At 40.5% G+C, this 141,431-nt stretch overlaps 3 protein-coding genes across 3 annotated transcripts; all 3 read left to right on the forward strand.

The window, feature by feature from the left end:
* Positions 1–37,310: 37,310 nt before the first annotated feature.
* Positions 37,311–114,302, forward strand: kif6 (kinesin family member 6). Its single transcript, XM_085342468.1, has 24 exons — positions 37,311–37,370; positions 40,607–40,716; positions 43,062–43,136; positions 51,819–51,966; positions 52,115–52,224; positions 55,019–55,148; positions 59,827–60,033; positions 61,835–61,978; positions 62,251–62,337; positions 68,198–68,301; positions 71,164–71,269; positions 76,110–76,269; positions 84,691–84,879; positions 95,501–95,603; positions 99,261–99,316; positions 106,592–106,642; positions 107,272–107,359; positions 107,482–107,617; positions 109,340–109,428; positions 110,079–110,165; positions 110,290–110,394; positions 111,330–111,442; positions 113,858–114,103; positions 114,274–114,302. The coding sequence occupies exons 1-24, from the start codon at positions 37,311–37,313 to the stop codon at positions 114,300–114,302; spliced, it is 2,733 nt and encodes a 910-aa protein (XP_085198594.1).
* Positions 114,303–117,603: 3,301 nt separating this feature from the next.
* LOC146612015 (potassium channel, subfamily K, member 16-like) lies at positions 117,604–121,131 on the forward strand. Its single transcript, XM_085343347.1, has 5 exons — positions 117,604–117,816; positions 119,456–119,570; positions 119,652–119,818; positions 120,655–120,823; positions 120,923–121,131. Exons 1-5 carry the CDS (start codon positions 117,604–117,606, stop codon positions 121,129–121,131), a joined length of 873 nt encoding a protein of 290 aa, XP_085199473.1.
* Positions 121,132–128,174: 7,043 nt separating this feature from the next.
* Positions 128,175–134,851, forward strand: LOC146612016 (potassium channel subfamily K member 17-like). The gene is made up of 5 exons (XM_085379168.1): positions 128,175–128,390; positions 129,860–129,974; positions 132,537–132,703; positions 132,801–132,969; positions 134,589–134,851. Exons 1-5 carry the CDS (start codon positions 128,175–128,177, stop codon positions 134,849–134,851), a joined length of 930 nt encoding a protein of 309 aa, XP_085235294.1.
* Positions 134,852–141,431: the final 6,580 nt, after the last annotated feature.

The following is a 141,431-nucleotide window of genomic DNA, read 5'->3' on the forward strand; positions in this document are numbered from 1 at the left end:
CAGCCTGGACCCTTCAACACATGTGTGCACACACACGCATACATTTGCAAGAGCTTTTAGCATCCTGGGTCTGCATCTCTCTCACATAAATTCTTTTGTTTTCAAAACTGCTTTTAAAAAGGCGCACCATTATGGACAACATTCAAATTTGACAAACATTTAATAATCAGCGCTTGCTAATATAAAGGCAGAAGGCTGTTGAAATATCTAGGGCTGAATTAAAATGTCATGATACAGTGCAGTTCCTCTAACGGCCACTTGAAGCTGGCTCCAAAACCGAGTGGCGCTCCATGACTCCCATTATAAAGTGTCCAAGTGTATGTGTTTACTGTCTGGTACAAAAAACTGTTTTGTGTTGTCATTGGAGCGACAAAAGAAAATACAGGACCTAATTGATATATCCCTAACATTTGCATTTATCTGGGCAAGACATCAGCCAAAACTGCATGGGCTAGGCAATGGTACTCTGCTGCATCCCAGAATGCAAAGCATACCTGGCTACAGGAAGGCATTCGGCTCAAACTTGCAGCATCACCTGGTCAGTATGAGGTCAGATCTCACCATAAACAAACTAGTGAGTCTCTGTCTGGTTGGTTCCACACCTGAGTGCGATTATCATGTTCACACGTGCACAAACAAATTTCACCAAGTAGGAAAGTTAACTTTTAATTTAAATGGACACAGCACAGCTGTGAGAAAACACCCTAAAATCGGGCAAACCTACATTAGCAAGCTGATGGACCAAAATTCAGAAAATGAAAGATGCCTGTAATGTGTGCTTATATTGGTCAAAAACCTAAAAATACAGCTAGCTTACCTAGCAAACATATGCTTAACGTTACTTAGTGTTGATACTTAGTTTGTCAGACAAGGAAATGGGGACTTCCACATTGCCACTGTTTAATGTACTTAATATACAATGGCAGGTCTCCACAGCACTACATCCACTAGACATACATGATGAAAATTTTCATTAATATATCTGTTTAGCTCTACTGTAGCTCAGCAGAATATTTTTTTCAGTGACTGTCCTTTATAATGGATTTATCTGAAGAGATTAATTTTCAAAGAGGCAAACCACTAAAAAAAAAAAAAAGCCCCCTGTGGGGGGGACAGGAAAATAATACTAAAAGTCTCTCAACCCTAATGGCCACCAGTAGGAGCAGATGTGTGCAAAGCAAAAACACCACACAGAGCTACAAAACCACACGACTAAAGAACTTCAAACATAGTTGTAATGACTAATTGTTTAATGTCAGGACATCACAGTGTCATCTTTCCAAGCCATGCAATCTCACAAGTGCACAAACAAGTTGGCCTGGTCTGTCACAACATTCAGGTTGTTAGTACATGGCAAAGTAGTAACCACATGAGTGCTGGGACTGTAGGTTTCCCAGCAGAACATTTCATCATAATGGGATGACTGATATTATTCACTTCCCCTGACAGTGGTTTTAATGTTGTGGCTGAATCAGTCACTAACCAAAAATGACCTCCTCTTCAGATTTGCTAAGACATTCTTGGGTCATCTGAGATTTTCCTACTGGCTTCTGTCATTTGTTTAGCCCCACACTTCCTGAATGCTGATGGCAGACAATCTCCTAGTTTACATAAGTAGAAGGAGAAGAAAACCAGCACACTCTCTGCAAAGGAGGAAGACGAGGAGGTGCATGAAGAGGAAGGGAGTATCTTACTCACCGAGTGAACGGCACAAAGATCACCTGATGTCCACATGTGATCTTTACCACAGGGGGAGTGATGGAGCGTATATCAGAGGAGGATGACATCTGTTTTAAGAAGCTTCCTCTCCATCTGCACAACTATAAAACAGGACCCAGAGTCTACACGAGTACCTGTGTTTTTCATCAGTATGGACGAAGCAGAGTAGATGAGAAGAGGATGCTGTTGTCACTTATGGCAAGCACGCATGGAAAACAAGCAGGTTGAGAGGGAAAGTCTGGGTTAGAGTTACAGGTGAATTTAAGAATAACACAAGTGCGGGGAGCGAGCGATGGCCTGGTAGTGTTTTCAGACGATGGAGAACACCCACAAAATCTTAAAATCTGGAAAAAGGACACAGTTTATAACGCAGCACAAATAAACGTCCTGCCTTCCTGCCTTTCAACAGTCCATTTGAAGTGCAGTGCCAGTGCAAACCTGCGCGAGATCAATCTGCTCTCCGGAGGGATAAAAGCAAAAGACCCCATTTCAACAGGCCTCTCCAGAGACAGAACCCCATTCATTCCTCCTCTGAATGCTTTAGTTGTTGCCAACCACGCGGTTTGTCACTTGGCGAAAAAGAGTTTTTGAAAAAAACTCGCCAGGGATGAAGGATCTATGGCTCAGGTCCACTGTTTGGATTCTGTTTGTCTGTTTAGTTACTCAGTAGCAAAGGGACAGAACCGTTCTTGGATCCTCGACTGCATCTGCTCATCTATCTCAGAGCTCAAACACAATAAGATGGCAGTTAGCTTGGATGATGCATTAGGGCCTGGGAGAGAGGCTGTAGAGCACAGTAAAAGTGCCTGTCACAGCTTTCTATTCTGCTTAGGAGCTTTGAAGTGCACCATAAAGTCGTTACATGATTAGAAAGAAATGCATGGGAAAATACAGAAGCCAAATTTAGTAATCCAAGACTCTCCCCGAGATTTATGATGGCGTTGAGCTTATAAAACGTTTTACTGTTTAGTAATGGCCTTTAGTTTTAAACAAAGTGACATCACAGGGTTTGGTCTGATACTGCATGTCTGAACCATATTTTTTCCTCAGGTCAGACTATTTATAGGCTTATGGATTCCAAACGCTGCAGGTGAGGATAGGATAAGAATTATTCAGATGGATCAGAGGGGGAAAACAAGAGGGGTAAATGTGATTCAGCTACTTCTTAAATCTTGTTAAGATGCTCCAGCCTTAGATCACTTCAATAAAGCTCATTTGTCACACTAGCAAAGTGAATTACAGTAGACTAAATTGAATTGAGGATTAGGGTAGGAGGCTTGGCTATCTGACAGCCTGTCATATCTTGTTGTTGTTGGTCAATATAAAGTGCCACACACACACGCGCACGAAACACATAACAAGTATGTCACCATGACACTAAATACACAAAACCTGTGTTTCTGGGATTTCCCGTAAAGCAAATGTGAAAATAAAACTGCATCACTATCCATATGCAAAAGTGGAAACAAATCACTGCCAACGACAATTGAATGCATTAAATGAAAACTGAAATTCAAAATCTAAATATAAAAAGCCACAAACTCTGTTTAATGAGGTAATTCCTCCAGCCAAATGACACATTCAGTACACAAACCAGGAAAAGTCTCTTTAAAAATTTTTTTAATAAAAATAAAAAACCCAGCAACCTCCAAGCTATAAACTTTACATATTTCAGGTTCAATATCCAACCCTGGAGCCAGAACATATTTTGCATGGGTAGCCAAAGTAAACCTGCCACAGTCTGGCCCATTCTCAAAACGCTGTGTCACATCAAGACCCACATCGCAATCTCAGGCCTCAATCTGAAGTGATTTATTGGCTGTGAGTTCTTTTACCAGGCTTCTTCATCACTGTGCTGAAGAGCTTGAAGGATCCACCAACCAGATAAGATAAATCCTACTCCTGGGCCTGATGATAATGCAAATAACTCCAGTTTGGGAATCTAAAAACTGGGCAAAGGAATTCTGCCACCACTTCTACCACTAGGATCTGCTGAGGCAAGAACGGTCCTGGAGGAGTAGTGGGGCTCAGCATCTCTGAGCACAGAGGACCCCCCCTCACCTCCCCAAGGGAAAAGCCGGTCCAGAGAGCGGGGGACTCTCACGGACAGTTGAGAAATTTTCCCACAATCAAACGCAAACAGAGCCGCACAGGGCAGCGCGAAGGACCCCTGTCCACCAAGGAGACAGAGGGAGGGAGGGAGGGAAAGAGCTGACGGTTACAATAACACAACCCATAGAAGTACATGCTAGGCCATATCTCTTGTAAAGAGGACCCTCAAAGAGAATGCACTGCTTTGTAAAGAATATTCAGTGATCCAAGTGAGGTCTCAACAGTATTCCAAGGATGTTTAACCTGTAGGTAACCTTCAGTAAATTTCAGAAACCCAGAGGCCTTGGATACCCCTCTGCACAGTTCATTGGTAAATGACCTCATTAAGGTAATCTGTTTTCAGCACAATCCACCACTACAAATACCATCTGCTACGCATTAAACAGGGTGTCAAGCCACAGAGGACATCTGGATTGCTATCGTTGAAAAGTTTAGGCTAATTTAGGCACCGTCTGAACTTGAGACAACATTAAGATAAAAACTCAAGACTGACAATCTAGACCAAGAGATTTAGCATCATTTTGGCCACTGAGATCAAATCTGCTCAGCTTGCAAACAGAGGATATTCCCATTTTAAACAGGAACGGGTTGAACTTTGTCATTACAGCTCAGTCAAAACAAAGATACAGACCTGGATATTGATAACTTCAGCTACCCAATGCAACAGGAAAATTCAATCTAAAGCACATAACGGCTAGGCCTTTGTAAACAAAATCAATTTCCTGAAGGGCAAGCAAAGCACTGGGATGAGGTAACAGGTCAAAAGTCACCTATCATCAAACTCTGCGGAGTATATTTCCAACAAAGCCATAAGTTTGACCTGTGATATGAAGAGGTGACGCAATCACAATCACGAATTTCAAACATTCACAACTTTAAATACTTTGAAGACACTCTTGGATGACACAAAAGCAGAAACCGACTCAGGGAGCTGATAACTTTAGGTTTCTGGCTTTGTCCAAAGCCAAACACGACATTCTTTTCCTGTGTGATTCATGTCTACTTTCTAATGAAAATCTAAAGGTTACATCTTGCGAAAATGTGGCATGCAAGCCTCCTTTCGAGTGGGTCGGTAAAAGTCTTCAAACTTCCTTTTATAGAAGTAGCCCCCAGAGCTGGATATCAAAGCTATTATAAATAAGAAGCTGGAATGCAGAAAGGGAAAAAAATAAACATCCAAGCTGCTCCGTTATCTACACCCAGCTGTGCAGTTTAGAGCCCAATCCTTGGAGATGATGTCACTTTGGCATTGGGTTACTGTTAAAATACTGTCCTTATAATTTAGAGTGGATACTAATTCATTCAAGTAGTAGCCAACAAACCCTGTGTGTGAACCTAACTCAAAGTTAGCACAGACCTTGAACTGAGTTCATACAACCTTAACCCGAATGAAAAACACCCAAAGATAAAATTATCACTGTCAGTTAAGATTGGCATGAACAAATGCATCACTTTAAAAGAGATCTATATACACTCAGCAGCCACTTTATTAGATACATCGGCTCAACTGCAAATATCTAATCAGCTAATCACATGCATTCAGGTATGCAGATATCGTTAAGTTGACCCAATCTATCCTGCATGGAATTAACACTTCAGGCTGTTGGTGGTGATCTTATGGTGTGGGAGATCTATTTTCAGCACACCTTGGGCCCTTTAGGTCAAGTTGAGCATTGTTTAAACACCACATACCATGCGAGTATTGTTGCCAACTACATCCATCCCTTTATGACTACAATATACTCATCTTCTGCATCCAGCACTGTTACATGCCATGTCACAAATCTCAAATCATCTTAAACCATTTTCTTTGACATGACAATGAGCTCACTGTACTCAAGTGGCCTTGAAAATCATCAGATTGCAATCCAATAGAGCAATTTTGGGATGTGGCGATTCGGGTCATGGATGTGCAGATGACAGATCCAAGTCTACAGTCATCATGAGACTGCAGTATAAAAAACTAAAGTTCTGTTCTTTCTGGAATTATTTCTGTGTGAATTTTCCACAAATACGGTGTGCTTGCTCCTGAGATCCTTGCCACAATGTCTCATTCAACTCTCCTACAGCACCAACAGCAACTTTCCAGTGTTAACTTCAAACTGGAGTTCACCAGTCAATAATCCTGAAAAATGTCCAGCAATATTTCAACACAAACGCCACATTAAACTCCACATGTGTCATTTTTTTAAGCATTTTGCTTTCTTTCTGGCCTTTGAAAGCCAAGACTAGCTTGCCAACCTTTTTAGGACTTTACATGGCAAGCCACTGCAAATCAAAGTGTATTTATGGTTTACCAATGACTACCAAGGAGAGCGAAGGAGGAACATCTCCAGGCGCCACTTTTCAACATAATTTCAGAGGCAAAGTGAACCTGAGATGCAGAGGTGAGGGGAGACCTGAAGCCAAGAGAATATGGTGGGGCTGACGCACTGGAGGTTTGATAAATGATTCCATATGTGCTCCAGATCCCTAGTGAAAGAGCTGCTTTGTGTTCACTGAGGTAGCACGTGCACAGGTCCCAAGTGCATACCCCTCCCCTTCTTTCTGTTCCATCTACTGACAAAACCTATTTGGCCTTTTCTCGGCAGGTCAGGGTAATATTAGCCAAGTGTAAGTGGCAGGAGCAAAAGGTCTGGGTGCCCGAGTCTCAGTCCGCCTTCTTGCACCCTATTTTGACGGGATCTAATTGCCTGTGACTACATGGAGACAGTGGACCAAAAACAACCACAGCATTGAGTTAGATGGCAGAAGGGGGTGGGGGTGGGGGGGCAGGGTAAAGTTGACAGAGATTGAGACCAAGGAGGGAGAGGTATTTGGGGGAGGGAACTGTCAGTAAGTTTAGAAATATTGGGATATTCTCAACCTCTATTACCCCTAGTGCTAAATCACTCCCACCCATGGCAAAATAATTCCTCAGAGCATTAAAGAGGCAATCTTCGCTGCGCACCTGCTCCTTTTGAATTTTGTCCTGATATGATGGAATAGGTAATCACCCAAAATACCACCTTTATTGTGGTGACAAACTCCCCTCTGTAGAGGTTCAACAACATATGGTGAAACCAAAACTTAAATTGCCTTCAATTTACACCAGTGGTGGAAACATGCAAGTCTGATCAGGTAGTCAAGGCAGCAGGCTACTGTTTCCACTACAAACACTATAGCAGCACTAGTGCACAAAAACAAGTTTGCAATGGCACAATGTGCAAAAAAACGGTCAAGAAAGCGAAGCGTCTCCTCCATATTTAATAAACACATGATTGTGTAACTCCACATTTCTACCTTGTGACTGTTGCTAGTGAGAATGACAGGAAATTAAGACTTTAGTGGCAGCTTGAGGGGGAGGACATAAAAGGAGGAAGAAGCACAGCAGAAGGCAGAAACGTGTCCTGCACTGTTTGATTCCACTGGACAGTGAAGACACCTCCAAAGCTGGGGTTTTTTGTATGTATGTAAACTCTTATAAATACAAGTGGTTTACATACAAACCACAATAATTAAATGAGAACAAAAGAAGGATCCACAGAAGAGAAAGAGAAAGTAAATTACTGACGTGTATTAAGATCATATCATAGCACTCCTTTACAGTTGGGTTACACCAATGTTGGTCGAATGTCAATGGTTTCTGGCACAGTGGGAGCATTCCTGCTATGCTGGAGTTACTTTAAAACTTAGGTTTTTAACAGCAGAGAACAACCTCACTACTGTATGGGAGAAGCAGACCAGAGCCTGTTGCAACCGCTCATCAACAAGTCCTGCACACTGGGCCTCTGTGGCCAGGAGCTACACTAGAAAAGCTGAAATCAGGCTTTTGACTGAAGTCAACGAGACATGTACTCTTAAAGAGTCTCTCAAACAGAATGAATCTCAAATGGTGCAAGAGATCCATATGCATTTATCTACTTATACTTTTCAATGCTTATTTAAGTTCTTTCAGAGTAATAATGTGCATGCTTGGTCAAGTACTGAATCTTGTTATGATGCACCAGTTGAGTTTATTCTGACACCTTTCATGCACTCATTTGTTTTCTGCTGAGCTCAGTGAGCTGTTAAATAAAAATGACTGGGATTAAAATAAAAACAGTGTTACATGAGCAAAATATATAAAAACAACTTAGGACAGAAAGTAAAGAATTGCTCTGAAGAAGGTGCTTACTTAAACAGATAATGCAAAAATAGTGGAGCAGGTTTAGCTCAGTGGGTGAGCAGAAGACCATATGCCACATGACTAGAATGCAGCAGCATCGGTTTGAGTCTGACCAGTGGCCCTTTGCTGGGCATCTTCCCTTTCTCTCTCTCTCTCCCCACTTTCCTGTCTGCCTTCACTACTCTACTATCAACAAGGCAAAAATCCCCCAAAAAGCATCTGTAAAATAATATCGGTAATAATTTAAATGTAAAATGAATGCAATTACTGTGGCAAAGACTCTGCATCTCTACATCTCTGTGGAGATGATGTAGATGTTGCTTGTCCAGTGAAAATTCACAGGGTGGTCAGGATCCATCAACTATCCATAACCATTTACCACAGCCACAGTCTTTTGGATGAGCTCTAAACTAGTTGAGTAACATAAGCAGCACGCTGATTTATTTCAAACTGTGGCACAAGTGAAGGACTACAGTTTTGGGGTGTAACATGGGTTTTGTTTTGTTGGTGAAGGTGACCACACAACATGTATAAACCTGTGTGCACTGTTTGCACCTAAAAGGGTTTGGCTAAGAAGGAAAACACTCCAAAGTTCAAGTTTGCCATCAATATCAGCACACTCATGTGTCACCGTCATCAAGTCCCTCGCGGAAAAAAAAACAAAAAAAAAACAAAACTATGGAAAAAGGCATGCATGTCCCAGTAAATTCAATTTAGGCTAATCAACTAGTCTGCAAATAAGAAGACATCAGAGTGTGGCATCTTTTTCTGACATCTACACACCTGCAGTGAATGTGGTTAGATTGCACCACCAACATTAATCTAGATTACAATATGGACAACCCAAGAGGAACCATAGGCAGAGCCTCAGGTAGTGATGGCTTCATAACCCAATAGTGAAGTGGTGTGAAATTCCAGAAAGGATAGATACTGTGCAACTTTCTACTAAGAGGACATTTTATGTGTCCTTGCATGGATTTCAAAGTGTTTCTGAACATATGTACAGCTCTAACCTTTAAAAAAAAGAAGAAGAAGAAACCCTTGGCTGTACTGTATTCATGGCATTAAATTTGGTTACCTCCTGCTGTAAAAACAAATCATAGAATCAAACCACTTCCACTTTTTTCACATGTACTCATAAATGAAGGTCTAGTAAAGTAGGAAATGGGAGGATGAGGAGTGAAGAGGGGTCTCATAACCACTTGTGCCTGAGGATTGGAAGGAGAGGAAGGGGGCGGGTGGGCATCCAACAGACCCAAAACTGTGTCTGGTATTAGATTATAACCTCACAGCTAATTACTCCCAGACTCCTTAGCTCTGTGCCAGAAACTCTGCACAGATACAGTAAGTCAGCACGCTGCCTCTCCCCCACACAAAGAGAGAGACTGGCAGAAGGTCTACTGCAGCCACTCAGTGTGTAATTGATGAGGGACGAGTAAAGAAGGCAAATGAAAAGTTTTATGAGGGGAGACAGGGACAAATATATCGACTTGGAACACTTGTTGATGAACTGTAAGGGTGCACAAGGGGGTGTCGCTGCTTTCTAGATGATGAGATGATCAGCACTTGTTGCACAGTGATTTATTTAAAGTTTGGATCGAGTCTGAACATCTGATAAAGCACATCATCAGTCAGCAGGCTGCAGAAAGGAGAAGCGACATGCTCTCCCATGACCAAGTACAGGCTCACTCCTGCCCCCTCCTCACTGCCACAGTCTCACCTCACAGACTGGACGAGCAGCAACAGCCAGCCAAAACATCTGGCTCTGTTAGAAGAGAGCACACTTCTCCCTCAACTGCTCACCGGGAACAATGGTCCTGTCTTTCCCCAGCTGGCAAACAGTCCTAGCTTAGACCAGGCACAGTCCACAGCTTTGTGGCCACTCAGATACCAGGTAAAAACACACACAACCACCCAAAGCTAAGCAAGGCTGCTACTCATGCTTCTGGCCACAGAAACAAACATACACATCCAAAAGTAGTCCAGCTCCTGCTCAGTCAGCAGGGGCACAGCCAGAAGCCGAGTACCTCAGCCCACCGGGCCTGTTTCTCTTGGATTACACATGTGTTTTTCTTCCCTACCTCCTCTAAAAACACACAGGTAGCTGGACAAGGATTGTGCACTACAGTCAAAACAGTGGACTCAAAAATACTCCAGGAAAATTGCTTCCTTAGTCTGATTTAAGGTTAAACGGGACAAATATTCCTGCTTTATATGTGAATTTTTGCATGCCTGTGAAAGAGCTTATAATGTATTAAAAGCTCAGCTCTGCTCAGAGATATGCAACAGGACTTTTGAATAAATCCATCCATCACTGACATCCTTTAACACAAGTCTGTTGGTTCAGCGGGCAACCTATTCCTGCCTGTGACGTATGTGCATTACACATTGTTTAAAAAAAATCCTTCAGCAGCTTTACATGCACAAATCCTCCAAGCCACTTACTTAACCAATGATTAAAATGTAATTTCTATGCCATAATCCACCCCAATCCTTTCACCAATAATGGCCTTTTTACACACACACACACACACACACACACACACACACACACACACACACACACACACACACACACACACACACACACACACGGCCAAAAAGTTGGGGATCACTGTGGCTTTATTTGATGCAGCACAATCTTGATCCGGAAGAAGGAATGATGCTAAGCCATGTGGGTAAGGAGGAGAAAGAGGAGGCAGAGGAGGACGAGAAGGAGGGGATCATTTTGTGCTTAGCATGGTGCTGTGCTTGTAAAGCCTCAACCGCTGGCCAAGAGCAGCCGACGCTGCATCACTGCCAGATGTTCAGACGGATTAAACAGCTCCTGATGCCTCTGACAAGCAGTGTGGCCATTAAGTAGGGATGCCTGTATCTTCTGATTATTAAAGTGCAGTTTTCTTTTTCCAATAGCAATGCAAGATTCACAAAAGCTTCCCTTTTATACATGATCCTTAACATTAATATCTGTCATTTGAATGGCCTGATTTCGGTTAGAGATGGAGAGGTTGTCAAGTTTTTACACATCTGGATGTAAAACAGTATGAAAGATAAGAAAGAAAAAAAACTGCAATCAAGACTAAACACATTACTTCACAAATCCCATTAAATGGACCAAAAATAAAAGGCATATCAATCTCTGCACTATCATATCAGTGAAGAAGTAAGTGAAGAGGCCATCACATGATACTTTGAATGGTATTTAACTCTGGATGAGAAAAGAAATGTTGAAAGAAATATAGAAATAAATAGGTTTAGGGTTATCAACAGGGCGAAATGTTACAAAATTAAAAATAAATACATTTAACAGAGAATAAATTAATGAACTTGAACAGCTGGTGTAGCCAGACTTAGTCCAAGAGAAAGGGAACTCCTATCCACTCAAAGAAGTATGGATCAACAGGAGTCCCCCAATAAGTTTGAGAGTCTGAATCTGGTGCAACAAGCAGAAAATATTTTCCATTTCATTTAATTATAATAATAAAGTGGAAAAAATCAGAGGCCTTAATTGTGCCCCAAGTCTAAATGCCTTTCCTTTTTTTTTAATTACTTGATTTGAACAGATCTTCTTATGAGAAGCTATTTCTTTGCAGTGTGGGTGATGACACAGCAGTAGAGGTGGCGCAGCGCCCTCTATAGACGGAGACAGGAACTAACATCAGCGCTGTGTGGCCCAGTGAATGCATAGGTGGATAATATCGAGGTCAAATGCATTGAGCATCGTGCAAAACTCACTGCAGTCCATCATTATAACACAAAGCGACATTATTATCTCAAAATTATCACATCACTGTGAGAAAACCGTCAAACAGATCAAAGATAATCGGTGGGGGGTGGCTGTCATGCGCAAAACTGCATATAAATGCACTGATATACACCTAATGGCACCAATGATGTGTTATAACTGAAGCCATTAATCATTTTCTCCCTTTAATATTAATGCAGGCGAACTAGCAGGCTTCAGATCAGGTGCTGGATCCTAATTGGCATGTTGAGCAGGAAAAAAGGGCAGTCAGGTAAAGCCACAGCAAAGGTTCTTTAATCACATTTAAAATTAAACTCTAATCTGTCCTAATCAGCAGAGACTGTAGCATCAAAATGACACTTTCCCACATCCAGGGGTTCAAATATATATCCAAACCGATGGCCCCGATTGCCTCTACGGCTGCTGAAGGCAGAACCATCCCAGCCTCCAGCTCAGCCCAGGCTGCCTGGCAGAGGAAACGTAAACTTACCTTGCAGACGCGTTGCGGAGAATCAGTCGCTGCTCGGAAATAATAATCCCGTGTGGCTGTCAGCGGGAATATGGGAGAGAAATAACAGCGGGCTGGATAAACAGAGAGCCGCTGAGCTGTGCTGACTGTACGAGGAGGTTCATTCAGCTGAATGATAGTGGAGAGTGAAGGCACTGACAAGTCGGTCACAACAGCAGCACCACGCCTCCTGTCTTAAAGTCACCGCACTCTGCCTGCCTATCCGAGTGGGTGTGTGCGTGTGTGAGAGGTGAACACGACCGCATGAAATCATAGCTTGCTCATTACAGGAAAATAATACAAATGCAATAGCATCGTATAATTCTTTTTTTATGCTCCATATATACTAACTCGACAACATTTCTATGCTCCTGTGAAGCTCTTCATAAAGAACACTAACACAGGCTGTGCAAGAGCCTGGAAAAGGCTGTGTATTGGAGTCTTTTCCTCTACAAAAGCCTCTGATAATATACTTTAGGCCCTTAACGTAAAAGTAGACATTATGCATATCATTTTAATGTTTCAGCTCTGCCGAGTAGATTTACAATAGAATATAGATTAGATTATCATTCATCTTAACTGCTAGCCTAATTCAGGGTCGGGGGTTGTCATAGGGCAAGACCCAGCCAACTGAAGGGCTAATACAGAGAGAAAAACAACCATTAGAATCACCAATTAACCGAAAACACGCACCTTTTTAGAGAACTCGCAAAGACTACAAAAAAGGATCTGCAGCTGGCGTCAAAGCCACAACCTTCTTGCTGTATTGCAGCAGATGGTTTTGCATTTCAAATCTGCAAAGTAAGAAGTAACTAACGCATTGCAATAAATAGCAAGGAATATCAAGTGTGATATTCAGTGGAGTAAAAGTAGAATTTAACACAAGAAATACTTGAAGTACCAGTAAATTATAATAGTACTTGAGTAAAGTATTTAACAGTATTTAGTTGCAATCCACCATTGGTTACTCCATGCAGTACCACTCTGTCCTTTATACTGTCATACTGAGAAGTATAGTGATGCATACTTGTTACACTAAATAACACTGTATTGAGTAATCACAAAGAACACTTCTGCCATGGTAGAAGGGTAAAGACTCATGGGACTGTTACAGGCTCAGTGACAGAGCAGATGAACAGGGCAGGCAGAGAGAGGGCATTAGGCTCAACTGACTTTGATACTTCGGTTTTTAAAAAATGCTGCCTGCACAACAAATTCAAGCAACATAGCTGAAACAACATCATGAACTAGTACACATAATAACCATAAATGCACAGTGCACTCATTGCCAATTTGTTTTGTGAGTTTCAACTGACAGAGCTGATGATTGCCTCTTATTAGTTCCGAACAGAGACGTAAGAGGTAGCCAGCTTTCCAAGGTCTGACATGTCTAGGCCATGCGCTCCAAAATCCAGGATTGTCTTCAGTCATGCTGCTACGATTGGATCAGATGCTCTAATTAGCATGGGCTTGATTTTTATTGATGTTGGCATTTAACTGTTTATAATCCTATCGAACAAATTAATTTTATTCATATTTATAAAACTAAGTCAGCAGAGTTCAGTTGAGAGGGTACAGTGACCTTTTTCAGCATGCTCAGGTGTCTGGGACTCCTGTCCACAATGCTGACACTGGACTCTTATTGTTTGTCTCCAAATCCTTATTTAATAATTGATATGACTATCAATCAGAGTTGGTGTTCATGTTCAGGGTTGTTGTCCTTACATTATTAAAACCAGTGTTCTTGTCATGGAACACAACAAAATTAAGGCTGTATAAAGTATATTAAGCAGAATAATGAAGAACAGGTAGTACAGAACACGTCTGTATGCAAGCGCAAGGAATCGTGGACCTGCTAATGTTTAACATGAAATCCTTATTCTCGCAGCGTTTCGATCAGTTATGTTGTGTTTAGACTTTGCTTCTTGGGGCTGTGTAATATGTTTGTGTGGCCAAGAATAGCACAATGGTTTACCTTTTAACAGTCCACCATGACTAAGACTTCTGTAGCGATTAATGAATCGCAGTCAGTGTTTTTGTTCACGGTTGTCATTCATACATTATTAAAAGTAGTATTCCTGGAGCACTGAAACTGTAACTTTGTTGTCTCAAAATTTAGACAGCAAGTTTGCTTCTTTTTTTTTTTTAAAGTAAAGCCAACTCATTTTGTTAATAGTGAATAATTATTTGCACACTGTCATTGATCTCAATAAACATCAAAACAGCCAATATATCTCTCTGCAGGAAGAGAACATTCATGTCACATAACCACAAATCCTAAAATTTATTGTAGAAGATAAGTTCTTCAAACTTACTGCAAATTTCTTGTTTTCCTGTGAATTAAAGCCTAATAAAGTTCCCCAAATACAAAGCAAAGGTCTTGCCGGAGCAGCTGCTAAGCACTTAATCCTCTGAAATATGAAGAAACAGTATGACTGGCTGTGTTTTGATCTCCTCACAGCCTGTGATCCTTCATTAATTGCAAATTCTGGGCATACACTTTGACCTGGGCTCAAACGTGGACATCAGCACTAATTTATATGTTTGAGGGTGAGAACGAGTCCTGCTGTGGTGTCAGCATGTGAGATAATTCCTCCACATGCAATATGGAGTGTTAGAATTCATGGTTGTATAATAGATGGAAGCTCTAAAGTTTACCTGTTCTTGTTTTCCTTACTGACTCTGCCCCTTGGCAACCACCATGTAAGAGCAAACAGCTAGAGCTGTCTATTTTAGAAAGTCCAACAGTCAAAGTAACCTCACCCATAACTCAAACCAAACTCCAGAGCCCAGTTGTTATGAAGGATGAAAAGATAAAACATTGGTTTTCTGTACAAGACTGAAAATAGTAAAAGTAAATTTATCATTTTAGCATGAGAGTCTCTGAGAGAATGACTTAAAAGGAGATTCAGTTTTTGTGCAAAACTGCATTTTAGTTATTGTGCAAATGTACTGTTTATAATGTTGGGGAAAACCTGCAGTCAGCTGAGACTGAAGAAGTCACTTGGATGATTAAAAATGTTTCTCCTGGTGAAAACACTACGTCCAGATGAACAGAATCAACCTTTTGTGAGATGCAGTTTAGTAAACTTCCTCATTTGGTCCATTATTCAGGTCTGTAGGTTACTTCTTGGTCAGCATCCACACGTCGAAGAAGAAGCAATGCTCCTAATAATGCGAAAGTTAAATTCCTAATCAAAACTTAAAGAGGTGGGGCTCTTTTGGGAAAAAAACAACTTTTTTTTAGTACCAAGCTGTAAACAGTTAAGAGAAAAAGTATACGCTAATGGCTTCATTACTAGTTACTAGTTTGTTAGTTAGTCCGGCACTGCGGATCACTGAATTGTAACTATCTCACATAAGAGGATGAATTTGGACATTTTGACATGTCTATGGGGATTGACTCACTTCTGGAGCCAACCTCAAGTGGTCAGTTGAGGTATTGCATCTTTTTTTCAGGTTTTCACAGTGGCACAGGAGTAAGAGATACCCTAGCAATCATCAGGATAGACATGCTATTTTATGCTGATGCACTGCACTGATGCCAGTCTAATCACAAAATTAACACGGGGGCAGGTAGGGAATGGTTCTTCTCATGCTTTATGTGATAATAAAATTTAAATAACTGAAAGAATAAAAACAGTTTCCAGGAACTTATTTTCTAAATATATCAGCCTGTAGCCAGTACCATTGTGGAAATAAGGTGTCAAACTGAAAGCAGACACTTAGCTGGTACCCGCATTATTTAGCATTCTTTAAATACTGTCATGCTATTAGACTATAACCAGTTTCCTAAGCTCTCAATGCTATTTTACATTGAGTTACAGAACAACCGAGTGCTTTGAGTTGTTGCTATGGAGGTATTGTGCCTTAATTGAAAAAACAAATCCCTTTAAACATTTGTTACACATTAAGAGACAGATTCTTTCTCTTACTGTGTGGCTTAAAATTTTTTAAATAGCTTGCACTTGTCTCTATGTATCATCACTTTCTGTCTAGAGCAAAATGTGCCAGCTATTGCTGAAACAAGGGTATACTGTATGTGTTTCAGGAGGAGGAAGCCAGAGTGGAGCTGCCCAGTAGCTCAGTGGCTTGGCCTGTCAAAGCTGGGTTGACATTATCCAGTGAGAGCGAGTGATTCAGGCCGTGGGAGAAAAGCAAGCAAAATGCTTTGATTAATCTCCTCAATTTGGCAAAATGGGAGGAGGTGGTCAAATCTATAATCCACTGAGGATAGAGTATCATAGAAGAGTGAGATTAATGGCAGATAATGATACTCAGTCAGTAACTTTAACCTTAGCTTTTTAACCCAATCCCCCACCTCCCTAAAGTTAGTGAACTGGATTTGGCGACATGTAGAGTTTGGCTTCTAAGTTTAGTGGTGGGTCAGACTTATCTTAACAATCCTATTGTTTGGAATATAAATGTACAACATTTAATATAATATAATAAACCCGCCATGTCATAGTAAACAGTATCTTAAGTGACGCCACCACAAATTAAGTATTTTTCCAGTAAACCTGTCCAAGGCTCAGAGCTGGAGAACAGAGTGGAGAACAGATCCAGACTCTGCTGAAGTGGAGCTGAAATACTCCTAAGTATAAATTTGGAAGGCATGACGACCGCTGGACTTCATAATCCTGAGTGTCCAGGCAGACAACTCAAGCACAAGTCAAACCATTTAAATAAGAAGAAACTCTGAAGTCTGATGCATAAAGCCAAGAGAAACAGATTTAGTTACAGGACGATATTCTGATTGTCCGTCAGACGGGAGCCGGGCTGCTTGTAGTTTGACAGGGCTGCAGATGTCAACAGGTCCAGTAAACACGTCGAGATCTCAAGGGTGTCTGGGAAGGAATGGCGCTAACTGAATAAACACATGTCGACTTAGTAAGTAAACACACACAGATTATTAATTTAAAAACCTTTAAGAACCATAGATTTTATTCATTAAAATCAGTTTTGCTGATTGAGATCACCTCCCCAAAGGAGGTTGTTACGTTGCTTTAAATTGTGTGTTTCTTAGCAGGAATCTAAAAGACAGGGCCAGACTTCTATAAAAATGTTAGGTTAAAAAATAAATAAATAAATAAAAATCCAAAACTGCATGTAGCCTGATGTCAGTGACACCAGGCATAGGACTAATGCAAAACTGAGCCTGTTGGAAGTGATTGACCTGTTGATTCGAACCTGAGACCAGCAATTTTTTTAAAGATTGTTCACCATTGATCGAGAACATCTCATCAATTCTTCAGAAATGGATATAAATAAAAAGGGATCCTTCATCTTTATGTTTCTAGACTATTGTCTCAGAAACTGACTGTCATCAGTGCTTAAAAACTGTGGACTCTTCGCAGGCTGAGTTTTGCAAGCTTTTATTTAATTTTAACATATGTTGCAGAATTACCAGAATATGGATCTTTTTTGTTGTTGTATTTTTTATATATATATTTTTGCTTCTGTTGCCGTTGTCTTAATGTCAGTCAACTTCATAAAGAAAATGCTAAACTATAACTGTTGCGATACCTGTTCAGAGTGCACCAATAAATTATGTAAACAAAATATGAGCAACACTTAATATTAAAGAGTTGTTTGTTATCACACATAACATTAGCCTAAAAATAATAGGCAATTAACTTGAATTTTCCCTCAACAACCTTTGCTAAAATCCTTTTTGTTAGTCTTTCCAGTGTTTGCTTGTCTTTGTCTGTTTCACACCTTGTTTGTTACTTGTGTTGTGTCCTCAAGCCTGGCAGAAAAAGATTCAGATTCTAGGCTTTTGCTTGTTCCTGGTAAATTGTGTTTGGTTCCTTTCGTGTGTGAGCTTTCCCACCTGCAGCTGATGTCACAAACTTACAAAATCAAAAACCAAATACCAGTCAAATACTATTTGCATAAAGACGGATACATTCTTTTCACTTATACCTCCTGGTACAAAAATGAACAGGGGCCCTTACCTCAAACTGCCTCAATAACAAACCAGCTGAATAAATGATGGAAACGTTCAGTTTAAGTGGTAAAAATGACTCCACTACTCAGCTGAGTGAGTGATGATGGAAAATAAAAGGGAGCCGCTACGAGGAGAATGACTTCATGCATCCCAAATGACACATTAGCATCTAAATCTCAGTATTTCTGGGACCATCTACCCCCACGGTCATGCTAACGTCAGTTTTCCAAGGAGACCTGCCTCCAGGATTCAAAAGATTCAAAGCGTTCAAAGATAAACATGTGGCGCACATTGCCAGACTCAGGGATGAAATGTGTTAAAATGCCACATGTTATGATTCACTGGCCAACAAATATACAACCAAGTTGCAACCTTTTGTTTGCCAGAGTAAGTATTTAGGTATGAGATCTTACCAAAGAGCTAATTTTAAAGGTATGAGTCAGTTCTGACTTTTTATCAAAACCAGCAGCTTGTTCTGTTCTGAAAAAGTCAGTCCAGACCAAACTGACTGTTTCATTTTACTTGCTGACATGTTGAAATTTAACAACATCTGTGTGTGTTTTTTTTCCTGAGGTTTGTACTACAAAGCAGGATTACAGGCTCACTTCAGACTTAATCAGGGATAACCTGTTACAGTGTTTTGAATGTGGTTCCCTTCTTACAGTCAATGAAGCACACCTGGCTTTCAGAGCAGGTGCCTCTACTATAAGCAAGCTCAACATGGAACAGAAGAGAATATCTTTTTTATCATTGCAAATGTGCAATAAAGTCTATATATAGAAAATAACACAGTAGAACAGTAAAAAGCACAAATAAGTGACATGTTTTACAATCATATATTAACGCTTAAAGAACAATTACATTTCTGTAAAAATTTGTTTGCAGATAACAGGAGGGAAAAATGAAAGAAGGATGTTCTGTGAGAGAATCTTTTTTTATTACTGATGCTCATCTGGGAAACACAAACACTTTAGATGCTCTTAAAAACTTCAGAAAAACTTAACTCACACAGAAGTCTGAGGAATTTTCATGTTCAAATCCAAAGAGGAAAATCGGGGACAATTTATACCCTGCAGGTTTAGTGAGGAGTCAGAAAAATCAGCATGTGATGGGAAGACACACCCTGCAATTAAAACTAATAAAGAATACAAACAAAATCTAAATGTCAAAGTAAAATACAAAAAAACTCACATCAGACCCAACAAAAACAAAGAGTCTGGAACAGATGAGACCAGCGCTTCCCGATCAGTTCCAGAGAAACAAACCGACCGGGAAACGCTGAGAAAACTGTGATTACCTCTAAATTAAATCAAGACTTCAAACAAAACACAGGATTGCAAAAATGAAACTCATTACCATAAAGTAAAAAAATAACCATAAAGTAGGAAGCAGGAATCAAATGACTCAAGATTATAAGAACTAAGAGTCACATTAAACTAAAAGATTAAAGACATCAAAAGAAGAATTAGAAAATTTGCCAAACATCAAACATAAACCAAGATATAAAAATATTAACAAAGAATTCAAACCTAAAAAAACCCATCTAAACCAAGGACAAAAACCAGGGATCATCATAACTGCCTTACACACTATAAGAACACAACAAATTAAACAAATGAAATAAAAAAAACCAACAGAACTTAAAGACAGACTGTGATGCTGATGAGTTCATAAAAAGACACTGTCTGCATTTTCTTTCCTTGCTGGCTGCCTGGTTTTGGACACTTTAAAGCCTCAACAATAGCATTTATCAACCGCCATGTACAAATACATCAATACTGTACTTGAGTAGAATTTTTGAGAACTTTGAGAGTTTGCTTTTTGCAAACTTTTTGCTTTTACTCCCCACATTTTAACAGAAATACATCTATTTTCTACTTTTCAGAATAAAAACAGTTATTTTTTGAGACATCTCAGATTTAAAAACATCAATGCCACATAAAAGTTATCTATCACCAGTGCTGATAGCACAATGATGAGATGAAAAAGAAAAAAACTATAAGATCTATGCATCATAACACAGTACTCTGAGTTTAAAGTAAATGCTCCTTAATATTCTTAAATTATTATTATTATTATTATTGTTGTTGTTGTTGTTGTTGTTGTTGTTGTTGTTATATTATCTACTGTTATTATATTGTCTACTAAGCAAACTCTAATCCTAAATGGGTCACTAGTGATTAAGTGGATGTTAAATAAAAGGTCAAAAAGGAGAAAAAAGAGAAAGCATGCGGCTTACACCTGAAGGACGCCTTCTCACGCCTTCCTGTTACTCCTCACCTGACATGACTCAGATGAGTCACTCATTAAAACAGAGGCCCAGCTCTCTTCGACTGAACTGCATGCTCTGATAGATTCTGACTGCTGATATGACGTAGACTGTAGGCACAGACATGCAGAGTATCTGTTTTTCCATCTCTGATGAAGGGTGAAAGACAGAAGCAAAAAGTGCAGCTCAATTAGCTCTCCAACCAACCTCTCGTATTAGCTTTCAACGTGGAAGGATGCAAAGTCATCTGGATGTGCTTTTCATCACCCTTTCTTTTAGATTATCCTCTCTTCTTTCTCTTGCTTCATTTATTGTGATGACTACAGAGTCTGAGAATCAATAAGATAGCACTCTGTTCTATTTTTGCCTCGTGTGATACATTCCCTTTCATTTCCTGACTGTCATCAAAGCCTCTTTGCGTTTCTCTGTCTTTGGCTGCAGAGCCGTAGAGCTATTATCTTCTCCTGTTTATGGTGGAACACTGTGTGCATGCTTTAATGCGTGGGTTTCAAGAAAAAAATATCATTGCAGTGCCATTACATGAACACTGATTTGGGCAAAAATAATGATTCCTGATGACAACTAGAGAAGAAACTGACTTTGTCTTGCTGTAAAGCAGCATCCCACTCCACACTCTCTGATCTCTTTACTTTGGTCTGATTAATGGTGACACATTGCTGCCAATCAATGCACAAATCCATTGTTGTGACCAACTGTCCCCAGTCCTGCTTGTGGATTTTAAAGCATTATGTAACCAAATGGTCAAATGACACAAAGCAAATATAATTTTATTTGCATGGTAAAACATTTTAAAACCCTTTATGGTTTTCAGTGTGGTCCAACTATTTATTCTGTTGCCTTGTTTTGTTTTGGGCTTTTAAAAAAAAAAAGAAAAAAAAGCAGGTTGTGTTTGGCAGCTACAATATCACCATGGACTCTCTGACATAACATGACATGGCTTGCCAGGGGTAATAGTGACAGCCCACAGGTTATTGCGTGAGGAGTGGCACGCAACAACAGCAGCCCTAAAGCTCTGACTATAAATAAAAGATAAAAGTAGTGTGTAAGTGGTTTATTAAGCCCTGTGTTTACTGTAAATGTTAGCGCTGTTTTGTTTTTTGTTTGTTTGGTTTATTGTTATTGTTGTTGTTTTTGCTTTGAAATCAGAAGTGACCATATTTGGATGAAATGGTGAAGTGCTATGCTTTTAGCAAAAGCTAGCTAGCTTGTTTAGCAAGAGACGCTACACAGATACCTGCTAATTAGTGCTAAGTAACATGTCACCACCTGATCCGTACCGGAAACCCGATCCATACCACGCATGTGCAAAAGGTGTCCACTTCCGGTTGAAGCATTTTACGATAGTTATGGGTCAGAGTATCTGTTAATGTTAAGAATAATAAGTATGTCTTGAAACGTTTGCAATAATGAAACATTTCAATATAATGTAGACAAAAGCCGAAGGCTGTCCAAAATTCGTAGACTCCTCCGAATGCAGCCGACAAATGCGTCCTCCTTTTCCCCAAATTTGAAGGATGGGTCGGGTGTGTCCTTCGTGGCCCACCATATCCCAGAATTCATAGTGCGGCTCAGCCAAACTCCAGTTTCCGGCAATGGTGGCCGCTACTAAGTTTTAAAATTACTCTTATTAATCTTTCTGGGTCACAAAATAAACTTTTAACATATTTTTAGGCAAGAATGTGGGTGTGTAAACTTCAAATATCTGCTCGGTTTATCAAGATAGCGCATATTTGCAAAAGTGCTTGGACGTTTTCGGAGACGTCTGTTACCCACCAGCTCGATAGCTAGCCAGGAGCTCGAGGGTCACTGGAGCCGCAGAGAACGGCACAACGCCCGGCACAACTCCCGGACTCCCAGATCACCGCGAACTTTCACTACTCAGGTTAAACGTAATATATAAGTCACTTAGACAACCTAAAAATGTTATTGTTGGGCTTTTTTCAGTGTTTTATTTGTTCGTGAGTAAATCAGTTTGGCTGAGATTAAAGTTATTAGATTAGATTAGATAAAATAAAACTTTATTAATCCCCGGGTGGGTTCCTCCTTGGTTTTCACACAGCTGAATAAACGTCAAACAGAAAACTGATTAAACAGAAGTGTGAGATGGTCGAGAATTTACGCCAGTGTCCTGTCATATTTTAGATAGCAAGGAGCAGACGGCCGATTTTATTAAACTCCACCGAGAATCTGAAGGCTAGACCGTCCAATTTCACAGATGTTTACTTCCGGCCTACCCGACCTCCTGAGGACCCGGCCCACATAGACCGCGAAGGCCGGGTCCTCAGGAGGATGCAGCCCATGAATTTGGACACAGCTACAAAATTTATTTGACCAAAACTGGAGCGCAGCATGCCTGGTAGTTTGTTAACACAAATAACTGCAATACAAGCCACATTATTTGTTAGATAATTGCATTTAAAATGCTAAATAAACAAAACCCTAACACAAATACAGTAACATGAATTCATGGCATTAACTACAAAGACCCAAACAGTTTTAGTAGCAGAGTGTAAACTGGTTTATTTCTAGGTGGCCCCTATAGACAAAGCAGGTACAAACTCCAAAACACGCACAAATTGCAAAACTCATGCAAATTCCGAAGCACGTACAAACTCCAAAACACATGCAAACTCCAAAACACACCGGAAGTGCTCCAGGACGCTAGGGGCAGTGTTGAGCTATTGTTACCTAGTGGCTACACAAGCCAGGAAGTACCAACGACCGGATTTGGTGTGTGGTAGTTTTTTGTTGTTGTTGGGTTGTTTTTTTTTACATTTTTTAAAAAATTATTTGAATAGATATTAGTGTGGTTGTTCTATCCTTGCAGGTGTTTTCCACCGGTACCCAACTCTATGTGTTTGCAACAAACTTGCCGTTTATTTTGCAAATCGAGTTCAACACTGCCCCTAGCGTCCTGGAGCACTTCCGTTGTGCTTTGGAGTTTGTACCTGCTTTGTCTCTGGGGCCACTGTATATTTCTGTTATAAAGTTAGACATTGTAACATGGGAGTTTGTGGAGACTGCCTTACCTTTGGAGAAGATTTAGTTATTCAGCAGACATATTTGTTAAAATATGAATGTATGCCTTGGTCAGGATTTGAACCCACATTACATTATTGTTACATTATTTACGTGCCATGACTCCAAGCTACCCAATGCCAGGTCGCATAGAATGAGAAAAAAAAGCATCTGTGAAGGAGAGATAATCAACATTACCCTGACATCTGGCTAATGAGCATCCTCCATAAGCACAACCCAATCCCTCTCTTTGTGAGTCTTTAAGGGAGAGGTAACAGTTTGGCAAAGCAGCCCTAAAGCAATGAAGAAACAAACTCACAACTCCAATTTGTAAGTGCTACCACCACGCACACACTACACACAGGCTACATATACATTGCTGTGCTGTGGTGGATGGAGCGTGATTTACTGATTACCCACCACCTTTTACATACTTTGTGTTTATACGGCTAACATTTTTGTTTGACCCCACAGTTTAACATTTTAACATGGGGTCTATGAGGATTTTGGAGGCAGTCTCAAGTGGCCATTGGAGGAACTGCAGTTTATGGCAGCTGTTTCATTTTTTAGTTTTTCTTTAAACATGACTTTAAAGGTCGTTGAGTTCAGCAGTGCAGGTTAGTGAATTGTAAGTCTCCCGCATGAGGAGATTAATTTGGATCCTGGAATATCCTTGCCAGCAGGAATTTTTTGGACCTGCGGGAACTCTCATGACAAATTCCCACTCAACTCATTAGAATCAGCCAGCAAGCATTTCCACAGTTCTTACATAACACTGCACATGTGCTGGACCATCACCTGGACTTGGTTTGTGCTGGGAAGTGGACTTGGACAGAGAGCTGCTGGCTCTTGCCCATCATCACATAAAAAAAGGTGGAGAATGTGGATTTACTGTAGAAATCCTGCCCAGTATTTCCAACTCTTGCAGTTCTTTCAGAGTTTCTCATTCCAGCTGCAGATGTTCTTCTGCTGCTCTTTTCACCCTGTCTCTCGTTTCAAATCCATTTATTTTCCCTCCATTCCTGCACTCCCTATCCTTCTTCTTTCACTGCTGACCAAAGGTTAGAAGGAAATTCCACTTCTCAATAAAATCAGTATGTTTTATTGTACACACATTCTCCTCGCTGCTCTCTGACCTCTTGCCTCTCCTTTTTGCTTGACAGTGAAGTGAAGATGTGGGCTCGCTCAAAACCAAGTTTGTTCTATTTATACGGTGCAGTTAGAGCGGTTAGCTCTGAATTCAGAGCTCCAGGCCTTGGAGGGAGGGATTAAATCCACCCTCTTTACCCACTGCCAAGCATTGCCGGACCAGCAGGACCGCCCAGTTCCACTGTCCAAACTCCTGACCGCATGAATTTGGGGTGGAGAGTTGGAGCAGGAGGAAGGAATGGCCAAAAAGGAGTTGCTTGACAAGAATCTGCTCTAGTGTTTGGTCACTTGCGAGTGAAGTGCAGCCTTTTCCATGAGTAGAAACATCTTTTCCAAACGACGAGGAAGTTGAGGTGACTAAGCTGTTATTTACACAGATGGTTAAAAATGAATTACAGTGGCCTGAAGTGAGAGGAAAGCAAGGTTTGCTGGGCTGCAGTCAATGAAAATGCTTGACATAATGTTCATTATGCAACAACAGTCTAAAAATTCCCCCATGCTAAAAATGCCAAGCACGAGAGTTGCTTTAAAAGGAAAAAGTGTGCATCAGATTTTCCAGTCAAATGTGTCCGTTCTACACGTCAGTAATTGTTTTACCATTTTGACAAGTTTTTAAAAAGCTGTGATCAGAAAGAGTTGTGCGACAGTGTCATATCTACTAACAGAACTAAATGCTTTTTAAGATAATCACCTGGGAGATGTTGTGGCAGGTAACCTTGATTGCCTTTTATTGTATAAATAAGTAAGAGATGGAAAACAGTTGCTTAGTGAAGGAATTCTACATTCATTTTGCCTTGTGGACAGACTACATGTCAGCTAGTTGCATTTCACTGCTGTGAAACACATCTCATTTAGAGCAAGGCATTCTTAATTAAATAAATCACTGAAGAGTAATTTATTTCCTCCTCAAACTGACAGAAAAAAAAACATGCTGATGGATCCAGAAAATGCTAAATGTTACTGTGCATGACTCCTGGCTCATCCCCAAATCCGACTCACAATATTGCAGGTCTTTTTGTCTTGGAGGTTCATATACAGTATTTCAGGAATGCAGACTGAAGTCTGATATGCCGGGGCCTAGCAAGCATAACAGAGGGCAGAAGCCTCAGAGAATAACACATAGCGAAAAGCCCTAAAGAATTCCCTTGGACGCAGCGACTGACCAGAAAACGGTGCACTGGAAAGGAAGGCAGGAGAGCTGCTGAAACCCCAGACTGAAATAGCAAAAACTCCACTGCTGAAAACGACACTCAACACTTTGGTTTATGCTCCATCTGGCCATAAAGTACTTTTAAATATATTTTTATGATGCACTGAAAGTGATATTGAAAGCATTTGAACTATATATATATATATATATTTTTTTTTTAGTAACAAGGATCCATCCAAATGTACATCATTCAAAAGCAACTAGTAAAAAGATGTGAAGATGGGGAAATTCAAAACAACACAGACATTCATCTTATGTTATTAAAGCCAAATTAATACACACTTTTATACTGACAGTGGAGTAAAGATGCAATAGAAATTCAGAATCACTTGATTTTGCACTAGAGCGTTCACCCTGTTCTGCTGCAGGCATTTCCAAATTTTGCACAAGGTGTCCGTTGACAGCAGAGAATCAGATTAGAAATTAGAAATTAGAAATTGGAGCTCAGTCGTTCAGTTCTACTGTTCTACACCTCCAAATGAAAAAGAGCCAGTTGAAGTGAGATGCTTCCTTAGCAAAGTGACCAAGTGTCCCATTTTATGTGCAACTATGCAATGGCTCCATTGTGCAACTATGGTCTGCCTGCATTTCTCCCTTTCCTAGCATCGTGTCACACCAACCCTGTGCAGGTTCTCCTACAGTCATGAAGCGGCTGTGTGCAAGCAGGAGAGGACCCAGATGCAGACTCAAACGTGGAAACCAAAACATGAACTCAAAACACTGCTTTATTGCAGGCGTGGAAGATGTCCAAAGAATAAACTACACTGGGAAATGCTAAACTAAAACACGAGACACACAGGGAGACACAGCCATGAGGGATGACGCGACACAGAACTGAGGGAGACTCTGACATAAATACACAGAGAGCTAAAGAGGAACACAGGAGCACACAGGAGTATTGCTGACACGGATAACTATAACGAGACAGGGAGAAGAGCAAACACAACATGACGGACACTGACGGAGACTATCAAAGTAAAACAGGAAGTACAAAGACATAGACTGGAGAGAGAACACAGATGAGCACGAGGGAGAGAGGCAGACATGACGGGCTGGGAAAACAAGACGGAAAACATAACAGACTAAGGGAAACACTGTACAAGAACTCACACCACAAAAACCACAGACACACAGAGGGAGACACAGAGTGCAAAGACACAGGGGGAAAATGCAAAATAATCAAGGGCCTAACGAGGGAACATAACTACCCAAAATACAGAAATATCACAAGGAAACACAAAATGCTGGGCCAGAACAACCCAGAACTCTGACACCTACAGTACATTCATGAATCTCCCCTGAGGTCGTTCTCTTTTCTTCCTACCCTACAGCTCCATCTTCAAAATCATTTGTAAAGTATATAAAATGTCATCTGCACATGTCCAAACCAACTCAGCCTGACCTGAGCTGATATACTCATTTTTAATCTTGTCTATCTCGTCTAACATTTATAATCAAAAGTCAACACTGCAGAAGAGACACTTGGCTAAAGTCGGGCCTGTGATGAAAGCTCAGAGGCTGTCGGTGTGGATCGAATGCAGTTTAACTGCTTTTGCTGTGAGATGGTCGGGGAGAGGGAAATGTGGGTATCTCTGCTTAGACTACTATCCCTGTGACATGGACTCAGATAAGAGGCAGGAAACGGATGGATGGAAGGATAATATATAATGTCTGTTATTATTATTTTAGTGGTCTTATACAACATATCATCACTCTGTACTGGTATAAATCTACCAATATATATATATATATATATATATATATATATATATATATATATATATATATATATATATATATATATATATACCAGTTAACATCAGTATAGTAAAATAACAATGAATTAGGTCATGTTCACTATCTTTAAGTATAAATATAAATGTAGACAAAGATGCAGAGAAACAGAAATACTCAAACATGTCTGTGTTTGGTTCTCAGGCTACTGTAAGTCCTGTAAGCATGCAGTGGCAAGTAGAGTTAATGTCTCATCCACTTCTGTGCAGTCTACTAAAGGGGTTGGATTTGGATCAGGTACCGAAGCCGTGAGGCAAAAGAGAAAAAATATTCTTTTTTTTTCACTGTTTTGCACGTAGTTAGGAGGATGGGTTTTTAAAAGGAGAAGCAAAAAATGTGAGCTGGATGTAACTCAAGGGAGACTGGGTGATATGATGGCAGGTCAAAGCCACAAACCACAGAGTTTGTCAGCTAAAATTCTCTGACTTGGAGCACACCTTTTTGATCAAGAGCCAGGGAAAAGCACTAGAGAGACAAAGGTGTTCAATGCTGGCAAAGATGACTGAAAAAACTGGTTTCCTTCTTTGCCTTTAAGGACCTATGAGCTTTGAAATGTGCTTGATTGAAGCATGTAGCCTGAGCCTGTGTCTGTAGCAAAACAACAGTCTGTACCTTAGTCTTTTCAGAGGCGATGACGCATGCATTTGCGAGCAAGTCTGTGTGCGTGCGCACGCATGCTTGCACATGTCAACTTGTGTAATCATCACTGAATCCACTGTGAAACCTGTGTACATTTTTATTGTCACTTGATCTGCCTGTGAACTCTGTACAGGAAATTAAAAATATAAAAGTGAAAAACACTGAAGCTGAGTTACTGGAAATCATTCATTAGAAAAATTCATTTTGCATGTATGTAAAACTGAAAACTGTTTAAAGAGTGTCCATCATTTCTTGAGAGCAAAAATGTGCTTGATCCGGACCTGAAGTCCGCTTCCGTGCGTCAGTCTCGTGCAGTGGCTGCTCCATTGGGGAGAAACCACAGCTATGTCAGCTGAAGCTAAAGACAACACACGGACCAAAGCAGGATATTAAAAAAAAAAAGAGTTCACAGCTCCCAAACAAGCCCAGTCCAGCCTTTGGTTGGTGTTTACGGCATGCACTTTTCTGTCCAGGAAGAACATTTAACTACACTGTATGACTGCTGTGCAGAAAGTGGACGTGGCTGCTTCCTTCTTGGAAATGAAAAAAGGTTGCATTTTGCATGCAAAGAATCAGTCCTGGAATCATAAGATACTGTTGACATATTTGTGAAAGAGTTCAGCTGGTCTGAATTGTCACTGCTTTCACATGAAAGAATCCAACTTCCTTATCTTTTTTTTTACCGCATTGAAAGCACAAGAGATTAGCAAGTGGGACAACAGGATTTCAGTAAGGAGTTGTCATTTGTAATGTGTCACACACCGTGATAAAAACACCTCAGTGGTGAAACAAGGGCCACAATCAGATTTCAGGAGCTGTGTGAGAAACTAGAATTGCCTGTCTCCTTCCCATCATGCCGACTCATACTATGTGCAGTGAAGACTTTAAAGGAATTTAATAGGGGGGTATTAAAGATCTGACTTCAGGAACATACCAAAGCTGAAATACGGCCAGAGTCTCTCTTTCTGTTCCTGAAATACTGCGACTAAAATGGTAAAAAAAAATATATGCTTTTGCTAAAATTTATGACACCATGAAGTTCACCTTTGACCTTTTGAATATCACTTTATCCTACCTGAATATTTAATTTCAGTATGATCTTAGAAGTAAAATAGCCTGGAGTATTCAAGGTTCAAGGTTCAAGGTTCTTTATTATTTGTCACATGCATAGTTATACAAGTATAACACACAGTGAAATGTAGCCTGACACACTCCTCGACATGTGCAAAAATTGGGGGGGGGGGGGGTGTAGAGGAAGAACATTATATATATATACACACACACATATAGTATATACACTGGGTGAATGTGCAGTAGTAGCAGCAAGCAGGTGAATTCTGTACATTAATATGAATAGATATCTGACTATTTTACAGGATAGACAATATAAACATATTTAAAATTAAAGGAATTGAAATGTACATTGAGCCTTGGTTTAGTGTCTGGAAGAGTCCTGACTCAGTCAATTATAGATGATGTGAGAGGGCGGGTGTGTGTGTTTAGGGCACGGATGGCTTGGGGATAGAAGCTCCTCTTGAGTCTCTCTGTCCTTGCCCGGAAGATGTGGAACCTTCTACCAGATTGCAGAAGTTGGAACAGTTTGTTGCCAGGATGGGACGGGTCCTTCAGTATCTGCGCTGCTCTAGTCCGGCATCTCCTGGTGTAGGTGTCCTGAAGCGGGGGGAGAGCAATCCTGCAGCAGCGTTCTGCTGTACGGATCACTCTCTGGAGAGCTTTTTGGTCCTTCACACAGCTGTTCCCGAACCACGATGTCATGTTCTGTGTGAGGATGCTCTCCACAGCGCCTGTATAGAAAATCCTGAGGATCTTTGGAGAGACCCTGAACTTCCTCAGTTGTCGTAGGTGATACAGGCGCTGCCTAGCCTTTTTGGTCTGGACCTGAATGTGGGCAGCCCATGTCAGGTCTGAGGAGATGTGGACACCAAGATACTTGAAGGACTGCACCCTCTCCACTGGAGCTCCATTGATGATAATGGGCTTGTAGTCTCTGTGCTGACCCCTTCTGAAGTCCACCACCAGCTCCTTGGTCTTGCTGACGTTCAGCTGGAGGTGGTTGTCCTGGCACCACGATGCCAGATTCTTCACTTCATCCATGTAGGCCGCCTCATTGTTGTTGGAGATGGCACCCAACACCACTGTGTCGTCAGCAAACTTCACAATGGTGTTGGAGCCATGGGTGGCCACACAGACTGAAGTGTAGAGGGAGTAGAGCAGTGGCGAGAGGACACATCCCTGAGGTGCTCCTGTGTTGATGGTGATGCTGTTGGAGAAGCACCTGCCCACCCTCACCACCTGAGTTCTGCCAGTGAGGAAGTCCAACACCCATGCACACAGACGGCTGTTAAGTCCCAGATCCCTCAGCTTTGTGAACAGTCTGCAGGGCACTATTGTGTTAAACGCTGAACTGTAATCAACAAACAGCATTCGCACATAGTTACCCTGTTTCTTGTCCACGTGGCTGAGAGTGGTGTGTAGGACGTGGGCGATGGCATCCTCTGTGGATCTGTTGGATCTGTAGGCGAACTGCAGCGGATCTGTGGTGTCTGGGATGGCGGAGGAGATGATGTTCTTCAGCAGCCTCTCAAACACCTTCATTACTACCGAGGTCAGTGCAACTGGCCGGTAATCGTTCAGGGATGAGGGTTTGCTGTTCTTGGGCACAGGGATGATGGTGGATCTTTTGAAGCATGTGGGGACCACAGACTTCGCCAGGGACTCGTTGAAGATGTAAGTGAACACACCTGCTAGCTGGTCAGCACAGCAGCGCAGCAGACGGCCGGTGATGCCGTCTGGCCCCGCCGCTTTCCTTGTGTTCACTCTCCTCAGTGCCGCTCGGACGTCATGCTCCGCGATGCTGGTCACCGGTCTCTCGCTGATGACGTCACTGTCCACGGTAGTCAGGCGGTAGATAGCATTAGCCGCCTGGCTAACCTCGAAACGGGCGTAGAACCGATTCAGCTCGTTGGTGAATCCAGAGTCGGCGTTGATCGGCGCAGTGTCCCTGGCTTTGTAGTCCGTAATGGTGCGTAGTCCGTGCCACATACTCCGTGTGTCGCCCTGGTGGAAGCGGGACTCCACACGTTCCCGGTACCTGCGTTTGGCATCTCTCACCGCGCGCCGCACGCCGTATGAGGCCGCTTTGTAGGCGCTCATATCGCCAGTGGCGAGACCCGCGTTGTAGGAGGCGGTCCTGGCATTTACTGCAGTGCGGATCGATCTGTCCATCCACGGTTTCTGGTTTGGGAATGTGGTGACTCTCGCAGTGGGGATAATCTCCTCCGCTAGCATATTGACGAAGCATACTGCTACTTCCGTAAACTCGTTGATGTCGACTGCGCATGCTCTGAACATGTCCCAGTCTACGTCGTTGAGTGCGTCCTGTAGTGTAGCTTCTGATTGGGCAGTCCACCGTTTTACTTCCTTCGTGGTCACGTCTTCCCTCCGTATGCTTTGTTTATACTGGGGAATGAGGAAGATGGCGTTGTGGTCAGACTTCCCAAAAGCCGGGTGTGAGACAGCTTTGTAGCCCTGCTTGTATGGCGTGTAGTAGTGATCCAAAATCCGATCCCCTCTCGTTGGACACGAGACATGCTGGTAAAAGTTTGGCATGACTTGTCTGAGGTTCGCTTTGTTAAAGTCTCCTGCTACAATGAGGGCTGCGCCCGGGTCCTTGTTTTGAAGCGAGCTCAGCACATCATGTAATTCGGACAAAGCCATACCTGTGTCCGCTTGGGGTGGGATGTAGACCGCCGTGGCGATGACTGAGGTGAACTCACGGGGCAGATAGAAAGGGCGGCACTTAATGCTCAGGAACTCCAGATGTGGCGAGCAGCCGCTGGAGAGAGTAGAAATGCTCCTGGCATCACACCACTTTCTGTTTACCATGAAACACACTCCTCCACCTTTGGTTTTGTTCAACTCTGCCGTTCTGTCCGCGCGGAGCACAAAGAATGAATCCGACGGAGTTACGGCCTGGTCCGGCACGGTGGGGGTCAGCCATGTCTCCGTGAAGCACAGAATGTTGCAGTCCCTCATGTCACGTTGGAAGGTGACCCTTGCTCTTAGGTCATCGAGCTTGTTCTCCATGGATTGTACATTGGCCAGTAGGATACTGGGCAGTGGTGCGCGATGCGCCTGCTGTCTCAGTCTGTTCCTAATACCAGCGCGCTTCTTTGTTCTGCGCCTCGGATGAGCGGCCCATCCTTTGTTGTTCTCCGCGCCGCGTAGAATCTCTGGCGGCCAGGAAGGGTCAGGTTTAAAAGTGTCCAAGATTAGATGTGCAACCTTGGCACCGATGTTTACAAGTGATCCGCTGTCGTATACTATAAGACTAGAGGATTTTGGGATGTAAACCAGAGCAAAAAATAAGTAAAAAACAAGAAAAGTGGATAGTCGGAGCGGAGCGGTCAGGAAGGCGTCTGGACGTGGCCGCGCCATCTTGGAGTATATGTATACTTATGACCCAGCTTCCAAATAAATTGCTGGGTGAGATTCTAATAAGAGCTAAATTGTCACGGGGTGCCGAGGCAGGCCGTGTGGATTAATAACGGACCCAAGATGCAGACTGCTTAAGTGGAGGGTGAGCTTTATTTACAACCAGAGAAGTACAACAAAAAAGGGTGGCGAGAAACAGAACGGTAAAAACTCTAACCTGGGAAAACTAAACTAAACACAAAACCAGAACACGAACGAGGGTACCTTGCAGGGAGAATGACCAGGAAGCCGGAGGAATAAACACAGAATGGCGGCGGGGAAATAACGCAGGCAGACATGAGGTTAAAATACACAGAAGGATAACGAGGAGATGAGACACAAAAGGAGGGCACAGCTGGGAGTAATCCGACCTGACGAGACAGGGGAAAAGTAAACTGAACACACTGAGAACAGACACGGACCTACAAAGTAAAACAGGAAACACATACACGTAATGACATAACACACCAACTTAACACAGACTGGGGGACACAGAACATGAACCATGAAACAGAAGAGTATAAACACCCAAGGTACCCAAAACCACAGAATACCAATAAACTAAACATAAACACGGAGTCACAGACTCCGGACCATGACATAAATGCAATGATTTACATTTAAAAACACGTTGAAATGAAAAATATTATTGCTTTTGAAAAGGAAAAAGTCAGGAGAGGTGTAAATAAAAGACTGGAAATGCTACATAGTACTAAAAGAGTTGTGGATTAGGCTTTGAATAATGCAGCACCTCATGTAGGCTGAGTCTTTCAGAAGTAACTATGAAGTTATTTGAATATTCAGGAATGATATTATCAGGTTATGTAATAGAGATTCCAACATTTAGGGTTCATAATCTTGTGAAAAGTTTCAGAGAATCTGGAGAAATCTCTGCACACAATTGGGACAAGCTGCTGAATTTAAAAAAAAAAGAAGAAGATGTGACTGTTGTGGAAATCACTGGTTGAAAGATTTGCCTTACATGCTAAATCCACCCTCAGGAGGACACAAGCTTGTGTATTCCTGGTGCCGGTCCTAAATTAAGTGTAAATGGTAGGGTAACATCAAAAAAGGCATCCAGCATAAAATCTGTGCCAAATTAAACATGTGGATCCATCTGTTGAGGCAACCCCTCAGGAAACAATGGAGCAGATGAAAGTACCTGGCTTAGGAACACATCTAAAAACCATCATTAGTGAACACAGTTCGTTGCTGCATCCACAAGTTCAAATTCTACCACAAAAATAAGATGAGAAGGAAATGAGACCCAGAAATGCCACTACATTCTCTGACCAAAGCTCATTTAAAGGTATACTTCCAAAAGTATTTGCTTGTCTGCCTTCACACACATATGAACTTAAATTACATCCTAGGCTTAATTCATAGAGTTTAATATATGTAGGGCTTTCCACCAGCTTCAGGAGTGTGTTTGAATTTTTGACTATTTTTCCAGAAGTGCATTTGTGAGGTCAGATATTGATGTTGGACAAGAAGTCCTGGCTCGCATTCTCAACTCTAATTTATCCTAAAAGTGTTCTGTCAGGTCGAGGTCAGGACTCTGTGCTGGCCAGTCAAATTCTTCCACATCAAACTTGCTCATTCGTGTCTCTATGGACTTTGCTTTGTGTACTGATGCACAGTCATGTTGGAAAAGGAAGGGGACATCCACAAACATTTCCCACAAAGTTGGGGGCATGAAGTTGTTCAAATTGTTTTGGTATGCTAAAGCATTGAGAGTTTCTTTCACTGAAACAAAGGGGCCAAGTCCAACTCCTGAAAAACAACCCCACAACATACCAGAATTCGGACTAATAAGTACCGTCTACCTGGAAACCACCAAACCCAGACTCGTCCATCAGATTTCCAGAGAAAGAAGCGCGATTCATCAGTGCAGAGGACACATCTCCACTGCTCTGGAGTGCAGTCCTGGCATGCTTTACCCCACTGCATCTGACACTTTCTGTTGTGCTTGGTGCTGTAAAGCTTGGATGCAAATGTTTGGCCATGGAAACCAATCCATGAAGCTCTCTGCGCACTGTTCTTGAGCTTATTTCAAGGCCATATGAAGTTTGGAGGTCTATAGCGATTGACTCTGCAGAAAGTTGTCAACCTCTGCACAACATGCGCATCCGCTGACCCCACTCTGTGATTTTATATCCTCAATCACTTCACAGCTGAGACGTGGTCATTACCACACTAGAATTCTTTCACAAATATTTGTAGAAGCAGTCTGTATGCCTAGGTGCATGATTTTACACACCTACAACCAAGAATTGGAACACCTGAATTCAATGATTTGGATGGGTGAGTGAATACTTTTGGGAGTATAGTGTATACCCTCACTAGGATATCCATCAGATCTCACTGAATTACCCGGACTTTGTACTATGAAACAAGTTCAGCAATTTTTTTTTCTTTTTTCCATATTTGGCTTCACAAATAAGAAATCAGGCTAAGAGGTCACGTGAAGGTGTCTATCAACTCAACAAGTCAATCCATAGTTTCCTACGTGAAAGAGGCAGAGTCAGAAGTATGTAACCAATCATAAGCACAGACAGGTCTACTGGCAGAGCAGCAGTTTTTACAAAGGAAGATCTCAGAAAAGTATGAACAGGTTAAACACACAATACAGTCTGAAAGGAATTCAAACGCTGGAGACAAAGCAGCAGAGTGCGAGTGTGTGAAGGGAAAGGCATTAAAAGCCCTTCATGAATACAGTATGTGTGTGCATTTCCAGTAAAGCTGGAAAGGTTCTACTATATCAGTAAGCCCTACCATATTAATAAAGTTTAGCCTATTTGAAGTGAGGTGGAAAATACCAGCTGTACTTTACAAGTGAACAGCCCTGTCATCAGAGAATCTGACAAATTGCTTAAATCAATATTTAGAGATAAATAGGCATGTTTTTATTCTTTCAGCTCCAGCTTTGTTGTTGTTGTTTTATTTGTTTTCTTTTTTGTTTTCTAAAAGACAGTAAAAAGAATAATAAAAATTCAAGCCTAAATATATACTCTGTGCAAACTGGATATAAGGTGTGCAAGTATAAATCAGTATCATTGATTAGGATTATATATTAATGCTTATAGAGCAACACAGTTTTTTGGTTTGCAGTCAGCAGGAAAAAAACAGGGATAAAGTTACTACCAAGATAAAAGACAAATACTTTAGACCCTCATATGATTCATGTACAGGGGTTTCACTATTTCCAGAGATCTGACTGATCTGTAGGCGGTGATTTTGTTGATCTCTAACCTGATAAATAAAAGACCACTTTTTTAACACTAAAAACCATTGGTTAAATCTGAAATGATCTCATTTAATCCTGCTTTACCACAAGTCTCTGATAGCCCGCCTGGTGTGCAGCTTTTGGGTGAAATGCCACAAACAGAAGGACACATATAGACTGGAACCCGAGACAGCTGCTCAGCGACCATCAACCCATCTCAAACCCATTTTCTCAGAGAGACCCGCAGCATAGTGAAAACCAGCTGATAAGCAAATCTGTGTTTCCATTAGAGAGAAGATCTCGTACTTATTCACAGTCACTAACAATACATCAAGCAAAAAATTCCAACCACAGCAATAAAAGTTAACCTGCAAAGCTTACATAAAGAGATGTAGTATAATATCTGTGCCTGAATAGACTGCTATACACATCAGGTATAGCAACTGCATTTGACTTCTTTGTAGCTGAAAACACACAGTGGGAAAACTGCAGCAGTGTGGTTGTTCACATTTCTCATTTTAACACACTCTGGTTTCTCTGATCTTTCATTTCCGAAAGAATCTGGTCTGTGGTGGATCAAAGAAAAGTTAGTAAAATGCTATGATTTGCTGCTACTTCTGGTCATGTTTTGTTTATGTGTAAAGTAAAAAACTGCAATGCAGCTTTATGATTACTTCCTATTTCCTCTTTATAAATCTATAACTGCCAGACTGGGCAACTGTGGTCACACCTATTTGCATTGTGACTAAGAGCCGTCGGCCTTATGTGTGGGGAGTGCCAACAGTGCTGAATACAATTCTGTCAGTATGCCCATTGAATGAGTCATTGAACCTGCGCCGACCTTTTGTCTTGTATATACAAAATGCATTCTTAGAGGAGAATAAGAAGCATCAGAGCAAAATGGCACAGCTGTGAATCCCTGTTTGTTTTTACCTGTGACTGTGCCACCTAATATATTCATCCACCACACTGTGCGCTACAATAACACCTATTCTTAGCCGCCTGACTCTTTGTTTTGTGGTTACACTTCCTGTATAACTATCTGAAAAGACCAAGAATTACATATTGTGTTACTGATTCAAAAATGTAAACTGTTTCAAAGTGAAATTAATTAAAACTGCCAGTCTGCGAAATTTACTTCAAGGGGGCATCTTGACATCAACAAATGATCTTTGTTGGCGGAACACAGTTGCCTAGCAACCAGATACAACAAACTCCTGCCAGCAGGACCGTGATGCTAACGTTAGCCAGATAGCTATCTGGCTGTGAGGAAAACAAACCGGTTTAGTTTCATTTTACCGGGGGGAAAATGGTGAAAGAGACGATTCAGATATTCGCTCGCATTAAACCCACCAAGAAAAATGTGGCGGTAAGTGCCTCACAGTAACATTTAGTCCAACACTACTGTGCTAGATTCTTTTGCTTAAACAAGGCCTTACATTAGATCATCAAGTCTTATCTACTACACTTGTTTTGCACTAACCTAAATCTATATATTACTTTTATATTAGTGGAGTAGAGTCCAATAAATGAACCAGAAAAGAAACAAAACAGTCTGAGAGACCTGGAGAACAACTGAGCGACAGTGTTGTTACTGCACACAGCAGGCAAACTAAAGGAAATCAGAGACGCCACTAAGGTGGATAGATACAAAGAAAGAAGAAAAAACTCGCTGGGTAAGTTTAGTAACATATTTGGGAAGTAGTTTAATCCTTAATCCAGTGATATGACTCAAATGCTCTGTGTAACAGTTCACCTCTGTCAGGTGTAAAAATAGATAGTATTTTATCTTTAGGTCTAATCTTCTCTATGTAAGGCAAAAGGACTGTGTGTGTGTAATTACATACATATAGATCTATGAAGCTGCTGAGTGTTAAGAAATTCAAAATTTTGGATGCAAGATAGTAGAAAAACTGTTATAGACATGAGACTGTGCACCGTGGACAAATCAACCACATGTATGTGGTTGATTTGTTATGTATAATGAAATCTGGAAAAGGCCTTATTTATTATTTTTTAAAAATGTTTAAAAAAACATAAACAAGATTTTGTTACTGTATAGAGACTGATCAAGCTTCCACGTGTAGTCACACAAAAACCCTTTTTAAAACAGTGGATTAAATTTCAAGAGTATATTTCAGTTTCTTGAATTCATTAAGTCTGCTGACATTAGATGCACATTACAATTCAGATAACGCAGCAGGAAAGACACTAAACTTCAACAGTAATACGATTTTTACATCTTTATGTTTCAAACAACTTGTTTAATACTAGAGCTGGTTTTAACTTTCTAGCTGGCACCGCAATAGGCCCAAAGGGTCCAGTTCGGCTCTCTGGATGGCTCTGGAAGTGTAAAAGTAGCAGTGAAATCATGAATTATTCAAGATAATACTTTTGTATTCCTGGTGCAGTGAACCAGAAAGTTTTTTACACTTCTTTTTAGTTTTAGTTCACCATAATAACCTTGAATTGCATGGACTCACTAGTCAAATTTAATAAAGAAAACACACGTTTTTTTTTGTTTTCTCACAAAATAGATGAATATATAATAATGATTATGTTTTATAAAAGGAATTAGTACCCAGAAGTTAGGTTGCACTTGTCTGTGTGTATGTTTGTGTTTGTCTTTTATTGACTAGTCTTGTGGGGTGGGGATAAAACCGATCATCACTCTGTTCCCACGTGATTTATGGATCTTGAATCCCCTGCTGGAGGGCACTGGGAGGACAACAGGCTGCTGTTTGGATGAGTTGAGTCCTTTGTGCCTCTCAGTGACTTCCTGAGGCACAGCTGGGTGCAGGTCAGGCAGCGTGCGCTCACTGCTGTGCTGTGCCATCCACACCAGCCTCTCTAGGGCCTCAGCAACCCTTTATCAGGTGGTGAACAGTACCAGGTGGTGCCCTGATGGAAGTCCCTGAGCATATGAGGCCTCATAGCAAAGGTTGCAGAAACACCTGAAGCTTGTGGGCCTGTTGCAGCCCTATTCCTACCGGAAATCCTATTTGTTCTATACATGTGCAAGAGGGCTTCTTCCTGGTCTTGCCTTTCACAATAAAAGTCTACAACACGTACACTAGACTTGCAGCATAAACAACTAAATAAAAACAACAAATAGAAGAGGATTCAGTGATTGGAGTTCTAGCTGTGAAACAGAATATCCAAATATTGTATGTTTAATATTTGGAACTAATGAAACAGTATGTCTAAAGTTTGTGGTTTAGATTAGTTCAGCGCTATATAACAATATGGATGTGAACATAATGCACAGAAATAACTGAAACAACAAACTGCCCCAGTGCAAACTGGAGGTCGTTGATCCTGAGATTACAGAGACTGATACCCTCTGCACGATACCCTCGAAAGCCCTCTCCAAGTCCACAAAACACACTAGTTGGTATGGGTATAAAAACTAATTATTACAATCATTCTAAGTAATGATGTAATATCTTTATAATCTTTTTGCAGAGAGCTTCAGACTCAGCATGATGAAACATGAAATTATGAGCCAAAAGGTATAATCAGCCAACTCACTTGGAATTATTTTGCAATAAAGTACACACCTGCTGTGAGATGAATGCCACACATATAGATAGATAGATAGATAGATAGATAGATAGATAGATAGATAGATAGATAGATAGATAGATAGATAGATAGATAGATAGATAGATAGATAGATAGATAGATAGATAGATAGATAGATAGATAGATAGATAGAGAGCGCGCGCGAGAGAGAAAAATTAACAGAAAATGTTTAACTAATTAAAAAAATAGGAAATGATAGTCATTGCACTCCTGGGAAAATCATTTTCTTCTCCTTGTTTTATTGTGTGAGCACAGCAGCTGGTGGAAACAAATAAGCCTATTTCTTTAAGGTTTTCTGTGGCACCCACAGTGAAATGAGAACAGCTACCTCCTGGGGGCTTTTTGAGGTTTGGCACATGGAAGAGGCAGTACTGCAGGCGGAGTGACAGTGAAAACAATCCAGTTATTTAGGTCTTATCTTTTATTCCTGCAACCTCAGGGACTTGTAATTGCATCAGTGTCCATTGGAAACATATGCCAGAACATATGTTGAAGCTTGAAGCTGAAAAGCGAATGGTAGGAGTGTTTAGGCTGACCTGACTGACCTCACTTTCAATACTCTATATTGGTTTAATGTTATGCCGTTTTTCCTCGCCTCCTCGCTTTGGCTTCAGCTTCGGTTAGTAGAGGTGATTTTGCAGGGCTTGCCAACACTATACGCTGATCGTGATTGCTTGTTCAGTTCTATTTGTTTCCACAGGATATGAGCGCCATAAACTCCACCCTTTTATTTTCAGGGCTCGCAGTACCCAAGCCACAAAACGTCTAAACGTATATTTTAGACCTAACATGATATATTGTCTTTGTGTTTAACTTGGGCCGCATGTATGGCTCCACATACCGTAACAGCATGCACACTGAAACATATAGAAGACTACGAATTCCTGTGTGGCTACTGAGCTGGAACATAACTGCCTGTGCTTATAATCCGTCTGCATAGTCCTGTGGTATGATATAGAAGTCTTTAGGCCTTCCTCTGCTATATAAAACTGACTCTGCTGTTGTCTTTGGCTCCCTCAGGTGTACTCTGTGGACAATGAGAACCAGACAGGTTCCTCTCTGGAGTTTTTTGTGCCCAAGGACCTGGCTGATGGCTTTGTTAACAACAAGAGAGAGTGCTACAACTTCAGGTATGTGACAGCCAGAGATCAAATGGTATTGTTGTAGGGTCTTTCTTTGAACAAGAATCGGTGAAGTGCTAAGTTATCAAACAAAAGCTAGATAGCTTGTTTAGCAAGCTGCATTTATAGACACAGAATCCTGCTACTTAGTGATAAGTAAAATCCAAGTGTGCCCTGAGTAACAAATGCAACCCATGTTATTTGTCATGTAATTGGATTAAAAGGTACAACCAGCACAAATAGCACAAATTGAGAGGTCAGTTCACTGAAGCTTAGCGAGCTAAAAAAAAAAAATGAATGTAGCCACCCTGACATCACCTATCTTTGTGCTTTGAAACTGGATGTGACAAAGGAGGGGCGAATCTGCTCACCCTTTGCAAAAATAGGCGCACTTTGTGCTCATAGAATAGCGACTTGTCAGTCATACATGACTCTTTCATATGCAGTCTATGGTCATATTGACCTTTTAGCTCCTAATACTGCAAATTTGGGCTTTAAGAGTTATATAATTTTTTTTTAAAAGAACTAGTGGTTGCATGTTACAGTGGTTAACCCATTACCGTAAAGACCCCCGTTTTCAATACCATAAAATCTGTACCAAATCAAATATGCAGATCCATCGGTAGAGGCAGCCCAATGGAAAATAACAGTAGGGGCAAAAGTACATATCTACTTCTAAAAAAAAAAACATTAAAGCTATGACAAAGAGAGTTTATTGCTGCTATAACGCTGGCAATTTAACACTGGAGTCTATGGGGTTCAGCCTCAAGGGGATATTAGAAGACCTGGAGAGTTTGTCATTTCCACAGTGGCTTCATTTTTAAACGTGGACGTTACTGCTTGGTTGTGTCTGTAATAAAAGTCAAATTAGCTACAGTCTGAAATAAGGGCATGACATTAAAAATGTCCAAGAAAATTTTTTTTTGAAATAGATCGTGTGAATAAAGACAACACACAGAATTCAAGCTCTTAATGTTGCACAAGAACTTTCCCGTGAATAATTCATCCCCCAGTCCTGTCAGTGAAGAGCCAGAACATCTGTTTAATGCTGGTAGTGAAAGCTGCAGCCTTATATACCCTCTGGGCAGGGCTCATGCCACGCTTCCAAGCCCTAAATTCACAGTTGGGGAGTCAGACAGCACTGGACACTCAGAAGCCTTGAAAACCACACAGTCTTATAATAGCCTGTGGAGGTTCCCTTGTGCCCTTATAGAAATAAAATTTCCACATTTAACAACCTTCCTGGGCGGATTCCTCGCTTCATCTCTCTCATCTTACTGTGGGATAAAACATGACGGGCTGTGACTACTTTAGAAAACAGAATGACCAAACTCCTCCTCTTCCACTCAGGAAACTAAATTCTTGCTGCTTTTTGTGCTTATTCAGTTCTGCTGTGGGTACATGACCCCAGATATACCAGCAACATATACAGCACAAGTTCCTGCTTTCTTGTGTTTGTTTTCCTGTTGTCACATTTACATATTTTAGATTTTTTTATATATATATTAGTCAACAGTATATATACAAAATGCTGGTTTCATTTATTAAGAGAGAAAAAGCTCTCCGAATGTACCTGTGCCTGTTTGCTTCAGGGCACGGAATTCAAGGTTTCACCAATTATGGCAAGTCGTCGAGAAGCAACAAAGCAGCAGTTCTTTTTATAAAATTGTGTGTTCGTTTTACATCAGAAGTAACAGCACAAAAGGTTTGGCATTTGTCTCGTCAGTCCACAAAATGTTTTTCCAAAAGTCTCGGGGATCATCAGGATGTGCTTTGGCAAATGTGAGACGAGTCTTTGTGTCCTTTGTGGTCAGCAGTAGTTTTTCATGGAGGCCATTTTTGCACAGTCTCTTTCTTATTGTTGAATCATGACCTTAACTCAGACAAGTGAGGCCTGCAGTTCTTATATTAATGATCTGGGTTCTTTTGTGACCACCTGGGTGAGTCATCGATTTTGAGTAATTTTGGTAGGAGGGCCAATCCTGGGAAGGTTCATCTCTGTTTTAAGTTTTCTTCCAACTTATAGATAGCCTACTTCACTGTCAGACAACTTCTATTAAAGTGATTTCTTAATTCAACAAGTCGGGCAGTAATCAGGCCTGTGAGTGGTTAATGAAATTGAATTCAACTTTCCCAAAAACTGTGATTAATCAGAGTTAATTTATGATCTAACAAAGGTTTGGATAATTGTCTACCCCTTACTTAGAACTCAGGAAGACAAATAGTTTTTTCACAACTCTGCCTATATTAGACTCGGGGTTAAACACCTGGGGTTAAATACCCCGGGGTTAAATACCTGTTATGCCAAGTTTATCATGGCCGTACCACCTTTTTTACCTCTCACCTTTTTCCAGGTTCCAGAAAGTGTTCGATCAGGTCGCCAAACAAGAAGAGATATTTGAAAACATCGCCAAACCAGTTGCAGACAGGTAAACTTTAAGTGGACGTGGCACTCTAAAGAAAGTTGTTAAGTGTCCATTAGGTAATTATTTTAATGTATAATTTTGCTATGTTATTTACAGATTGTAAAATAAAAAATGGCACTGTAAGTGAGAAGACATCAGCAGGATATTCACTTCATGGAGGGATTGTTTGTTTTTTTGGAACAAATCCAATCCCACACTGTTTTTCTTTTACCAAATCTTAACCAACAGTAGATCGCCTGCTAACACACACAAATTTCAAGTTATCTCACAAAGCAAAACTTCCTTGAATGGATAAAGTTGGCTGAATTGACCATTTTCAAATGATTTTATCTGCTAATATTGTGAAATAACTAAACCATCAGGTTAATGTAGTGTCGCTACGTTACAACAATTTGCTTATCTATTGCTATAAAATCATATGAAAATGCTGATTGCCAGCAAGGATCAGTTTTTTAATTGTCATCTTTTCAAGCTGTTGTAGCGCCACTGTCACTCTACTCAAGAATTTCTGTGTCTCTGTGCTGAGAAATCATTGTAACGCTGGTAAAAAACTGACTGTTATGGCCCGTCTAGGCACGGCCAGACCACAACATAAAGGGTGATCCATCCCCGTCCAACCCCAAGCAGCACGTCACACACTTAATATTTTGTGACAGTGATTTATTTACAATGAGTGCAGTTAAACAAAGGAAGGCAGCATATCATAACTTCAGGGTGAACCCAATGCCAAAACAACAAACAAAAGGTAGCCTATCTCAGGAATAAACACAACTTACCTACTCAAAAGAACTAAACCAAACGACAATCACTTTCCTCCCTGCCTAACAAAAACAGGAGAAAACTGATCGAACAAAAAGGCGGTCCACCCCTACATGCTCTTACATTAACCAACATAGTGACACAGTGAACGGTCTGCCGGTTGGGTTGGGCCGAGGATGAATGACCTGGCAGTCCCTGGCAGTCTCTTCTTATCCGCTGCCTCCCGGTCCTCAGCCAATCGGTGCGAGCCATCCACCCTGGATGCACCAATCACGGAGGAGCACCTGCACACTCAAATTTACATATGATTACGATCACAGTCATAACACCCCCTTTCCCAAGAATTAACATTACCCCCAAAATGTTTAATTCAAGGAGAAAGTGCTCTAGACAGAGTATCAGCCAACACATTCTCTTTCACACTGACCCTTATTCTTCGTTTGATGTCACATTTGGTGCATGCTGCTGTTTGTGAAAGTGACAGTAGCGAGTATGAACTAGGTGTTAATCACTTAATGGTACAAAGCAAAGCTATATAGCATTTATATTGCAATGGCGGTCAACAAGGGGGCAGTTAGATAGTTGTAACTTGGCATCTATCTGGTATTCATAACTTCATCGTGTCCAAGTAAACTTTGTTGTCGTTTTACCATTGCGCTGATGTACAAGTATGCAGTATATAGCATACAGCTAACTTCGAAACCGCAGCCATCGCTGTCCACCTGTCCTGTGCAGTGTTCCTCTCTGCACACTGAGACCACACATGCTTCAGAGGGCCTTGTTGACAGGAAGTGAGTAGGGCTTAAGATGTAAATGAAGGGTGTCTGTGATTTTTGGCATGCTTTGCATACTTAAACCACTAAGTGGATGGAACTGGCAGGCAAGATGGCACACTGTGCCATCATGAATGTGAGAGCATTTTCAAGCCACAGTACAGAGCTTCACTGTAAACTGTAGCTGATTCATTTTTATTTTGACTCCAATATTGAAGACAGCATTCATAGAACAAGGCATTTATCAGCAGAGCTAATTATTTTACCTGCACTATTCAGTTCCCTTGGATTAATTAGCAATTACCTTTTCCGGCTCAGGTACTTTAGAAGCCAAGGAAACTCAAATCGTGTAGCCTGTAACAACCTAGAGTAAGGTTACCTTAAGTGGAGGTCAAATGCTAATCCAGTAAGCTAATATACATTCCAATAACTTCTTAAAAATAAAGCTGAAGTAGCAGAACAGAGTAGAGCCCAGCCAGTGTAGGATTTTTAAGACTGATACACAGTATCAGCTGAATTCCTTTTTCAGACACACACATAAACCCATGTCTGATTTGAATATTTTTTATGTGTTGTTATTTGTGTACTACATAGTGAAACTATGTAGTACACAGACAATGTACGTGTACAGTAAGAGACACTTACTACATGAATGTTATTGAGTATTTTTGTAAAAAAAATAAAACATGTATTTAAAAACGTACATTGATACCATTTTTTAATGGATAGTAGTAGTAAGTATTAAGGCTTAGATAAAGTAACTACGATAAAAAAAGAAGAAAAACAGCTAAATAGAATAGAAGTCAATGAAAATGAAATAACTGGAAAAAATAGGATTATCTCATATCGGGCTTTAATTTAAAAAATGATCATGCATTCATGAAATAACCCTATTTGTTGACTTTATAGACCATTTTGTCATCTCCCACAGTGCAGAATGGTACCTCAGTGATAAACTGCAGTTTCTTGCTTCTTTAAGACTCCTCTAAATACACACTGTCTTACAGAGCTTTACCCCCTGCCCGCTCTGACATTCAACACAGAAAAACAGCACACAAGATGGAATTTACTTGGAATTTCCTGTCATCAAATGCAAGTTATGCTGTTGTTATTGTTATGTGAACAAGATTCTTCCTCTCCTTGTCGAACCCTGTCCTGTCTCAGTTTCGTTCCTACCATCACTGGTCTTAATCACAATAGAAGCTATTTATGGACTCCCACAAGTGCTTTGAATTATCTTTGCCATTAGCAGACATATAAACAGCACAGTCAGATGTCTGGATTGGTTGACTAAGGATATGGATGCATTTGACCTGACTCACGCAGGTTATTAGGTTGCTCTCCACACGCAACCTTTCGACAGTTTCCTCTGTGTTCTTGCATATGGTAAAAATCTAGTTAAAAAGTTGCAGTCACAGCCCGGCTTTGTGTTGCTGTATCAGTTTCAAGTTAGCATCTTTTAGTTGTTTAGTCTTTAATCTGATATCAAGGAAGTCCATTTGTAAGTGTCTTCATGTTGGCAACACCCCTCGGCAGTTATTTTGGGTTAAGTTGACCCTCCAGGTGGAGAACCAGTTGGCAATTTAAGTGATTGCTGAGACATACAATTGTATCAATAACATCAAAAAGAGATTTAAAAACTTTTTTCCCAGCTAATGTGACTTGCTGGCTTTTACAAGTATGCAAAAAAACACAAAGACTCATCTCAGTCTATCAGTCAGTATTCTTTCCATATATGTAAACATACAGATGTTTATTAAAAAAGCAAGACAGTAAGGGCTTTGTTTAAAAACTATCAGGGAAATGCAGTATCTTTACATTAGTAACTTAATGTGAAGACATGGCTTTATTCCAACTAGTTATTGCTTAGCTGTCAGACTTGAACCCAGGCGGCTGCTTTTTAGCCATTCAGCATGTGGTCGTCTGCTCACCCACTGAGCTAAATGGTAATGTTAATAGACAAAGGCCATCTACCCAGGAAGCTAGCAATGATGTGGAAACCAACGACCAGAGAAAGTAAAGTCAATGTCATTAATCAGTCCAGACAACAGTGCAAAATAAGTTTGCACAATTATTAAAACTCAATTACAATTTTAATCTACCACAATTAAATTATTAAAAAATACTCAAAATGTGTGTCTCACCAATAAAATTCAAACCAAAAACAAATTAAGTGCTCCCCCAATTACCGCCTGACAACGTGCCTGTCTATCTCAGTCACAGCTCTTGTGAAGCTTGACATTTTCTGGATCTGGAAGAGTAACACTATGCTTAATACAACAGATATCAGACCATCAAAAGAAAAGTCAAATGTCTAGCAAGCCAGCAGGCGATGAGGTTGTCCCTGAAAACACATCAAGGTCTGTTAATTGGAAATCAAGAACACAACATAGGCTGAGTGCTGTAAAGTTCTGTCTGATTTCCAAAGGAACACAACTAACTTCAACTTCTTGAAAACACAACATAAACAGCAGCATAATGAATGCATGAAGGCCGAGCAATGGTTGCTAATATGAATCATCTAACATCAACTCAGACGTACATAAAAGTATGTCTGAGCAGCATGTGAGCATCTAGTGCACAAGCACATTACAAACACATTGCATGTGAGTAAAAACAGGTGTCCAGTAAACATAATGAGTAATGCAGGCTTCAGAAAAATGCTGCTGCACATCAGTCTCGGAAAGGTTATAATGCCATTTCTAAAGTCTATCATTCTACAGTGAGAAAGATTATTCACAAGTGGAAAACATTCAAGACACTGGACAACCCCAGGCTCAGCTTCTTGTTTTGCTTAGACAAACCGCACAAAGCTGACTCAGACTGTACAGGTATCAGTTAGTTGAATGTTAAAGTTCATGGAAGCACACTGAACAACACTGAACAAGCATGTGTTGTTTGGAAGGGAGAAAGCATCTTTTCTCTAAAAAGAACATGGCAGGTTTAGGTTCGCAAAGTTCCATCTGAACAGACCTGAAAATATCTTAGAATTGAAAAGGGTACTTTTTTTTTTTTTACTGTGACTGTTAGGACTGGGCCATATCATACCATTCACAGTAATACCGGTATAATGTTGGGCAACAATAAGAAAATGAAATATCGCGATAGAGTATGGGTAAAAAGCGCATGCGCAGTGCCTTTGTTTTCGTACGCACATGGCGGAAAAAGCATGGCGGAGAATTAGAAGGGTGAAAGCAGATCGTTGAATGAAATAGATGAACCAGAATTGGTTGTAAAAATGCTGCAACTTCAGTGGTGTGGAACTGGTTTGGCTTTCATCCATCAGATACACAACAAAGCACTATTTTTGGTAGAGCGTGCTAGCGGGCGATCGTTATTACCGTGTTTTTTGGAAAATACACTTAAAATCAATCCTTTGATTTTTCTGAAAATCAAGAGTGCCCCTTATAATCCTGTGTGCCTTATGTATGAATTCTGGTTGTGTTTACTGACCTCGAAACGATTTTATGTCGTACACGGCGCTCGAAAATCTGTCAAATGTTTTAGTACGACTTTGCTAAGCTACGAACTCGCACCGCTTGATGGATTGTCGGAGCATTACGGCTATCGTAGGCAGGAGCCTCGCGGAGTGACACGTACTGTGCTTCAACATAATATTACAGTATTGTGTGTGTATAACCTCTTTAAGTTTTGTGGATATTATACATGGTTATGCTGAGGATACGTACGCCCAATATGAATTTGCATTTGCAGTGTTACATTTTTATATAACTTTAATGCACATAAAAACAGCTGCTTGTTTAAGTGAAAATGCATTGATTTTTTTTTTGCACTAATAAAGTTGTGGAGTTGTAAACTAGTTTGTCTAGTGTCAATTATATCGTCAGTTATATCGTTATCGCAAATTTTCAAATGTATATCGTGATAAATATTTTTGGTCATATCGCCCTGCTCTAGTGACTGTAGTAGTAACTGTTCCCTCTCTGTGTCCCCAGTCAGTTGTGTCCCCATGGCTGTTTCTCCCCCGGCCTAAGTGTTAAGTCCTCGTCTCCATATTTGTTGTGGTTGATGTTTTATTTTGATAGTCCCATGTTCTGCGTTTAGGGTATTTAGTTTTGCTTCCTCCCTGTCTCCTTACGTCAGATTAGTTCCAGCTGTGTTTCCCTCCTGTTGCACATTCCCTCATTACCTTCTGTGTATATATTGTGTTAGTTTCCCTTTGTTTGGTCGTCTGTTTGTCATGTGTCAAGCTCAAGTCCCCCCATGTTAGTTTTGTGTTTGTTTTCTCCTGCCTTTCGTTTTTTGTTTTTGTTTGTTTTTTGCTTCCCAGTTTCTAATAAACAGCTCACTCTTTGTGGAAATCAAGTTTTGTTTTCGCGTGTCTGCTTTTGGGTCCACACTTCAACCTTCACATGGTCTTGACAGAGCACAGACCTTGACACAAACAAAATATTTAGCTAAATATAAGAGATAAACAGGCGAAATGCTAGTGAAAAGGAAGTTAACCTACATGAAGGTATTAAGCTGACAGTCATGGTTAAAACGATGAATGGTATTTAAGAAACGGTGATCGTTGTTATTCTGTTTCATTCAGGAATTTGCAGCAGTTTCGCTGTTGTTGCACTAAAACTCGGCTGCCTATCATCTCGGCTAGCAGTAACTGTCAGGTTGCTGTTTTGGTTGGTGCTCTGTCATACTTGGCACACTTCAAGTTTAGCCAAAAGCTCTAACTCGTTTACTTGCACTAAAGTCTGTGTCTGTGCTGTGGTGTAACTGGAACCAGTTATTTCAACTCCAGCACAGTAGCTTAAAAACAAACCAGCATTAATAGCTCCACAAGGGGACGAGCCAGTGAAATGATGTCGGGCTGACACGTCAAACCCTCTATCAGGACAGTAATCTATTTCACAAGGCTGTGAAACCTGCTGCTGAAGTTCAGTTAGGGTCTGTTCAGTTTTATCTTTGCACCTGAAGAGGTTGGACACACAGCTTCGCATTTAAACAACAGAAAGAACAAGGATCTTTTGAGCGATCACTCTCCAATCTCCAGGAAAGTTGAGGTGTAAACAGGAACAAGCATTGGGAAACACCCAAGCCTCAGTGGCAGGGCCCAGGCCGCATCATTAGTACTGACATTAAGCTAAACACTGAGCCAGTGTCTTTTCCCCACGCCTGCCAATCACTTCCATGACTCACAGTAGATTAAATGGACGCCCGTTGGCTGACCAACCAACCGCCGTTCTCATAAGTGGACCCAGTGTTCTATTTTAACTGAGATGCAGTTTTTTCCCCTCGCCCTTTTCATACAGGGTGTGGAACACAGGGAAGGAAACCCACACGTTGCTCAAACCTTGGCTCGCCTACACCATTAGAATAAGTGCGAGGCTTAAGTTCGTTTATAATTCATCTCGAAAAATATAGTGTAAAGATATCCTTTTTCCTTGCTATTGGCAGAGTCAGGAGCACACAGGATACCCACACCTTTGATCCAAGCTCGCGTGTCAGAGGCCCCTCTGTCATTTTACCATTACTAGCTGGTTTATTTCCAAGAAGACACAAAATTTGTTTTGCCTATAAATTTTGTCTCATGTGAGCTCTATCATTTTTAGATGTTCATTTCATTCAGACAGATCTGAATACCATTGGTTTCCATGGCCCTGAGCACGTGCAGAAGGACATTTCTGTGCCAAACCAAAATTTACCGGACCTGCTACAGCTGAGTGGTTTTGGGCTCTTTCTGTCACTCCAACACATTCCTCCTTCACCGGCAGATATCTGTCGCCATTGCAGTTCTCTGCTCGCCGTCGCCATCCGTTCCTGTGGATTTGAAGTGTCACATTCAATTAACAAAGGCCTCTGGTGTCTGCTGAAGAGTACAGTCAATGGTCTTTTTCAGATTTAAAATGCTGATGTCATTGGAGGCGTATGAGCAAGAACTGGTGACATTTAGGGAAGTCCAACCAAATCCAGTTTTATTTATAGGACCAAAACAGCAAAGCAAAGCAATGAAAATGACAAGAAACAAAAGGCAAGAAGACACCACTCTCATTCTGAGTTAAAAGGCAAGGAGCAAAAAATGAGGGGATCTTCTGTGGCTGAAAAAACTCAGTTACCTTTTGTTTTGAGTCAAGCTTCAGGGACTGCAAGGAGCAGCTGGTCCACTGACCTCACCGACCTCAATGGGACTCTTGCAGTCAGCAGCTTACATATGTAAGTTGGTGCTGATCTATTAAAAGTTATAAAAACAAATAATAAAACTTAAAATGGGCCCTAAAATTAATGGGAAACCAGTGGCAGGAAGCCACGATGGAGTAAATGTGCTCATGTTTGTGTGTACCCGTTAAAAGATGAGCATAACTGTGAGCATTACTGAGGTTCGTTACTGCTGATATTATATACAGCTGCAAAGGGCCCAGGTCCAAGAGAGGCGCGACACAACCACATCTGGAAGTGAACACAATAACCTCAGTTTACTAAAATTTGAAAAATTTAAGGCCATCAGAATTAGAAACATCCACATTTGGCCAAGACAAGAAATTTGAGTCCAGTTCACTTTGCTGTTCTGCACTGGGTACCAAGCCCCAAGTGTGATCTTGTTCCTTCCAGAGGTCTTTATAAAGGAAAAGTGAGAGTACGTCAGTGGGACAGGACAGGGTGGGCTAAGTTACAGTTTTCTTTAAAAATGAAAAAGTATTGTTCACAGGTTTGTGCCACTTGTTTCCAGACTTCAAAGTGGACCTATTCTGGTCATTCAGAAATATATTTTTATGGCTAGACTCTACTAGAGCAACTCTGCATGATTTACAGTTCAAGAGACAGCTGTCATTTAACTTATACTTGGCCCTTCAGTTCACTCGATAAAGCTGTTTTAGCTTTATGTGAATGATGGCCTTCATATTGATCAGATGAAGAAACTATTGGGAGATATTAGTGCACTGTCCACCACTATCATGTGTTTTGAAAGAATATATTTAATGCCAAGGAGCTTTCTTTTACTTTAATTTGTCACCTGTGTTTATGTATTTGTGTGCCTTCAACTTTTAGAGAAAGGAGTCAAGCACAACTTGAAAAGTATAAACATGGCATTAGTGATAGATATTTAATGGCTCATTTACATGGTAGTACTTTTATTTTTTGACTTTAGCTTGAATTATTCGCGAAAACTTTGCTAATAATGTGGGTGTCTTTGCAGTGTGTTGGCTGGCTATAATGGCACCATATTTGCATACGGCCAGACAGGAAGCGGGAAGACCTTTACCATCACAGGAGGGGCTGAGCGGTACAGCGATCGTGGGATTATTCCTCGCACCCTTTCCTACCTATATGAACGGTTCAGCCAGGTCAGCAAACTGTTGTTCATTTGCCTGTTTTTCAGTTGATTATGTGCAGAACATAACAATCGTCTTTTTACCCATTATTATTATTATTAGCTTCAGAAAAATGTCAAAAATATGTAAGTCTTTTATGTGATTTATTGGTGCTCCACAGGACAGCAGCATGGTTTATACCACACATATCTCTTATCTGGAGATCTACAATGAGATGGGATACGACCTTCTGGATTCCCGACATGAAGCATCTCGACTGGAAGACCTACCGTCAGTGCCCATTTTCTTATTTTTAAGCGGTTGCACATGTCAACAACTAGGGTCATATGGTGTATATTTTAACTTTAATTTAGCCACCTCAGCCTGGCTCACAGTTATTGTGTGGTGAAATATGGAGACTCTAGTGTTTAGCAGCCCACTATGAACTGCCAGCTGACATAATGAGGCTGTGGGACCGCAATGGATGTGGTCAACCTGGTGGCAGACTGCAGGAGAGCAAAAGAGTCATGTGGATAAATAGTTTTTCAAAGCTGGTCATTGCAGCCGGTCTTTTTTTGTCCATCTGCCATTTGTTTGCAGGATTTCATGGGCTCTTTTGTTGCTTTACTCAGAACCTTTTTCTTGTTTGTTTGTTCCTTTCCGTCGTGATCCTCTTTTTTACTTTGCCTCCATCTTTCTTTGCAATCCTAATTTCCATCTGTCTAGATGCTGGTCTGTGCATTTAATTTTTTGCCTATTGTGTTTGTGTCACACACAATATTTATATTCATTCACTTTATTTTACCTTTAGTGGGACCTTCTGAGGTATTGCCATTGAACCCATGATAGGACTTATCAGTAGTTGTGACAATATTGTACCTGGCTCATTCCATGTAAATTGAAGCACATAGTCAGGGGACTAGGTCTGCGACCCAGTATTCTCTCTATTGTTTGTATTTTCTCTCCTCTGTGTCCCTCTCTCGCTCCCTCTCTCTGTCTCTTGTGTCAAGCTTGCACGTCCCAGTTCATGTCTCTCCATGTTTCCTCTTTTATTTTGAAAGTCTTCTGTTTCCATGTTCAGTGTGTTTAGTTTTGCTTCCCCTGTGGCATCTTGTTCATTTGTGTCAGAGTTGTCTCCCCAGGTGTGTCCACTTCCCTCATTATCCTTCTGTGTATCTAAGTCCTCTGTCTTCCTCTGTTCATTGTTGGGTCATCTGTTTACTTCATGTCAATTCTTGTCAGTTTACAGAGTCTTGCTTTCTACTTTTCATGTTCATGTCAGGTTTAGTTTACTTCACGTCCATGTTTCACATGTTCCTATTCAGTTTCATGTTCTCGTTGTCATAGCTGTTTATAACAGTCTTTCTATGACATTTGGTATGATGGGATATATCCTAGATTCAGTAGAAAATTGTACCAATTAAGTGTCCATGACAGTTACAAAAGCGGGCATTGGTACCTTGGGTGCTTTCTATGTTTTTACTGAAGAATTTAAATAGGAATTTAAATGGGAATGACGGTACAATAAAAGTACGGAGACGGAAAGAAACAACTCGTGATCCAAAGCATTCCATATCATCTATCACACATGGTGGAGGCAATATTATGGCACTGGCATGCCAATGCAGCGGAGTGTTTATTGATGATGTGACTGCTGATAGAAGTAGCAGGATGGATTCTGAAGTGTACAGGTCTATGCTCTTCTCAGATTCAGCCAAATGCTGCAATCTGATTGGACAGTGCAAATAGATAATGGTCCAAAGCAAAGTAGAGAAGCTACCCAAGAGTTTCTCAAGGCAAAGAAATGTGATGCTACTCAAAGGCCAAGACAATCACCTGATGTTAACCCAGTAGAGCATGCTTTTCAGTTTAAAAACCGAATGCAGAAAGATCCACATACAACAGGTAACTGAGGATGGCTGCAGTAATGGTTCAGCAGAGCAGCTGATTTCACAGGGTTTATGTATGTAACTTACATTTTACTTTAAATTACATTTCATGCAACTTACGGCAAAACTATTATTTTTTGCTACCTTAGACTGAAAACAGTCGGTCTTGTGCTTTTGCAACTTAAAATCTAGAAGAATCAAGGCAAATGTGTTCCTGCATGTTCCTTTTTTCTCAGAAAAGTTAAGTAATTAGGTTATACCCATGTAGAGGCAAAAATAGACTTTTACTGTCACCTCTGTTTCTGAGAGTGTTATCCAGTATTTTCATGTACTTGCTCGATTTAGGTTTCTCCTCTCCATTCACAGAGAATCCAGCTCAAGGTTTAGATACCCACAAATCACAGTCTTCTGGAAATAGACAGTGCCCGTCGTTAACTGTGCTCTGGCCACACTTGCTGATTCAAGGAGAAGCTGTGGCACTGACTGATGTCTCTCTTTCACTGCCTACAGTACCCCATTCTCTTCTTTATTTATTATTTCCATCGCATACTCAGTTTTCCGCCCTCTCGATGCCAGAAGTCTGCAAATTACCTTAATCCATTCTCGGTTTTTGTAAAAATACAATAAACATTTATATTTCGGGTTGGCGTGGCTGTTTAGGAAAACAACCCTGCCAGGCCACAGCTTTTAATCACATTAAGATTAATTCTGTTTTATCAAACCACCTCAATTGCCTACACATGTTAGTATAATTGTCTGCATGTGTTCGCGTATCATTCCACCCTCTTTGACATGTCAGTCTAGTAGCCATCGTGTCACAGCCCCTGTGGCGGGATGGAAATAATGTGGTGAGATCACAGGGGTTCCTTAAGTGCACCGTATTTCAAAGGGTGCCTGATGTGGGCAAGAACCAATCACCTGTTTGTTTTTAAAAGCAAGCCCTGTCTGTTATCAAATCATGAACTCCCAGATAGATAAAGCACAAAGTGGGTCGCAGCCCACACTGACATGCATGTGTGGTTTGTTTGGATTCAGAGCTGAGCGACGCCTGGTGAAGAGAGGGAAATGGATGACATAACTCAGATAATTCTTTTTTTGTAATTGCTTTGCTTGGAATGATTGGGGGTTTTGTCTGATTTCTGGTCATTTGTCTTTGATAATTCTCCCCATTAAAGATTCTTTTTCTGTTTTTTCAGAAAAGTAATGATTATGGAGGATCAAGACCAAAACATCCATCTGAGGAACCTGTCCCTGCAGCAGTCAGTGAATGAGGAGGAGGCTCTAAATCTACTCTTCCTTGGTGACACCAATCGTATGATCGCTGAAGTAAGAGCAAAAAGGGAAATAAAGGCTTCTGCTTTTTAATTTACATGCTATGAAAGCAGTGTTAAGAATTAGGATTGTAGGCAGCATACAAAAATATCGCTAACCACTACCGGGGTAAGCAGCATAAAAGGCATTTTTTGTCCACAAATGCAATATGCGTTCTAAAAGGTACCTTAAGACCCATCTAAAATATTATTTTGGTCCCATGTGGTCCTTTTTACCGTTTTTTTCCCCAGTAAAACCAAGCATTCTCTCTATAATTTATGTTTATGTTGTGGTGTTGTTTTTTTCCACACTCAGACGCCCAGACTCCCCACGCTGATGAGACATGCGGTGGGTCAGCTTTTGCTTTGCAACCTGAGCTTTGGAGCAAAAGGCTGATCTCACCTCGTTTGCTCGTTTCGGTAGTATGTAAGTAAATAGCAGACAGTAAAAGTGAACAGGATAATCAGGTTTCAAACAGGCTCTTTAGTCTTAATGAGAATGTTGAAGTGTGCGGCTGTGATGCTATCATGAAACAAAACCAAAGTAAAAAAAATATAGTAGATGTTTCAGGATCTAAGATTGAGTTTCTGGAACTTTTTAATATGTTTAGTAGGTAGTGTTTCATACGAGTATCACAAAATGAGGGAAAATATGAACATCAAATAATGCAGTTATTCCACTGAGCCTCATCTAGACAGGAATTGTAACACAAACATGTGAGACAGAGAGAGCAGCACCAAAGGCATTTAAAAACCACGAAACAAGCAAAAGGTTCTGCAATAAGGACATTAAGGATTCAGCGGAATTAAAAATACGAGGGAAGAAAAAAAAACTAGAAACAATAAAAATACAATTCAATACAGCACCTGCTCGACTATGACAAGAACAAGTCTGTTTGGCAACAGACGAGGTTAAACATAAGAGTCTAGTAATGAGATGGACAGAATACTTGATCACAGGTGAGACTAATTCAGCAGAGGTTATATTAATGGCGGTGGGACAATCACAAAGAGTGGAAAATAACTCTGTATGTGATCTTTCCGCGACCCCCTCAGTGTCAGAGCCCGGACCCTGAACAATATTACATTTGTTTTGCATCTGTTTGGTTGACACGCTTCCTATGTCAATTGCTGTGAAACCTTCAGGGATATTTCAGTGCAAACACATTCTCAGAAGTCTCATTATAAAACTTTTAAAGGGTTGCGATGTGCAGCAGGGGAGACCCCACCGCTGTCCACCCACATTCAGACTTTTGTTGACTCGTCCTCTTTGGGACTTCATCACAGGAAGGTTTCTCTTGAGCCTGAAGCAAACAAAGAACCCTCCACATGGTCAAATGGTCTCTGCCAGAATCAAGTCCTTGCTCCATGCAGACCCTCCAATAAAGCAATGCTTTCTTTCTTCTGTTACTCCCAGCCATGTGGCTAATAGATGACACATCGGATCACATCGCACTCCGCAGGCAGTGAGCTCACTCGGTTTGAGACTTTACAATCCCCTCCACAACTTTATTGAACAGGACTTAAAAAAAAAAAACACACCTTAGCTTCACAAGGAAAGGTTTCCTCTCATTTTCTCTTTTCTGTTTCGGCTTCACATTGATGTCGGACTTAGACCTCTCCTCTTCTCTCAGATTTCCCCTCCAACTTATGGGGGTGAGCTGGGTGCATAGAACCAGAATAGAATCCAATCAGAATCAAAATTATTTACATGTTTGTACACAAATAGCCAAATTTCAGCTTCCCTCTCAGTATTTTGGATCAGCAAACTCTATATATTTAGCAGTTTGTAGCACCACTTTCTGTTGATCCCCTGCGACACTGTGTGTGGTTAGTGTGAGGTTATCATAAGGTCTGCATGTGTGAGAATAAAGGACATGACTCCATTGAGGACAACTTGTACTTTACTGATGTTACTCCATAGTTTATATGTTTTGAATAGGGATACTTTCCCCTGTGGACACATTGTTTATAACTATTAATATCCATTGTGTCCCCAGTGTGCCTGCATGCTTATATGCTAAGTTACTCTATGACTTCTGGAACTATGATCCATCTGTTCATTCATCCATCCTATCATCAATCCATTTCCCTCCTGTCGGGAAGGGGGGCTGAAGCCCATTCCAAATGCCACAGGGCAAAAGACAGGATATAACCTGAGCATTTATGCTTTCTATATTTAAACATCTTTAGCTTGCTGTGCTTCTGCAAGCCTCCCTTGTGCCAGCTTCTCCCTGTCTTGCTTTTTCTGATTTAATAATCATCCTTACTTATCATTTACATCACTGCTCTGTTTTCCACCTCAAGTTTTCCATCTGTCTACATGGTAGGTCCCACAACATATATCCATATCCACAAGACTACAGATGGAAAAGGGTTCCTGAAGTAAATTCTCTAATTTAGCATGGACACACTATCCCCAACCTTGACCCATTATGCAAAACTATTAGAAATGCGATCCCAGCTCAACATATAAGAGCTGCCTCACGTTACTTTGGGGATACAATATGGAGAAAAGATAGACATGTGTAGAGTGAAGGGAATTTGCACTGAGGAAAGGGATGACAGCAGAGGGTTAAGATAGTGAAAGATCTGTCACTAGCTGTCATGACTAGAGATGGCACGATACCACTTTTTTATGTCCGATACCGATACCGATATCATAAATTTGAATATCTGCCGATACCGATATGAATCCGATATAGTGTTTTTTAATCAACAAAACTGTTTTTTAAATATCTTGCTGCATTTTGTATAAGTTCATACTCAAGTTTAAAACAACAACTACACTAAAGCTATTCTGTTATACCTGTATGCAAAAAAAAAAAATTTCATAGTTCAGCAATACTGATCAATCTAATAAACTTAAACCTACACCATCCTCCCTATTCTGGTATTTTAAAGAGTACTTAGCATAAATATTAAGCAACCTAACTAATAGGGCTCCAACTCCCAGCAACAACAAAAATAAATAAATAAATAAAAAATAGGGAACCACCCCTCACGCGCCACCTCATGATGCTTAATCGACGTAATCAACCTTAATTTGATGCAGTGTGAAAAAAAATGCACAGAAATCAATTATTTTTCAAGAAATATTAAATAGATTCAACATCTTTCTTCAACAAAATTGCAGACTGCACAGATGGTACCTTCCCAAAGGAAAAAGTACTATAGCTTACTAGGGTATATTAGACTTAATAGTTACTATATACAGTAATTGACTTCTATTCATTTTACATCAAATTAAAACTTTGGGTGTCAGATAATTATTTATTAAAAGCTAGACATTTTAAATGAGAATAAGAAAGAAAAGTATGTCTTTGTGCCCCCTTTTCCCTGTTAATGCCCTATCGGCCCCCCTGGCTAAACTTTGCTAGATCCGCCCCTGCACAGTTACCAGCGTCAGCTACGTAGAAAAAGATCCTGGAGTAGAAAGTAATATTAAATACATTCTAACAACAGCTGATCAAGCTTAAACGTGCTGCTGTTGTTCAGCCGCTGGTTTCCTCTTTCTGGTGCAAAGTGGGCCAAAAACAAACTAGAGACACGACTGGCGACAGAAAAGCCGATCAGCTGATCGTTAAGCAGTTTCATGATTGAAGTAGCAGCAAGAAGAGGCAGTCGCTCCATATATCGTTTGTTAAGCTTAACGCAGGAATGCTTTACAAACATTCAGAGATGGACTTACACACTTGCTTTACTTCTCTCGGGGATAACTTTGTCGGAGATGAAATGCCGGGTTGCTAGCGAAGCTCCACATGCTATCCAGACCACCGACAGGTCCTGCATGCCACAGCCGCTCTATCACGTGACCACACTGCTCCGATGTGCTAACGTTCTGAGGTGAGTTACGGCGTGTTGCAAGTTTTGTGAGGTGCTTTCGTGATATTTAATGGATCGGATTACATTTTTTTATTTTTCTCCGATATCCGATCCAGTAATTTAGGTCAGTATCGGACCGATACCGATACGTAATATCGGATCGGTCCATCTCTAGTCATGACCCTAACAGTCAGGTGTTGGCACTTTTATGCCGAGAGTAAGTCAGAGTCAGAGCAGCTTTTTTAGACTGTCTATGGTGATCTTTTTTAGCAGTGAGAAAAAGTGGCTCATGTCAATATCTTAGATGACTGAGAGTTACAAGATGAGATGACACCTCCTTTCTAATTAAAAGCTGCTTAATAAAACCTGCATCATGTGTTCAAACTGCAAGAAGTGCATGCTCAGCGCTATGTCAGTGAATGTCCATTTCCTCCGTTTATTCTGTCAGCAAAGCCCTCATCCTCCTCTAGTTAATAAAACTTGTTTGTGCAGAGTGACTCATGCTCTATTTCTGTTTCCTTCTGGTCTCAACCTGCTTTCTGCTGTTCCAGTGGCCTTCTGAAAATCAGCCTCAGCTTTTGTCAAGCCGCTACCATGTGTTCACCGCGCATTGGTTGCACATGCTGTGACTTTGATCTATAAATGAGTGGGAACAAGAAAAAAATAAGAATCAAAGGGAACGTGTTTTTTTGTTGTTGTTTGAATTGGAAAATACCAGAAATGAAGAATTAATTCCCCCCTTTGTTTTTCTGGTTTCACCACGTGTGCCAGTTTATCAGGATTCAGGATTATTACTCTCTCACAAACCTGCAACTGCAACATTATTTTAAAATCTGTTCTTGTCACTTGACCACTTTTGTCATCCTCAGACTCCCATGAACCAGGCGTCCACTCGTTCCCACTGTATATTCACTGTGCACCTATGCAGGCGTGAACCTGGTTCAGCCACCCTGCGGCGATCCAAGCTCCACCTGGTGGATCTGGCAGGATCGGACCGAGTTAGCAAGACTGGTTTAAATGGGCAGCTGCTCACCGATGCAAAGTATATCAACCTCTCTCTCCATTACCTGGAACAGGTAGGCTCTTTTTTTTCTTTGTTATATATTAATACAGATTAGAATAAAAAAAAAAAACATGTTTAGTGTAAAGATATAATCTATCAGTTGGTTTAATGTTTGTTTTCTTGTTACTGATACCAAACAGAAATTTAGCTCTTTCCCCAAGGACTTCAGTTGCTTCATTTGTACTACTCCCTGTGAGTTAATAACATTGACTGGATAAAAAAAGATGGAAATAGCCACTGTGAAATCTCCCACTGATTTGTGAAGGCCCGTTTTGAAGCCCTGGGCTGACTCAAAGACACTGTGCACTCATATACTGAGAGTGGCTGCAGTGTGTTTCCTATGATATCGTGCACACTCCGCCAGGTTGACAGTTTATCCCTGGAGATTTTGCAGAGTACTGCAAAACTAGTAGAGAAATAAATTACTTTCTACATCGAGTAAATAAGTAGTGTAGAATATTGCTTTTTTAAAGAGTAACAATTGATGTACAATTCATTACATTGTTGAGAATGGAGGCAGTTTGGTTAGCAAACTGCATTCATAAACTGAACAGATGCAATGCGCAGACACACATATTGAGTAACAGGTAACAAATAAAGGACTAATAAAATGGTTGAATTTTACTCACTAAACTGAAGCATAGACTGCTTGGATGCGCTATACCAGCGGTCCCCAATCCCCGGGCCTCGGACCGGTACCGGTCCGTGAGTCGTTTGGTACCGGGCAGCGAGAGTTGAGGCTCAGGTGTGAAATGTATAGTTTTCAGGGTTTTTATCGGTTTTCAGCGTTATTTTGTTATTGTTTTTATTGTTTACTCGGTTTTCCTTGGTCTTTTCACGTGTGTTATGAATAAATTTTCTTTTTTTCAGTACCGGTACTAGTTTTATTTTGTTGTATTTATCCGCAACACCTTAAAGGCCGGTCCATGAAAATATTGTCGGGCATAAACCGGTCCGTGGCGCAAAAAAGGTTGGAGACCGCTGCTATATACCACAGATAAGCCATTGAAAATGCTCCAAATGGCATCAACTGCACACACACGCACACACACACAAACACACACACACACACACACACACACACACACACACACACACACACACAAACACTGTGTAAAGATGTAGTTTAATGGCCAAACTAATGGATGAAGGGTGGCAGACTGTGTCAGCACACCTATCTCAGTTATCCATGTTAAGCAGTTATAAATAATATTCACTTGCAAATGTTAAAACGTATCCATAGAGGTCAAAAAAGAGGCCAGGCTTTAAATAGGCTCTTTAATGCTGTAAAGTTGGAAATCTTAACATGAAAGTCTAAAGGGATTTTGGAGCCAGCTTCAAGTGGCCATTAGAAAAACTGCAATTTTTGCCACTTCATCAGTGGCTTAATTTTTAAGCTTTTTAAGCCCATTGGTAATAAACCCAACAATGCTACTCAACACATGACTCTTACCCTTTTTCTGTGTATGTAGTCTTTTAGTCTCTGGCCCATATTTGTAGGATTTGGGCGTGGACATTTCCAGTCTACATATTAAAAAGCTAAACTGTTGGCTGAGAATGCCCGATTTTTGTTTTCAAGCTTTTTGTTTTGCAGTTCGTCCCTCGTCGGCTCTTCATACAGATGTATATCTGATTGGCCAGTAGAATTCTGTAAGCAGCGTACAGATAGAAAGGTCTCATGTAGTGAAGATGTGATTAACACTGTAGAAATAATGCAAAAATAATGGCAGCCTTTTGAATCATGAGCCGTGTGCCAACTTTTCCCTGGTTTGCGTGGTATTTCTCAGTCATGTCAGCACTTTTCTCTTCCTCAGGTCATCATAGCACTGTCAGAGAAGAATCGTTCCCATATTCCCTACAGAAACTCCATGTTAACGTCTGTTCTGAGGGACAGTCTTGGGGGCAACTGCATGACCACCATGATTGCCACTATGGCAGTTGAGAGAAGGAACCTCGAGGTAAGCATGGTTACAATGAGGACATGTTCAGACACAAGTCTCTTAGATTCCCTCAAAAAACAATACTTTATTGTAGTTTTAGGACACTACTTTTGTCGGTGGGCTTCGTAGAGAAACTGTTGTTACCTTTGTTGAGTCTCTGCATGCATTCCTTTGAGGAAATGTACAGTATCACATGATTACTAAATTATGGTGTAATCAGGGGTATTCATTTTTCCCCCTCCTATTGACAGATCAGATCACTGACAGATTTTTCAAACTATTTTCCTCAGGAGTCCATCTCGACGTGTCGCTTCGCACAACGTGTGGCTGTCATCAAGAACGAGGCGATACTGAACGAAGAACTGGATCCTGCGCTGGTGAGACAATCAGACGCTCTCGCTGCTTCGCCAGGCCCTCGGAATTCTGACGCTGAGCTGCACAATCACACCACAGATCCATGACTTAATGTGCCGTTTTATTTTGGCCAGACCCTCCCTTAAGCTTCCAGACCTTAAATTGATCGGCAAATGAACGGCAGTGAGAATCCAGTTTCTAAACTAAGTGTAACCCACCATGTGCTTAAGTGTCCTCTTTGGGTTTCCAGCACCAAGTTAGTTTTTCCATTGTGACACAGTCAGTCTGAAAGAAGCCGTTTTCCACCCTCAACATGTGGACGCCCGTCCATCTTGTGATATTTAGACTGCTCACACGTCCTGTTTGCAATCTCTCTCTGTCTTGTTTACATGCCTCCAATTCTGTTATGGCATATTCTCTCCCAATAATTCCCAGCCTCTTGAGAAAATATTCAGCTGGTGTATACATATGTCCTTCACACAGTCATGCAAGGAAGCAGAAATTACACATTGCACTCCTCACTGAGTAGTGTTTCCCCAGATGTAGTTATGAGGAGACTTTTTTTTTTTAAACCAAGAGTGGGTAGTCGGCTGAACATCATTATTTTTATTTGGTATCTATATATTTGGGATTAACTAATAATACTTTTTCAGGGGTGGTACTGGTAATTATTAATTTAGCAAGGAATAAGCAATACCTCAGGAAGTTTTGAATAAATTCTGATTAAAACTTGTAGGGGTGTAGAGTGGCAGCCCGTTCTCACTCCCGAGGCATTATATACTGACGATTTGTCAAGTCCCGCGGCGTTCCTGAGGAACGTGAAAGGTGACCGTCCGCGTTCTTATGCTACATGCCGGGTTATGGATGAAATCTAGTAGAATGACAGTCCCGCGGTAATACACAATCCAGCTATGTATTTCAGCCCTAACCCTAACCTCATCCCTAAAATACACTCATTAATCACATACCTGATAACAGTTCATTTAATTTACTTATAATAACAAAGCCTACAGGGGATATAAACTCTACACAAATAAGTAGCAACACAGGACAAAAACTAACAAAAAAACAGGGCTCATCAGGAGGAGAGGAGTGCCTTACAGTGGACACTATAAATCAGGGGTCCCCAATCCCAGTCCACGAGGGCCGGTGTCCCTGCAGGTTTTAGATGTGTCCTTGATCCATCACAGCTGATTTAAATGGATAAATTACCTTCTCAACATGTCTTGTAATTCTCCAGAGGCCTGGTAATGAACTAATCATATGATTCAGGTGTGTTGACCCAGGGTGAAATGTAAAACCTGCAGGGACACCGGCCCTCGTGGACTGGGATTGGGGACACCTGCTATAAATACACAGGCAAGAACATGAGGGTACGAGGAACAGGTGGGAACACAGCCGGAAGAAATTAGACCTAAGGAGACACGAGGAAACGCAAAGTCAACACACTGACATAAGACACGGACCTTCACAATAAAACAAGAAATACACCTGGCTCAAGGGCACAGACTTGAAACTACACAGAGGGGACAGAAAACAGGGACCTGAGAACTAGAAATACAAAACAAACCATCAACCTATCAGTCAAAACCTAGAAGAAAACAAAGCTCAATGATAACACAAAAAACCAAAATGCTGGATCACCGACCCAGGATCATAACAACTATTAGCTTAAAAGGTAATGCAGCCTAGAGACTGCTTTGAGCTCTTGGGGGCTTTTTTGTTGTTATTTCATTCACTAATAATAGGAAATCACATAATCACAGCCAGGTTAACCTCTGGCACGATGCCCCTCCTTCACTATTTGTGGTAAACTATATAACACTGTTCTTAACAAAGCTACTCTTTGCCTCACAGAAATAATTTATTTAAATTCTCAAAAACAGTAACAAAATAGTAATTCTAGTTATACTAGATACTTTGGAATACCTGTCACACCTTCCACTGTTGCAGTTTGCAAACCTGGTAGTTGTTAAAAAGGCCTAATGGGCAGATATATGGTAGCGAGTCATCACTCCTGTATATACTTCCTCTGCTCCCAACCTATCGACAGCTACTGTATTACTGCTGCTGCTAAGAGTTGGCTGGCCACTTGCAAACCCCACAGAGGTATTTTTAAGAGAGTCTGCGGCCGGCTCAGTAATTGTGACAGTGTCTGGCTGCTCCCAGTCGGGTCCGGCACAGTTACAGCTCCAGGCAAACCCAACCTCCATGGGCAAACCTCTTGTCTCTGTTTATGGATTTTTAGTGTATTTCTCATTTTATGTTCATTGCTTCTGTCTCATCTATCTCTCGGCCCAGTTTACTGAGGAAAATGCAAAGCAAGCAGCAGCGCAGCATGCAGAATAGAGTGATGTCATTTATTGTGGTTTGGGGGGGACACACTGACTCCAATTTTTGGCCTGCCCCGTCTGAAGGCGCACTGTGTCTTGGAGTCGCTGGCTTTGGTGATTTAAAACCTGAAGTTTGCTTTTCACAATGATTTGTCTGGTCCTGGTCCTATACTGTAGCCTGCAGGCTTCAAATCCTGAGGAGCAGGAAACCAGCCAGACCAGACAAAACACTGAACACGTCTCTCACTGACAGGCAAAGAATGAGGTGTTGAAAGTGACCTGTGATGATGATTAAGTCAGCCACAGTGGCCGCACCATATAAGGCTGCATCGGTTAGTTCCTCTAAGAGCACTGATGTTGGCGTTAATCCTTCAATTAGACCCGGCTGATCCCAATCTGCATTCATCAGTGGAGATTGTCAGCAGCTATTGTAACAGTCACATCGCACTGATGCATTTATGTGTTAATGCTCCCATTATTTATATTTCTTTAATTCTTAAAAGGGTTAAAAATGTTGGCTTGAGGTTATGCATTTGTGCAGAGGTTAACTTAGGGGCCCTCTTAAACTTAAAGCCAGTATTCACAAAAACGCAAACAACATCCAGCTTTAAAAGACAGCTCTGATTAGCTGTACCCCAAGTTGGTGCTTTAGTAGTATACCCCTTGGGTTACTCGTACTCCTGCTTGGGAATCACTGGTTCAGTGCAGTGCTTCTTGTTTTAGTCTGTAATACCAAAGTAGTGCCATATGACACAAGAAATTCAGCCCATGTGTTCGCATTTTGTTGTGGAGGATGAAAACCTAGCACACAGTTAGTTGTAATGGGAAATTTTGCCTAATCTTCCTTTATAAAAGAGGCCCCATAATAGCAGCATGTTTGTGAGTGGCATACTGCATAACGCTGCACATATACATTTTTAAGGTGTAACCTGTGGTTATATTGCGGGTTATACTGCAGTGCTTACACTTTAGTGTGGGTGGTTATGTGCACAGGATAGAGGGTATGTTTTCAAGAAGAGGAGGTATAATTTAAAGTTAGGCCTGTTTAATGTTTCAAAGTTAATTGTGTTTGTCAGTATATAGACTGTGACAGACATAAAGGTAGAGAGAAAGAGGGAAAATGAACATCTAGATGTTTCTTCTATCATCAGATTTGTGTTGTTGGGTTTCCATAGGGTTTGCTGACATCATCAGTCACATGGTTTGAGTCCGTTTTTATTCAGAGCCTGCCCTGAAACTGTGGTGCCAGTGTGGGCTTGGCGCTCTGAAATAGACTGCGCAATTCTGCTGACCAACAACTGGTGGGCAGCTTTTGGGGATGCAGCTGGAAGAATTACATCAGACCACGAGCTCCAAAAAGGAGATACAGGGAGCGGCTCTGGTGAAGAGTGGTCAGATGTGGTGTTTGGTGTTAAAGCATACAATAAATACAGGGATGGGATGATGTGGGGTGATCGAGGTTGAAACAGCAAAGTCACGCCTTTCCAAAAACACACAACAGATCTGTTTCTTTTCAGAAGCGTCTCAAGTTGTGTTCGAGTGTCTGGCTGCTTTGGCTTTTCAGTTTGAGGTTGACACTCAGTCTGACCTTTGTCCTTGATTTAATTCTCACTGACCTTTAACTCTTTAGCAGTTCTGTGTCAGGAGTGGCACTGACTAACACTTGCACACAGTCGCTAATTTCTATTCCCTTTGCTCTTTGCTGTTGAGATATTTAAGTAGGATTTACCCTTAAGTAAGGGGGTTTTAGCAAAAAGAACAATGGCCACTTGTGTTTTTAGAGGGTTTAGTGTGTTGTTTCATTTGGGGATTTATGTAAAATTTTTATTACAGTGGGTTTGGCTTCATTTCAGTAATTTCATGATCCATTGACTTTGACTATTTTCCCCACCATTAACATGTAATTGCATGTCTCTGTTTTTCTCTTTTGGGACTGTTTCCTCTTTTTGAACAGATTTCCAGTGTGTAAATACCAAATTATTGAGCCAGTCATTCACAATGTTTTTGCTGTCCGGATCTACATTTTCAGTTTACCATAGCACTTTACGTTAGGTCGTGGCACATGAGAATTGGACTCACCTCTGACCTCTTGCTCATCATCCTTCAACCTGGTTATTTTGGAGAGCTCTTCCTGTTAAAAGGAGTTTTTCCTTCCCACTGTCCCCAAGTGCTGCTCATAGGAAATCACCTGATTAGTGTTCTTCTCTCTGTTTAATATTGTACTGCCTATGCACAATGTAACTGTTGTGGTGAATTGGTCCCATGTCATTGCATTATTACACATCTGCAAAGTAGAGGTTCTTTTTTTACTTTTATAGAGAAACACGGTCATAATGGATAAAAAATGAATTTGCTGCTGATCAAAGTATCACAGAGTCAAATGTTTATCTATCTTTTGGTGTTAAGATGATGCAAGCATGCAGTAAAATCTTTTGTAAGTTGTAACAATTTGTTCTCTTTCTGCACACAAATCTTTTCCTCGTGTGGAGCCAATTCCCTGATCAGTCTGACACTTTAAGGATAAGAAGCACATTTCCTGTTTAAAATGTTTTTGTGGGTGATTGGCAGTATTAGTTCAGAGGACCTTAAACGATTAACCAAATCATGTCTCATCATACCATTATCCCCAGTATCACCAGAGTCACTGGTATCTCGCGTTTTAGTGAATTAATCAGAGTTAATAGAGCATTAACACATTCATGAAACCAAGCTGAACTGACACTGTCCCATGAGATGAGCAGTGTCCAAATCTGTGATCACTGACTGACTAATCCTTTACGTGTTAGGTAGCCAGATGGCAGTTAATCCTCTGCTAGACTGACACGAGGCTGCTTAGACTGACCTCTTTAGGCATAGAGCCTTTCAAAAGAGGCAGACTTATCTCCAGAGAGTAAAGGTTGTGGTGGTGAATTCACTTTTATCTTTTGTTATTGAGCCTCTTTAATCAAAAAAATCTCTCTAGGAGCCTTGGTTCTCAGTGATAAACAAGCATACTGCTGTCAGTGTAAATCACTCGAACGAGGCTTCTTGCTCTAAATAAAAACACCTTTTTTGATCAGTAGTGTTTCTCAGGCTTATGATTTTTTAAACATTAATATAAATTCTTCTTGTAACTATTTTTTTCCCAAACCTGGCTATCTAAGTACTTATTTAAGAATCCGTGTCTGGGCTTGGTGTCATACTTTTCTTTTTATACGTATATATAGAGTAACCAGACCCGGACAGCCAGCAGCCTGTTGGCTTGCTGAGTCCTTACCAAACACGTGTGGAGAGACAGCCACCGTTGAGGTTTAATGCTATTTTGTGTTTTGCTTTCTGCATTTTTCTTCTTCGAGTATCCACTTGTCTGGAATCACTTAAGTTTGACCTCAGAAAGCATCAGCAACATAAGCCGCAAGATTATTTTCAGCAGGATTGTCTCATCAGTTGGCAGCAGCTGGATAGTTTCTGTCTGCACGTGCTTGTGTATGAGCGTCTGTCTGTGTGGAGTACTGTACTTGCAAATGTGTGCATTAATCCCCACTTTCTGTGTATATGGTGTGTATTTCAGCTGATAGCAAGTTTGAAAAGAGAGATCCTGTCTCTTAAGGAGGAGCTGGCCATGGTGACTGGAGAGCAGAGAGACGACCGACTAACTCCAGAGGAGATCCAGAAGTACGTCACCTCTACTTTTTAAAGTCCTCGTACTTTTAATCGTTGCATCGTCAGATGTTGTTCTCGAGTTAACTAAGAATGTAGAGCAGCTCAAACGTGTATCCAAGCTCCACAGACTGTATGTAAAAGATGGAAGTAGCCGGTGTGACGTCACATAATGATATGTGGGTTCTGCATTAGTGTTATCACCATCATCATGTTGTTTTCTGTGCCAGAAGATGATCAGATGAAGATCACACAGACACAGATATTGCTAATTAGTGCTTAGTTAAAATCTTCGTGCCATTTAGTTTCACTGAGTCAGATATGACCATATTTGGATTAGAGGGTGGAAGGTTAAGCGCAAACACTAAGCGGTTTTGTTTGCAAGCTGCATCAACAAACTGTATAGCTGCATTCTTACCAACCTTGAGACCTCAGAATTAGGGAGACATTCAAAAGGGCTGTTGTGGGGGTGGTATACATATACATATATATACAAAACACTTGAATTTTACAATGTTTATTTATCGGATAAAATAAGTTAAATGACACCATTATCATTGTCCGGCCGGAAACAGCGGGGGTGTCCAAATTCAGAGGCTGCGTCCACCTGACCGGACCCGGCCTTCGCGCTCTAAGTGGGCCAGGTCCTCCGAAAGCTGGGTAGACTGGAAATGAGTGACGGTGAAATTGGATGGTCTAGCCTTCAGAATTACATCACGAGATCTTTCGGTGAAGTGAAACTCTGCCGTCTGCTCCTTACTATCTAAAATATAACCAGACGCTGGCGTAGATTTTCGACCATCTCACACTTCTGTTTAATCAGTTTTCTGTTTGACGTTTATTCAGCTGTGTGAAAACCCCGGAGGAACCCACCTGAGGGATTAATAAAGTTTTATTTTATCTAATCTAATCTAATAACTTTAATCTCAGCCAAATCGATTTACTCATGAACAAATAAAACACTGAAAAAGGCCAAACAATAACATGTTTAAGTTATTTAAGTGACTTATATATCATGTTTAACCTGAGTAGCGAAAGACCGAATTTGAAAACAATGTGCTGGGAGTTTGCTGTTCTCGTCGGCTCAGATATTTGAAGTTTGCACAGCTACATTCTCGCCTGAAAATACGCTAAAAGTAAAAGAGTAAAGAGTAATATTGAGCTAAGTAGCTGCAGTAGTAGTAGCCATTGTTGGAAACTGGAATTGGCTGGGCCAATCTGGGATATAGTTTTTCAATTTTGTTGTCTGAGTGGAAAATCGGGAGAAAATCGGGAGAAATTTGGGAGAATCGTGGTGCTGGGAGATTTTCGGGAGGGGCACTGAAATTCGGGATTCTCACGGAAAAATCAGGTGGGTTGGCATGTATGTATAGGTGCTACACAGAAGTACAGGTACCTGCTAATTAATGCTAAGTAACAAACAATTTCATTGTTTCATCAGCCCCTAATATTATAATCAAATTATTATTATAATTATTAATTTGATCATTGGAGTGGAGACCAAACTATTTTCTGTAGTTAACTGTGAACATGTCTATTTCTGATGTAAAGCTGAATATTTAACATTGAGGTCTGTTGGGATAGTCGTTTTGCATTTCACTGAAGCGTTTCCTTCATTTTCAGACCTAGAGAGTGCTGTGTTGATCCTCAGACACACAGAAAAGTGCAGAGTATACTTTATGAACTGTAATTTGTATTTGCAAAGCTCAAACCCACAGATTCTTAAGGAAAAATGTCTGGTGATTTATAAGTATTTGGGGACTGCCTAATGTGCGTATATAACTTATGGTGCTGGCTTCACATTGGTGCTGAATTGAAGTCTTGCTCAGTGCGGCTTAACCAGATCTCATGGCGTTTCCCAGCGCTGCTTTATTTCTGCTGCTGTACTCAAGTGGCAGACTGACCCAGGCAGTCGGGCAGGGCCAGGGTTCAGACCAGAGGTTTCATGGAGGATTTGGCAGATTGCTCCTCAAATGCTGATGCATTTCCCATGCCTTCGCCCCCACAGTTCACCCGTTTTATTATTTCCTCTCTACCCAGGTGATTATCCTTGATTTGCCTCTGTTTGTGCCAAACTCACACTGGGAATCTTTAATAGTATCTATTATGACCACATTTGCTGGAGTTTTTTTGTTGTCGTTTCCTCTCTATTTGATGTCCCCACTCATTTCCTGCGCTGATCGATTGCACATATCCTGGGTTATTTACTGTCACAGTTCCAAACGCACACACATCCTCGGGACTGCTGGGCTTTTGTGTTTCCAAAAGACACTTCTGTGTCAGTCCACTTCTATACAAGCTAAAGTCAAAGTAAATGTTTTAACAAGCAGTGTTAGTTTGCTACACTTGCTTGATAACGGCTCACATCACACACAGTTGAGCCACTTCTTGGAAAGTTTCCGATACCAGTGTGTATTTCTTTCCTCTTGCAAAGTATTGAACATTGCATCCAAGGGCATTCTTAAGGTTCATGAAACCACTGATGTCTTGCAGGACCCTGAAACAGGACCGCTGCGTTTGTTTTAAGTCCTTCATCATGTAAACCTTGCATGTTCTTGTGTTGAACAAAAAATAAAAACCACACACTGTCGTGTCTACATTGGATGGGTTTGGGCACTTGCCTCCTGCTCTTTTCCTGTGGCCGCTTCCAGATCTTGAAGAACTAATGTTTGGACTATCGTTTAATGATAGTTTATCAACAGTCCGGCCCAGTGGAGCTGAAACACAAGTTTAAGTAAATAGTTTTCTTTGACCAGACCCACATTTTAAACTACTCAAATGTATATCTTAACTGTTTAAGTGCTGAGTGAGGAAGAATATAAGAGGGAGTGTGGCACTGCTTAGATGGTCTCTGTGTGTTTATGTGCACGTGTTTAGATTGGAGGAGCTCGTTAAGGCTTATCTGGATGATCCCGATCCAGATGTGACACTGTCACTGGGACCAGACATGAGAAAGATCCAGCACTGCTTCTCCCTGCTAAAGGTAATGTATTCACAGTAACCTATGTGTACAGTCTAAGGAGCTTGGAAAGAAAGTGACTGGACTTAAGTTTTGTGAAGACACTCACCTCTCATCCAAGAGGCTTCTTCAGTTTTAAAACCAAATGGTGGAGAGTTTTAAACTCTAGTGGGGATTGTCCCTTAAGAGTGTTGTTGACCCATTATTGATCATGTGCCTTGTCACATGACCCAAGGTGTGAAACAAGGCATCGGTCATTACCCGTATTATTCGGTAAAATCACTGTGAGACTACCATTACTTGGAGGACTGAGAATCTGCACAGTCCTGCTAAGTCGCCTCAGCTGGTGAACGGGACAGTTAGACACAGTTTTTTTCAATTTTCATTAATTGGGTAGGGCTGTGCGATATGACCGAAATCTCATATCTCGATTTAAGACATCTATTGTCCCGATAACGATATAAATCACAAAAATTTTACATTTTCTGTAAATTCTGTGAATCTCGGGCAGCTCGATTTGTGTGTTTCCACCTGTGCGTCGTGTAGCTGGAGTCGAGTGTTTTAACCGATGCATGAAACTATACATTTTTAGACAAGTTGTAACGGCCGCCGTTTTCTTTGTGAGTATTTATTACACAGCGTGCTGCAGGGAAAAGCCTGTTCTAACGTCTGAGTCTAAGGTTTATTTTGCTTCTCATCCATAAATACTCTGCATACTCTGTCACGCGATTCAGTTTATTTTGAAAAGTCTCAACAGGATCTTGAGCTTTATTGTGAAAGGTTTATGTGGAATATGAACAAGGGGACATGCAATGGTTTTACCGTTGTTGTTGCTAACGACAACACATAAAAACAGGCGCTTGTCTGTCTGTAGTGTGGTTATATTAAATATAAAAGAAAGAGAGAACTTTAAGAAATGAATATAGCCACTACAGTGACCATCAAAACGATGAAAAAATATTGCCGTAAACAGTTTATTTTGCGACACCGCGAAACAAATGATAGCGTGAAATGAAACAATAGACGTTTTTATATCGTCATCCAATATATATCGTTATATCGACCAGCCCTATAATCTGGTGTTAATGTCTTTTTTAAAATTAGGTTCTTTTGATTTGAGCAACAGATTTTCAGTGAATTCATCATAAATTTAATCATTTATTTTTTGTCATGTTTGTTAAAATATGCAATTATTTTACTAATTTGATCACACATTTCAGTTACTGAATTAATGAAACCACCAAAATTTTTATTTCCCACCATTCATCACCTCAGCTTTGACCAGGTGACCCACATCTTCTGAACTGCTCGCCCAGCTGTCACCCCCTGAGTTATGGTTGAAACTTATTTAAATGAATTTCCTGCTTTCAAGCAATTAAAGGCTCTGTGGAAGGTTACTAATCAGAATTTTATCACTGTAATTTCACTGAAATAGCCAACATTAAAATCATTAACTAGGAATGTATTGTATGTATTGTATTGTACGCAGTCACGGGAAATATCTTTTTGGTATTGTGTGTGGCTGCTAAATCTCACTCTGAAAATGTTTTACTTCTTAGTGATGTCAGATTTTACTCAGAGTTGTTGATTTTGATGGCTGAAGGCTGATTTTCCCATAGCCTGGCTAAAGTCTGAAGACAGAGTTTTGCAGTTATTTGCCATTTAATTAGATCCTAGGTGTAATGTTGACACGCCGCCCTTAATGCACGTCTTTAAGTTAAAACTTTCCAAGAATTTCCACCTGATCGTAGCAATCAACCCATCTGAAAACTCATCCATGCCATTTTCTTTCCCACTCACCTAACCCGAGTCACTAGAAGGCAGCGGCACTGCCATTTGAAGATGTGTTGTGTATTTTTCACAGTTTAATGAAATTTTCTAGCTACATGAAAGTGATGGCCCTGTGACAACCTGGGAGACTTTTCAGGAGGTCTTGATTACTTTCAACAGTGAATTAGATAAGCAGTTAAGGAAACAGTTAACTGAGATCAAACATATTTACATGAAATATTAAAGTTGATCTCTTCGGCTTTTTCTTTATTTCCCTTGATAATCCTGTTCCAATAGTAGATGCTCTTTTCCAACATGGTCAAAGTTTCACATAGTAACTGCTCTAAATGCTCAGTTTTACACCGTTATTTTTTTGTTTTGTTTTGTTTTTTTAAATTCTTGGCTACGTATTGTGTCACAGAGTGGAAATATCACAGCAGTACGGTGGCCCTGAGAGGCCAAACGGACTGCAACTTAAGAAAGCACCAGCAATAAGAAAAACGCTGTTTTTCTCTCCAGAAATACTTCCCTTGTGCTTTTGAAAAATCTGTTTTTTCCTATTTCCGTTTTTGTTTGTTCTATTTTTGTTTTTGTTTTTCCTATTTCTGTTATGTTTTGTGTTCTTTTACAGCGTTTTTCTTATTGCTGGTGTTTTCTTAAGTTGCAGTCCGTTTGGCCTCTCAGGGCCACCGTACAGCAGTGACCAACATAACATTAAGAGCAGATTACATCCTGGCTACTTTTGTATATTTACTGTCCTGTAAAAAAGGTCATCTTCATTGTTTTCTATGGAAGTTAATCAATAATAATACTGCAAAATGTATTCAATTTATATTAGCAGTAGATTTGCAATAGAAATTTATGAGGATAAGGATAATAATTATAACTTTAAACAAAACTGTTTAAAACACACAGTTACAGAGTGCTTTATAGTTTGGATTAAAACCATACATTTGAGAAGCGTACATAACAACTATACAATACATTTAAGCATACAGTCGAGGATGTGTTCCCACATGCATTTACGCTTACCTACAAACATTTGGTGTGAAACAAGGGGTTAATTAAAGAAGAACTAACCTGTAACAATGAGTTTTCGGTAGCCCTTTATATTTACAGTCTTAATCTGCAAAATAATTGTTAACGTAAGCTTTAAAATAAATGTAGTAAATACTGGACATCCTGCATGCTACAGGTATCTCAGATAGAAAGAGAGAGAGGCAATCTTGTTGGTCAGAGATTGTGTCAAATAAACAAGTAGTTTCCATAGAGAAAGCTTCTGGTTTTAACTTGTTCTTAATTCAGATTGTCTGTCATTATTTTAAAATAGTGGGAGTAGCTGAAAAGATTGCATCTATTCATGTTCAAGCTTGTTGAACATGAAGCTTGAAGAGTGCCATGTTAGTTGAAGTGATCTGATAAAGGGCTCTTTACCTGTGGAGGTTTTGATTGTGATTATAGTAATGACACTGTTGCTGTCAACTCTAGAAAAAATAATCTCTTTCGCCGTTGCTGTAGCACCGCCACCTGTTTGATGCTTGTGGTATTTCATAGAGGAGAACCTGCAGCTCCAACTATGACAATGTACTTTTAACTGCTGGTGGTTTTCCCTGTAGATGCTCACTGGGCTGCTTCCTTTAAGCCTTTTTAATCATACATGTGCTAAATATACTTGATAGTCGGCATTCATCTACAATCAGTGTTGACTTCCTGCTGTGTCAGTAAGGTGGCTATCAGCCTGGCACTGGTTATGTTGTACCCTACAGAGTCACATATCTCTGGCTGTGAACTCCGATTGCTTTTCAAACCTTTTAAAAAAGGTGACTTAAATGTTCTAAAAAGTATAAATTCATGTGTTTAAAAATGATTTAAAACTTTTGAAGGAACACCTGTCATGACCTTATGTCCAAAACATTTATATATGGTGTTGAAGCGATATCAACTGAAGTTTAAATAGGGTTGGGTTGTACTTAAGTGCAATACCAATTTGTATTACAAGATGCTACACTGTGTTAATACAACATTTATTCAACCGTTAGAAACATTGATTTTCAGTGAAAACAGGCAAAAAAAGCCTTTTGCTGAAATGCCGGTAGCTAAAAAGAAATACCAAAAACATACACAATAGTGAAGGTGGTTGGTGCTGCCAGGTGGTGAAGATTTTAGATTGATCCTTCAATCCCAGAAAGTATCTTTAAAGGGAGGGGTTCCTGAGACGTTTGTTGAAATAAGTATATCAAAGGGACAGCACAGGTTGAGTTACTTGGAGACAAAGTTAGAGAGGCAAGGCGGAGATGGTTTGGACTTGTGCAGAGAAGTATTGTTGTATTTAATATCTGGCAGCTGGTGCTCAGACTGAACTAAACACTTGGGTGAGTTGTTGTTAGAAAATTTGTGTTTTTACAGTTCTTTTTGCTTTGGCTATCTACTCAGTTTGCCCTTGCATGTTGTGCATAAAATGTTTGTAGAAAAGTTCTCATTTATGGAGAAAGTCTTAGGCAATGACGTGCTGCTGCTGAGCAATGGGAAAATGCTGCAGTACTCACGTCGTCCCTGGGCTTTGGTTTGGTTGAAGTTTGAGCAGCCACCAGAAGCTGTTCCAGACCCCACTTGAATGTCTGTTTATCTCTCCTTCAGTTTGTTATGATCCGCAAACTCTATCTCCCGTTCAGTTTACATTCCTCTGAGCATCACCCGAGTCGCACTCCAGTGAACCTGTAAGAGTTCGTCCGGTTTGAATTTCATTTCATTTCATTTGTTCCCAGCGCTGATTGTCACCATTTCAGGCTTTTGTTCAACAGTTTATCTTTTGTGTTTCTGTGCCACAGTGATGACATGAAACTGAAAAGTTATTTTACAAGCCTGGGGAGCATCATCCTAGCGCAAAATGTTCAGGGTCAAGCTTCACTCCTCTTTTGTGCCTTCTGCATTTGCAAAAATTACATTTCCCCTAATATGTTTCAGATTTAAAGACCCTGTCTGAGCACCTGTGGTAAAAAATAAATAAATCACGAAATCTTTATTGTAACTGTCTTTGTGTGTGTGTCTGTGTGTGTGTGTGTGTGTGCGCGCGTGCGCGCGTGTGTGTGTACAGGTAATTATTTGGGACAAAAAGGGAGGAAAAAACAGATCCAGTGATGACAAAGCAACACCAGCAGCAACAGGGAGGGAAGAAGAAATTCAACACAGCCACCAAAGTGCAGGAGAGGTGGCCAAATTAAAAGAGATGCTCGGGCAACGTGATAACGAGATTAGTATCCTTTGGCTTGCTGCAGCTAGCTTACTTCAGCTCCAGTTAATCTCTATAAAGAAATATCTGACATTTCATACCGGAAGACTTTTTTCTTTCTGTTTCTAGTCTGTGTTTTATTGATCCATCATGTTTGGGCATTGGTTGCACATAGATCAAAGCCTGTGTGGAGAGGCAATAAGGGATTGAATGTTCTGAAGTGCAATTTCAAAACCATCAGCTACCGTCTGACTTTTTTTTTTTTTAACAATCAGCGAGGCACACAGAACACAACGTCTTGGCCTACATTTCTGTTCTCCGTTATTTTGATATTCTGGCTGCACAAGAAAACTTTGCAAAATTGGCTTTTGCATCCACAAGCTTAGTCATTAGAATAGTTGCCAGGTTCCTGGACTGAGCGTCAATAAGAAGCAATAAAAATCTGATTGTACTAAAAAATTGTTTTACAAACAAAGGAAAAATAATTAGGGACCTTGGTATGAAACATCAAACCTCTTATGTGTTTTAACTTATTTTGACTAACTACCTATCCCATATGGTGAAATGACTATTTTTACCCAAAATGTACTTTTCAAAGATCTCTCCTGTGAATTATCAGGAAAGAGAACAATCATCCAGGGTACCATTGCTTGTTTCTGCTACTCTGCGTCTTGGACATTAAATTGGTGCAGTTTTGATGTTGAAGCTATGATGTATCCCATGATACTGAAGTTCCAAGTTGTTATAGGAGAAATCAAGCTGAATAAAATCAAGATTTTGGCTTTAGGCTGTGAGACTTGGAGCATGTCTAAAATTGATTTGGTTTCAGTTTTTAATTGAACTCTTTCATCTATTATGAGAATCAAAAATGCTGGAAAAAGTACCATTAAAACAACTTAAAAACTGAAACTTTGACCCATTTTTAATTACTTTGAAGACCTGTAACTTAGAAAGGTAAAAGTTTGCATGGCTTCATTAAATACAGTAAATGCACTGGTACCTACAGTGGGGCAAAAAAGTATTTAGTCAGCCACCGATTGTGCAAGTTCCCCCACTTAAAATGATGACAGAGGTCAGTAATTTGCACCAGAGGTACACTTCAACTGTGAGAGACAGAATGTGAAAAAAAATCCATGAATTCACATGGTAGGATTTGTAAAGAATTTATTCGTAAATCAAGGTGGAAAATAAGTATTTGGTCACCTCAAACATGGAAAATCTCTGGCTCTCACAGACCTGTAACGTCTTCTGTAAGACGCTTTTCTGTCCCCCACTCGTTACCTGTATGAATGGCACCTGTTTGAACTCATCATCTGTATAAAAGACACCTGTCCACAGCCTCAAACAGTCAGACTCCAAACTCCGCCATGGCCAAGACCAAAGAGCTTTCGAAGGACACCAGGAAAAGTATTGTAGACCTGCATCAGACTGGGAAGAGTGAATCTACAATAGGCAAGCAGCTTGGTGTGAAAAAATCAACTGTGGGAGCAATCATCAGAAAATGGAAGACATACAAGACCACTGATAATCTCCCACGATCTGGGGCTCCACGCAAGATCTCATCCCGTGGGGTCAAAATGATCATGAGAACGGTGAGCAAAGATCCCAGAACCACACGGGGGGACCTGGTGAATGACCTGCAGAGAGCTGGGACCAAAGTAACAAAGGTCACCATCAGTAACACACTACAACGGCAGGGAATCAAATCCCGCAGTGCCAGACGTGTTCCGCTGCTGAAGCCAGTGCATGTCCAGGCCCGTCTGAAGTTTGCCAGAGAGCACATGGATGATACAGCAGAGGATTGGGAGAATGTCATGTGGTCAGATGAAACCAAAGTAGAACTTTTTGGTATAAACTCAACTCGTCGTGTTTGGAGGACGAAGAATACTGAGTTGCATCCCAAGAACACCATACCTACTGTGAAGCATGGGGGTGGAAACATCATGCTATGGGGCTGTTTTTCTGCCAAGGGGACAGGACGACTGACCCGTGTTAAGGACAGAATGAATGAGGCCATGTATCGTGAGATTTTGAGCCAAAACCTCCTTCCATCAGTGAGAACTTTGAAGATGAAACGAGGCTGGGTCTTCCAACATGACAATGATCCAAAACACACCGCCCGGGCAACAAAGGAGTGGCTCCGTAAGAAGCATTTGAAAGTCCTGGAGTGGCCTAGCCAGTCTCCAGACCTCAACCCCATAGAAAATCTGTGGCGGGAGTTGAAAGTCCGTGTTGCTCGGCGACAGCCCCAAAACATCACTGCTCTCGAGAAGATCTGCATGGAGGAATGGGCCAAAATACCAGCTACTGTGTTGCAAACCTGGTAAAGACCTATAGTAAACGTTTGACCTCTGTTATTGCCAACAAAGGTTATGTTACAAAGTACTGAGTTGTATTTTTGTTATTGACCAAATACTTATTTTCCACCCTGATTTACGAATAAATTCTTTACAAATCCTACCATGTGGATTCATGGATTTTTTTTTCACATTCTGTCTCTCACAGTTGAAGTGTACCTCTGGTGCAAATTACTGACCTCTGTCATCATTTTAGGTGGGGGAACTTGCACAATCGGTGGCTGACTAAATACTTTTTTGCCCCACTGTATATAGCACTTTTATACTCGAACACCATAAGCCTCATTCATCCAATCAAACACAGATTCATACAAGCTCTTTTTTGCTATACTTTGTCTAACAGTCAGACACACACTCACTCCGATGGATGCATTGGCATTAACTGTGGGTTCAGTATTTTGCCCAAGGATACTTTGGCATGCAAACTTGAGGAGCCAGGGAGCAAACTGTCAACCTTCTAACTGGTAGAAGATGCTGAACATCTAAAACAATATTAAGTCATAACATTTGCTGGCTTCTTACTTCTTTACCTTACAGCAGGGGTGCCCAATCCCGGTCCTCGAGAGCTACTGTCCTGCAGCTTTTAGATGCATCCTTGTTCCCACACACCTGAATCAAATGAATGGCTTGTTATCAGGCCTTTGCCAAACATGATGGCATGCTGAAGAGATCAAACCATTTGATTCAGGTGTGTGGGAACAAGGATGCATCTAAAAGCTGCAGGATGGTAGCTCTCGAGGACCGGGATTGGGCACCCCTGCCTTACAGTTTTACTAACTCATTCAGGAGATAACTCATGTTAGCACACCCACACATGCCCAGACTCATCTGTTTTGGAAGTGACAGTTATATGTCAAGATGCTACATGTAATGATATTTATTTAATGCATCAGTAGGGAAATGAGGCAAAAATCACCTTGACTGGTGAGCTGTATTGACCTGATAGGACTGCGTGCACATTTGGTGCAATTTCAAACCACAGAGATTCAGATCCAGATGTACAGCATCTCATTCCTCTAATATACAGCTTCCACTGTTCACGCTTAGCTGAAACAAGAGTTACAGTGTTTAAGGAAATGGCTTTTTTAAATTGGGTGATAATGGGTGGAAAATAAATTGAGCAGAGTGGATTTCAATTTAAATTAGTCTTTCTGCATCCCACCTCAGCATTTAATCACACTTACTGCTGATAGTAAAGCCTTCATTAGGAAAAAGGTCTTTATAGGAAATGTGTCTGTGTTATTGCACGGTTGGGTTACTGCACTTCTGTGAAATATAAGTAGGTTAACATTCATCACTAGCACACCACAAAAACACAGATTCTAATGACTGCTGTTAATCATAATTACTATTAATCATAATAATGGCATTGGTGTGTGAATACGATATTTCTAATGGCTTTATGGGATTATTCCACCCTCAGCCCCTTTTGCTGTGGCTTGCCGTTAGATCACTGCACATTAGCTGGAAAATTGAGACGTCTGCTTGATTATTTAGCCAGAAAATTCGCAGGTCTCCTAAACAAATCGAATATTATCATACAGATATTTTACCGTAGTATTTCTTGGACCTATTTTTTGGAATGTAAATTCCTTTCTTCTTTGATTTTTTCCCCCTCAAATTGTCACATACTGGTTTTCACATGATGCACGTGTAATTGCCAAAAGTGCCCCTGTACGTGTCTAAAGGCGCATATTACAGTCACTAATGTACATGCTCTCCTGACCATGTTGCCTTCTTTCATTGTGAAGTTTGTATATAAGGTTGCAGTAGCCTAAACTGTCAATCCTTCAGTCAGGGTGGTCTGTCTGCACTTTGTAACATTATAGTCTGTAAGAGTGACATTATTTCCAAACAGATCACTAATAACTATCTAGATTTCAAACCTGTATCCGCTAGCTAATTACTGTGCTGCCCATGTCTGTATGAATGTCCTACGCCCTTGGCTCTACAGCGACACTGAGGAGTCCTCACAGGGTTTATTATGGGAAAGTTCCCAGTAAAACAAAGGGGGGGCATCCTATCTGCAAGAGTTAGGGCACCTGGTTTTGCTTAGTTGACTCTGCAAGAGTGAATAGATATCCACCAGTAACATGATGACAGAGAAGCAACAAACATAGCAGATTTTAAACAAACGAAGAAAGCACAGTGGTTAGGGTGACAAATAAAACAAGCCGATGTCAAAATGACAAGGTTTTCTGAGGACAGCTCATGTGGTCACATTGCACCTTAAAAACGATGACTAAAAAGGATCGGCAAATTTCAGAGAAATCTGAATTTATGAGATATAAAACAATAGAATTCAAACTTCATGCTAATGATCCTATAGAGAAAATATTGACCTGATTTCTGTGGGGCTTGAATATCCCGAGTTTTCCTAACAGGAAAGTGTTATTAATTTATTTATTTATACACTTTTTTTTAAGCAAAGTTTATGCTAGTTAAACTCAAAGTGTATATATTGTAGTTTATATCAATGCATGCTGACACACTTCTCTGTCATGCATTGTGCCAGTTTTTCCATCTCTACAGCAGCTTCTCGGTGGTCGGTCATCTAAACTGACATCAGAAAGTCTGGATTTAAGCCACATGACCTATCCAATACATGTTCTACAATAATCAAAGTGACAATTGGGTGGCTTTAGCCAATTAACTCTCACCTTTTCTTTGGTAATAAGAAATTTTGTGTCCTTGACCTCCCAAATTGCAGCATCCAGCTCAAAAATACTTAGACCCACCTGTAATTTTGTGCACTTCATGGCTGCAGTGTAAAAAATAACCTGTGAACTGTGATGAATTGTGAGCTGTATGAGCGACAACATCACTGACAGTCTCATTTGTGACTCAAATACTGTGGTGGGTGATGATATATATCAAAGGTGTTCAAAACTTGTGTAAAGCTATACTCAGCTACCACTGAACATAGATTAGTTAGACCTGGGTGGTGTATCGTGTTGAGATCTCATGACTTATCTACCCAGAAGCAACATGGCTTCACTGGTGTAAATACTAAGCCCTCAAAGCATCATGTATTACTACGTGGAAACAACCAAAAAAAACCCTCTCATGTTAGTATTGTGCATTAATTTCATTCCTGATAGTAACTATAGTCTCTCACTTTGTATCTGTGATAACAACTTAAAATTGACAGGCCTGTGCTGATGCCCTGTCTTTGTTAAAGCAGTACCATAGGGTGTCACTTATTACACATTCGGTGGAGAACATCAGCTTTTGATCATTTATTGTACTTGGATTAGTTTTACGCTGTTCAATTCATCCAAGATGTTGTAATTGGAGCTGTTTGGGTCTCCTTTTACTTAGGTGAAAATGTGAAAAATATCTTTGGGCTAGGGCCATTAAAGCTTGGTTGGTTTTGAGCCCAGAGAGGACTCGGTTGCTTGGTCAGGAAAATATCATGGCTCCAAATATTTTACAGAATGGTCATGACCGAGCTTTAAAGAAACTAACACTTCATTTTGGCAAGAAACAGAAATATTTGACCCGTTTGGGGGCAAAGCTGGCCAAAAGATACGAGTTCCACTTGCTTGCACTAATTTCCTTTCCTTGAATACTGTCATTGTATTCGTAAACGTAAAGAGTAGGGAAACAAATTGTTCCTTATAATTTTTATTGCATACATTGTGTGGTACATTGAAACTGGAGTAGTTTGTGGCACCATTGAGAATGAAATCAAACATCTGCCATGTGTGGCAATTTTAAAGGCATTTTGTGTATTTCCTGTAATGTCTGGCTTGTTGGAAATTATATTAGAGAATGACTAAAAAGCCGAGGAGGAGAAGAACATCATGAGCTGAATCTAACCGCAGCATTTTCACCACATGGCATGCGAAACAGCCCACAGATCTCACGTTCTTGCTCCTATAGAAGTTTTTATCTCCACTAGACTTCTGTGGTAGTTTTGTGCATAAATGAAGATATCAGATGCCAATAATGGAAAAACCTGATGAACAGCGGTTTGAAGTAATGACTTGTTTGAATCAATGACACAGGACCCACAGAAACAGGCTCTTTTTCTGTAAATGTTGGCTACAGTAGGTCATTTGGAAGTGTGTTAGGTTTAGATTTTGGCAGTTTTGAGAACACTGTATGTTTTATTTCAATGGAAATTGTAATTAGAGACTACTTCTTCATATTATTGTTTCCACTGACATCCCCTTTTGTCATGGCTGAAGGGAATAAAAGTTAAGTTATGCCGATTTTGTCTTTAAAAATCCCCCCGCGGTTATAGTCTGACTATAGTGAGATGTCTGCAGATCTCATTGTTAGTTGTGTGACTCAAAATTAGGGGTAGGCAACTCTTATTTCATGCTGACTAATAAATTAGGGGAAGGGCCATTCACAGGATAAATAAATCAAAATATGGTTACACGTTGAAATGAAAATATTACTAATATAAAATAAAATCCCTTTAAAACAATTTTAACTATAAGGATAACTTTCTACACTTTTCTTTTGTAGTCAGTGACTGCAGGAAGTCTAGAACCCATGCACATCAACTAATGCTGTTTTCCCCCTTGAAATGTTCTGCCAGGCCTTCACTGTAGCAACCTTTGATTGTTTCCTTCTTGTGAGTCTTTGAGTATTAAAGTAAATAACTTTTTTAAAAAAATGCTCTTTATGGTTGAAATCAGATGACTGACTTGGCCAGTGTATAATATCTAATTTCTTTGCATTGAAAACTCTTTGGTTGCTTTTGCAGTATGCTTTGGGTCATTATTTATTTGCACTGTAAAGCGTTGTCTAATCAGTTTTGGCAGCATTTGGTTGAATCTGAGCAAAGGCTATAGGCCTGTGCGCTTAAGAGTCCGTGTTGCTGCTTGAATCAGCAGTCACATCGTCAATAAACAGTGGCCCATTTCCACTGGCAGTCATACATGCCCATACTGTAATGTTGCTTCCACCATGTTTGATTGATAATGTAGTATGCCTAAGATCGCGAGCTCTTTCTGTCTTTCTCCATACTTGTTTTCTTCCCATTATACAAGTAAATCTTGGTTTCATTTGTCCTTTTTTGTAAAACTGTGCAGACTCTTTTCTTTGTTTTCTGCTAAACTCTAAACTGGCCTTCCTCTTCTCAGGTCTTTCCATTCCCGTTTCCCCTTGTGTATTCTCATTGTGTTCCCATCTTATCTCTGTTTTTATCTTTTGTCAGATTCACGTCTTAGTGTGGGTCTCAGTCTGTATGTGCGTGTGTGTGTGCGTGCGTCTAATTACTGTTTTAATCTGATAGTCTTATATCTTGTGTGCTTCATATTGAATTTTACTTCCCCTGATATGCTGCAGCTGTCTTCCCTGGTGTTTTCAGTCTTCCTAATTACTTGCTGTGTATTTATTGTCTCAGCCTTCCCTTGTCCCTTGTCATGTCCTCACCTCACATGGTAGTGTGTTTCTTAGCTCTGTGTTGTGCTGTTTCCCCCTCAGAGTTAATTCCTAGTTTAACATAAGCTTTTCTTTTTGTTAACCTTTGCATTGCCAAAAATAAAGCAGGCCATGAAACTAATGTGTCCAGTTAGTTTTGAGCCCATTAAAAGGGACGCATTATAAAAACTGCTATAATTCCTAAATTATAGGCCAGAGGCCTTGTCCAAATACTTTTGGACCTAAGAGTAGTCAGCTCGAACCAGCCCTGGGACAAGATCTAAGAAGAGTCAGTACAGTCACTCAGTTATTCTCAGTTATACTCTTGAGCAGACAACCACATCAGTGGGAAAAGACTCCCAAGAAATTCTTGGCAGTGTCATCTCTGCAGGCTTTTGGCTCCTCTCCACTGACTCATGCCAGACATTGCACCTTCCCGTTTCTCTAAGGTCGGATGTCATTTAGGAAATCTCTACAGAAGCACAGCCTTTATCAAATAGCACAGCCTTTATCAAATATTGAAACATTTGGGAATACTTTTATAACAATTTTGTCAAAAATTAACTCTAGAGCAGCTACCTAACTGTCCTCATATATGCTTGACATAAGTTCTTTGATTTGTGATCTGTCCAATTGAATTGAGGGAGATTTTCTTGCAGTATCTTACCTCCAAAACAAAGACAAGTGCATTCTTTAATTCCTTGCGACAGGCATCCTAGTTAAGATGTTGAAGAAGGAGAAAAAAAGAGCCCAGGATGCTGCTGCTCAGCTTGCAAACATCACCAACAGCCAGAGTCAGAGTACATCGAGTGTGTCCACGGTGGAGCTGTCACAAGAAGGAAGTATGGAGACCATCTCAGCAGACCACAGAGGACGAGCTATACAGTACATGAAAAGAGGTACGTCAACCTCAAGGTGTTCCCCTTTTCTTAAAAGGCAATATTGAAAGATTTGGCATGTTACTTGTTACATATGCAAAATCGTGTTTGAAAGACTGCTGATATGTTGTGATATAGAGTCAAAGTGTGAATCAGGTCCAGCTTCTTTCAGATGTTTTTTCCTAAACATAGCAATTTCTGGCCTTAAAATGAGGCCATATAACTTGGTTCAACCAACTCAAAAGGAGTTCATTGAGCCAAATTATCAAAAAAAAAAAAAAAGAACAGGTAGTACAACTAGTGGTATTTAAGAGGGACTTATCTCAATAAAAGCTGTCTGTACTTTCAAGGAAAAAATAACATAGGCAAACATTCTCTGATGTAATTCCTTTCTTGTCTAATGTTCTCTAGATTTTTCTACTTTCAATAGAAAATGTCTTTTTTTAATAGTATTTCTACTATTTAAAAAAACCCAAATTAAAAGGAAAAACATCCATCAACTAACTAGTAATGTAACTGTTTGTAGAATGGAATGTTTTTAGTCCAGGCTGTTAGAGGCCTGTTAGAGACAGTTTCATTGTTTTACATTATGTTACAATATCTTTAAAAAGCATTTAATACATGAAAAGAGTTTAATCATGTGTGTGTGTTAAAGTATTATGCATTTCCAAAGCATTTCAGTGTTTCTAAAGACAAGTGTCCACTTGTCCACATGTTGAGAGTGAAACCAATGTCATTTTTGCATTTGGTGTGGTATTTGATATATGTGAGCTATCAGTGCTCAAGACTAAAAGTAAGAAATGAAAACTGGCTGGGTAATATTCCTCAGAAATAGAGCTGACCTAGTACTAATGCTGTTCACGCTTACCAAAATAATCAGAACAGGTCCTGTCCCACATGGACTAATAAAGCACTGTATGAATTAAATCAAATTTTCACAGATGTTGACTCCATTAAGCGTCACACTCGCTCTTTTTAAGCTTTGAAAAATTAGGTGCTAAGCCTACAGACAGGTGATCTCTCTCGGTTGGAATGTAGGCTGTTTTTTGTGGTCTTAGATTTTCACTGTGCCTTTTGTGTGTCTCTGGGCCATAACAAATTCCTGATTTGTGGATTTTACTGCATGGTAAGGGTCTGACATACCAGAACCCTTTTCTTTATTTCTACACAATGCCATGAGTAGGATTATATGTATTAAAAGGACAGTATGGTATTTTAAACCTGTAATTTGTTGCTGGTGAAAAGCTAATGGGTTTAAAACCTGTAATACTGACTGGAACGTGAAGCCGAGGCCGTGAGCCAAGACTTCTGCAATGTAAATACAAGAGACGCTATGCAGATGTGACCAGGACACTAAACCTAGACTGACAACTTTTGAGAAAGCATCCACTTAATTTAGAGACAGAATGTCTGTGCCTTTGTGAAGCAGGCCAAAAAGGGTTATTCCAGAAGTCCTGCTCGCAGTTTTCTACATCCAGTTCATCCTCAGTATCACGAGAAGCTGCCAAGCCAGATGAGCTTCATGATTACCTGATTAAAATATGTTTAATCTCCTTTTCAAGATCGCTGTCTCTTGCTTGCCCAGATCTCATCCAGGAAGTCCCGATTTGAATATTTGTATTCTGCGCCCACGGTTCTCAAAGTCAAGCATGGTACGCACATTAACAAACAACACCCACGGATGACGGTGATAGGAGCTCTTGCTACAAACAAGCCGTTTCCAATTCTGAAACCAGTGACTCAGCTGAGCAGCGAGAAAAGAAGCATGCGTGTTGTGCACTATAAAACTGTCTTTCAGGGTGAGGTTGTCAACCGACATCGAAGAGTGGTGCTTGCCATCAAATGCTTGTACAAAACACATTGAGAAAGGCTTTTTTTAACTACACTAACACAATCTTCACAGGCACCCCTGAACCACTTGCCAAATTTGCCTCCCTACAACTTTCTATACTTCTGTGTAGATCCAGAAGAGATCCAGCACACACTGCACATGCACAAGTATGAGTGAACATTTGCAGAGTGAGCAGCCATACTGTCCAGAATTGAACAAAGAGATGATCTTGAAATCTAGATTTTTTTTTAAATAGATCTATCCAAGAATTTTTTGATCACATCTTGTATAATCTCTTTAGTCTGGGTCTCCTCCCAACTGACCATCCAAAGTTAGACGACTAGGAGATATCCTGATAAGATGAACGTGTATGTATCAGTAATTATCTCACGATACTCAAGTTCTTTGGCAACAACTCTCCTCTAGTGCAGAGGCAGCTGTCCATTCCTGTTTTTGGATGAGAATCATGGTCTCCCATTGATGGTGCTAACTATGTTCTGTCACCTCATTGTCAGCTTTACAGTGGGGCAAAAAAGTATTTAGTCAGCCACCGATTGTGCAAGTTCCCCCACCTAAAATGATGACAGAGGTCAGTAATTTGCACCAGAGGTACACTTCAACTGTGAGAGACAGAATGTGAAAAAAAAATCCATGAATCTACATGGTAGGATTTGTAAAGAATTTATTCGTAAATCAGGGTGGAAAATAAGTATTTGGTCAATAACAAAAATACAACTCAATACTTTGTAACATAACCTTTGTTGGCAATAACAGAGGTCAAACGTTTACTATAGGTCTTTACCAGGTTTGCACACACAGTAGCTGGTATTTTGGCCCATTCCTCCATGCAGATCTTCTCGAGAGCAGTGATGTTTTGGGGCTGTCGCCGAGCAACACGGACTTTCAACTCCCGCCACAGATTTTCTATGGGGTTGAGGTCTGGAGACTGGCTAGGCCACTCCAGGACTTTCAAATGCTTCTTACGGAGCCACTCCTTTGTTGCCCGGGCGGTGTGTTTTGGATCATTGTCATGTTGGAAGACCCAGCCTCGTTTCATCTTCAAAGTTCTCACTGATGGAAGGAGGTTTTGGCTCAAAATCTCACGATACATGGCCCCATTCATTCTGTCCTTAACATGGGTCAGTCGTCCTGTCCCCTTGGCAGAAAAACAGCCCCATAGCATGATGTTTCCACCCCCATGCTTCACAGTAGGTATGGTGTTCTTGGGATGCAACTCAGTATTCTTCGTCCTCCAAACACGACGAGTTGAGTTTATACCAAAAAGTTCTACTTTGGTTTCATCTGACCACATGACATTCTCCCAATCCTCTGCTGTATCATCCATGTGCTCTCTGGCAAACTTCAGACGGGCCTGGACATGCACTGGCTTCAGCAGCGGAACACGTCTGGCACTGCGGGATTTGATTCCCTGCCGTTGTAGTGTGTTACTGATGGTGACCTTTGTTACTTTGGTCCCAGCTCTCTGCAGGTCATTCACCAGGTCCCCCGTGTGGTTCTGGGATCTTTGCTCACCGTTCTCATGATCATTTTGACCCCACGGGATGAGATCTTGCGTGGAGCCCCAGATCGAGAGAGATTATCAGTGGTCTTGTATGTCTTCCATTTTCTGATGATTGCTCCCACAGTTGATTTTTTCACACCAAGCTGCTTGCCTATTGTAGATTCACTCTTCCCAGTCTGATGCAGGTCTACAATACTTTTCCTGGTGTCCTTCGAAAGCTCTTTGGTCTTGGCCATGGCGGAGTTTGGAGTCTGACTGTTTGAGGCTGTGGACAGGTGTCTTTTATACAGATGATGAGTTCAAACAGGTGCCATTCATACAGGTAACGAGTGGGGGACAGAAAAGCTTCTTACAGAAGACGTTACAGGTCTGTGAGAGCCAGAGATTTTCCATGTTTGAGGTGACCAAATACTTATTTTCCACCTTGATTTACGAATAAATTCTTTACAAATCCTACCATGTGAATTCATGGATTTTTTTTTCACATTCTGTCTCTCACAGTTGAAGTGTACCTCTGGTGCAAATTACTGACCTCTGTCATCATTTTAAGTGGGGGAACTTGCACAATCGGTGGCTGACTAAATACTTTTTTGCCCCACTGTAACTGTGCGTTCTAACAGTCATATTCAGAAAGGCAAAAGGACTGCATTAGATTCTTAAAACCAACACCCTCCTTACTCTGAGTGTGCCCTGAGATCCTGTCTATGAATGCCAAATACGTAATTTGTTTGTAGTTCTCAATTCAAATCCAAAAATGTATGCATAAATACATAAGTAAATATGCCAGAGGATATTTACTCTTTCGTTTTGGCAAATGTGTACATAATAAAGAACCATACTGTTTTACTTAACTGGCAGCCTAAGCGTGGTTGACAGCCTTTATGAACTAAAAGTTTAAAGATACATGATAACAATGACCCAAAGGTGGCAGCTTTAGAAGTAGAAACTTCAGCTGCAGCTGAACTTCTTTAGACATAAACTTGGTTTAAATGTAAGGGGAATGCTGAGGTTAAGCAAGTTAAGCTTTTGGATGAGCTCTCCAGCCAAAGGCGGCATTTATTTGGCTTTTCCTGCTTAATTTTGGTTAAGTGGAGCCTCGAGTGATGATGAACTTGAGCCTTTGTAACAAGCTTGGTCATAGCCATCAGGCTCGGTATGAGCCAGAAACTCATCAAACCAAGCCTGCGCTCTTGTCTCTGCTAACCACAGCTCTCTCATCCTCTCTGACATTTTTGTGTCATGGTGCCCAGTGCAGTAATAAGACCAGAAGAGCCTGTTTGAAAACAAAATACACACTTCAAGTCTGTCCATAAAGGACTATAGAAGGAACAAAGACCATGAACAGGGGTTTTTAAAATCACTGATAAATGATGTTCCATATGTATTAGATTATCTGATATGCAGTTAACATTATTATATGGGCTGTCACAGCAGAAGATTTGTTTTCATTCGGCCTCAAAAGGCCATTTTATTTCTTTCTTTCTCTCTTGTGAGACATGAACTTCCATGGATTCTGGTTCCTCTTAGTTTTACTTGGGCAGTCCATCCAGGTATATTAACAGCTGTGAAAATAAATTTAATGAACATAGATCATTGCAACTACAGCTGATCCACAGCTGTCATGTTAAAGCCTCCAAAATCAGTTCTATTCAAATTTTCACATCAGAATTCTGCAAACAATACCCACAGTGACAAAGTGTTTTCTTGAGGTTCGCATACTTATTGTGCATAAGTATTCACAGCCTTTGCTCAACACTTTGTTCAAGCAGTTTTGGCAACAATTACAACCTCAAGTCTTTTTGAGTATGATGCTACAAGCTTGGCACACCTGTTTTTGGGAACTCTCAGGCTCCATCGGTGCTCAGATATTTTCTGATCTCTCCAGAGCTGTTCAGTCTGGTCTCTGGCTGAGCCACTCAAGAACATTCACAGACGGGTCCCAAAGTCACTCCTTTGTTATCTTGACTGTGTGCTAGGGATGTCTGTACATTGCTGTATTCATCTTTCCCTCGAAAAAAAAAAACAAAACAAAACATCCCCACAGCTTGATGGTGCCACCACCATGTTCAGTGTAGGGATAGTATTGGCCAGGTGATGAGTGGTGCCTGGTTTCCTCCAGATATGACGCTTTGTATTCAGCCCCAAGAGTTCAGTCTTTGTTTCATAAGGTCAGACAATGTGGTTTCTTATGGTCTGAGAGTCTTTAGGGTGCCTTTTGGCAAACTACATGTCGGTTGTCACAGTTTGACAAAGTTTTAGTGGGGGGTGGCTTCCATCTGGCCACTCTACCATCCAAGCCTGATTGGTGGAGTGCTGCAGAAATGGCTTTCCTTCTCGAAGTATCTTCTTTTCTCCACAAAGCAACGTTGGAGGGATCAACCACTGTGGTTGACCCCTTGTAAATGCATGGAGTATTTTTTCTACAGTCACCTTTTTCAGTCACTATGTGTTTATACACCACTCTTCATTTAATTATTAGTTATTATTAATCTCTCTTGTTTTTTCTTTTGTTCCTTTTGCAGTTATGTTGTTGCAGTTTTTAATAATTTCTGGCTCTTTGCCACAGCATGTCTTTGTCTTGTCTTCATCCACTCATCCCCAATCGGTCGCAGCCCATGGCCGCCCCTGCCTGAGCTTGGTTTTGCAGGAGTTTTCTTCCTGTTTAAAGGAAGGTTTTTCCTTCCCACTGTCATCAAAGCGCCTGCTCATAGGGGGGCATGTGATTGTTGGGGTTTTCTCTGTTTTCTTTGTATTATTGTCGGGTCTTTACGTTACTATATAAAGTGTCTTGAGGCAACTGTTGTTGTGATTTGGTGCTACATAAAGACTCAGAGGTATGGTGCTACATACGTCTGAGTCATCATCGGTGACGACCTAAGCAACTTTGTAGCATTTTGTACTCTTTGTAGAAGAAAGAGGCACTTCTGGTTTACATCAGAAATAAGGAGGCTGCAGCATTCTTGCCTCAAGAAAATAAAATGTGTGCCCTTTTCCAGGCTGGAGGATTATAACAATGGTGGACGGCATGCTGACCAAGACTGATTTAGCATTGCTGTGGAGTCACAGACTGAGATGGTGTTTGTAGATGACTTCATTCTTAAACCAGACTATATAATGACTACATTTTTTAATTTTGCCAACAGTATTAGTACTGTCCACTCTGTTGTGGGGAAAGTTGCACACCCCCAGAAATCTCCAGATCTTGCAGTAGTTACACGTCCACTCAGGAATGTTCAACCAATTTTCTCACACTTCATGAGAAATTCCTGACTCTTTCAGCCTGATGCTGTCCAGGGAGACTCTGTAACTTTGGGAAGCACAAGACCACACTGAGTACTTACAGGAGAATCAGAGAAGACATTTCCTACAGTTGTAATGCTTTTTATGTGGAGCACAGGTGGGGTCAATATTTATTTATTTGGTTTTTTTAGACTTTGGTGTTCATGCTGCATTTCTACAAAGATTTATGAGGTCCATTCTTTATTCTCTGTTTAAAAAGAGACCATTTCTGAGAAAAACTCTCAAACTCTGAGATTAGATTTTTGAGGGAAAATGCACAATATTTTGTAGATTATCTAGAAAAAAATATACAAAAAAAGATTACACTTTGCAGTCAAATTCACTAAGGGAATCCTGATAACTGTAGCTCTAACTCTAATTTCAAGCTTTAAAGAGACACTGTCATAAAATGGGTGGATTCAGAACATAATTACACACTGAATTAGACGAGCTTTGTGCAACATCTGTTGTTTCTGCAGTTTCATGCAGTAAAACAGCAGTTTTACAGAGGCTGGTGGATTAGAATTTCAGCTTTTTATCTTTATTTATTTTGGCTTTCATTTTTCTAAATGTCCAATTTTTTCATGTAAATTGAAGTCTAATCTTACATATCTCATCCTTTTGTTTTTCAGAATGTTGCCTCCCTTCATCTGTGTATTTTTTATTATCATTATTATTATTATTCATTTCACAGGTTTTCTTCCTAATAGTTACAATTTTCATATCAGAAAATGTCGGATTTATTCCTACTTTTGCCTGTGCCTTTAAATATATATCTTTTAGAAACCTCCTTTTCCCAGTTTGTTTATTTATTTATTTATTTATTTTCCATCTTTAGAATATTTTAGGATTTTTGAATTTTATTATTAGCTGACAGTTAACTTTTTGTATAGCTTTATTTATTTATAGTATCTGTTTTTTTCCTTTGTATTTATTTATTATATATGTTCTTATTCTTTGCAAAGCACTTTAGCACTCTTTCCAATAACCTTACTATTTCTGTTGTTACCTTTATTTAATATGCCACAGTAGTAAATCAGTACCTAACTATTGAATTTTTAGACCCATAGATTTAAAAGTAACGCATTGAGAAAAAAGGATAAGAAAAATACAGCTGTCCTTGTGCGTCTTCTTATGTGTGCTCTAAATACATTTTTTATGAAATACACAGAATGAGCAGAATACCAGAGGGACACACAGTTGACGCAGTTCTTTAACAATAGAGCAGATATCATATGTTTCTCATCTGCAGCGGCTGGTTTCCATGACCCACTTGGAGACTCAAACTATATGCACATTAGATCATTGTTCTTTATTCTGTCTTAATTTAAAACAAATGCGCTACACTTATCATGTCCGCATGCTCAGAGGGTCGCTGACTGTTTATGTACATTTCAATTAGGTCTAATCTTTGGGTCCTGCTGCTGCAGTCGCTGGATAAAAATCACTGTCCCCTGAAGATGCACTGTAAATATAATGATGATGAACTTTCCATGGAAACCATTTGTGATGATTGAAAGCCATACTGTCAGACTCTGTTTTTTCCTTCTGTTCTTGGCCTCCTAGCTCAGCCAACACATAATAGAACCTGGACATTAGGAAGGGTTTTCTGATTACCACTGTCTCTGTAGAAGCACTCTGCGCACATTACGTCATAGAGCTGGATTTCTGCTGCGTTTGCTGTACAATGAAAACAGGACTAATAGGAGTGTTTAGAGTCTTATGAAGGTACAGATGTACAGTGTCTCCTTCCTGTTCTTTTCATAGAGCGCTGATAGAAAGACAAGGTGTTCCTGTTGTGGCTCAGACTGTTAAAGAATTGAATTAACCAGAAATGAGACAAGTCTTAAGTGAGAGTTAGATCTTAACGTAAATCCGGCTAGCTTGTAATGAGACGCTGATGATTCTAGCAGGCCGTCCACACATTTCTGTGATCTGGACCAAATGGAGACACCTCAGTGAGTGAGAAAGTGCAGTAGGAACATAAAATTCACCCAAAAATAATTGTGAAAGCTCCTAGCTTCTTCTCTTTGCTGGCATTTCACCTCTAAAATTTGTTGAAGCAGCAACAACAGTCACAACACATTCAAACCTCTGTGGTTTGTCTGCACTTGGAGCACGGAAAAGAAAAATGAGGTAAGTTGGCCTGAGGACCGTGTGATCTCATTACCCCACAAATTCTGTGAGCACAACATAATATGATGTTATATCACCCTTAGATATTCCTGGAATGCTGCTTTTTTACAAGAGTCGACCGGAGTGCATTTCCCCTCAAGATCCCCTCATGCTGATTTGTAGAGTTTGGCTCTTGTAGCGCACGTCTAAGTTGGTTTTAATCAGGACTTTCCAAAAATAAAGAAACAGCATTCCTAACTGTCCCACGATTAATCTCACATGAGTTAGTGTCCTGTGTACGAATGTCTTTGGTTAGAACGGATAAGTCCACAGATTTAACGGGGGGTGCAGGGATTATTGGAAATCATGGTGGCATTTTGGATTTTCCAAGGAACAGTTGGAAAACAGTTGGTAACAGAGAGGAAAACAACAACTTGTTTTTCGCCTTCTTAATAAAACAGAAAAAAAATAGAGTGAATTCCAGTCACCATGATACATGCAGCACTTATAAATAATAAATAGCTCCCAGTCATTTAATGTCTACATACAAGTTTAGCTTTTTGTGTTAAACTAAGAGAAATAAAGTTTTTACAACAGATTTATTATCATGTAATAGCATGAAAAATAACAGTGCGCTAATTGTAAGATTTTTCTCTAATACCAATATAATCTGTACTGATCTCATTGTGTTATTTAAGGAGGCAACAGAAAAAAATCACAGTTGACTGACTAAGATTGCAGTGTCAGTATTTAAGGTCAGGATGTGAACGTCACTAAAGAGGAGCTCTACCAGAACCTGACTAAAGAGCAGGCAGACTACTGTCTGTCACACATGAAGCCCTACCTCGACAGCAAGGGCCGCGAGCTGCCGTCAGCTTTCGACTTTGTCGAATTCACTCGCTCGCTCTTTGTCAACTGATCCTTTCCCCTTTCCCCAAGTAATCCAAACCATGCAGTGACATATTAACGTTATCTTGTGGATGGGCTCTTCTCAAGGATTTTCTTAGGTCGAGTTTGGTCCGATTTTGGTGTCTTCTTTCTGCCATATGATGACAATTGCCTCTGCCCATCAGGAATCTCAACAAGAACTTTTATTCAGAACTATTTAACCTACAAATAAACATCCTTCCTTTGCTAATGTGTTTATATTAGTCTAACCATAGCTTTGTAGTTAGACTCCAGGTGCATTTGGACACAGAGATGGTGCATAATGGTTACCACACAGATGCTTCTGGGTCATTTCACTCCTTTAGGAACCTTCCTGAGAATAAAATTTACAATCCAGCCTTTCTAATTCAATCGCATTTTCAGAAGGAGACCAAATCAACGCTCTCTGCTGTGTTGTGTTTTATCCCCTTGGTGGAAGTGCAGTATTTAAAGCAGATGTGTACAGCTTTAATAAAAACTTGAGCAGTGAGCAGGAAGTTCAACATCATGTTTCCTGATGTGCGATGCACTGCTGAGGTTGAGCAGCGAGGGGTGGGGTATATCCGCTATGTAATCTTGACATGTTCAGAACTGCTGTTTATATTTGTGTTTATGTTCTCGCTAATCATCAAATGCCGCGATAATCAGCCATATCAGTAGAGCTCTGTAGCGCACATCTGGCTCCCAGACTGGAGTAGAGTACCGGTGAATGTGGGAACATGTTCACATTTGTGTGAATGTGAGAGTGAATGAATAGTGGTATTGTAAAGCGCTTTGGGTGCCTTCAAAAGCGCTATATAAATACAATCCATTATTATCCATTATTATTTGCACAGCAGGACCTGGCATGAGTGCTCAAGTTAGATGATGTTTTTTACCGTGGAGCTGCTGATATACACAGTGTTTCTGATTCATAAAATAAAGCACACTGTGCATCTCAGTGCTGATTTTTATTCTCTCTCTTTCAGGCCCCAAGCTGTCAATGGGAAAACAAGAGGCCTTTGAGATCTTCATAAGAGACCATGAAGACCACCTAACCATTGAAGACAACAAGAGTCTGCTGAAACAGAGGTTAATGACTAGTAGAACAAAATATTATCCTGATAATGCCCAAATTAAGGCAGACTACTTCAATGTATAAGCAGTACCACAAAGTTCAGCATTTCAAGGATATCGTTTTCTTCTCGGGCACCTCTTTCTCTAACACCAGGAATCAGTCTGAGTGGTCACATGAATGTGGTTAACAAAGTCACGTTCACTCAGGAAAATGATTCTTTGCCCTCATAAACACGGAGCAATAGTTTTGAGTAAAATTCAAATTACATATACAGGGAGTAGGGATGGGTACCGGTGTCCGGTGCCATGATGGCACCGGTTCTGACATAAACGGTAGTAACCAGACCGAAAAGCAGCGCACATTTCGGTGCTTTTTTTTCCTGAGCTGTGATACACTTCTAGCCAATCATTTTACGTTTCCGAGGATAGTAGGCGGGGCCAGGTACGTACGTTCTTTTATGCAGAGCTACAGATTAAAAATGCCCAAAGGCGAAGCGGTCAAAAGTCTGGCTGTACTTCACAGCAAAATATGCAAACTCAGCAGCCTGCAACAAGTGCTTTAAGCTGATACTGTGATACTGTCAAAGGAGGTAACACCTCGAATCCGATGAAACACCTGGCGACGCATAGCGGGTTTTTTTTTTAAAAGCCGAGAAATGCGCCGTATTTGATGGCAGCAGCAGCCGTTCTTCTCTGCGTGAGTAGCTTAATGTTGTTCGTGTGTAATTTACGTTGAGTAGGCTAACCACGTTATTACATTAATGCATGTAAGGTGAACTAGCAAACATCATCATAGCTACATGCGGCTGTCTTCTTGTTTGATGGCAGATACTCCCTTCACCCTGGCCAAAAAGGCTAAAATGACCAAAGAAAAAGAGGGAAACAGCTAAACATGAGAGGTTTTTGGACAACGTTTGTGTTTTTTACATTGTTTAAGCACTGCTTCCAGCCAAGAGTGATACCATATATGCCCCATAGCTGCAGAAAAGGCTAACATTGTTATCTTTTTACAAAAAACCAGCTGAATATGAGAGGTTTTTGGACCAATTTTGTGTTCTCCATTCTTTAAGCACCGGTTTGAGCACCGTTTGAGCACCGGCACCGTTTCAAAAGTACCGATTTGGCACCGGTATCAGATAAAACCTAAACGATACCCATCCCTAACAGGGAGTGCAGAATTATTAGGCAAGTTGTATTTTTGAGGAATAATTTTATTATTGAACAACAACCATGTTCTCAATGAACCCAAAAAACTCATTAATATCAAAGCTGAATGTTTTTGGAAGTAGTTTTTAGTTTGTTTTTAGTTAGTTAGTTATTTTAGGGGGATATCTGTGTGTGCAGGTGACTATTACTGTGCAGAATTATTAGGCAACTTAACAAAAAACAAATATATACCCATTTCAATTATTTATTTTTACCAGTGAAACCAATATTACATCTCCACATTCACAAATATACATTTCTGACATTCAAAAACAAAACAAAAATAAATCAGCGACCAATATAGCCACCTTTCTTTGCAAGGACACTCAAAAGCCTGCCATCCATGGATTCTGTCAGTGTTTTGATCTGTTCACCATCAACATTGCGTGCAGCAGCAACCACAGCCTCCCAGACACTGTTCAGAGAGGTGTACTGTTTTCCCTCCTTGTAAATCTCACATTTGATGATGGACCACAGGTTCTCAATGGGGTTCAGATCAGGTGAACAAGGTGGCCATGTCATTAGTTTTTCTTCTTTTATACCCTTTCTTGCCAGCCACGCTGTGGAGTACTTGGACGCGTGTGATGGAGCATTGTCCTGCATGAAAATCATGTTTTTCTTGAAGGATGCAGACTTCTTCCTGTACCACTGCTTGAAGAAGGTGTCTTCCAGAAACTGGCAGTAGGACTGGGAGTTGAGCTTGACTCCATCCTCAACCCGAAAAGGCCCCACAAGCTCATCTTTGATGATACCAGCCCAAACCAGTACTCCACCTCCACCTTGCTGGCGTCTGAGTCGGACTGGAGCTCTCTGCCCTTTACCAATCCAGCCACGGGCCCATCCATCTGGCCCATCAAGACTCACTCTCATTTCATCAGTCCATAAAACCTTAGAGAAATCAGTCTTGAGATATTTCTTGGCCCAGTCTTGACGTTTCAGCTTGTGTGTCTTGTTCAGTGGTGGTCGTCTTTCAGCCTTTCTTACCTTGGCCATGTCTCTGAGTATTGCACACCTTGTGCTTTTGGGCACTCCAGTGATGTTGCAGCTCTGAAATATGGCCAAACTGGTGGCAAGTGGCATCTTGGCAGCTGCATGCTTGACTTTTCTCAGCTCATGGGCAGTTATTTTGCGCCTTGGTTTTTCCACACGCTTCTTGAGACCCTGTTGACTATTTTGAATGAAACGCTTGATTGTTCGATGATCACGCTTCAGAAGCTTTGCAATTTTGAGACTGCTGCATCCCTCTGCAAGATATCTCACTATTTTTGACTTTTCTGAGCCTGTCAAGTCCTTCTTTTGACCCATTTTGCCAAAGGAAAGGACGTTGCCTAATAATTATGCACACCTGATATAGGGTGTTGATGTCATTAGACCACACCCCTTCTCATTACAGAGATGCACATCACCTAATATGCTTAATTGGTAGTAGGCTTTCGAGCCTATACAGCTTGGAGTAAGACAACATGCATGAAGAGGATGATGTGGACAAAATACTCATTTGCCTAATAATTCTGCACTCCCTGTATATACAGTAATGGACTTCTATACATTTTACATCAGATTAAAACTTTGGGTGTAAGATTCAGATAATTATTTATTAAAAGCTAGACATTTTAAATGAGAATAAGAAAGAAAAGTATGTCTTTGTGCCCCCCTTTTCCCTGCCCTATCGGCCCCCCTGGCTAAACTTGGCTAGATCCGCCCCTGCACAGTTACCAGCCGTCAGCTGCGTAGAAAAAGATCCTGGTCCAGAAAGTAATATTAAATAAATTCTAACAACAGCTTATCAAGGTTAAACATTCTGCTGATGTTCAGCCACTGGTTTCCTCTTTCTGGCGCAAAGTGGGCCAAAAACAAAGAAGAGAGACGGACTTGGACAGAAAAGCCGATCAGCTGATCATTAATCAGTTTCATGACTGAAGTAGCAACAGGAGAGGGAGGGAGAGAGAAGAGGCAGTTGCTCCATATATTGGTTGTTAAGCTTAACGTGGGAATGCTTTACAAACATTCAGATATTAACTTACACACTTGCTTTACTTCTCTCTGGGATCACTTCCTCGGAGATGAAATGCCGGTTTGGTAGGAGGCTCCAAATACACACAACCGCTCTATCACATGAGCACACTGCTCCGACGTGCTATGGTTATGGGCCGAGTTATGCTGTGTCGCAAGTTTTGTGAGGTGCTTTATTGATATTTAATGGATCGGGTTACATTTTTTATTTCTCTCCGATATCCGATCCAGTAATTTACGTCAGTATCGGACTGATACGTAATATCGGATCGGTCCATCTCTAGTAAAGACACATTATTGTTGTATTGTTTTTCAGTGGATTTTCTATCCTTAAGAGATGCCAGACATTTCCACAATCCAGATGTATAAACAGCACAACAGGCCAGAGGAAGCATATGTAAATGTGATTTTGGGGGTGAACTTTGCTTTTAATTCTTTGATTCTTTTGAACAGATCAGCAGAGGCCCGGAAACTTGGAGAGGAACTGAATGAAGCCAGAAACAGAATCAGTAAGTTTTCTCATTCTTTTTGAAAAACACATTGCACTCAAGAGCTGCGTAATGTTCAGGTGCGCAGTCTTCTGTCATAGAATAGAATAGAGCCCTCTATTCAAAAGAAAGATATAAATAGTAAAGACATCATCAGGAATTAATAGCAAACAGAAGAGAGGGATATATACAAAACAAGAGAAAGGCACACATCGGAGAGCAAATTGCTGGGAAGCAGTGCAAAAGGACTTGATCATCCTAATGGAAACTGAGATACAGTTGATAAGACGCTCCATTGAGTTCTGTGGTGTGTTCTTCTGTGTTTACTTTACCACACATCAGCAGCAGAAGAGCTAACATAGCATGAAGCAAGCTAAGACCAAAGAGCGAGCAGTTTGGAGGTTCAATAGGCGACAATAATGCAGTTTTATTTTTCTTGGATTTGTTGTCTTGTGTCTTTACTTTTGAATATTTCCCAATTTAGTTATTTTGGCCAGTTATTTTAACAAGTTCCATATTAATACATTTGAAACAGCCTGAAGATTTCCACATTTGGATTTCCGGTTACTGAAGATTCCAACCTGTGCTTTTTACTTGGCTGTCACTCTTGTGCTGTTCTGTGTGATATCCATAACGGGTAAACTTGGCATTGGCTTAGGCCAAAGCTTAGTGGTTCTAAGCCTTATGTTGTTAGTCTGGGACTATATTCACTACACAATGTGTGTCTTCTAAATGCCCACAAGTGACCCAAAGTGAAGATTAGACAGAGACTGTCTCATTTGCACTTTGTTTCTTATTTCCAAGTAAATATTTTTATTTCTGGATTCTAATTGAGTCATAATTCAAAATAATTCTTATGTATTGTAAACTTGGTTTATGAGTTCATTCTCTGCCTGAAACAAGCTGAACTAGGAGTCTGTCATACTTCCATGTAACACGACATTCTATGACACAAGATGAGGCTTCCATTAAGAACAACGCTCTGAGAATGCAGAGCCTTTTGAGGAACTGAGCTAAAAGAATTACGTTAAATAGCAACAGACATCTGAAAACATTCCAGTGATAACTTTCTTGATGTTGGCTAGATGCACTGAGTCTTCTTCTTCGTCTTCTTCGTCTTCTTCTTCGTCTTCTTCTTCTTCACTCACTATGTGTTTATACACCTCTCTGCATTTAACTATTAGTTATTACTGATCTCTCCTTTTTTTTTCTTTTGTTACTTTTGCGTTTCTTTATTTTTTGCTTTTTTTTTCCATTTCAGTTTTGTGCAGGTAAAAAAAACCCTTCATTTTAAAAACTCCTAGAGCTGTTCCATACAGAAAAAAAAAGGAAAAGCAGAGAAGGTGCACTTTAATATAGAAATCATAAAAGATGCCTTGTTAGAAGCTCAGTATTGTGTCATAACCTGCTGCTGTTTACAGAAACACTAAAAGCCGAGTCCTGTCGCCGCTGGCAGTGAGTTTAAATGATATTAATGTTTGGTTGAACTTTCCAGTAAACTCAGAGCAGTTAAAATGTGTTTTTATCTGGTTTGCGTTTACTACTGCAAGCTACATTTATAAATTTCCCTGCTCTGTCTGTGGCTCATTTCACATGCCGTTGAAATGGATAGGTTTACACCAACGCCTGGCATCAGCGCTGCCTCCGAGCACGCTCAGTGGTTTAGTAGCATTTGCCCGTTAGCACCACACATGCCAGTGTACACTTATCACCCTCTGAATTCATTTTTTTTGTCTTTAGCCTTCACTGCATGAGGTGCTGACACAGACGAATCTGTCACATGTCATGCAGAAATCAACCCTGACAGCATGCAGATTATTAACTCTTTAAATGTGTTCTGCAGACCGCACAGTGAGGCTGAAGCGAGGAAAAACTGGATTTTTACTAATTTATCCACATTCCTCATCTTAGTCAAACATCTCAATGCTGTCAAAGCTTATTACATTTTTAGGTGCACAGAGCTGCATTCTTCCTGGATGAGAGATGGTGTTTTTAGTGGCTGGAGAGTGGCTCGCTGTGTTTTAATGCCATCTTGGAGGGTTTGCTCGGAAACTTTACACCACCTGTGTCTCATGGTTAAAGGAGAACATGGAAACTTTTAGGATAATATGAGGTGCTTTTTTCTAAAGGACCCAACTTGAGGGTTAGAGGAAGCATCAGTCTCTAGTTTATGCTGTATTTCTTGGCCTCACTATGACTCTAGAGATCAGTCCTACTGCAGAGACGCATTCTGAAACCATAGGTCGAAAGAAGAGATTTCTATTTAGAAAGTCACAGATGCACATCTTCTGTAGCAGGAGTATGAGACTGATGTGATTCTGAGCTCCCACTAAAGCAATTTGTGTGAAGTGGCGAGAATGAGAATCAGTACCTCAAAGTCTGAGACCGTGGTTTCATGGCTCCAGAAGGCTAAGCTTTTGATACACCTGTCAATCTATGTTTCAGTCATCATCGGTACTTGAGATCTGAGCAGTAGTCAGGAAAGTGAGCTCATGAATGCAGGTTTACACATAGGGTGAACAGTTTGGACATCAGGATGGAGCTCAGAATAAAGCTATTGCTCTTCTGTTTCTTTGGAGGTTTTCTGAGCATTCCCAATTTGGAAAGGGAGAAATTATATATGTTATCTGGATTGGGAAATTCTTGGAGGAACCAGAACATTTTGTTAGGGAGATGGACGTCTGGAATATCCTGTTTAGTCTGTTCCCAATGCTACGCTGCTATAGATACTGTATGTGCAGATTTGACCTAGATCAGTAAAACCACTGTATAAGAACGTAGATTCTGAACATTCTTATTTATTTGAATTTACTGTAGAAGAACCCCAGCTGTCATAGTCCGGGAGTGTTGGTTTTGGTTTTTGTTGGATTTTTCTTGGATTACTGTATTGATTTCTTTTATTCTACCAGATTGCAAGCTTTTCTGTGACATCTTTGAGTCTTTTCATTCTTTGTTTTACTTCATAGTTATTCTGGTGATGCCTTTCAGTTTTCCTGTGTTTTGTTTTATGTCTCAGTTTTGTGTTTCTGTTTTCTGCAGCACAGTAATACTTTGCCGTATTTTTACAAGGCAGCTACAGTTCCAAATGCATGTTTGTGGAGGCAGGAGGTTGTCCTAAATCAAAATCAATAGCGCTTTCTGAATATTCAAGTGGTTTGGTTATATATTTATTCCTGAGAAAAATTTCTAAATTCCAGATTTCTTATATAATGTTCCTAGAAACACACACCTGTTTTTACACCAGTTTTGGTGGGGCAGTTCTGTTGTTTCTTACTTTGTTGAGGAATTTGGGCCAAGCATGTGACACCGTCTTTGGTATCACTTTGATTTCACCTTCGCTGAAGTGACCCACAGATGCAGGAAAAATGAGTATGGAGCCGGAGATGTGCCACACTTTTTAGAACAAATACCAGAAGAGAAATATTGTAGTCTTTGTTAACATGAGCTGCATTTTACTGCGCTGACTGTTTCTGTGATTAATTCCTGTGCTATTAGCCGTATATTAAAGTGGTTTATAAAAAGTCCATAGTTTAGGTCAAAGCCTCAGTCAACAGCAGCATGAACCCAGCTGTCCTACAAAAATGGAGAATGTTTAGTGCAGCTCTCTGTTTAATAGAAACAAATCTTGCTTCCTGTGTTCTTGCGGTTCTTTATTTGTCTTGTGAATTTTAAACATTTACCAGATTACTTGTGGATATTATTCTTCATCTACACATAGGTCAGATGCTGGAAAGCTGGGCTGCAAGTATGGTGCTCAAATCTCACCTCACTTTGGTATTTATGTGGCATATCACATTCAACCTCCCGGCCACAAAAATCACCAAATATTTATTGAGGCTTGTAGCTTGAAACCAGCCTTTAAAGTCGACAGCACGTCTACTGACGGTGGTGTGGGGGGGAAACCCTGTGTGGTTTGGAAGAGTTTTTGGTGTTGAGCTCACAATCTTGTCCTGGATGGAGAATAGAAGCACTGAAGTCTGCACCCCACCTTTACTTGACAAATATCCTGGATTTTTGTTGTTGTTTTTTTGGTCTGTTTTGGGACTTGAACTGGCTTTTGTGACCAAAAAGTTTTGATTCTTTTTTATTTCTCTGATCATTGCTGGGACAGGTAAAAAAGTAAATCTGTTGTACATTAAACCTTTTGAAACCAGAGTCATATTGGGTATATGGTGTCTCCTCCCTCCCACTGATACCCTGCAGATCCTGAAGAAATAAGAGATATTTGTCCCTTGGCCAGTATTCAGTCTTTTACTGTAAACACAGTTCACACAGTCACTATTGAACATTTTCTATCTCAAACTTTGGCTGCATTTATGGTAGGTGTGGTATGGTATTTACCGGTAGTTGTTTAGGTTATTTGTCTAATCCTGGTCAAAATCATTGAATCAGATTGTCTGATTCAGGCACAGACTGTACATAAAAGTTAGATGTAGCAGTGGTGCTGTCACCTATTGTGTTGTTTTGGAGCTTTTTACCTGTTGCTTTCTTGTTTTTTGATTGTTTTTGTTTTTTGTGTTTGAGCCAGAAGTGACCATGTTTGAATGGGACACTGGTTAGCTTGGATGGCTACATGCAGTTCAGTTTAATTCAATTCCATTCAATTCTATTTATATAGCGCCAGATCACAACAACAGTCACCTCAAGGTGTTTTATGTAGTAAGGTAAGACCCTATAATAATACAGAGAAAACAGTCAAAACCCAAATAATCATATGACACCCAATGAGCAAGAGCTTTGGCGACAAAGGGAAGGAAAAACTCCCTTTTAATGGAAGACGCCTCCGGCAGAACCAGGCTCAGGGAGGGACGGCCATCTGCCGTGACCGGGTGAGCGGAGGAAGGCAGGAGACAAGGACATGGATCTATAGACAGTAACTTTACCAACTAAAACTGGAGCATACTTAACATATTTCTTGGATTGTCTGTAAATGAGCCATATTTTTGTCCGACAGCTGCATTAAAAGTATTCAGAAAGGTGTCAAAAACACTGGCTGCGTTAGAATCTACGTCCCTAATAATACAAACTTTATTCCTTAAAAGAATTTAAACAAGTAAGTTTTTTTTTAAAAAGTTTGTTCTAGGCTGCAAAGATGGTTAGTTCAGCTTTAAAGTTTGATTTGTACCATAGGAGTCAATACAGTACTCACTTTTGTAGCCCACCTCAAGTGGACATTAGAAGTACTGCAGTTTTTGTAGTTTATTTTTCAAACCCATTTTAAAGAGATCGTTGCTTGGGTGCAGTCCATGAGCCTTTAAGAGAGATGTGTGACGAGTTTACACAGAAGATATTTGGAAAATTTATGGCTAAATAAAAGGGTGGGGCCATGCAGGGGCTTCGGGCGAATATAACAGATCTGTTAAAGAATACTTTGGCCATGACCATGTACGGATCAGAGTGAACACAAAAGCCAACCAAAAAAAAAAGAAGTGCTTTTTATGTTGCCTTCACGTGCTCCCTGCCCCTTTTTTGTACCCTGTCATCATAGCGTGGTCATGGCATAAATATTTTTTAATCCTTTTATGTTATTATGAAAGGGGTTGTGGGTCATGTTTGAGAGAGCTGTGTCTGTTAGTGAAGTTTCAGGCTGCCCACCTCACCACAACGCGAAGCCACAGGGCGTCTCAGTACAACTACATTTTCAGCTATCCACACACAACCCAGCTTCATACTCCATAGGCATTTGGAAAAACACTGTCATCATGGGCACACTGTGTCAGGGCTGCTCATTTGTAATGTTTCACATCATCCATTCATGTCTCTGCTGTCTACTGAAACCCTCAGAAAAGTGGTCCTGGAAGACGAGCTGGTTACACGGGCACTTTGCAAACAGATTTAAAGTATTCCACAGGAGAAAGCCGAGCAAGAGCTCTAATCCAACCATTTTGTGGCGTCATGTGAGGTGTTACAGAAACCCACCCCCCTCCTCCCCCCCACATACTTCATCTGGATTTCCCATTTTCTGATTTCCACTTGAGATAGGGTTGTATTATACAAAGAGCTGCAGCACAGCAGCGTCTATAAGTGAATGACACCTGTGGGACTTTAATGGAAACACCACAGAAGATACTGCCATTCAACACTGCTTTTATCTCGTAGCCTGGCTCTGATCTAAACATGAAATAAACATGAAATTGTATCCTGTGTTCGTCTTATGGCAAAAGCATCCCTGGACATTTTTTGTCCCTTTACTTACAACTGTCTTCTACTACCGAAGCGGTTTATTAGCAATTTCTCCAACAATGTAATTAAACACTTCAGTTCAGCAACAGTAAATGACTTGCCCATATGTAAAGACTGCACTATAGCCACGAGAATCAACATTCACCCGAATGCCTCCTTCTTGTTGCTTCTTTGCTTACTGAAGACTTCATTTAGAGGACTATGGAAGTTTATAAATCAGCACCATCTTGACTATTGTTCTGTTTTGATTTATTTCCTGCAGTACTGTATAGTAGATAATCATAATAAACTTGGGAAAATTTTCAACTTATGAGGTCATTGTATATAGAAGTAATCCCTGTGAGGCCTCATACTCCTCCAAACACTGTTTCACAGTTTTTTTTTTCTATTCTTGGCTCGATATGATGATGATGATGATGATCATATAGATATTAGGCAGAGGATGAACTGAGGGGCTGTACTCACGCACTTTATAAGATAAATAAGGTAAATATGAATTATTCTGAATTGTAAGTCATGCAAAGCCAGTCTAGTAGAGTTCAAGAGTAAAAATAAGAAGTTAGAAATGTGCAGAAAAGGTTAATCATCTGGAAATAAATCATAGGTTCAAATGTCTAAGAAGAATAGAGTTTGACAGGCCAACTCCAGAGGGAGCTTTAGGATTTGCGTGAGATTGTTGATTACAGTTGAATTACAAAAACGAAGTGTGAGATTTGAAAGAACTGTTATGGATAGAAGTTTAGCTGGTGCCACTCTCAATCCTAGGTAAATTGGGAGAGAGCTTTCGGAATGTCTTACCAAATCAAACATGCCGATCATCAAGAGTAATGTTTGAAATAATGTTTTTTCTTCTGGGTTATAATGAGGACTCCCTGTATTAGGCAGCACATGGGTTTTAACCGTTTTGCATTGCAGGGGTTTTAAGTAGGTGAATGACAATCCAAAATGTTTCTTCATAAACAATGTCATGCATTTACTTGCTTGACTTTTATGAAATCATGTGGAACCAGGCGACTTTTTTTAAGTTATGAAGCCCAGTGGCCTTGGAGATTGATGTGCTTTGAGTCTCTTGATGGAAATTAAAAAGTTTTGTCGTCGTTCTCCTTCTCTCAGCTGAACTGAAGAAGCAGCTGGATGTGCGGAGGAGACAGAGAGCCGCTTATGGTAAAAATTATTTATAACTTCTGCCCACACCAACATCTAAACAACAAACATGTGAAGCAATTAAAATTCACCACATTTCTGCACATTTCTTGCCTTTGCATTGGGATTGCAGCTTGAGGAAGTATCAGGTCTTTTTATTATCATCTTTTTGATATTGAACTCTTCTCAAAACAGGATGATAAACGCTGAGCACATTGTGGCCCCTTTTCAACTGTTACTGGTGGCCACTTCAAAGCTTTTGCAGCAAGCCTCAGTGAATGAAAGCTTACTGGCCAAAGACTGGGCGGCTCAGGCTCTAAGACGCCTTCATTTGCTCCATTCTGACTGTTTTGATCAGTGAGATAAAACCTTTGATGGGGAAACCTGGTTCTAAAGCATGCAAACACCTCCCACCCAAAGGCTTTTCTTGTTATTTGGAGATCCGCATCAGAGAGCTCTTCACAGCAGCCTGGTTTCCATTATCCGAGGCCAAAAGTTTAAATGCTTTCTTTGAAGCCAATGGACTCATGACACACACAAATTCTCAGCTTCTAATCTTGCACTTGTCATTTTATATAAAACATGACCATGTTTCTTTTTTGTTTTTAACTCCTTTGTCCTCTCTGCAACCTATCAATTCTACACCACAGGTGTCATGGAAAGTCACACAGGGTCTGAGGAGGAGTTTGACCCAGCTGAAGAAAACCTCTGCAAGCACATTGAGGAAGAAAAAAAAGGGTGAATTTGTAGTGCTTTTTAATGAATTACTATGGCAGACCCTGCTTGCATTGACTGGATACAGCAGATCCTTCGTAACGTGGATAAAAGTTGAATTCAGTACCGTTAATTTCTCCTGTCAGTTACAAGAGCATCGTTGGCCGTCTAAAAGCGCTGAGGACCGAGATTGAGCATCTGCAGCTGTTGTTGGAGAGGTCAAAGGTCAAGCTCCAGAAGGACTTCCATAAGTGGTGGAGCCAGGAAGCTTCCAGTCTGCAGGTGGCTGAGCTTACCTTCCTCTACCTATCCATGTGACAACACCACATAAAGCATCTGGGAGCCTGATGTAAAGTCCAGGGAAGAGTGTTAAAGACGTGTTTGACATTAGCCTTGTCTCTGGCTTTTTGTCTTTCTGTTTATGGATGTCTTCTTTCGTTTGTTTTCTGAATGCAGGGCTCTGTGGTCGTGTAAGTTGATATGCATCTGTCTTTGACTTGTGGGGCCTTTATGGCACCAGTGTGACCCTTGCAGCCTCTGTTCAACATCATGCTCAGTCGGTCCTGGGGGGAAGATATGTAGGAGGCAAATACACACAAAGACATTTTCATGGAACTCTTTGTGACCCAAACAAGAGCCTGGAAAGCAGCTTAGAGGAACAGCAACAGATGATGGACAGTCCCAGCAGATAGCATTAACAGGAACAAAATGTCACACAGTGGAGGCAGCCAGCTAAACATAGTGGAGAACAGTTGCCATAACGCTATAAATATTGCATAAATCTTAGTAGCTAAAGATTTAGCTATTGAAATTGTTGGCTAACAGTCTTTAACAGACATGTGAAGAATAAAGTTTCCATACAGCTATGTACTGCTTCCATAGGAATTCAGAGGCTAAATAGCTGATAATCCAATTCACTAATTAATTATCAGGATGTGTGAGCAGGTTTATAAAAGCAGGAGCCTTGGCATTTTGCCGTCTGGAGCATTCAGATGTGTGTCGGGACAATGCCACAGTGTTCGCAGAAGTGGACATCCCAGGAAATTCACCCCAGGTCCGGAGCACTCAGCGCTCAGCAGAACTGTAAAAACACCCAAGAGCTACATCTCAGTCAAATGTGAGACCATCTGTCTCACAGCTAAAGCTTGGTTCAAACTGGGTCACAGAACAGGACAACGATCCCAAGCACAGCAGCAAATCTGCAACAGAACGGCTGAAAAAGAAAAAGCATCGCGGTGTTGCGATGGTCCAGTCAAAGTCACAGTGAAAAAGTTCACAGTATAGATACTAGAAAAAATTCAAATATAGTTCATTCAGTTGTACCTTTAACCAACTTTTGAGCTTTTACCGTATGATGTGTAAGTACTTTACCAGTATCTACATGGCTATATCTGTCTGTGATCTCTGTGGGTAATAAGAGATAAGTCTTGTGCAAAAGTTTAAAGAGAGAAAAGCTGATAAAATTTCATGTCTAAAACCAAGTTAGACTTGTCTCTCCACTTGCACGCTTTCCTCAGCCTTGATGGCTGTCATGTGGTTGGTTTCGGAAACCAACTGCATAGAAGATGTTAGGCACCAACATGTGATGAGCAGACGTCGCTGGCTGCCGCTCTTTGGTTTTGATCTTATGAATGGAGAAGAATATCTCATTCACATCTGAGAAAAGTTTGGAAATGTGTCACTGAGTGACGAATGGGAAGCAGAGGAAATCCAACAGACGGGCCTTACACATGCAGTTTGAGTCCACAAAGCAGGACGTCCTTTTTCGTGCCTGTATATATTCATCAGCTTTGTTCACACGTTTATTGTTCTGCACACATGTGATCGCTTAAACTTTGTGTTATGACAAAGCCAGAAGACACAAAATACCTAAGGTTGTCTGGTCCTTTTAAAGAGAACTATGGCCACATTGCATTTAACTGTTACCAGGCTGGCATGATGTTGTTTGTAGAGAAGTGGTACAGAAATATTTCAGTAAATTAACTTTTCATTATTTGTAACCAGGAGTCTGAGTCAGAGGCTGCAGCCCAAAGTCACACTGGGACACTGAACAGGACCATACAGCCATCTACACCTCGAGCTCCGGGATTTGGGTGAGATTGCTTTTTGCCCAGCCTTGCAAAAGATGTAATAAAGGTCTGACCAGTTGGCTGGTATGCACTCTTAATATTAACTGTGTATTAAATAGACATTTTTAGCTTCTATTCAGCTCATACACGTATAAAAACTAGCGAAGTTATAATGAGAACCACTCTCTTTTTACTGATTTATTAATAATATTATAGTTTCCTTTTCATTTCCGTGCCTGAACACTTGATTTTTAGCCAGCAACCTGCAGCTTGTTTCTATAAAACCTTTTTTTACTTTAATAAATAGCAAACAATTGCTGGAACAATGTTAAATCAATAAAACAATGTTTTTATGTGAAAGATACAAACAATACTAAAAGACCTAAACTTCATCACAAATGTTGAAAATGATTAAAGAAATTATTAACCACCATTTTTTATAAGGAATATAGTACAAGAACTAGAAAAATGGAGCTGAGAATATGGCAGCTTTAGTTTTAACTCAGTGAACTTTGCAGAAACTCCATTAACAAAATGTTGCTACAAACTATTTTTGTGTTGTAGCGCCCTCTGGTGGTTGGCTCATGTACATGCATACATTTCCTACAGATGATATAATGTTCTGTGGTATTTTGTTGTCAGTCTTCATGAAATACTCTTCTAATTTTAATTAGGGCTCCTGCTCTCAGCAGTACTGTGAGAGACTCGCCAGCAGGCCGACACCTGAATCCAGATCCTTCTATCTCTGCTCAGGAGCTCAGGTCAGCTACGCTTCACTGATCCTCTCATTTATTTGCTCTGGGTACTGATGGGTTATACTGCATGTAGCCATACGATATGTAACACTATATATATATACACATACACTGATTCTTTGAATTTCAGAAGTTTTACCCTTGAAAGCAAACCTCCAGGACCAGCTGTGCCAGCGTGGCAGAATAACCCTGTGAACAGGAAGGTGACAGACTTCACCCCTTCTTCTGAGTGGAAGTATGTGAATCAGTGGCCTGGAACAAAGGTTGACAAATATTACAATCAAAAGAGGAGTTTTAAACTATTTCTGGCCAAAATAATCCTTTGGAACAACATATTTAAGCCCTACAGTGTCAGTGACACAGCCTTGTTAAGTATAACTTTGTATACATGTTACTAAAAAATATTTTTTCTTTTGTCACATGTAGCTACGTGGGGGTTTTTATGATCATTATCGTGTGCCCTTTAACTTTGAATCTTTATTATTAACTTCAATCTTTATTATGTTTTTAGTTTTGATGACATCGTTGAACTAATACTTACAAATAAAATGCTTACATTTCTTAAATCCAGGAGATCCTGTGAGATTTAATACAGATTAATGAACATAATTATGGGGGTGCATGTATTTTATTGTTTCACTTGTAAAGAATAAAGTGACAGAGCTTTATTTCCAGTATATTCTCAGAGTTCTGCCATTTAACATGTTCAGAGGAACTATTGACTTCACTCATATCTCTTTAGAAATAAGAGACATCACAGTCCTTGTATTGTCTATTGTTTATTTTTTACATTTTTAAAACAAACTGAAAGTTCTTTGGATTTATTGTCGACATTTTGAAGCACTTAAATCTGTATATAGACGTGTAGATTTTATAGATTTGCAGTGTTGTTTTTTTTCAGTCATGAGCACGGCTATGATTTTTTATATCTTTGTGAAGTAATGTCTACAAACTGTGCTAACAAATCAAACAGGCCTCACTGCTGCCTGAGCTACCTTTTTACGATCACAGTTAAACACTCGTGCTTTTGTTCCACCAGCAGAGACTGCATTGTTACCTGTTTCTTATAAACCTCTGGATTACGAATAGTCAAGAATAACAGGACTGCTGGGTTGTTAAAGCAATGAATGATGATGGCTGCCTGTCACAGTAACTATTCATACATTTCAGGACCCTCACCTCTGCCACAGTCTCATCCTCTATTCCGCTGACTGGAGACCAGCAAACTGATGCTGACATCCTGGCTTTTATCAGGGCTAGGCAGAATCTCGTCAGCAGGGCAGGTGACACACACAGATACACACATGCAAAAAACGCACCTTAAGCACAGTATGCATTATGCATTCAACACCGCCCTCTGCTGGCCTGACAATAAAGTTTAGCTTCTTTCAGGACTTTTCGTAGCTTTCTTTATCCTCGTTTTCTGTCCACTGAGGGAATAAAGAGACTTGTTGCTTCCACTTCTCTGTCACAGTGTTGCATTATGGTCACAGACAGCATACATATATGGTGGACACTCCTTTCACAAAGCCCTGAGGTTTATTACAAACCTTACTTACCAGCTTACATTCACTACAACTTAGGGAGCTAGTCTTACTGAGCGAATTTGAGGTTGAATTAATTCAATAATTGCTTGAACATTAATATTGAATACAGTATTTTTGCTGTATGGATTCATGTGTATTACTTGAATGCTCTCTCTCTTGGTCACGACACTGTTGCAAAAAGATTTTTAATCTCAGGAGTTATCAGGAAAATAACTGCTGACTTTCTTCTTGCTTGTTTTCTTGCTTTATTAGTTTATTAAACTGTTTTTCTTCGTCTTTTCTTCCATCATTATAGCTTTCGCCACTAAATGTTTACTAAGTTCTTTCCTCAACTTTATTTGGGCACTACCAGTGTCAATTTTTACTCTTTCTATATTTATGTATACGTCTTCCCAAAACACCTTCCAAGACACTAGTGCGTTCTGGGAAGTGTAGTAACACTAGCAAAGGCATTTGAACATCGCCACACAATAGCTTATTCTAACTTTTTCTTTGTTTTCTGAATTTCAGGCAAACATCAGCAGTGATGTGTTTCAAGTTTGACCTCCACGTGTCACGGCGAGTGAGATGAGCCGTGTGGAAAATAAAGGAGGATCCAAACGCAGGCACTTGGTAAAGGTGTGATGGTGGTTTATTAAACACAAAATAAAAATGGACAAAAGGCGAACCGAACAAAGACTAAACTATACTGGGAACAAACTGAGTACAGAACACGAACCTGAACATGAACGAGAGCGAGCAGAAACCGATTGACAGCAGGGAAACACACAGATGAAGCAGGGTGGATACACAGACGAACCAGCAACTACAAACACAGAAGACACGACTTAAATACACTCAAAGAATCACGGGGAGATTACACACAGGTGGGAGACACAGCTCGGAGTCATTAACGAGACGAGAGGTAAAACTGAACACACTCACATGAGACGCAGACCTTCACAATAAAACAGGAACAAGAAACCATCACACTAAGACGCAGACTCGACATTGAGAGACAGACAGAAAATGACACATGGAACTAGACATATACTAAGCAGACACAACCGAAGAACAAATCCTAAACACAAACAGAAACATGAAACTCTAATAATAAACATCATAATCATCATCATTAACACAACAAGAGAACAAGAAAACAATCCCTGATGCAAAATTAAACCAAAATATAATAAACTCAAAATACTGGGTGGAAACTGACCCAGAACCGTGACACCACGTCTACCAGTTGAAATAATTACTCATGACCCGGTACATGGGTACTAGGCTTCTCCAAGAAATACAACACACACACGCACACACACTATGCCTGCTGTCAAATGTGCACACTCAGTTACTGGCTTCTTCCTGGTAATGACGTGATATAATGGTCATGAGTGGAAATCACAGCCTGCTCCGACTGTTTGACAAATTTTGTCTCAAGATATCAGAAGAAGGAGCGGCCAGTCGGAAGCCGGCTCCTCCAGTTTGTGGAAGTAATGAATCATAACTGTAAATGATGCAGAAACAAATAACTTTCATATTTCCATCTAATTTTACTTTATTCAAAAGGGGTGTAAAAGTGTATAATATCAGGACATTTCCTATTTAAAATGTACAAAAAAAATGAAGCAGAATTGTGCGATGCTATGACACACACTACTGCTGTTCTTACTTCTGAGTTTCTTGTTTTGTGTATTAGTTTTAAACTCTCCACTCTGCCTGCCTTGTGATTTAAAATCCACAGATCATAGCTGTTGATGCACAAAGCTCATTTTCTTTTGCCATTTATATTAGTAATAAATCTTTTTTCATGAGTGCTTCCTTATTTCTCTTTGATAATATGTAATAGGTGTAACAGTGGCTTTTTTTCACTTTGGAATTTAACTGGAAAAGTGGAAAACCACTGTCAACTATAGTTCTAACAGCTGTACTGAAAAAATTAGAGTATCTCTTAGGTCTCCCTGAAATTTGAAGATGATCTGTATGAGATCATATAAGCAAAAACAGTTTTTGTGCAGCAGATTTAAAATTACATCAGGCATTCACTCGGACCCTCAGATAGTCTCTCAGTCTTGTTCTCTAAAACTTAAAGACTTATGAGAGCCCGATTCTCCTGCAGAGATGTTTGCTGCTGTTGCGTCATTTCCTGGCGACACTCTCGTTGGACAGCATTGAACGAGATCTACCTGTTCTGGACCATGATAACAGTATTCTGGCTGATTGGAGCTGGAGCGGACCTGGCTTATCGAAGAACAAAAAAAGCGGTTACAGCTGTTCAAAACCCCACAAGGTTGGCCAACACGATTGACCATGGTCAAGCCGTGAGTACTCAGACTGTGTTTACTGAACGCAATATTGATAAGATCTTGGAGAAGCTCACGGCTCTGCATCGGGAATTGAGAGACCTGATGACCAGTGATGGACATTTAGACCAAATGCGAAATTGGAATGCAGTTGTTAATTTGAACCCAAATAACCATCTCCTTCATGCAGCTACTCAAGACTGTCAAGGCCAAGACTGCCCAAAACAACAAATTTCCCTGATAACAGGACTGTGTTTTGACTATCTGCTCCTATACTTCAAGGTCACCTGCATCACCTGGAGGACTGTTGACTTTTGCTTAACCGGGTGAAAGGACACTCTTTCAAGTTGAACACTGGTTACACACACACACACACACACACACACACACACACACACACACACACACACACACACAAATCTCTCATGTACACAGACACACACTCACCCCCCTCCCCCCCTCCAAATGCCTCCGAACCTTTACTCCCATCCAAATTAGGCAGGCAGATCTGTCCAGCACTGGAAGACTGGCAGCAGGACTGGGCTGCTGTCTACATGGGTTGACTCCTGAGCCCCTCCTTCCCTTTGCACCTAAAGCCACCTGTGTCTGTATTCACCTGTCACTAAGGAAGCCACACCTCTAATTAATGTAAACTTTAGGCCTTAACATGTTAACAGGCTGTAAACATATCCATTTCTGCTATGAAGTTTGACATTAACATAGGAGTTACTTTTGGAGCCAGCACCAAGTGGACGCTACAGGAACTGCAGCTGATCTGAGCTGCTGTTCAGGGAAATGATGCCAGCATGCACTGTGCCAAAGGTAAAGAAACACCCATGGAGAAGTGTCCAGTCGGTAAAAAGCTCTATTCAGATTGTGTTACAAACTCTTCTTGTTGGATTCTGAACTAAATAGTTATTATTAGACACAGAACAGCGAAAGCTCTTGACACACCCTTCATTTCTTTATATTATACTTTCAAGGAGGAATTGAGAAATTGTTGTCCAGTCTTTCTGAAGTTCTTTCTGAAGTTTTTTTGTGGCCATTGGCTATTTTTTCACTCCAGTAATTCCTAGTTAGGTAAAAGTTTGCCATGTCTTTGCATGGTGTGCAGTGTGTCCTTAAAGATTTTGAGGAAACTAGACAAGCGAAGGACAAAAGAAGTAGTGCCAGGCCTAAAACCTATAGCAGGTGAACACTATCTGAAAGTCGTGTCCTTTGAAAAGAAAAATCCAGAGCTGATTGGTAGCAGCTTCCTCTTTCAACATGACACTGATCCCAAATGCATGTAAAAATATAGAGTGAAACACAGTCAGTCATGTATTAGCCTGCTGTGACCCAGACCTCATCATTATTGAAACAGTGTGGGATCATCTACATCTGCCAGAGAACAAAAAAAGCAACCACCATCCAAAAAAGAGCATTGGATGTCTTTCAAGTAACCCGTAGAACTATTTCTGAAGACTCCATAAAAAATTGACAAGGAAGTTTAAAATAGAGAGTTCAGGCTGTGTTCAATAATTAAGGTTTTCTTACTAAATACCGACTCATTAGACAGTTTTTGTCTTATATACTGTCATTACATGCATGTTTCTACACGTTAGTAAATCACTGCACCTATTTCCACAGTAAGCAACGATAATATAAGTTTTAACTTGAGGCTTGTTTACTGCTATCTCAGGGAGATTGTCAGGTTTGAAAAAAAAAAAAAAATCAATATCTCCATCAGCATCAGCTAATAAGCTGTGTCTGCCTACCTAGCTACCTCAAAGCCATTTGTCCAAACAGAGACGACCTGTCAACAGGTTTACATGGCTTTGCATCAATTTGTTTGACACATGCACGCTTTGCATCGAGGCTGAGTGGCTTTGGAGCAAGGTCCTTTTTCAGTCACGTCATTACACCTGTTATTTCCCTCGGGAACATCACTTCCGATCACTGGGTTCACTGGTAATTGTAATAGAGAGGGTGTTCCCAGGAAGAAGGGATGTGCTAGGATTGCTGCACTTCCCAGAATGCACTAGTTCCTTAGAAGCTGTTTTACTTTGCGTACACTGCTCATAAAAAAGGACAACTTTTAAATTTTAGTATAGCATCAAGTCAGTTAAAACTTTGGGATACTGATCTGTTCAGTGTCTGGTTTTAACTAAATTAAGAACAGGTGCACTGTATGAGACAACCCACAAAACAAGGAGGAGATTCCAGTAGACGGGAGGTTAGTCTTGGAGAGCTGGATGGGGGTATGGAAGGTCCTGAACCTATCAGCGGGACTGGTATCTGCTCCTTTGTGCAAGGAAGAACAGGCCAGAACCCTACAAAATAAACTCCAGCAGGCCAGACAATCAAAAACAGACTTCATGAGGTGGCCTGATGACACAATATCCTTTAAAGGGCCCTGTGCTCCCTGCACTGTGGAGCCCAGTTGCTCCACAGACTGTCCAGGAGCTCAAAGATGCCCTGGTCCAGATCTTGGAGGAGATCCCCCAGAATACTATTTAATTATGAGCATGCCCTGATGTTGTCAAGCATGCATATAAGAACATGAGGACTGTACAAACCACTGAGTCCCTTTAACTTGCTGGAGTGAAATCTCAGAAAAATGGTCTGAAGCATCATTTTTTCCTGCTTTGATTTTTGGAGTAAGAACAGTATACTTTCCTAGTGAGATTATGGTCTTAGTCACTAGTGTTATTCCAATGAAATACAACATGATGTTCAGTTTGTAAATGATGGTACTGTTATGTAAAGTATAAAGAGGATAAAAGGGTGGTGCTCCTTCATAACCATGTAATATCAGTTCAAAATTCAAGACGACAAAAATGTTGAACTCTTGGCTTTAAAACAGGAAATCACAAAACACTGGGTAACATCCAGTCCGTTTTTTATATGACAGAAACCAAAACAGAGCAAATATTTGACATCTGTTTGATTAATTTTTTCCAGATGCCTCTAAATAATTGGTAACCTTTGGGTGTGTAAGCCATATATGCCTAATGGTTGATGCTGTTTTCTTGATGTGTTGACATTTTTTTTAATTATTGTAACCTACGTGACTGAAAAACTAAATCCTGTTTAAGTTTCTCCTTAATAATCATAATGAGCACAGTCAGAGCCGAAACTTGGAATAGGCATGTGGGGAAACCCAAAGTTATAGAGGTAGGTGAGTCTGGGCTTGTGTACAGGCTGGGATCAGATGGCCTGTGCTGCCGCTGGTCAAACATTAACTTCTGTTATGCTGACAAGATGTTGCTCCCTTATTAGTGGAAACAGTTGGAAGTGTATGTGTGTGCCCAGATGTCACTAATGGAGGTGAAGTAAGTTTGGCCATTACCCAGATAACCCATAAATTTACAGGACTCTGACCAAGCAGAATGAGACCTGATAACCTATCGACTCAGAGCTTCACCAAACATTAGCCTGCCCTCATCCTGCTGTGATGTAGAAATGCTTTCTCCTTAAGCAAACCGCTTTCGTTGCCTGTTTTCAAAAAGAATCTCACGCTGAACGAGGGTTTGTCTTTCAATTCTTTCTGAACTAAGAAAAAAAACAACCAACTCCTCCAACAAGTTTGTTGATTGGTATCGTATCCTTTCTGTTGGTGGCGGGAGGTCAATGGCGAGCTTTCACGTGGTGCGGGTCAGAGTGAGCTGGACGGCTTTTTTGGCTCTGTCCCATTTCATCTACCTGCTGGCTGGAGCCACCATCTTCCGAATACTGGAGCGAGAGGCCGAAAACTACAATCGAAACCATTTTCTGATGGAGAAGTTGAATTTCTTAGCAAATTACACCTGCTTGGATGGAGACGCCTTGGAGTACTTTGTTAAGGTCTGGCATTTATTACACTGTCAGCATGTGTTTGATAGTCCCAACTTTACCAACACAGTGATGGCAAGGCAACAGCAAGGCAATTCAAAGTGCTTTACATTAAAAGATAAAAGGTACTCATGTAAAATGAGCAACATTACAAAAATGTAAGACCTTCTAGATAGAAAATAGACTGAAATATATGTAATTTAACATAAAATAATCTGAAATGAAAAGCAAAGAGAAAAAGCCAAAAATGAATGCTGCTTCTCCATAGTTTTAAATCATAGTTTTAAAAATGATGTGGCTGTGGCTCAGGAAGTCATCAAGATACTTAACCCTGAGTTCCTTCCAGTGCAATAATAAATCATTAGATAAGGCACTTGAGTATAGAATAAAGTGTGTGTATGTGAGTTGAAGGCTTGACAGTAAGTAGCTTTGAGTGCTCATTTTGATTAGAAAACTGTAATTTACTTGCCTGGCTACTTATCCTAGGAGACTGTCACAGACAACCTGATGGGTCTGGATGGTTAAGAATGTACTGGGAGGTCAGTAGTGCTTCCAAAAACAGAAAGTGAATGAACAATTGTATGATTATGGACGCAGTTTCTTGCTACACCCATACCCCTCACATCCACAATGTAGCTAATAAGACCAAGCTCTTGAGCCGTACACATACATGCAGGAGACTTTAGATTAGATTACATACACCTGGTTGGACCCACTTTTGCCCTTTTTCTTTGTGATATAGACTCAACAAGTTGCTGGAAAGTCACGAGAGATTTTGGTGCATGTTGACATGATAGCATCACACAGTTGATGCAGATTCCAGCCCACTATATCCCAAAGACGTTTTATTGGATTGAGATCTGGTGAGGTCATTTGAGGAGAGTGAACCTTGGTTATAACAAATGCTTTCTCACCACTCTCCAATCAGTGATCCTGGAGAGTGGATCACTGATTGTCAGCAGTTTTTAAAAAATTCAGGCCTCCTTGCCTGGCTAATTAACTCATTCACTGCCAGCCATTGGCAGTGAATGAGTTAAACCCATTGACTCATTCACTGCAATTGACGGCTATAGACGTCAATGGCAGTGAATGAGTTAATATATGTGAGTAGTTTTTCTACCAATTTTAAGTTTGTGCTGCATCTTTACATTATCAGACTCTACCAAAATGTGTTCAGCATCAGATCTAGTGCCATGATAAATGTCTATCAACACCATAAATGTTAATAATGCAATGAACTACATATCTAGTGATGTTACACGAGAATCAATTATTACACTACAAGCTTTTTTAACATCATGACAATAACTCTTTTAGAAGATGCAGCCTTAAATGCATCTCAACGGACATTAATCAGTTAAATTATGTAAAAATAGATTCTGCTGTTGTCAGATACAGGACACAGTGAATACAGGATTATAGCTGCTGGCCCCACCATTATGTTAAATACATGGTAATAATAGCTGACTGTAACCTGACCTAATGAGTCATTTAGTGTGTTCTAATCTAAAATATTTGCCAGTGAGATTACTGGCTCCCTTTAGTGTCATGAGTCATTAAATGTTCAGGCACATTTAATCCTGATTTTACTATCTCTGTGCTTGCATTTGTGTGTGTGTGTGTGTGTGTGTGTGTGTGTGCGCGCACACAGGTCATTTTATATGCCAAGAAAAATGGAGTAAATCCTTCAGGAAACTCCACAAACCCCAGTAACTGGGACTTCAGCAGCTCCTTCTTCTTTGCAAGCACAGTCATCACAACTATCGGTGAGCACTTTCACATTTCAGTTTTCCCATTTGTGGGAAATGCCTGCCCCGCTTAATAACGGCTCCTTATCTGGTTCACAGGCTATGGAAACCTCTCCCCAAGCACTGTGTCTGGCCAGGTGTTTTGTGTGTTTTATGCTTTCTGTGGGATTCCCCTGAACCTGGCCTTCTTCAAACAGCTGGGGAAGTGTTTCACTATCCACCTGGGGAGGCTGGAGAAGGGACTGGTCTCAGTTGTTCCTCACAAGGTACCGCTTCATGTCCATTAGCTACAGCATGGAGTTAAATTTTTTTAGGGATCACATCAAATCAAAATTGTTTATAAGCACATTTAAAGCTAACATAGGTTGGCCTATTATCTAGTACAGTCTAGTGAAAAAGCCAAAGAATAAAAATGAGGTGTTAAAATGTCCAGTGTTGATGAGATTCTGATGTGAAGAACCTTATCAGCACCATCAGTGGTCACCACGACATAAAAATGACATGTATAGAAAGAAACTTCACCAACTTTCCAGCATTTTTGTTTCTTTGGTAAACTAGCTGGGAGCCCATGTAAACAAGCAATACAGGTGATAAGTGCCCTCACACTTTCACATACCACTTATTTTCCTAACCTTCACCAGGTAACTGCTGGCCAATCTAGGGACAGGGTTAAAGTTTGGTAAACAATCACATCTTTTTATAGATTTTGCGCCTTTTGGAACACCGAAGTGGAAAAGCTTTAAAAAAAAAACAAACAAACTCCTGGCTAAAACCTCTAACACCAAAATGTTTCTTTTAGCTTCTGAAACTATACCTTTTTTAACAGCTTTGACAAAACCTAATCTTACACAGCTCCCATGTGAATTGGCAGATATTACAAGCCAAGCATCACATTTCTGGACCTGCTTCAGATACTGAAAGCAAATACTGGCTTAAACAAAAGATTACAGAAATACTCTAACTACTCTGTTCATTTGTTTATCAAATACTAAAGTGCTGCCAAAAAGACATCAACATTTGTTGCATTGATTGGATGTGTAGGCCACAGCATGCTGATAGCCTTTATCTCTGTGTATAATATCAAACCTTTTGTCCTTTGCAGCAAGCATTTGAGGCTGTTGCAGCGAGTTTGTTCTTTATCGCTGGCACTTTCCTGTTTCTGGTCATCCCCCCTCTGCTGTTCAGTTACGTGGAAGGCTGGACATATGGCGAGGGCTTCTACTTCGCCTTCATTACCCTGAGCACCATTGGCTTTGGAGATTATGTGGTGGGTGAGTAGAGAGAGCAAACAAACAGCACAGAAGTCAACCTAACCTTTGTGATTCTATCCAGTGGACTGTAAAAGGCATTTGGACGTAATGTCTTTGCAGGTACCAACCCTGGAAAGACCTACATCTATCTGTACCGCAGTGTTGCAGGCATTTGGATCATCTTTGGCCTCGCTTGGCTCGCTCTCATCTTCAACATGGCAGCTAGTATAATGGAGCATGTGCTGGACCAGACTTACCCGAGCCTCAGGAAACAAAGGGAGGCAGAGAACATGCCATCCAGTGAAATAGAAGCCACATCAAAGATCTGAAAATGGACTGCAGATAGCACCATATACAGTGCGTAAAATATATTTAGCGAGACTGTGCTAAAATAGACAAAGCAGGATGACTTCTACCTCATTCAGGCCACACAATCGGTGCTTTAAATATTTGCGTTGAACTGTCATAAAATGCAAACAGTTCACACAAATAACACTGTTCTAATTAATTCTAATTATTCTCACTGAGAGCAAAATGTTTTACATATTATATACAAAGTGTGCTCAGAAAGTTATGAGAACAGGTTGACAGAAGGGGGAAAAAATCAAAAGCCTGACTTCATTTAAATGTGGCCAATCTCCCATTCAGCACTATTTTCTCATGCACCTCTGGACAGATTTTAGATCTCATTGCAGAAGTCTTCTCATTTCCCTTTCCCCCCTTTATTTTGTGATCTCCTCCAGTTTGTCAAAATCAAAACTTAATGGAAAATCTGACAAGTGAGTCAGTTGGCATCTTAAGATTGTGCAGGTGTTCTTGCACACAGTTCATGTTTTTGTCACATTTCCTCCCTCACAATAATTGGGATGTTCTTCCAGAACTCTGCACTGATGGGTCCAACCTGAAGGGAACATTCATGCTGTAAAACACTAGAGGCAGTGTGAATGTGGTAACAATGCCATGATATTTCATACTGCACTCATGGTAGCTCCCAAGTCCCTACTGGGTCAGCTCACATTTTTGCCCATGTTATTCCATGTGTTGGTATCAGTATAGGTTAACATCCCTCCTATTAGCGCTCTACTTAGCTTCAGCTCTGAAATCTTCAGGAGTACCACCAGTGTGATTGGTTGGTAATGGTTCTCCAAGAACTGACTGCCATTAAAAAAAACAAAACAAATATAAGTATGTGACTTGCAAAATAAAAAGTAGCCATTCTTCAGAAACACAAGTTAAGAAGATCAACTTTTTCAGTGTTAGTCATAAAACAATTAAAGGCACCGCCATAATGAGCTGACTCTCAGCATTAGAGCCTTTCTTGTTTTGTAAACATTATTTCAACATATTCTTAGATGATCTAGTAGAGAATGTGTTTACTCAGGCGGAAATCATGTTTTCTGCTACACGTTTGTGTTTTTTATTAACTCTTGTGTGTGTGCGTTTCTCTGAGAGCATGTCTGCATTTGTGTAGTGATGGAAAATTCAGGTGAATTGAATGCAGAGGGCTATCTTAGACAAACACATTAATCAAAATGGTGAAGTGAGCTGTAAAAAAAAAAAAAAGGATGGCTTTTACCTGTCCAACTTTTTAGTTTGTTTTAAATCCATTCAACACTTACTTATTTTTGGTTATGGAGCGGTTTGGTTTCAGAGACCCTTTTATTCAACTGATTAAAAATTTATATTATTTACCTTCAGCAAGAATAAAAATAAATGGGAGCTTAACTGGAGTAGTGGACTTGCAGAGAGGATGTCGGCAGGCATGTCCGCTTAGCCCAGCCTTGTTTGCTTTATTTATTGAACCGCTGGCGCAAGCTATTAGGGAGGATGAACAAATTAAAGGGATATGGATACGGAATACGGAATATAAAATGGGTTTATTTGCAGATGATGTTTTGCTGACCCTCACAGACCCAGAAAGAAGCTTACCTAAGTTATGGTCAAAGATGGAAATGTTTGGAGAACTTTCCGGATATAAAATAAACATTCAAATAAACACAGGTGATCACATACAATTATGTACCCACAACAAAGATCAAAAATCTGTCTAAATTCATACAAATAAAATAATTAAATATTTAGGTATTAAGATTCCCAAAACACTGACAGAAATCTGTGAATTAAACTACTCACCAATTACAAGGGAATTGAAAGAAAACATTCAAAGGTGGAGCCTACTGCCACTTGATCTGTATAATAGGATTGACCTGATCAAAATGAATATACTTCCGCTACTGCTTTTCCTTTTTCAATCTATACCAGTACACATACCAGCCAAACAATTTGCGTTATGGAACAGAATGATTTCGGATTTATATGGAAGGGCCGTAAACCCAGAGTTAGGTATATAACATTGCAACTACCTAAGGAAAGAGGTGGACTTTCCCTCCCAAACTTAGAAAGTTATTTTAAAGCAGCACAATTAAGATATTTAATTTATTGGTGTGATCCGTCGTACGAAGCAAAATGAAAATATTTAGATGTGACAAAATTAAAATTACCACTACAGACAATACTAGGAGATAAAAAATTATATTTGGAACAGAAAAATAATTTAAACGAATGGACTAAAACTCCTTTAAAGATATGGTTTGATGAATGTGAAAGTCTTAAATCAGGAGCTGGTCTCAAACAACTCAGATGGGTCACACATGATAAGGAATTTATCCCTGCACAAATAGATAGACGTTATACAACTTGGTTAACAAGGGGGATCGGACCATTTTGCTCATTGTTAGGAAAAGAAGGATTACAAAGTTTTGAAAAATTAAGAGACACCTACGGTTTGGAAAACCAAGATTTTTTCAGATATCTCCAAGTCAGGTCCTATTTCAATAGTAATATAAAAACTACAGAAGAACATAGTGAAGGCCTAGTCCCCGTTATAAAAGAAGCTTATAAAGGTCAGATTAAAAATAAATTGATTGCTAAACTTTATCAGAACTTACAATCACTTAAGGATCAATCAACCAATTATATCAAAATTAAATGGGAGACGGAGGCTAAAATCAACATATCAGAGGACAGTTTGTTAAATATATGCAGGACACAGATGGAAACTACTAGTTTGGGTTACTGGAGGGAATTCACGTGGAAAAATTTTATTAGGTTTTTTATAACACCCAAAATAAAATACAAACAAAAAGGTCAACTGACAGATGGACAATGCTGGAGAAACTGTGGGGAAAACATGGCAGATCATTTTCATATATTTTGGAAATGCCCAATAATCCAACCATACTGGAGTGAAGTGGTTGAATCAATTTACTTGGTGACTGGTCTCAAATTAAACTTGGATTTCTGTACTGTGTATTTGGGCGATATCCCATCAGCAGCCTCCTTAAAGGACAAATATTTGATAAACATCCTGTTGGGAGCGGGCAAAAAAGCGCTTACCAGAAGGTGGCTGGAGAAAGAGCCCCCAACAAAGAAAGATTGGATAGGAATAATGGAGGAAATATATAGAATGGAAAAACTTACTTTTTTTTTAACCTCAAAATGGACCAATTTCATAAAAACTGGAGGAAGTGGGAGAGATTTGTTGAAGGTGGTAATGTGGGATGAGGGGTGGTGGGTTATATAACAAGAGCTTAACTAAGTATTTTCACGCAACTACTGAAAGAAGGAAGGTCTGCTAAGGACGTGGTCACGTTTTTTTATAAGGTAGCTCATAAAAGAGACTGGAAATACCCTTCCGAATATCATCAGGGATGGACTGTAAAGTGCTGCGTGGACAGTAGCAAAAACCTGACGACATGGGAGCTGTAAAGAGGTGGAGGGGAGCTCCCCCAGACCGGGCAGATCTGAGAGTTTCACTGTGCCATTATGTTATTGTCAGTGCGTATTATGTTTGTTTGTTTGGTTGTTTTTCTGGGTTTTTTTGTTGTTTGTTTTTTTGTTTGTTTGTTTGTTTTTGCTGTTTTTGTTTTCTTCATGTAGATGACTGTCATAATTACAAAACTTTCAATTAAAAAAAAAAAAAAAAAAAAGCTTCAAAAGGAAGTAAAATGAAAACAAGGTTGGTTTCAGATAGCTGACGTAAACACTAGCACACAGCTGGAGCCCTCAGCCACCTGTAATTCAACAGTCTGTAATTTAAAAAACTAATAATAGAATAAACTACCCCCATATATTTGTATATGTATAGATGTCCAAACAGGTTTTTGTACCAGGTTGAAAACATGGTTATTAGCAAAAAGAAAAAAAATAAATCCATTCAACACTGAATATATATATATATATATATATTATTGCACACTTTCTGTAACTCCAATCAACTTCATTTCACTTCTCAAATATCACTGTGTGTGTCTCCTATATGACATATTTAACTGACATTTTTTATTGTAACAACCAACTATTTATACAGGAAAAATAATGACTATTAACAAGGTTGCCCAAACTTTTGCATCCCACTGTAAACATCGTCGTGAATTCCCTCTTACTTTTGATGTTTTGCTTCCACCACGATAAAAATAAATAAATAAATAAAAATCACACTTCATGCACAGCTCTCTCTCTCCCTCTCAGTGTACTTCAAGAACAGTTTCCCATGTCAAATCTCTGTTTTCTGCATTATTCGCTTGCTTATTACCCACCAGTCTATGTACAGCGCTGTCGGACGCTTTTTTTTAACTCACTTCCGACAAAAAAAAAGTCTCATTTCTGCTGTTTAATACTGAAGAAATGCAAACTTTTTAAAATTACATGAAATTGCAAAATGATTAGTTGTGTCTCTAATTAAACCTCTGTAACTTTGCTCTGCTTCACTTCAGCAGCATCAGGTAATGTTACTGCAGAAAATTTTAAGGTGGTTATCTGCTATAAAAAAGCCAGGCCAGGAAAATCTCCATGTTTTTCTGTGTTTTATGCTCAGTTACTTTGACACAAAGACATCTGATGTGATGCATTCACCTTTGATAAAGTCTCGCAAGCGTCAGCTTTCTTTTTATAGATATAAAAATATGGATATGTCCTGATAAATGATCAGAATTATAATATTTCTGACTGTCTGGGGCAAAATTTCCCCGATTCAAATGGAATTGAACCGGGACCTTGTGAATCTGAATCGAATCGATCGTAGAAATAAGCTATGATCACCCCTCCACGCACGGTGGCACTGTCACTTGGTCACTCTCTACGGTAGAGTATCACTTCCTGTTTCAGCACATAGTTATATTTTTGTGTAGCAATTTAATTAAAAAACTTACAGATAACAGATACAGATAACTTCTTATTTCACGGTGTAATTTCCACGTGCTTAATTAGCAGCACACTCTGTGTATTCACTCGCAAAATAATGTTGACAATATTCACTCACTGGTCTTTAGGGTTTCGCTAGCTTACCTTAGCTCGTAGCCGACTCGTTAGCGGCATGGCCTCTTCACCTGTCTGTTCTTCTGCTCATTGTGTCAGATGTTTAGTTAATCATCGGCCTCGATACTTGTAATAAATGTAGCCTATCTGCAGCTCTGGAGGCCAGGTTCACTGAATTGGAGACTCGGCTTCGCACCGTTGAAAAACTCGTAGCTAGCCAGGCCCCTGTAGCCGTTAAGGCAGGAGGTAGCGTAGGCCCCGCTAGCTGACCCCCGACAGACTGTCCGAGCAGCCGGGGAAGCAGGATGGCTGACTGACGGCAAGGAGGAAGCGTAGTCTTAAACAGAAACCCCTGGTACACCACCAACCTGTTGGTGTCTATGTGTCTAACCGGGTTTTTCACTCCGCACCACACGTGCCGGGGATCAAACTCTCGTTTTCACTGCTTTGCAGATGACACCCAACTTTATCTATCCATGAAGCCAGAGAGCACACACCAATTAGTTAAACTAGTTGGCCCTGAAAATCTTAGAAATATGGTATCTAACCAGATGCTTACACTGGATGGCATTACCTTGGCCTCCAGTATCACTGTGAGGAACCTTTGAGTCATTTTTGACCAGGATATGTCCTTCAATGCACATATTAAAGAAATAAGTAGGACTGAATCCAAAGTCCTGCTCCTCACATAAAGGTCTTAAACATAGAGGCCCCATCTTAACTTAATTACCTTATAGTATATCACCCCACTAGAGCATTTAGCTCTTGTACTGCAGGCTTACCTGTTGTTCCTAGAGTAATAAAAAGTAGAATGGGAGGCAGAGCCTTCAGTTTTCAGGCCCCTCTTCTATGGAACCAGCTTCCAGTTTGGATTCAGGAGACAGACACTATCTCTACTTTTAGTTAAAGTTACTTAAAGTTTAAACTTTCCTTTTTGCTAAAGCATATAGTTAGGTGCTGACCCTGAATCCTCCCTTGGTTATGCTGCAATAGGCGTAGGCTGCTGGGGGGTTTCCATGATGCATTGAGTATTTCTTCTTTAGCCACTTTTCTCACTATGTGTTAACAGACCTGCCTGCCTTGAATTATACTTGTTATTAATCTCTGGCTCTCTTCCACAGCATGTCTTTTATCCAGTCTTCCTACTCTCACGCCAACCAGTCGCGGCCAATGGCCGCCCCTCCCTGAGTCTGGTTCTGACTGAGGTTTCTTCCTGTTAAAAAGGGAGATTTTCCTCCCCACATTTGCCAATGTGCTTGCTCATAGGGGGCCAAATGATTGTTGGGGTTTTCTCTGTATTGTAGGGTCTACCTTACAATCTGAAGTGCCTTGAGGTGTTTGTTGTTGTGATGCGGCACTGTATAAATAAAACTGAATTGAAGTGAACTGAGAATTTAGCATGGGAGTCTATGGGGATTGAAGACAGCTTCAAGAGGCCATTAAAGGAACTGCAGTTTTGTCAGTTTTATGACGTCTTCACTTTTCAGGGGGAAAAGCAGAATTCAATGTCCAATTTTTAAAGTATTTTTAATGCACTGTGAGAGCTTAAGTAGATTTAAATAAATCCATTATTGTATCTTTGCTAAATTTGATGTATTCTAATAAAAGCATGGTGTTGAAATCCCCCCCCCCCCAATCGTAAAATTGCCGTAGTTTTATTAAATACATGTTGAAATACAGCCATACAAGCACACAACCTTGAACTATCATATTTGTGAATGACTGAATGTAGTGTAAAGCGCTTTGGGGTCCTTAGAGACTGAGTAAAGCGCTATACAAATGCAGGCCATTTACCATTTGTGCCATTCTCTGTAATATTAAGGTAAAAAGAATGAATCAGCAAATTCTACATACTTGGTCTGAAATGCTAAGATTAAGATTTTGTCATGTGCCTTTTCTTATTTTGTCCTTCTGGATTTGCATGGCAGGCCTGGTGTGATTGAAACAGTAGCACAGGTGGAGGTTCATTTGCCTGCAATGCAGCACGAGAAGCCAAAAGCAGGTAAAGCCTGAGCAGTGTCTGTCCCCGGCTGCATAGGTTGAGACATTTGCCAAGATGGGAGTAAAGGAAAAGTTAAGTGTGATGCAGATCCCCTCCATTCTTGTGCTCGGCTTTGTTTATGTGGCATATGTGCTGATCGGTGGGGTGGTTTTCTGGAAGTTGGAGGGAGACCTCGGAATGAAGGACGTCAGCTACTTGCGTGAAAAAAAAGAAAGGCTCCTTAGCACATACCCATGTCTCAACCAAGCTGGCCTGGAGGCCGTAGCTCAGGTGAGAAACAAAAATGTGGAAATGAAACAAACTTTCTATACATATCTGCAATTTATGATTGCGCGTTTTGATAGACCTTTTCTGCAGCTTTCTCTACCACTGTATTTACATCTTAACCACAACCATAATGATTTTGCATTTTTATATTCCTTTATGGCGACAGTCCACCATTGTGGAACATTGAATACATTGACAGAAGGAACTAATTTATTACAGTTTGCTTTTTGGAACTATTCAGTGATTAGATCTAAATATATGCTTAAACTGGCTTAGTATATATTGATATATGTTGTTTGTGAACTTTGAAAATGTTTCCTACCATAAATTTGTTAATTTACTTCAACACATTTTTATGTTTTTTGTTACAATAATTTGACGGTAATTTGTGGTAATTTTACACTAATCAATACACTGTAACTATACGTAATAATTATATTTTGTTCATGTTTGCTTGTTTGTTTGATTTTTATTTTACTCCTGTATGGATAAAAGTCATTGTTATCTATAGTTAATTGCAATGTTTTACAATTGCTGTCATGGGTAAGGAAAATTGTATAGGTATGATAAAATATTATTAGAGCTATTAAAACGTTTGTACCATCAAACTGAGCACACATTGGTAAAACGCTGCCCCCTGGTGGTGAAAGTTGAATTACCTACATTTTGAAGAGGGTAATTCGAAAAAGTACATTCAAAATAGATGTGCAGGATGTTTATGTGCTCAGTCTTTTATACCTTCAGTAAATTATTTAAGTGACTGGCAACAGTAATGGGTCAAAACAGGTGAAAATGAGCCTGAGTTATAAACATGTTTTCATGTGACAAGGAAAACAAGCTTACATGCAAATAGCAGCTCCTTCAGACATTCCCAGCTGCACTTGCTTTGCCTGTGAATTTGACCAGACTTCATTTATGAAGCTTTACATTCTATACTCAATTCCCCATGAAACTCATAAACTTAATTTAAAGGTAGAAAGTTGTCCTCAAAAATGAATATTATACTGCATGTAAGAGTAGAAATGGTAATCACAATGTAATAAATGGCTGAAACCTTCTGCCTGTTGATGTAAGCTGCTTTGATTTGCATTGTGTCAAAGCAAATGCAGACAGCTTGTAAAGTTGGTTTGTTGATTGTTTTTAGTTGCTAATGTTTTTATTCCATTCTTGCCATATATACATATATATATTGCATTTCATATCTTTTTTTTTTTTTTACTTTATCTTAATTTTAACTTATATTCTTATTGATTTACCTTCTGCTGCTTTCTGTCTGATAGCAAGGTCATTGTGTTTCAGTACCTCTTTAACAAGGTGGACCAGTATGCAAAGCAGTAACGTAATTGTGACTCATAAGATCTTATGGGAAATGTTCCTGTCAGGTCAAGAACTAGTGAAAACCAAGATAAAAGTGTGGGCATTATTATTTTTATTATAGTTATTACTTCTATTATTGTTAATTTGTTTTTCAGGTTGTTAAAGACACATCAAAGGTGGGCCTGAGTTTGAAAAGCAACTACACGGCAGACGGCTTCTGGAAATTCACCAGCTCAGCTGTGTTTGCTGCCACTGTGGTCACAACTATAGGTCAGCTATGAGGGAAGGGAACAACCATATATATATTTTCTTCCCATTCTCATTTAAATGTTAAATGTTTTTCCTTTATTTTCATGACTATCTCCATTGTAGATTCTCACTGAAGGCTAAAAACTATGAATGAACACATATGGAATTATATAGTAAACAAAAAAGTATGAAAAGATTCAAAACATGTTTGATATTTTAGATTCTTCAAAATGGTTGCCGTTTACTTTGGTTACTGCTTTGCTCACTCTTGGCATTCTCTCAATGAGTTTCATGAGGTAGTCACCTTAAATGCTTTTCCAACAGCCTTGAAAGAGTTTCCAGAGATGCTGAGAACTTCTTGGCCCTTTTGCCTTCACTCTGCAGTTAATGTAATCCCAAACCATCTCAATTGGGTTTAGGTCAGGTGACTGTGGAAGCCAGGCCATCTGGTGCAGCACTCCATCTCTCTCCTTCTTAGTCAAATAGCCCTTAAACAGCCCAGAGATGTTTTGGGGTCATTGTCCTGTTTAAATATGAGTGATGGTCCAACTAAACGCAAACCATATCGGATGGCATGTTGCTCCAGGATGCTGTGGTAGCCATGCTGGTTCAGTGTGCCTTTTATTTTGAATAAATCCCCAACAGTGTTACCAGCAAACCACCCCCACACCATGACCCCCTCCTCCTCCATGCTTCACCTTTTCTGTGTCGCACAAAGACACGGCGGGTGGAACCAAATATCTCAAATTTGGACTCATCAGACCAAAGCACAGATGTCCACTGGTCTATGTCCGTTCCTTGTGTTTCTTGGCCCAGACAAATCTCTTCTGCTCTTTACTTTTCCTTAATAGTGGTTTGTTTGCAGCTATTTGACCATACAGGCCTGTTTTGCACAGTCTCTGAACAGTTGATGTAGAGATGTGTCTGCTACTGGAACTCTATGTGGCATTTATCTGGGCTCTGATCTGAGGTGCTGTTAACTTGTGATTTCTGAGGCTGGTGACTCAGATGAATTTATCCTCAGAAGTGGCTCTTGGTCTTCCTTTCCTGGGGCTAACCTCATGTGAGCCAGTTTCATCGTAGCGCTTATGGTTTTTGCAACTGCAGTTCTTAAAGTAATAATGGACGGTGGTTCCTCTTTACTTAGCTTATTGGTTCCTGCCATATGAGTTTTTATATAATCTTTCTATCAGTTTTTATCACTTTTGTCATAATACATAATTCCATCTTGCTTCATATAGTTGATGTCTTCAGTATGTATCTACAGTGTAGAAAGTAGTAAAAATAAAGAAAAGTGAAGGGGTCCTCTTCACCAAAGAAGCAAAAATGTGAAGGAAAGGGACAGTGCTACCAATATCTTGGTAAAATGTCATCCTCTACCTCCTCACCTCAAGCCTGATCTCCTGAACTAAAGCCAGGGCTCTAATACATGACAGCCTGCTTACATGTGCGCATTCATTCTTGAAATTCTCGCTGTTACTTATTGTCAGCAGATTTAGCATGTGACTGTCCGATTTCCAGACAGCTGACAAGAAGCCCACTAAACAATAACAACAACTGGTTGCAAGCTAATGTTATTCCTGCTAATATTATAGGCACTTTCTCTCTGAGAAACAGATCGATTACATTGTCACATTGTATGAGAGTTTATTCATGAAGTGTCAGAGTACAACAATGTAAGATCTATGTCAAAGACGGCTTCACTGCAGCTAACAGCTGTACTTAACAACAGAAAAGTTGTCGATCGTGGAGAGTTGGCAGCTTGTCTTGTAATCGGAAGGTTGCTGGTTCGAACCCCGGCTCAGACAGTCTCGGTCGTTGTGTCCTTGGGCAAGACACTTCACCCGTTGCCTACTGGTGGTGGTCAGAGGGCGCGGTGGCGCCAGTGTCCGGCAGCCTCACCTCTGTCAGTGCGCCCCAAGGCGGCTGTGGCTACAATGTAGCTTGCCATCACCAGTGTGTGAATGTGTGTGTGAATGGGTGGATGACTGGTTGTGTAAAACGCTTTGGGGTCCTTTGGGACTAGTAAAGCGCTATACAAATACAGGCCATTTATTTACCATTTTAGTATCGCTTTCATTGGGCAGACGTTAACTTTACTGACTCATTTTGGACTCCTTTTGCAAAGTTTTATAGCCTCTTATCGTGTAACTAGTTGAGCATCTCACCCGGCATTGACAGCTGAGGTAAAAAGTGGCCCGACAACTTAGAGAAAACTCCCGGGCAGATCTGGTCTAGAGTCACTTTGTTATCTGAGTGCACTCACTACCAATGAAACCTAAAATACCAAAAAAATATTTAAAATATTTGACTGTATTAGTTTGTGTAAGTGTTATTTAAATATGTTCAAATATAGTGTGCACAAAAAATGTTGTTGTTTTTTTTTTTTAACAAAGATAGCAGTAGAAACATGCCTTTATGAGGTACAGTAGCCCCCTGCACTTGCGATATGACTGCGATCTACAGACATCTAATTGTGATATTTTGAACACTATAACTTTAAAGGTTTGCTTTAAACAATGCAGTACACCCCTCCATAGTACCATTCTCCTTCCACCACAGTAACAGTTTAAAGTTTTTCAGGTTATGGGAACATATGTCCCAGCACTACAGGTGGCCAGATCTTCTGCGTGTTCTTTGCGCTCTTCGGTATACCACTCAACATTGTGGTTCTCAACAGAGTGGGCAAGTACATCCTAGCCATAGAGAGGAACATCTCAGACTTCTTCGAGAAAAAGACTAGTCGAAAAGTAAGGATGTCCTGATTTTAGATAAACCTTTTGAAAAGGAGCGATTATTCTGTAGAGGATGACTAACACTGCTTCTCTTTCCCATGTCTTGCTGCAGACATGTACCCGCTTTTTCATCCACTTTGTATGTTACATCTGCGGAGTGGTTCTTTTCTTCATCATGCCCATGATTGTGTTCAAGCAGCAAGAGGACTGGACAAATGCAGAGGCCATCTACTACTGCTTCATCAGCCTCAGCACCATCGGCTTTGGAGATTTTGTGGCAGGTAAAGCAGAATTGTGTTTTTTGTTTAGAACAGATGTGACACCAATCGAGTCAAGAAACAGCATGAAAAAAGAAGTGCTGTGGTGTAGATGAGTACTAAAACAGCTTGCACTTGAGCAGCAGCTCCAGGCAGACTAAGGGAGCTTAAATAGCAGTCCTACGTAAGACTTGTCAGCATTTGCTCGGTTTCTGCAAGATAGAATTGCCTGTAAAAATGGAAAGTCATACCTGATTTCGCAATTTAAGGTCTCATATTTAGTGTGAAATTTGTATGCACCTCTTGGCCTCTTCCGGTCCTATTTTAACACATTGACATTGATGGTAAAATCATAGGCAAACGTGTGCAGAGGGTAAATATTAACTTTAGAGTCAGAGTGGCCTGACTTTAAAATCATTCAGCACTGCTGATCAACACTGGGTCTCTAACATCCGCCTATAATTGTAACAAAACTGTTACTCCATAATTTTTATCAACATTCACAGATATCATTTCATTAATTCTGTACTTGTATATTCAGAATTCTTGTTGGCAAGGAACCAGATCTTTGGTACTTGGAGCTTCTGGGTTCCTGTTTGCAGTCCGTGTTTTACTGACTAATCTGTTTGAGCCTGTTTGAGCAGGCTTTGTTTGTGCACAGATAAAAATGGAATGGATAACCAGTAAAGTATCTTTATACTTTCCAGTTCTAAAAAAATGTCATCTGCATTCGCTGTCCAGAACAGGAAGTCTCGAACTCATTCATTGGCTAAATCAGTCACTCTAAGAAATTACCAATACAAAGTGGATGACAGATAATACATATAGTATATGTATTAATAGTGAACTGTAACCCAAATACTATTAGGATGATGTGGGACAACATCAACACGGGGATATGAGACACATCAACATCCCAGTGTTGGTGTTGTTCCTATATCAACATAATAATTATGGGCCAGGATCAATATTGCAACTGACCACTTCAACTATCATTTGCTAAGGAGTTAGCTAATGCTTTTAAAAACTATCACTATAAAGCCAACTTGAATACTCTAAATTTTCCCTTTTAACGGGAAGAGAAACAACAGAAATGTACTGGCATGCCCTAGTAGTGTATAAACACATTGGAAATGAAAACAAGTGAGAGAAGAAGAACTCTGTGAATCACATTAAGTCATGCATCAGTCTGAGCCTATAAAAGAATAGTTGACGGATGGTTTAGGGCTCTAACTGTAAGGTTTATTGAAAAAAAAATCTGAGTTTAATATTAAAGCTGAGTAGAGTTTCTGGATCCAAACTTAATACACAGGAGAAGAGTCTGATAGGTGAAAGCTCTGGGTCCCATTTTACGTTTAGAAACTTGAGCACGCTTTGCTCACCTTTCACCCTGCTTATCAAATTTGCATCTATGCAAGTTGATTCTCTTCTCTGGAATCCAGGGACATCGTTTAGGAGGAAGTTAGAAGAGGACTTCTAAGAAGTGATTTAGGAAAAGTGGTTCAGTGGTGCACAGTGAGAAAACCTTGAAAAAGTATAAGCCACGTTTTAGAAATGATCGCATTCTGATCACATCTGTTTTGTATACTCGACTCAAACTGAATTTTATCTTGTAAAATCCCCAAATCCTTTCTTCTTTCCAGATAGCGATCCAGGCAAATATTACCCAAATTGGTACAGCTTCCTCATAGCCTCGTGGATCTTCTTTGGCATGGCCTGGCTGGCGCTGGTTATCAACCACTCAATCGAAATCCTGGAGCGGCTCAACAACTACTTTAAAAAGCAGTTCAAAAAGAATGATAATCAACAGGGGGATGAGGCAGACGGTACAGCTGATAAAAACCCAGAGACACAGATGGAGGAGGAAGACGAGATCACCCAGCCTCCAGTTACTGAGTCCACCTAGTTATAGAGTTACCTACATCTGTTTGTGGTGATTTGATACGTGCCTGAGTTATTGTTTGTCAGTTTTAGACATTTTCTCCGTAACTGCCACTAAACTATTGGCTCATTTTTGTTGAGTCAGGTTTATGTGACAGCAGCATTCACGCACTGTTTAAGTGCCTCTTGTTAATCTAAAACCCTTTAGATTAAAGTTTAGAGAAGGACTCAGCACTTCTGTCCGTCTGTGGTCTAGTAGACAGGACAGTCAGCCTGTTTCCTATACTTAATTAGCTGACCACAAGTCATTTACCGACTCCGTGGCACCAGCTTGGCTGTAGTCAAAGCCACAGTCTTTTAAAATGATCTACTTTGTATGGTATAGGGACTCCGTGGCCCACAGAGGCCTGGGGATTATTATTATTCAGCATATTTTAAGAGGTGGTGGAATTTCCTAGGTTATAAAATACAGTGAAGTAAATTAACTGGCCTTACAGAAGAGCAAGAGAAGGAAAATTTATTTCATTTGTCAAGGTGTAAAAAGTTTTTGTCTTAAGTATTGTTTTAACACTTCCAAACCAAATTAAAAATATTTATTAAAAGGGACCTGCTCTGCTTTTCCTTATTGTCTGCCAGACTGCTCTAACTGCTGAGGTTCACAGTTATTCTACTCTTAGAACAGAAGTCCCTCCAACAACCGCCTCATAATGCATTCAGACAAGTGATCGATGCTGTTAATTACAATAAAATCCTTTTTGTTTGTTTGTTAGTTTTTTGCAGCTGCAGTCAATTTCTATACTGTGGAATTAAGAGGAAGTAAGAGTTACCATCGGTTTTAACAGCTGCCTGGATGGTCAAAGGCAATATAAAAATACAAACAGAACAATGTAACAAAAAGCTTTAGCTTCTTTAGATCCTTAATGTGTTTATTTACTGAGGGAGAGAGATGGGAAAGTTGCATTTAAATAAAATATAATCTTCCTTACTGTTAAATGCAAAACCTGCAACGGGCATGGTTCATTGCATGAATTTAGTTTTAGATATGTCACATTTCAGTCTACCTCTTGGGATCTGGGCAAGGTTCAGATAGTCAGTCTTAGGAAGTTTCCTCACTGAGTTTAATTTACCCTGAAATATCAGTAGGGATAATTAAAGCTGGACAGATTAATCCATTCCATAGGTGAATAAAACTGATTTACTTTATTCAATTCTGTAAATTAAGATTGCTAATCAGAGTAAAATTAAGGGTCACCATGATTTAGTTTGCATTAGTTACAGACATGAGTAACTTTAGACTTCACTAACAGGAGTCCTTTGTGAAAGCAGGAGTTGCTTTGGATAACCTTTCCATTAGGAACATGAATGGACAACATGAGCAGCTATTCAGAAAAATTATTCCTTTTTCTGTAAAGTTGCAACCTTAATTATGAAATGTTTGTAGGACCTGCATGAAACAGCACGGTAAGGTTTTTTAGTCTATCTTCAGGGTATTGTAGCTTCACCACAGCGGACATATGTCAGTATAATTTAGGAAATTTCTGAAAGTACTGTCAGATTCTCTGAACTTCTTCATAAATTCTCCTTCACATCTTGTCTTCACTTCATTTTAAATGGAAATAAAAGTGATTAGAAAGACGAAACATGAGTATGGGTGCAAGTCACATCTATGTCTATGTCCACTAGGTGGCGCCGCTGTACCAATAGTGTACAAACTGGCTGTTAAAAACAGAAGCAAAGCAACAAATACAAAGTGCGGAGGGAAATTACTGTCAAATTAAAGGCAAACAAACCAAAACACATTGGTTTCCTCACTTCCTTTCATGCTTTCTATGCTGCCATAGCACAGCATACAGTATCGGTCAGTATCCTAATGTTCACATACAAAGTCAGCACTGAGGAGGAGACAATGAGAAAGACAGATGGTGGAGAGGAAAACTGAATGCGTGGAAAAGTGTTGGCATTAAAGGTGAAGGATGGAGGTGATGGAAAAAGGATAAATATCTGAGGGAAAGTGAGAAAACCCCCAGAGGGAGAGGAGGCAGTGATGTTTTTTTTTTCTGCAAGGAAAAATCAAAAATAGTTGGGCCCCAAACTTGGAGCCAGAGTTATGACAGCTTCATGTTAGATCATCAGTTTTTATTTTTAGTGTTTGTCATACAGTTGAGATTAGTTTAAGTTCATTTCCAGAGTGAGTTTTTGTCCCCAGTCCTACTTCTTTCTTTCCATTGCTGGTCCTGGTGCCTTTTGAAATTCAGCCCACATATGTTCGCATCTGAGAACCAGTTGTTATGTAATGTTATTATCAGATGGTATCACTTTATGGTCAGGTTTATGTTGTAATTGCATTTATTCATGTAAGGAAAAACACAAAATCCAGCATGAGCTCAGATAAAATGGAGAAAAGTCTCAGGGGTTCTGTGTTGCCTAGTTACACAGATGAAGACACGATCTACTCTTCTTCCTGTTATCTTGGTGTGGTTCACGTTCGTGTGTCACCTGGTCACTGTAGTGAAAATTTCAAACAGTGTTTTTGGGATTATTTTTTTTTAGGAATTATACACATCTCAGTGATGTTACTAGCAGAATAAGAACAAAATCAGATGCCCACAAACTACTTGATTTACAGACTAACAGCTTGCAATTCATCTGTCAGCTAGGGTCAGCTAACACTGGCCAGAATGTTGGCTATATGTGTAGCCAACATATGAGACAAACAAAATATGAGACCTATTTTTCCCTGACACAAACCCTCTGCTTTGGTTAAACAGTAAATGTGACATCAAACTTCGGGTTTGTGCAGATTTTATATATGACTGAGATTTTACTGTTATGTAAATACTGTATTATGTGCTTCAGTGTAAGTGATTAAATCTTATAAATCATTTGCTTATATTGCTTCCTACAGCACAAACAAGGCTGCAGGCTGCAAAAACCAGGTGACACTGTTATTATAACCGACAGCAATGTGAACCTGAATATTTCTCAATGGGATACACTGCTGCTAAGGTTTGACTTCTTTATTAAACGTGCAGAGGAATGTCACAAACCTGCAGACGTTTTAATATCCACTTAAGGCTGGCTCCAAAAGTGAGTCAGTTTCCATAGACTCCCATGTTAACACATCCAACTTTCAGCAGAATTGGATTGGTACCCATACAACACCTTGCTACTCATTTGAGCACTCAAAGTGCTTTCTTACTACAAGTCTCTTTCACCCAGTCTCCCACACACATTCATGCAACACTTTTATCTATTTCTAAGCACTTTCACACACGCTCAGGCTATGATCCTGAAAAACAATCAATCCCACTAGTGGAAGTTAAAGTTGGCTCTATTTAGTTTCCATTTACCTTTTATTGTTTGAAACTATCCAATTTCAGTTTTGTTTACTAGTTTATGTCTTAGTTTTATTTTTTATGTTAAATTTCTTTTGAATAGAATAAATAATTTCTTGACACGAAAGCAGGCTGAGGGGTGGATGCATACATGGGCAGCTGTAGCTCAGGAGGTATCCACGTCTAACAGCCTGAAGGTCAGTGGGCCAATCCCTGCACCCTTAAAGCTGCTTGTTTTTATTACTGTACATCATAAACATTAAGCTGATTCAATTTTGCTTTTGAAATTATTGTAATCTCATTATATCAATGACAAGATTTGATTTTGGATTTAGATTGCAATGAGCTATGCGAGTGGCGCTTTTGGTGGAATTTTTTAACAGAGCTTAAATATCGTTTTTGGCCCTAAAAATTTCAGGCAACATCTACATAGCAGCTGGAGAAATACGGCAATAAAAAGTGTCAAATTTTACCTAATAGCCATGGCCTCATTGACTAGGATTAGGATTCAACTTTATTGTCATTACACATGTATGAATATAGGGTAACGAAATACAGTTTATACAGTGAAATTCCAAAAAGACAATCTGCTTATTCTGATTGGCTCAGATGGGAAGCACTTCCTGATTTTCTATCAGACGATCCAGCTAGCAGTGGGAGAAAACCTGAGAAATTAAGGTGAATATAACTGCAATGAGAATCACTTTAGGGCTTGTTGTCTATATGACTATGGGTAGTCATATTTTGTTGAGTCATTCACAGATAAAGTATTCTGTGCCCTGAATCTTTTGTAGAACACTAAAAGTGTGGTAATTATTAATAGCTGATACTTAGTGTTAGTTATAGTAGCTGGCTGCAGTATCATTTACCTTTGTTGTGTTGTGTGGACCACATGTCTGCATGTGACCAAAGATGACGGGATTATTGACCTATCTCCTGATGTTATCAGTTATTCTTTCTCCCTGTAGCAAAAACAGATGCTAAAGACAACTTTACTAAACAGCTTTTTGTCACGGCGACGGATGGCCGGTACTGAATAGGACTCAGGTGCAGAAACCCAGAGCGGAGACAGTAGATGATTTAACAGTTTATTACGGTTAAGTGCAAGGGGGAAAAAAAAAGGGAAACGTGGCAAAGACAGAAAATGACGAGACGTGGAGCCTTGGTGTGGCGTGCCCAGGGGAACGTGGCTAGGGCGAGGGAACGAGGCCTGAGAAGTGGAACGGAGCTGAGTGGGGAACAGTCACACTGAGGGGAGAGGATATAGGAGTTAGGCAGGTAGTGAAGGCAGCTCAGAAGTGGCCAGTATAAGAGCAGCAATTCTTACTTGCAGTTAGGGACCTGGAGTGTTTGAGAGGGGGATGATGAAGATCCAGGGGAGGCTGAGTGGCGTGGAAAGGCTGACCTGAGATCCGGGGCTCCAGATGGAGTGTGATGGCAGGAGGGCAGGCAGGTGAGGCACAGAGGGATTTCCAAAATGATCACTAGGTATCCCGAGTCCAGAGGTGGAGTGAGCCAGGGTGGGTACAGCAACTGTAGCACAAAAGAGTCTTTGTTAGTAAGATAAATCACAGCGAGAATTTGAAACACAAGACCTGTTACCAACATGGGTTGATGACGAACTGGCAGTGAGTGAACATCGATGTGTGGTTTAAATCCCTCTGGCTTGATAGCCTGCAATAGGCTCCAGGTGTGCAGGAGCTGGAGTTGGCCCTGCCCAGGGGCGGATCCCAGGTCAGTTCAGGAGCCTAATGGAAACTCCAGCCACCCACCGTAGACCATGACAGTACCCCCCCCTCAAGGGACGCCACCCGGCGGCCGACCGGTCCCCAGCCCGCGACGTGACCTGAAAAAAATCAGAGACAAGAGCAGGATCAAGGATAAACGAGCGAGGAACCCAGGCACGTTCCTCAGGCCCATACCCCTCCCAGTCCACCAAAAACTGGCGACCCCGACCACGGCGACGGACGTCAACGATCCGCTGAACCGTATAGGCCGGATGACCATCGATGAGCCGGGCGGGCGGAGGGGGGTCGGAAGGCGGGCACAGCACACTGGACAGCACAGGCCTGACTTGGGAAACATGAAAAACCGGGTGAATCCGCAGACTGGGAGGAAGCTCGAGCTTCACAGCAGAGGGCGAGATGACCGAGTGGATGACATACGGCCCAATAAACCGAGGAGCCAGCTTGCGGGAGGAAACTTTAAGGGGAACATCCTTAGCCGACAGCCACACCTTCTGCCCTGGAGCGTACCGAGGAGCTGGCGACCGTAGACGATCTGCATAGCGGCAGTGGCGGGCAGCAGCTTTCTTCAGTGCCTCCTGGGTCCGAGTCCAGACGCGGCGGCAGCGCTGGAGATGGTGCTGGACGGAAGGCACAGCCAAATCAGCCTCTTCCTCAGGGAAGAGGGGAGGCTGATAGCCCAGGGACGCTTCAAATGGAGAGAGACCAGTGGATGCGGAAACATGAGAATTGTGCGCATACTCCACCCATGGGAGATGTGCTGACCAGGTAGCCGGGTTATGGGAAACCATGCAGCGGAGCATGGACTCCAGCTCTTGGTTGAGCCTCTCAGTCTGCCCGTTGGTTTGAGGGTGGTAACCAGAACTGAGGTTGGCTCGAGCACCCAGGGCAGAGCAGAAAGATTTCCAAACCTGGGATGTAAACTGAGGTCCCCTGTCAGAAGTGACCTCGGCAGGAATCCCGTGGAGTTTGAAGACGTGGTCAACCATCAGTCTTGCAGTTTCCGTGGCAGTGGGTAGTTTCTCCAGGGCAACGAAGTGAGCTGCTTTTGAAAACCTGTCGATCACAGAGAGTATCACTGTTTTACCTGCTGACCTAGGCAGTCCAGTGACAAAGTCCAGGGAAATGTGGGACCAAGGACGAGAAGGTACGGCTAGAGGTTGTAGAAGACCGGATGGTCGCTGATTTCGGGTCTTGTTCCTGGCGCACACGTCACAGGCAGAGACGTAGTCCCGCACATCATGTTCCAGAGTTGCCCACCAGAAGTGACGACGTAGTAGTGCGATGGTGCGGCCGATTCCAGGATGGCAGGAAAACCGGGAGGTATGAGCCCACTTAATTACAGCCGAACGGGTTGCTGTGGGAATGAAGCGGCGGCCCGGAGGACCTGTGCCAGGGTCTGGTTCATCCAGTAAAGCACGCTGGATGGATTCCTCTATGTCCCAGGATAAAAACGCTACGCGGCAGGAGGCAGGAAGCACAGGAGCTGGTTCGGTGGGTTCAGCGTCTGGGTTGTAAAGACGAG

The sequence above is a fragment of the Diplotaxodon limnothrissa genome, linkage group LG19 (genome assembly GCF_057381915.1).
Source record: "Diplotaxodon limnothrissa isolate DT_005_m linkage group LG19, D_limnothrissa_male_GT1.1, whole genome shotgun sequence".
Lineage (NCBI taxonomy): Eukaryota > Metazoa > Chordata > Actinopteri > Cichliformes > Cichlidae > Diplotaxodon > Diplotaxodon limnothrissa.

Excerpts from the sequence above, each read along its gene's own strand:
- kif6 (XM_085342468.1), top strand. The coding sequence starts at position 37,311 with ATGGTGAAAGAGACGATTCAGATATTCGCTCGCATTAAACCCACCAAG. Across the intron at positions 37,371-40,606 it reads CCACCAAGAAAAATGTGGCG|GTGTACTCTGTGGACAATGA; the intron begins GTAAGTGCCTCA and ends TGGCTCCCTCAG. Across the intron at positions 110,166-110,289 it reads ATCTCTGCTCAGGAGCTCAG|AAGTTTTACCCTTGAAAGCA; the intron begins GTCAGCTACGCT and ends TTTGAATTTCAG.
- LOC146612015 (XM_085343347.1), top strand. The coding sequence starts at position 117,604 with ATGGCGAGCTTTCACGTGGTGCGGGTCAGAGTGAGCTGGACGGCTTTT. Across the intron at positions 119,571-119,651 it reads CACAGTCATCACAACTATCG|GCTATGGAAACCTCTCCCCA; the intron begins GTGAGCACTTTC and ends TCTGGTTCACAG. Across the intron at positions 119,819-120,654 it reads TCTCAGTTGTTCCTCACAAG|CAAGCATTTGAGGCTGTTGC; the intron begins GTACCGCTTCAT and ends TGTCCTTTGCAG.
- LOC146612016 (XM_085379168.1), top strand. The coding sequence starts at position 128,175 with ATGGGAGTAAAGGAAAAGTTAAGTGTGATGCAGATCCCCTCCATTCTT. Across the intron at positions 128,391-129,859 it reads GCCTGGAGGCCGTAGCTCAG|GTTGTTAAAGACACATCAAA; the intron begins GTGAGAAACAAA and ends TTTGTTTTTCAG. Across the intron at positions 129,975-132,536 it reads CACTGTGGTCACAACTATAG|GTTATGGGAACATATGTCCC; the intron begins GTCAGCTATGAG and ends AAAGTTTTTCAG.